The sequence below is a fragment of the Lepisma saccharinum genome, chromosome 12, assembly GCF_977018435.1.
Source record: "Lepisma saccharinum chromosome 12, izLepSacc3.1, whole genome shotgun sequence".
NCBI lineage: Eukaryota > Metazoa > Arthropoda > Insecta > Zygentoma > Lepismatidae > Lepisma > Lepisma saccharinum.
Genome location: NC_139240.1, coordinates 9,403,817 through 9,547,995, shown reverse-complemented (window position 1 = coordinate 9,547,995; position 144,179 = coordinate 9,403,817).

The following is a 144,179-nucleotide window of genomic DNA, read 5'->3' as shown; positions in this document are numbered from 1 at the left end:
TGTTTTAGAATGGGCGGGGCCTAATTTTGTGAGGAGCGTTTTGATTGGTTGTTGGGTAGGAGGAAAAGTATTCGGGTTTCTCCCGTTTTGCCGGCGTCTGAAAACAGATGGCGTTGGATGATTCTGAAATTCTGGGAATTGGGGATGGGGGGAAGGAGGAAAAGTATCGACGATTATCCGGTGACGGTTGGTTTTCTCGGAATTTCCGGCGTCTGAAAACAGATGGCGTTGATGAGGCTTTTAAGGCGTGCGGTGAAGGTTAAGTGTCTGTTCTTGGAAAATGTGGTTTCTTGAGTGTTGGTTCGAGGAAATGTTGTGAGAATTAATGGATGTGGTTTGTGTAATGGGTCGGGAATGGTAATTGCTTTTGCAGTTTTGAGTCAAGTGTTTTAAGGTCTGTTTTTCAAGGAATTTTGTCGGGAGATTATTTCAGGGTCTGGTGAATGTTCGAGCAGATGACGTTAAAGTGTTGAGTGTTCGAGTGCTAGGAATTGTGTGGGATGAGAGTAGGGTTTCGGGGAATGAGTAATGTTTGATGTCTGGTGTTAATTGGTTTGGTGTTGCGAGAAAGATTATCGTTAAGTGGTTCCAGGAATTGGTGAGCGATATGTGTGTGGATGGTTGAGAGTGATATGCATGGACCGGATGAATGATGTGCGGAATGTTTGAATGTTGTGCTGGAAGGAGGATTCTCTGCAAAGCATGTGGGATAGCACGTGATGGAGAAAGAGCATAAGGAGAAAAAAGCGCCGGAGAAGACGGATGTAGATAAATTTTACAGAGTAAAAAAAGTACGATTCTCGGAAGAGTTGAGTGTGTACAGTGTACCAGGACAGTAAGAAGATAGGAGAGGTACGTGGGCGTTGGATGCTCTGCGCGAGAGATTACGTATCGAATATGACTGTTGGTCGTCGGGAGGAAGGTATATAAAATGGAACAAACCAGATATGCATCATAAGAGGTACAACAGTCCGCCGGATAACTGTCCACAGCTCAGCCAGCACAATCGCCTGTCAGGTTGCAGATACTATAGTGAGAAAAGTGATCAGTTTCAACGGATCAATCCTACCTGGTATATATATATATATATAGTGGGTTATCTCGAGGTGAGTAGAAGTGTAAAATGGGTATAAGGGGCGGGATATTGCAATTTGTCGGCAGTGTGATGGGGATGAAACCTGCTGCTCCAGATTTGTTGCCAGCGACGACGACATCACGAAGTAGTCGTCTACTGCCGTCTCCTCCACGGACACCACGGTCGTCGGTACAGCCTGAAATGTTTAAGGATGACAGCCCGTACGTGAGCGTTCCTAAGTATTTTACGGAACAGCAATTTCGTAGATCGTGGGAAGCAAAGAATGCTGCACAACACAAATATGAGAAGTTGAGACGCTGTGGAAAGAAAAGTAGTGGTGGTAGGGGTGAAACGTTGAAGAAAAGAAAACATGATGCTGATAAAAATATGCAGTATAATCCTTTGTACGGTTACATAGAGCGTTCTCCGAGGAAGGCAATGTGTTTTGCATACCCTGTAACAGTCTCTGATTCGAAAAGACTGCAAGGTGTTAAATCGAAAATATTTGAGAGTAATAGTCCCAAAGTGTTGGTTTTTGATAGTCCGGTAAGGTACAGGGAATCTCTTTTAATAACATTTTACAATAGAGATCTAGTGAATGAGAATTTTATGGAACTTGAAAGTAATGGTTTTCCGATCAGCATGCAGTACATCAAGAGTCGTAGAACAGGATTATGTGAGACACATTACCTTTTCGAGAGAGCACCTGTATACGGTCATTTGCCGTACCATGTGTGGACCAATCGTGTAGCCGGTGAGATAGCATCTCACGGATATAATGCAGGACCTTTTACTGTAGTATCGGGAATTTCCTCAAAAGATTGCATCTGTATGGAGACAGAATCGGAACTAAATTCGGAACATGTAGATATATCTGATCTGCATGTTCCTCCACGTTGTCTGGTTACAAAATATATTATGATGACGGATGAGAGTTTAAAGTGTGGGCGTACCGCTGTCGAATTGACACGGTACGAAAATTTGGAACATTTACTGAATGAGGAGATTCCCCTGCTGTACCGAGTGGGGTGTCACAAAAAATACATGATAGTGGATTATAGTGATGTTGCAACTCTGATGCAGATATTTAGAAAACAATATCGGGAGTCTATATTATCACTGGGTGAAATATTTCAGTGGTTTAACAGTAGTGTACCCCTACAGGAGTCGGTAAGCGATACATTAGGAGTAAAAGGTACTGCATTAGATTTAGAAGAGTTAGCCGACTATTGTTACAACCCGTTACGGCGTAACGATCTAAGATCAAAATATGCTTTTATTTCCAGTGTCCATAAAGTTGAAGAGCAGTTTTCGAGAGGTACAGGCCCACATCGTGAGTTCCCCGAAATAATAGAGGAGACTGATACGTCGGAAGCAGAAAACGATACAGCTTGAAAGGTGAGAAAATAAAAATCATTACCTGTGGCAGTAGAGGTTTATTTTTGAGTTGTACAGCCTATGGTGGGGGGGTTGGCTGTTCGCGGTCCTCTGGTGGAGGTAATGGAGGCGTACGATAACCATCCTCCTCCTCCTCCCGCTGCACCAAATCAATGAGGGGTGGATCTTCCTCCTCTTCCGGAGCAGGAGAAGGAGGACGAACATAGCCTCTGAGGACCGCAGGAGGTATCAGTTGAAGCAGGTTGTCGGCCCTACGAGCATTGCGTCGACCCATTCTGAAAAACAATATATAATAATTAAAAAATATATTCGGTTCCATGTAGATATTGGCTATAAAAGAAAAAGTGGTATGTGACATATATAATCGGAAAATGGTGAACATGCATGTGAAACCATGCCGCAGCTGAGGACATTTTGAAACGTGAGGTCTGGGAGAAACAGGACCGTGACTGACGGTCTTTTATTTCAATTTTGTTCAAAAACGTTTTAAACTTGTTTAAAACATTTTAAACTTTTTCGATTTTTTCGATTGTAATTTTTCGATTTTATATTTTCGATTTTATTTTTCAGATTTAAATTTCCGTCTGTCCATAATTGAGCTACAAGGATAGTCGATAGGTTGTCGGACCATGTCAAAATATACAATGTTATAAGAAATAAATTAAAATAATTACCTTTGACGATAATAACGGAAAGTGTCGGCCATTCTTTCCCGATTGAGTCGACGCCGAAGTGCGGTTACGGCCAACGTCTGCTCGTATACCCGTTGGATGTCAGCCTGCTCCTCCAGGCACCTCCAAACATCCCTGGTGAGCTCTGCGAAGTGCTCTTGTTCTTCTATTCCTATTTGATATTGATCAAAAGCATTCCGCAGAGCCTCCCCCTGCTGCATGTTACGTTCCTGAAAATATGTGTGAATTAATATATAACAGTGATTACAGTTTGTGTAAATATATATATATATATATATATATATATATATATATATATATATATATTGATTGATTAGTTGTTTGAAGTCCACTTTATGCACAGTAAGGCTAATTGGGACTGGACCTACAGTTTAAAGTGGGATCCGAACCACTTGTGCCTCCACCGGGTATCGAACCCGGGACCCCTTGATTACAAGGCGACGACGCTACCACTGCGCCATCGGGGAGGCCGAAATATATATATATAACTAATATATTTTCTGTCTATTTCAGATGACTACACTTCCGCTAGGGTTCAGTCTGTTGTATGGAGACGTAAAAGAGGAGACGGGGACTACAACAGAAGAGAGAAGAAATTTGTGGAGCAAAGTTCACGCACGGCAAATAGAAAAGCATGTAGGCAGCTACGTCAATTTCTGCGAAGAAAACGGTTTGGCCGAAGATTTATTGCGCCGACTAGAATAAACGTGTAAAGATTTTGAAGTGAAGGTGGACACATTGGTGAAAATATTCAGCTTCATTATTGAAAAAAAAAGAAACGCGGCAGTGTTTGGTGATTTTGTAGAAAACATACAGAGAGCCCAATATGTACCCTCGCATTTATCGTTAAGAATATGTTTCGAGTTAATGGAACTATTTAAAAGTGTAAGGAATGAAAGAGCAGAAAATAAGAAAACAGGGGGAACGGGGAAAGAGCTAGAGGAACGGATGGTGGAGATGTTAAAAAAGAGAAAACTGAACGAATAAACATTACTAATCTTACTAATAGACTAACACGTTTCGTTCAGTTGTGGGATAATTAAACAATCTATCTGATTTTAAATTTATGCACAGAACCATAGGTTTCCATCGGGAATCGAACCCGAGATTGTACATATAACGTCTACATTGAGAGGTGTTGCATTTAATGGGTATAATGAAATATGTATAATAGTTTTTTGTAATAAAAATATATGGTGTATACAGAAAATATCTTATTTTTAATATGAATATGAAATAGGTACTTACCAAATTTCCATCAGCCATCGCACGTTCTTGACCCAACACGAAGTAACAGAATGAGTGGAGGAAAATCTGTTTCAGAAGATCTGCAGACTTCCTTACATGCTTAAGTCATTAGGAAGCGTGTTACGCAGAAATCTGTAGAAGAGATTAAACTGCGGTGACTGGAGTTCTTTATTACATCATGACAGATTTACAAGGAGGAAATTGCGGGACTGAGGCCTGCAGTTCTGAGATGAGTTTCACAGTAGTTCCTTGTTGCATCCGGTTGACTCTGATAACGTTATGTACATAGTACTTCCTTGTTTCATCCAGACAGATAATAAAAGTATGGAGATATAATTGCAAAACCAACTTCCTTGTTGAGTCCTCACAGAACGTCTGAGAAAGAGAATCGTGAAATAGATGATGTTGAAAATGTAGCATTATTGTAATTGTGTTTGTTTCTTAAATAAACAGAATCAGAGTCGACCTACACATATGGAAAATTCGTTTTTACAAGGTTTGAGTGGACTCGTTGCAAAATACAAAATTAAAGCAATCAGTTTGTTTTTTGTTTTTAGAACACACAGGGGGGGTCGAACCCCTTGAAAATGCAAAGTTATTTCTATTATTTCTTCCCGGGGCCAAACCGAGTCGGAATCGCCCTTTGAAAATGCACAGATATGGCAAATCAATTTTATGTTAAATCACACGGGGCCGGACAATAGGGTCCCCCATGTTGACGGCAATGTAGGGTTTCTGTATTTCAGATCGTAGACCCCTTCCATATACTTTTGACATCCAGATTCCAAATCTACAATTGCCTTCACTCTAGTCCAGTTAGGGGCCTGCTGAACGGCCCTTCGAAATTTTCCGGACATGTTTGTCGAATTTGAGTTTTTCAATTTACCTACAACAGATAGGTGCCAGTAAACATCGCCGACGGTTACTACGTAATATTATACAATTAATTGTCATCTCAGCTCGTCATGACAATGGGGGCCGCCATCTTGGCCGCCATCTTGGTTTTTGTTATTTTGACCGTAGACCTCCGTCCATATACTCTATTTAAAGGTGTTGACTTACAGATTCCGAATCTACAATTGCTATCACTCTAGTCCAATTAGGGACGGCTGGACGACCCTTCGAAACTTTCCGGACATGTTTTTCGAGTTTTGCAATTTACCTACAACAGATAGGTGCCAGTAAACATCGCCGACGGTTACTACGTAATATTATACAATTAATTGTCATCTCAGCTCGTCATGACAATGGGGGCCGCCATCTTGGTTTTTGTTATTTTGACCGTAGACCTCCGTCCATATACTCTATTTAAAGGTGTTGACTTACAGATTCCGAATCTACAATTGCTATCACTCTAGTCCAATTAGGGACGGCTGGACGACCCTTCGAAACTTTCCGGACATGTTTTTCGAGTTTTGCAATTTACCTACAACAGATAGGTGCCAGTAAACATCGCCGACGGTTACTACGTAATATTATACAATTAATTGTCATCTCAGCTCGTCATGACAATGGGGGCCGCCATCTTGGTTTTTGTTATTTTGACCGTAGACCTCCGTCCATATACTCTATTTAAAGGTGTTGACTTACAGATTCCGAATCTACAATTGCTATCACTCTAGTCCAATTAGGGACGGCTGAACGACCCTTCGAAACTTTCCGGACATGTTTTTCGAGTTTTTCAATTTACCTACAACAGATAGGTGCCAGTAAACATCACCGACGGTTACTACGTAATATTATACAATTAATTGTCATCTCAGCTCGTCATGACAATGGGGCCGCCATCTTGGGTTTTGTTATTTTGACCGTAGACCTCCGACCATATACTCTATTTAAAGGTGTTGACTTACAGATTCCGAATCTACAATTGCCTTCACTCTAATCCAATTAGGCTCGGTTCGAAAAGAGTGTTAAGTAGTTCCGAGAATTTTAGATGGTTTCATACCAGTCAGGAAAACATCTGGTGAGGACAGTTAGCTATTTCCGAGAATTTTACAAGGGTTTGATATCAGCAAGGAAAACATCTGGTGAAGACAGTTAGCTTTTTCCGAGAATTTTACATGAGCATTCATATCAGCCAGAAAAGGCGAAGACGGTTACCAGAGGACTGTTACAGATTTCCGGAGAGTTTACAGATCAGACAGCAGAACCGTTAGGAACGGAAATGACTGCTTTGGTATGCTTGCGTATATAAAGTACGGTGTTCTCTCCACATGACAGTCTTCGTGACACAGACATCGTACGATCATGGACGTACAGTTATCCGCTGACGATCTGTTATTGCTATATCGTGATGGTTATTACACAACACCTAGACAGTTACGGGAAGTGTTGGTGCAAATTGCGCAAAAAATCATAGCAGGAGAAAGAATCTCCTTGATCGAAGAGTATGACCGGTTACTACGAACAGTGACGACATCCGTACCCGATCTTTATGGAGAAGGATGGACAGGTATTTCCGAAGAATCACCAGGTCCTTCATCAACACCCGATCCTGTATCCCGAGCTACCGAGGAGAAGCAGACAACCGCATTTGACCCTGTTACATCACCAAGACCTTCAAGGAACGTCGCACTTGGATCAGGCTTGGAACCTGTGCCAGGACCGTCATGGAGACCGGATCCCTTGCCCCCAGCAGAACTGTCATCCCAGAGTGTTTCTGTAGCAGATAGCAGAGGTAAGAAAAGAAAACGTGCTTCAGTGTTTCGTGAACAGATAGGTAATATAATATTACACAACATTCAAGAACGTGAATATCCTAAATTCCGTTCCAAAGGACGACGTGTGGAATTCAGTTTCTCACACCCTCCAGAAAATGTCGATCCTCACACATGGATCCGCGAAGGTGTCGAAAATCTTCTCACCTACGTTAAAAAAAACACCAAGGATGAGGACAAGATAGGTTTAACTCTGTCTAACATATCTGACCCCGCCGTGAAAGATATTTATGTCGGGTGGCACAGATGTGACCAGTTACACAGTGATATGGTGTGGAATATCATGTATAAAATAGTGCAGAGTGCGAAAACATTCACTGCTACAGATCGCTTAATTTTGCGCGCCGACCATGTTGACATACCTGTCGGAGGTGGCGGAGGTAAAAAAACATATTGTTTACCTAATTACATGCTAAGCACGCAAAAAAGAAGTGTCGTCGGTGTGCCGAATAGAAAGAAACCGCTCTGTTTAGCTGAAGCTTTGATCATAGGAAAATCTCATGCTGATAATGATCCGTCCTATTCACAGTATCGAAAAAATAGAAATCTTCTGAAACCTGTTTTCGAACTTATGCGCAAAGCAGATGTAGATCTCACAGACAATGCGTGTGCAGGAAGTGGAATTCCTGAACTGAGAAAATTTCATTAAGTTCTCCCTGAATATAAAATTATTGTATACAACAATCTTCGTGATGTTAAAGATGTTTTGTTTGAAGGACAGGTTGAAAATGCTTCCAGATTTATATACCTTCTTTATGATAACCTCAGACAGCATTATGATGTGATAGTGAACCGTGTTGGAGCATTTGCTGCAAAACAAGAATGTCGCGGGTGTAACGAACTCATATTTCATAAACCGCATAATCATCTGTGTAAACAATTGTGTTCTATGTGTCGTTCAACTCCACCGTGTGTGCCTGAACAGGGTGTTCGCAGAATATGTCAGACATGTCACAGAATTTTCAAAAATGAAAACTGCTTCACGAATCACGTTTCTACACCATTCCGAAACGGTACAGTCTGTAGTGAAATCCAACAGTGTCCCAGATGTTTCAGAATTATTCTAACAAGCAATACATATGAAAAAGTGCATAAATGTAATATGAAGTACTGTACTGTATGTAACTGCGTGAAACCTATAAATCATTTCTGTCACATGGCTGTACCGAAAAGTAAAGTGAATTCGAAATTTCTATATATATTCTACGATTTTGAATGTTATACAGACATTCCTTACTCAGAAAGAAAAACGTTTCTTCATGTTCCGAATCTTATTGTAGTACAGACAGCCTGTCACTCGTGTTACAAGAAGGAGGATTTAACAGTTCCCTGTTCTGTTTGTGGAACCAGAGAGTTTATATTCTGGGATGATCCAGTAGACACATTTCTGTCCTATCTCGAATTGCAGCACAAGTTTTCCAACATAACCATCTGTGCACACAATGCACGAGGCTACGATTGCACATTTCTGCTACGGAGAATGTTGGAAAGAGAAATGAAACCTCGTGTGATCTTAGACGGTACCAAAATCATCAGTATGTCATACCAAAATCTTCATTTTGTGGACAGTCTCAACTACGTTCAGACAAATCTTGCTGGATTTTCCAAACTTTTCGGTTTGCCTGTTCAGAAAGGATATTATCCGCATCTGTGGAACACCTACAAGAACAGAAATTACATAGGACCGATGCCTCCTCCTTCTGCATACGGCTATGAATATATGAAAACAGTCGAAGATCAGCACCGTTTTATGTCTTGGTATGACATTGAATGCAGCAAAAATGTACCTTTCAACAACAAAAACCAACTTCTTCAATACTGCATCAAGGATGTTACCCTGTTGAGACAAGGATGTTTGAAGCTGAGACAGAATTTCCTAGACATATGCAAGATCGACATTTTCAAGGATTGTCTCACAATAGCATCTGCCTGTTCACTAATTTACAGGCAGAAATTTATGCCGGCTAACACTATAGCAATAATACCTAAAGGAGGTTACCATCATGCAGATCAGATGTCCAAGTTCGCATTGAAATGGTTAACCTACGTGGAAGAACAAAATGATGTAATACTTCTTCACGGTGGACGTACTCGTGAAAAATATGTCATAGGAGGGCGTTACAGAGTGGACGGTTATCACGAGGAAACGCAGACGGTGTACGAGGCGCTGGGCTGCTACTGGCATGGTTGTCAACGCTGCATATCAATTAACAGGGATATGTATCCGAAAGGTGACGAAGAAGATGAAACCGATCAGGATAGTAACAGTGATAAACATAGTGACTTGTTGAACACTGCAGCCTTCAGATACGAGACAACGTGTCGTAAACTTGCGGCTCTACGTTCTGAAGGATACCATGTTGTTACAATGTGGGAATGCGATTTCAAAAAAATATTGCAAGCAGATCCTGAACTTTATAGACATCTATCGACACATCCTATCGTTTGCTGCATTCCTTTAAATCCACGAGACGCCTTATATGGAGGAAGAGTTCAAACAGTCAGGACGTATTACAAAATCAAGGAAAATGAAAAATTACAGTACTATGATTTTACAAGTTTGTACCCTTATGTGAACAAATACTGTGCCTATCCTGTCGGACATCCTGCCATATTTCTAGGAACTTCTATTCCTTCGGTAAATGAGGTTTTGAACATGGAGGGGCTCATAAAATGTACTGTTCTGCCACCAAAAGCCCTTTTACATCCTGTTCTACCTACAAAAATGCATGGAAAACTGATGTTTGTCTTGTGTAACGAATGTGCTATCAGATTAAAATGTGAAGGTACATGCAGCCATTCCGATGAACAACGCGCACTTTCGGGGACTTGGGTCATCGCCGAGGTGCGTAAAGCTTACAGTTTAGGCTACAGAGTACTGTCAGTGTCGGAAGTGTGGAAGTATGAAACATCGATGTACGACCCTGTCACAAAAACCGGAGGACTTTTTGCTGGTTATGTCAACACCTTCTTGAAAATAAAACAGGAAGCGAGCGGCTGGCCTTCATGGTGTCAGAACGACGAGGATAAGAAGAAGTACATACAGAAATATTTCGATAAGGAGGGTATTCTATTGGAAGAAAACAGTATCGAAGTCAATCCTGGTAAACGTACTCTGGCTAAACTTTGCCTTAATTCTTTATGGGGCAAGTTCTGTCAACGGGACAACCTTTCCCAGACGATCATCATCAAGGAATCGAAAGATTTTCTCGATAAAATGACTGATCCAAATATAATGATGGGAGGAGTCGTATTCATCAATCAGGACACCGTTTTAGTGAACTGGAAATATGTTGAAGAGGCTGTCAGTCTGAATAGGAAAGTAAATGTTCCTATCGGAGCCTTCACAACATGCCATGCTCGTCTGAAACTGTACGAACTTCTCGAAAAATTGGGTGACAGGATATGTTATTGTGATACAGATTCTGTAATTTACGTAGATAGTCCTGAAATGGAATATCATCCCCAGACAGGTGACGCACTAGGAGAACTCACGGATGAATTGGCAGATTTCGGACCCGGTGCAGTTTGTGAACAGTTTGTTTCAACGGGACCGAAAAGTTACAGCTTGAAAATAACAAAACCGTTCTCCGAACCGCAGTATATCTGTAAAGTGAAAGGAATCACATTGAATACCTCCACATCGGAATTGGTCAATTTTGATACCATGTGCGACATGATAAACAGTGAGCAACCTGAAGTTATGGTCGAAAATATTTTCAGGATCAGAAGAACAAAACAGTTCCAAGTAATCAGTACATATGAAAAAAAGCTGTTTCAGCCGGTACTGTTGAAACGACGTTTCGACGATGAACATTTATCGTATCCCTTCGGATACTGTGCTGACTAAAATATGTCTGTAGCGGTCCATAGTTTGAACCCTTCTTCGGACAGTCAGTGTATAAAATGTGTTTACAATGTGCCAGATCTTCATTTTTCTTCAAATCTCCAGTATAAAACATGTTTCCTAAACTTTCCCATCCTTTCACCATGATGGTCTGCGGAGCATCAGGAAGTGGAAAAACTACTTTTGTGACAAATATGGTCGACTCCATCGTTCATCTTGTCGAAGGACCCGTCAAGAAAATCGTATGGTGTTACGATCAGGAAAACAGTATTCCGCAAAATCTTGGAGATGTGCAATATCATAAAGGGATCGTCGATTGGCAGTCGTGGAACGGAAAAACCCCTACTCTCATAATCCTGGATGATCTTATGATGGTTGCTCAAGGAGAAAAGTCGCCGACCTTTTCACAAAAGGCAATCATCACAAAAACATTTCGGTGGTGTTCATAACACAGAATCTTTTTCATCAAGGGAAAAATTGCAGAGACATTTCGCTGAACGTGAAGCATTTCGTTATTTTTAAAAATCCTCGAGATATGAACCAATTCACTGTGTTTGCACGACAACTTCATCCTCACCGCATGAAGGAACTCGAAAAAGTATATATAGATGCTACCGCTCAACCTTTCAGTTATTTGTATATTGATCTTTCACAGTCAACACCGGATCTTTTACGTTATCAGACAGACATTTTTAACCAGAATTACTCAACTGCATATCTTCCTCAGGAATGTTTAAAACATCGAGATGAGGAGAACGAGGAAGACACGTACCAAATCACGTTCTAACAGGAATAGACATTCGTCTTCTTTCAAGAAACATTCACCTTTCTTGCACGTGTTGAAAAATTCGCCGACCAAAATCCGTAAATCATTATTGAAAAGTGCTCCGAAAAAGACAATTCGTTTCATCAGCGAATGCTGCCTGAACGTTTTAAAAGGAAACGTGAAAATTAAACCGTCCACAAAACGTCGTCTGACACCTTACAAGTCGGTCTTACGCAATCTCGTGAAACCGAAAGTGAACATCGAAAAACGAAGAAAACTACTTGTGCAAAAAGGTGGATTTCTACCCTTACTTCTAGGTTCTTTGTTATCGGGTCTTCTCGGTACTCTCATTCCTCATTGAGAAATGACATCTTCCTACAAAAAGATGATCGTCCTTTCACCGGAACAGCTAGCACGTATTCGTGGGTCCGACTCGTCTGTAACTCAGAAATTATCCGTTCTGGATAAAAAAATGAATGATATTCTGAAAATGAAAAATATATCAGACGATCAGAAATGGCGTCTTTACAGAAAGGAACTGGACGAGTATTTATGGCTGAGTCGAAAATCCAAAGAACCATTACAAATTCCTATTGTTCAAGATAACGACGGTTCTTCTACTATTTCGCCAGGATCAACGTATTTTCCTCCGAACCTAGCAGAGACGTTACCCCGTAATACACGTCATCAGTTACAAAATATCATCGACGAGTGCCAATCTACGGCTCAACATTTGATAGACGAACGTCAGGAAAAAACACTTCCTGATCCGAAGACGTTGAACTTCTCAGCGTCGTCAACGGAAAGCCCTGGACCGTCTCATCGACAGAAACAGAAAAAGAAGAAGAAAGCGGCTGTCCGTGTTTCCAGAAAAACTACACCGTTTCTGAGAACACCTGACGCATACAAGCTGGTTCCTCTGAGAAAAAGCCGTAGACAGAGAGATCAGTCATGGGAGTCCCTAAGTTAAAACACGATAAAATCCTCACCAAAATATATTACGATCCTCGACACCGTGCTTCATTCTCATCTGTAGATCGTTTATGGAACGCGGTGCGGGATAAAAATATATCCCGCAATACGGTGAAAAAATGGTTGATGCACCAGGAAACGTACACACTCCACAAACATGCAAGGAAAAGGTTCCCCCGAAATCATTACAATGTGTGGAACATAGACATGCTTTGGGAAGCCGATCTCAACGACATGACATCGATACAAAAACATAACGATGGATACAGATATCTTCTGACAGTGATCGATGTATTCTCAAAATATGCCTTTGCATTACCACTAAGAAATAAAACAAGCAATTTGGTAACCGAAGCTTTCAAAAATATTTTCGGACAAAGCAGACGAAAACCTGTCACACTACAGACCGACCAAGGAACGGAGTTCACAAATTCTACATTGCAGAAGTTTTTAAAAAATGAAAATGTAAATTTTTCGATCGCTTCAAATTATCCTGTGAAAGCAAGTGTAGTGGAACGTTTCAACAGAACATTGAAAGAACGAATGTGGAAATATTTCACATCGAAACAAACAAGACGTTACGTAGACATTTTACCGCAACTTCTCGAAGGTTACAATACAACTATCCACAGTTCCATAGGAATGGCACCTCGAGATGTGAACGAGTCTAACGTTTACATAGTGTGGAAACGTCTCAACAAACCTGACAAACATATTTCACAACCGTCTTCAGATCTGAATGTTGGTGATTTCGTACGAATCTCTGTCGTCAAAGGACATTTTGAGAAAGGATACGATCAATCGTGGTCACGAGAACTTTTCAAAATCCACTCCCTTGTTCAGCGATCACCTGTACCTGTATACATATTAGACGATTTAAACGAAGAACCTGTAAAAGGCACATTTTACAAACATGAACTGCAAAAAGTTTATTCGGATCCTGACGAAGAGTATAAAATTGATAAGATTTTGAACAGCCGGGGAAAAGGTAAAAATTTGGAATACCTGGGTCGCTGGCTCGGATATCCACCTAGTTTCGATTTGTGGATCAAGGCATCTTCCGTAAAACAGTTATCAGAAAAATAATTTCCAAAACATATTTATATCAAAATATATCGTCACCACGATCCATTGAATTCTTTGTGTTCGGCGAGAATGGACGATAATTTCTATGTTTACCTTCCGTCATCTGCATCGGAGAAATATTTTCCGAACAACACGCTGACCCATTTCAACGTAAAACTTGCAAAACGGATCGATCTGTCTCCAGAATTGTGGGAAGTCGGATTAGCAGAACTGCATTATTCAACTCTATACGACAATGTTTTGGAAACAGATTACGGAACGGTGACCTTTCCTGTTCGGACGTATGCAAATGCTGAGGACCTGATCTCTACCATCGAAGAATCCCTCCCCAACGACCTGGAAATAAGGAGAAACGTTCTTAAGCAATTCTGGCATTCTCTGTTGGAAGCGCAATGGGACGCGTCGGGATCTTCTGTTTCTACGGATAATACACTCTATATTAACAAGCAGCCATTTTATTTTCCTGCAGCAACATATACAATAGAGGAGTTCATTCAGTTCCTGAAAACAAACCCTGCTAACGCCGTTGTTCCTACTCATCTCAGATTTTTCTTTAAAGAGGCTGTGAACAAACATCTGTCCGTGATAGGGGTTCCCGATCCTGAATCGGAAGGTGTTCCAACAAATGCTGTTACACCCATAGACGAAACTGATGACTACGCTAAATTTCGATATGACGTATTGAAATCTATTTATTCTACGCACGCAGTGTCCAATAACGTCGTGGATAAAAACCCTTACATATTCATTTATTCCGATCTCGTGAAACAGCAATTGGTCGGAGGAGAAATGCTACGTCTTTTACGTCTTGCCCGAAAACAGTATTCGGAAACAGAATCATCTTGCACAGTACCCGTAGCCCATCATACATTTAATCCGATTCATTACGTTTCTCTGGATAAAGGTTCTTTCGAAACAATAGAAATTGCGATGTATGATAGACAAGGATATTTCCTGCCTTTGAGAAACGGCTCCGTACCTACAATAGCTGTTTTACATTTTCGTAGGAAAGCAAAGTCCTTTTAAAAAACAGTAAGGAATCATTTTGCTCAGTCTATGTCGAAAAGCTGATGAATCACCATGAATTCGCAGACCGAATATTACAGTAATCAGATCCGTGGGGGAATTGGACCCATCTATCGTTCAACTAGAATTCAAAAAGGGAGAGGATTGGGGTCTCTCTTTGCAGGACTCTTTAGAATGGTGAAACCTCTACTCTGGAGTGGTGCAAAAGCGATCGGAAAAGAAGCTTTGAAAACAGGCGCTAACATTATCACCGACATTGCAACAAGTCAGCAAACTCCGAGAACTATCGTTCGTCAACGTGTACGTGAAGCGGGTCAAAATCTTCAGAGTAAAGCACAACGCAAAATCGACTCTCTGGTAGGTTCCGGTATAAGAACAAAACCTGCAACAAAAATTGCTCAGTCGATGTTAAAACGTTCAGCCACCCGTATTAGAACATCTACGATCCGTAAAAAAAGCGCATCCAAAAAGCGGAGAAAAACATCCACAAAATCTAGGACGACACGCAAAAGGAAAATTAAACAGAAGGCGGCAGGAAAAGATATTTTTGGATAATAATGGAGAATAACACTTGCATGATCTCGCAGTTCGATCCTTTCAGTAAAAAACCTATTCAGCAAAATGTCGAAAAAACTTACACGGTCGCCTACAAGCCTATCGCTTCCATCGATAATCAGAACATACTTCAGTTTGCCGTTCCGCCGGCAGGAACAGATTTTCTAGATCTTTCATCTGCCTATCTTCGTCTGCTAACGCAGATGGTCAATCAAGATGGGTCTCCCATGAGTGCTTCCGAACCTTCCAACGCCCTCACAAAAAACTGCGGGGTCGTAAATTATCCTCTCCATTCACTTTTTTCACAAGTTACAGTGGCTCTCAATGGTATCGCTGTAACAGTTGCCGATAACAATTACGCATATAAATCAATCTTCGAAGCAGAAATCAATTACGGCAGCGATGCTGCGAACACGCATCTCACAAATGCCTTGTGGTACTTGGACACACCTGGACATCAACATGAAATCACCGCCGACAACAAAGGTTTTACCGCCAGAAAAGACTTTTTCCAGCACGTTCCGACAACCGGAAATCCTACGGAAGTGTCTGCCGTAGTCGAACTTATGGGAAAACTGCACATAGATTTTTTCCACCAGCCTAAATACCTGGTCAACGGCGTTGAAGTACGTATCGATCTAGCCAGGTCACGTGATGCTTTTTACATCTGGGGAGATCAGACTTCACCAACCACCAGAATAAAAATTTTAAAGGCTGTTCTCGAAATAAATCACATCATTCCTACTCCTACCACCAGTTTGGCCATAGACAGAGCACTCTCTTACGCTCCAGCCCATTATCCGTTCACCAGAAGCGTCATCAAAGCTTATTCTTACGTTGCCGGAACGCAGCAGATTTCGATCGATAATGCTTTTCAAGGTGCTTTTCCGAATGTTGTACTTTTTGCTATGGTATCCACCGCCAGCTTTCTCGGAGACACTAAGAAAAATCCGTTCGACTTTAGAAGTTTCAATCTATCTTCTTTCCATCTTGTGAAAAATGGAGAACTCGTACCTTACGAACCCTTGCGGGTCACCACAGGAGGGAACGGCGGATTGATAACACGTGCCTATCAAACTCTATTTTCCGGTACAGGCATTCACCACGCCAATTACGGACACCAGATCACAAGGAAAATGTTCGAGAACGGATCCTTTTTCCTGATTTTCGACATAACGCCAGACTCTTCAGGAAACGACACGCACACCAGTCTCCAGGAACAAGGTATCATCGGAGCCGAGATGCAATTTTCTCCCCAGCTGTCGGAAAATATAACATGCCTTCTGTATGCTGAATTCGAATGTGCAGTAGATATAACAAAAGACAGAAGTGTTATCCTCCATCAGTGAGACCGACTTGTCTATAAATATGTGTGCTCGTGTTTCTGGCTCACAGTGTTATCGAGACAGTTCTGATGTAGACATTATACTACCCGTGATGGAAAAACCTACCAAAGTGATAACCCGTACTATTAAGCATAGTAGTGTTTCTTCGAAAGTGACAACTTCAAAACCTGTGAACATACGATCGTTTCCCGAACTACTTGACAGCAGCCCTGGGAGCATAGAAATGACCAAAGACAGGAATATTATTATAAACATATGAAAACATATGTAACGTGAGATGGGAAAACTCATCTAACTGATAACCTGTGATGATATTTATAATAGTGATTCTTTGGAAGTACTGTCTGCCAAACCTGTTGACACGCAACCGTCCCCCCAAATATTAGAAGAATATCATCTTGAGAATATAGAGCTAACAGAACGCTGTACTCTCATTTTCAGTTTTCGAAAACATAGGCAGCATGAACACGTCGCAGATCAGGGAGATTCTATCTCGAAACTGTTCCACCAAGAACATTTTCTACGGTGTTTACTCGAGAGATCTTTTACCTCGGACGTTTCCTACCCCTGCCTTGATAATCGCAAACACCGACACTTCCAACTTCCAGGGTACACACTGGGTGGCCTTCTATTTTGGCAAAAACAATATGGCTGAATATTTCGATTCATACGGATTTCATCCATTCTATCCAGAATACGTAACTTTCCTGAACCGTCATTCCTCGGTCTGGACTTACAACAACATTCCCTTACAGGGGGTGTTGGCCACGACGTGCGGACATTACTGTTGCGTGTATGCTTATTACAAAGCACGCCATGTTACGACCAAGGATTTCATTCAAGCATTTCCGCCCGGTGTCAGTAAAGATGGATATATCCTACACCGTTTTCGTCAGATCTTAAAATGTCTACCCCATTGCAAGTGCCCGAGAGGGGATCAATCGTGTTGCTCTATCCACGCGATCCGGTGTCGTGTTATGCAAAAAGCTATATAAATGTGTGCTGCTGCATCTTTCTCTCAGTGCCGTCGAGACAGCTCCAGTGAAAACATCATGGAGGCTGGTAGGGATTCGACAATGGAAAAACACGACAAACTAGTGAAACGCATGACCCGTCAGGATGATGCTTCCAAACGTAAAACTCGCAAACGTGTGCAACCCCTCAAAATCGAAACTGTCCCTATCAAGAACGAACCGATGGACGAGGGAATAGATGTGACTACAGACTGTGATTTCATAAAACGGCGTAGGGAGATCGGCTTTTCTCCAGATACAATCGAATGTCCTGGACTACACAACGTAGAGGCATGTTTAGATCTCTATCTTGCTAACACATATTTTCTGAACAAGGAAAAAAAACAAGTTTGTAGCAATAGGATTCGAAAAGCGATCCCCTTTCAATTTGGTGTGGGAGTTTTCGCAACAGGGGAGATCACCCGTACGCATCGATTCTAAGCAGATTAGAGAACTGTGGGCTTTGAAATCTGACTTACTGAATTACGTCGAAACAGGTCGTCGATTCAATTACTTGGTTACGGGAAATATCACCGTCAGTGGTGTAAATTTTTTCGGGAAACGTTGTATCTCGATGTATCAGCATCATTCATCCGATGCTTTTATTTTCACAGCCTCTGAACTACACTTATTTTTGTGTAACCTTTTTTGGCCTCTGCAGAAATTAAAGAACGAACGTTATCATAAATTGCAACCCGAAATGGAGGCTTTTGTATATTGTATAAAGAACAATATGGTTTCAGAAAAAAAAGAAGTGCCCAATTTAGTGAACTATTTTTATATTCTTTGGTACAACGAACTGATGATTGAAATATATCTTGAGAACAATCATGGACAGACATTGACATTGTAAATAAGTTCTGTTACTTTCATGTATCTGATGTTGTAAATGAACCATTGTTCTTTCTGTGTATTGTTATTTATGTATTGTAATATAACCCTTCAGGTATTGTAAACCTTTCATATTCAATTGTAAATACAACATTTGTGTTATTCTATGTATTGTAAACCTATATCCATATTATCGATTGTAAATAAAACATTTGTATATTTTTAAAAACTCTTTTATTTCTTGTACTTATTACAATAGAAACTGTACATCTTCCAGACATTTTCAACTGCACAGGTTTTTTTTACATTTTTACATTTGCTATGTTCTTTGCATCTTCCTGAAGTGTTTTTCACACTATTCAATTTTGGACATTCAAGTTCTTCGATGTTACGTACGGATATTTTACCCATACCTTTTTCTCCAAGTAATTTTTCAAACCATTTCACTTTCTCCGTACCTTTGACGTACACTATTTGATTCACAAGCACAACGTATAACAAATCTCCTAATTTCTCATACGGTAGCCATCCATCTCCCCAGTTGAGGCCGTGTTTGTTGGTACGGAGCCAGTAATTCACTCGGCGATACTTTTCACTCAAAAAGCGTAAACCATATGGAGATTTCACTAAACAGTCAAATGCATTGTCAAAAGGAAATTTTAAAATTCCGACTTCTTTCCACACAAATTCTCCTCCTGCTCCTCGAAGACCTTGAACGTCCAAAAGGGGTGTAAGGGGTGAACTTCCACGTAGTACACCCAAATGTCAACCTCACTTCCACGTTAGTGCACCCTGGACTGAGGACTAACGAGGCTCTGGCGACTGGCCCCATGGCCAGTATAATTTTGTTTGTGATGTACTTTGTTTTGTCCTTATTTGTGCTGAGTGCCCGTTTACAGCCTCAGCTTTTAACAGAAGTCAGAACATTTTAAGATTTTTAATTATGCAACGTTAGAGTTGTTTTTTGTAATGATAAGGGGCTGGTCCCCGTATTATGTGACGGGAGCAAAATAGCCTCAGTGCTGACGCTCCCACAATTTTAAAATCAAATTCAAAAAATTCAAAAAATTGAACGTCCAAAAAACAGACATCCATTTTGGGTATCAGGTGAAAACTGTCAACGTATCTTCAATGCTACCCCGGCATACGGCGCACTTGTCCAATTGGGAAGCACAGGATCCGCAGGAGAAAAAATGTCGACACGGGAGAATTACAACACTGCTAGGATTCTGAAAACATATTTTGCACACAGAATCCACACTAGGTTTAACGGACGTTTTCTCAGGAGTCTCTATACTGTCGCAATACTTGCAGCTCTTGGAGTTACGATGTAACGCCGCAACACTCTGTATAAAAGGACACTGGGGTACCAACATGTAATGTCCTAGAATCGGGCAATCTTTGGATGTCCAATCGCAAAGTCCGTACGAACAATGAAAACATAATACTCTGTCGCTAAAGCCTGAATAGTAAAATCCTGCAGTCACTAATTCTTCCGGAGTCTGACGTAATCCTATAGGCCACTTTCTGTATGTTCTGTATCTCGAATTCACTGATACGTAATTGATAACATACGGCTCGGCGTGAGTCCAGCAGACGTGGTGAGTAAACACTCTCATACGTCATAAAAGGTAAAGTAATCGGATACTGTAGGTGACGGCGTCCCAGGTATCGGCGATAAAGGAACAACCTGAAGATCGTCGGGGAACAGACGTCTGCGGACGCCGAAACCTTCTGCAGGAACCACAGGGAAACAGGGATGTCCTTCTAATTTACGTAACAAAGGACGATCACAGCCAGAACACCACAAGGAATTTCTGTCTGCCAGCAATGAAAGCCACTCTTTCACTCTCTGCTTCAAAGCTTTACCGATCTTGTCCTCTTCCTTCCTGCGACGTAGTTCGCACATACACCCGTGACCTGGAAATCCTGTTCTCTCGTCCGCTCTTCTTTTCCTCTCTTCTATCTCCTTCAACGTCTCACAGTGATGATGGACTCCTTTTCCTAATCCGTTGAACAGGTAACATCCACACCAGGGAGATTCAGGTATCGCTACATACATAAACGGGAAATAACTCAGCACCCGATGCAGGGACGTAGGATCGTTGTCCAGGTCGCCGCAAGATCGAACAAGTTCCCAGAACTCCTCGTAGCTAACCTCGTAGAAATTCACACCATTATCAGACAGTCTTGTACCGCACACATCCATCCTCACATGATACTATTATCCTGTATCCCTTCTATTTATACCTTCTTTTTTCTACGTCACAATTTCCGTTAAACATACTTCAAACAGTCACCCTGGAAGGTTAAACCTAAAACATGCTAGGACATGTTTTTTCAGACCACACCCAATTCCAGGAATTTCAAACTCATCAACGGTCACCCGAGAAAAACACCACCTTCCCCGGAATGACTCATCGACGCCATCTCTCTTCAAACAACAAAAACACGTACCCAATTTCCAAGAATTTCAGAATCATCAACGCCATCTGTCTTCAGACAACAAAAACATGTACCAAAATTCTCAGAATTTCAGGAATGCAAAAGCAATTACCATTCCAAGCCCATTACCCAAACCACATCCATTAATTCTCACAAACTTTCCTCGAAACAACACTCAACATACCCCATTTTCCAAGAAAAGACACTTAACATTCACCGCACCACTTAAAAGCCTCATCAACGCCATCTGTTTTCAGACACCGGAAATTCCGAGAATCTCCCCAACCCAAATTCCCAGAATTTCAGAATCATCAACGCCTTCTGTTTTCAGGCGCCGGCAAAACGGGAAAAACCCGAATACTTTTCCTCCAACAACCAATCAAAACGCTCCTCGCAAAATTAAACCCCGCCCATTTTATGACGTCATCGCGAACAACAATAACCCTTGCTTGCCCACACAACTACATCATCAATTGATCTTTGATCGATCTTTTTCAATCAATTGATTTATCGGACTCAACGCGGTACCATAACTACTGAGGGTCATGACATTCCCAAGCTAGTCTTATTGATGTGACATTCTTAACAAGTCAAGGTCATATCTACACACACGCACACACACTCGGGGAATGTTTGGAATGCAAGACTATTGATTTTGAGTAAAAACAACTAGGTTACATGAGAATTCTTGCCAACATTTCTGTTAGTATTCAATTTGGTTAAAGTTACTGGTTAAGGAAAAGTTTTTTTTTTAAATTAGAAAAAGAAACACTACGAAAACCTGTGACCTTACTTAGATTCATTTCATTCTTAACAGGTCAATGCCTCAATATTCACACGCTCCCGTAAGTACGTCAATCATTACTCAATGATTTTATATATCGATTAGCTGAAGGTATATGACAGAGCGCTCTCGAGTTCACGTAGCTAATTGCTAGGGCCCAAAATATTACTAGAATATCTTAAACTTGTATATTTATTGTACCGCCATGATGTTACTGATTAGTTACAAGCACAAACAATATCATAACACTGGAGGATATGAGAATATGCAAGTACGGTATCTTCGGCAGATATAAATGGACCGAATGTATACTGGGGTGCTTAAATCTGAAATCAAGTTCTTTGGTGAAGTTTCTTCTCCTTGATATCTCTACACTAGCTTCCAGTGTTCTCTCTATCCTGTTTTTCTACTCTTCAAGTAACAACCACGAAGCAAAGAACTATCTTTCTCAATACTGAAACTTAGGAAAAACTTCTGAGGTAGTGTCGAATGGTATGATTCAGCGGTGTTTATTATGCTCAAAGAAAGGAAATAAAGGAAACAAAATATATGTACTGTACAAAAGTAAATGTAATATGTCATCTGAAAGAAAAAACCACAAATTTCCCTTGGTTTAAAATTCAATAATTTTTATAAGCAAAAATAGCACATTTTTTAAATAGAATAATATACAAAATACTAATCATGTTAAACCGTAAATAGTGTCATTTTCATTAAACTGTAAATAAATATGGCAGCTGATATTTGGCTAACTATCATTAAGCACAATAAAATTCGGCTACAGAGACTTTTTATTTTAAGTTAAAATTATAAAGTACATCCAGAATTTATTATTTTCACTGTAAGAAAAGTTGTAGTTTCATTAGCACACTCAACAAACATTTTCATATTAGGTTCATTATGTTCAGTTCCAGAAACAGAGAAATGCATATTTCAATGTAATTTGTTATTTGCTTTAATCAAACTGTTCAAATATTTTACAGAGCCGTTTATCAGATATATAATTTTAAAATTGTGGGAGTGGCAGCACTTAGGCTATTTTACTCCCGTCACATTATACGGGGGCCAGCCCCTTATCATTACAAAGAACAACTCTAACGTTGCATAATTAAAAATATTAAAATATTCTGACTTCTGTTAAAAGCTGAGGCTGTAAACGGGCACTCAGCACACATAAGGACAACAGGACGATACAAACAAAATTATACTGGCCATGGGGCCAGTCGCCAGAGCCTTGTTAGTCTTCAGTCCAGGGTGTACTAACGTGGAAATGAGGTTGACATTTGGGTGTACTACGTGGAAGGTCACCCCTTACACCCCCGTTTATCAGAAAAAGCCTTCCTATATAAGAAATATGTTTATGTGTATGATGCCAAAAAAGATCGATTTAAATAAAAAATATCAAAAATTATAACTAAAAATCATTATTTTTTTATCCACCCAGCTGTTAAGAGGGGCGGAGGAGGAGATAAGTAAGTATTTGTCTTTTCTTCTTTTGAATACATAAATGCCAAAGGAAGATATGTTGTAATATGTGAAAATTCAAAGGTAAAGCATCGATTTGTATAATTATAAATATAACTGCAGCTACAACCAGCCATTCTAAGTAATCAAATAAATTTCCTCGAAGAATCTGACTGTACTTGAGGGACCCAAATTTGTTTCTTGCGGACGCGTACTTTACGATTTTGTTACACCACTGCGTCAAATATGTAACATTACAAGAACATGAAGACATAACAACAAAATGAGATTCACAATTATTATTGTCATCTATGTCCTAAAATTCAAAGTTAACTCGTTAAATTAATGTGCAACAAAGTCAAAATTGATAATTTAAAGAAGACAAATTAGCTGTATCAATTGATTACACCAAAGATTTCATACTTATGGGGCAAATGACTATCGTTTTAAGATTTGTTGATGTCGAAACCGATTGTGTCGAAGAGCTTCTAGGTAGATACTTTGGCCCCTAGACAGGATTGTGGTTTAGCGCACCCACTTCCCCCCGCTCTATAAAGCACCGACAATTTGTGTGCATCCTTTTGATATTTTCTTCTTAAGCCATGGTCTGTGACATTACACTTAAAGAACCGATGAGGCAGTCTTGCATTCTAATCTCGCCCAGGGCCTCGCGATATGTTGCTACGCCACTGTAATATAACTAAGATTTTGTAACTTCTCAAATTAGTTTCATTTTTTTGTCAAATCGACTACCAGATATTTTCCTAATTTTTTGAAGGTCTTGAAATAGGTTTGTGTGTCTTCTTCATTTTATGTCACTTTTCTGGTCTTGAAATCGTAAAACTTCCCTCGGTTTCATTTTTACGTCGTTTGTTTGTTGAAATGTGTAAATAGCATTGCCTGTTATTTGCACCCGCATGAAGATAACTAACTAACTAACTCTCTAGTCTTCTTAAACCCGAAGGTTCATGGCTGCAGCAGGACTTCCATCTGTCCCTATCTTGAGCAAGATCTATATACACTTTTCCATCCCTAGCGATTTCCTTTAGGTCTATCTCAACGTTGTCCCTCCATCTTCGCCTTGGTCTTCCTGCCCACCTAAGTCTTCTTGATTTAATCATTCTAATAATATCTGGACACGAATACAAATTATGTACTTCTAAATTATGTAACCTTCTCCACTCACCTGTCTCCTCATCCCTTTTAGGTTCAAATATTTTCCTAAGGATCTTATTTTCAAATACTCTCAATTTATGTTCCTCTTTCAATGTAAGGGACCAAGTTTCACACCCATATAATAATACAGGCAAAATTACTGTTTTGTATATTTTAACTTTGTTTCTTAGATATTAAACAAGAAGACAAAAGTTTATGAAGAGAGAAGTAACATGCATTTCCTGAATTAAGCCTACTTTTTATTTCCTCTTTAATATAATTTTCACATGTTAATATTACTCCTAAGTATATGAATTTGGGAACTGGTTCAAACGAGTTGTTGTCAATAATTAGATTTTGATTATTACCTAACACTTGGTTTCGGCCTGTAAGCATATATTTAGTTTTCTCTTTGTTAACTTCCAAACCTATCTCTTTAGCAGTTTTGAAAAATATTTTAACATTATTCTTAATTGTATTTATATGATCCCCTAATAAGTCTACATCATCTGCACATGCTAACAACTGTGTCATACCATTTAATTTTAGTCCTTCGTTAGTTTCTTTTACCTTCCTAACAGCATATTCTAAGGCAAAATTAAAGAGCAATGGAGATAATGCATCTCCTTGTTTTAACCCATCATGAATTGTAAATTTGTCAGACACATTAATACCCACACGAATTTTACTTTCTGTTTCACTGGTGCATACTTTTATCATACTAACAAGCTTCTTAGGTATTCCAAACTCTACTAATATATTATATAATTTGTCTCTTTTGATCGAATCATATGCTTTTTTGAAATCAATGAATAGCTGATGAACGTTTTGATTATATTCCCACTTTTTTTTCAAGTGTCTGTCTGATGTGAAAAATTTGATCTGTTACGTTTAAATCCACATTGATAATTCCCTATAATGTCATTAGCATATGGGGTTAATCTTGTTAAAATAATGTTAGATAATATTTTATATGTTGTTGAGAGTAGAGAAATTCCACGGTAATTATTGCAGTTCATTTTATCATGTTTTTTAAAGACAGGAACAATTATGGATTTTTTCCACTGTTGAGGGATCCCGGTAATCCGAATGGGGGACTATTTTACCTTTGGAATATTTTACCTTGGGAACATCCATGGCCTCATGTTGCCGTTTCTTGACATGTCTTTTTACAGTGCAGAGTTGCCAGCTCTACGCCTAACCCCCAATATGAATGGAGGACCGCGTGAAGATAGAATCTAACAATTACATTTTGCATCATATTACTATCAATGCGGTCTGTAGAACTAGATAACTAACAACAACATGAGCGAATGACGATTTGTTGAAAGAGATGACATAATGCAAAAACCTTTTAATGCAAATTCTGATTTCACATTCCATTTTTTGGACCATCGTGCCTTAGTGTTGAGGGGTGATATCTTGAGCAACTTATTCGGATATTGAATTGGCAAAATTACACAAGAATGAAAATCTGTTTAATTGATTGATTCATTTATTTGGTCACTTTATGCACAATAAGGCTAATCGGAACTGGACCTACAATTTAAAGTGGGATCCGAACCACCATGTACCTCCACAGGATAACACCCGGATCCCCTTGATTACAAGGCGACGACACTACCACTGCGCCATAGGAAGCACCACCAAAAAATGTTTATTGTAGAACAACCACCAGTCACACAAAGTTCCAAAATATTTGCCAAACTTGTTTCGTACTCCTTTACAGGTGTCAGCAGTGGCAGGGATTAGGTGCGTGGCCGAGAGGTGGCAGATACCCCTCTTTTTGGCACCTTGGCACCACGTTAACCTTATGTACCGAGGGAAATTAAACTGTCCTTGCCCCCCTCCCTAGTTTTGCACCTTGGAACCCTAGTTTGGAACCCAATCGCCGCCACTAGGTGTGAGTGATACAAATGTTTTCTACCAAGGAATAAATGTGTGCAATTTCAAATGGATAAAACTGATGAACAATTTAAGTGCTCCTAGACCAGTTTAGAATCTAAAAGTTGTGAACGGTGACTGCGTGACTCATGTATCTGGAGGCTGTGCAAAACTGGATTGAGCGTTCGCTGAAGATAAGCGAGCTTGGGCTTGCAAGGCCTTCCAGTTCCCCGTGGGCTTTCGATGCTTGACGGGTCAAAACTCAGGTCTACAGTTTTACTCGCCCGCTCGCCAGCCAGGCGGGCATAGTAAGCGAATTTGCCCGATATGCTGCTCTCTGGTCACAGCCAGGGAGGACATATATTTAGACAGCCCCCCCACCTTCTCCGATTTGCACCAAAATGGTGCCAAACGTTAGTGCATCGTTTGTGCAGGAATGTGCACGCAAAAATTTCGTTTGTGCACAAGGGGAAATCCGAGATATTAACACCTTAACTTTTGGGGTCAGCCCCCCCCACCTTCTCAGATTTTCACTAAAATGGTGCCAAACGTTAGTGCATCGTTTGTGCACGAATGTGCACGCAAAAATTTCGTTTGTGCACAAGGGGAAATCCGAGATATTAACACCTTAACTTTTGGGGTCAGCCTCCCACCTTCTCCGATTTTCACCAAAATGGTGCTAAAAGTTAGTGCATCGTTTGTGACTTTGCGTACATCTATTCTATCTCATGTGTGCGATATGCAATACATGTGCAATGGGATTCATATGTATTACCGTGAAAATTGTCCATCACCATTTTGGTGCAATTTATTCGAGGCAATAAGAGTTTCAAGAAGTTTAAAAAAAAGTCCAAACAAACTGTTGACAACTTCTGCACGAGCACACACAATAATTCATTTGCTTAAAATCACATAAGATATAAGAAAAATTAATGAAGATGGTTATGGACAATTTGCACGGTTATATTCTTGGTACACTGTACCACGATATATTTTCTCTTACGCCGGGCCTAGTGTTGGAGTGGTTAGAACATGGATAGACTACAGGGGTCTACGGTTCGAATCCTGGCTTGGGCATGGGCTTTTGGGAGTGTCCATTTATCAGTTTCATCATATCATCACTCATCCCCTTCTATTAGCCGAAAGTGTCTTAAGAGAGAAGTAAAATACACTAAATCATTTTTCCTTTACGGAAAAAATATGAAAAATCGATTTCAATAATGACGTCTATCCATGTGTACACCTACATATCCATACTTCCAGCAAGTAATACATTTTCCTGCTTGATTGAACCTGTACTCATATCAGTTAGCATGCTAGATCGCTCTAGATGAAACTCATAATCCTAGAATTCTTCTACTTGTTTAGTAGCATAAATATTGCATCTACTCACAGGTATATGCGTATGCTGTTATTAAAAAAATATATCAAATCTAGTGTGATATATTGACATTACTTAGTTTGCAAACTGCAAGTATAATATGAAAGAATTTTATAATGATGATGACTGGAAGAATGATATGAAAGATTTCTTAATGAGATACACTAACAAAAAACGAGAAATTCACTGCATCAATGTAATAAATTTTATTCGTCTTTAACAACAATAATAAATGTTCAATTAACTTAAAATTGTAATATTGAATTGTGTTTTATACATAATATGTGCCTATGTTTCAATTAGCACATTTTCCTCAACTACTTGATTCATATTTTTATATACCAGATTTAATTTGTAAATACAATACACTTATAATTTACATTAAAACTTTTTATTGATTACTATTTCTGAAGAATTTAATTCAAAATAAAAAAAAATTATATGCATCAAGAAAATGAAAATATGCAAGTTTCTATCCTTGTTTCTCTATCTTCAGATTATATGCTATAAACAAGAACTTGGCAATTCACAGCTGTTGATCTCTTGAAGTAAGTCTTCTCCTGGCGTAATCATCATATAACTAAATAGCTATTCTAGGGAGAGAATTCAGTATGATCCATAGTGACCAACACATTGATAATTATTCTGAGTAGTAGTATGACTTTCTATACATATACTTGGCTTACACACACACACACACACACACACACACACACACACACATATATATATATATATATATATATATATATATATATATATATATATATATATCTTTGTATCAACTCGCAGGTAGGAGCCCTTGCTGTTCTTCAAAATAATATTAAATCTAGTGTGTTACATGGACTGACTCGAAGAATTATATGAACGAATTTTATAATGAGATACACTAACAATAAACGAGAAATTCACTACACAAATATAATAATTTTTTACTCGATTTAAGCACAAATAATAAATGTTCAATTAACTTAAATTGTAATACTAAAATGTGTTACATACATATTTGCATATACAGTACGTCCAATTCCTTGCGAGGCCGAGAGATCGGGAGAAGTCTGGCGGGCAGTGCTAGCGGAGATGCCGACATTTTCGACCAGTAACGTTCCGCTTATTTTTATGGACATATCTTTAGCATGCAGATAGTTATGGCACTAATCTGCGTTATAAGAGTTGTTCAAAGTGATGCCCACCTACATTCACACATTCCTGGCATCGTTTGATGAAAATTTTGATTCACACGCAAATGTTCAGGCCTTATATTGTATTTTACTTCGTCGATATTATGAGGGTTATTAGGGTATTTACGTTACAAAGCAAGCACTGAATTGTTGGGTTTAAATATGACATCAAATGGACTTGAAGGGACGAAACGGAAAGCTTTGGACATGCCACGCAAATCACTGTCCGAGAAATTGTTCTATCTTCTCCAGAACATATTTTTGGGCAAAACGAGCGTTCTACTATCGATTGGTGGTCACGTAGTAGCTTTTCCAGCATATCGTAACGCAACTCCCATGCTGCGTTTGGGATCGAACCAAGAACCTCTAGATTTAATTGGGTGATGTAGCTATTCCTCATTCATCTCTTAGATGGTTATCACTCGCTTGGCCTGAATGTGATAAATGCAAGAGGTTACCTTTTAAAGGAATGGCGATAGAAATTAGCTTAGATTAAATATGGGTTTTATACTCTCCATGACTGAACCGATATGGATTGGTTAAGAAAAGGATATTACTTGCCTTACAAATATATGAAGATTGTTCCTACACTTGTCCTCTCAACTATCACTTGTCTGACCTCCCTGTCAGACATCGAATCTATCACACACCATCGTCCAATAATCGTTCTCCACTTTGCTCCCCTCTCACAATCCGCAGACCTTACTCTCTCTCCTATTCTCGCCAACTGATCACACCTCCTGACAATTCCAACCCTCATGCCACATACGCCTTCCAAGTCAATCACCCGACCTTTGCCTGGTTACTTATTCAGCATTCCTTTCTCTGATACCTGCTATGCTAAGACTTTATACTTCTTGCCCAATACCTTGGGTACGATACGCTCCTCTACCCCCTAAAGAAAATCTCTTGATTTTCACTTAAAGATGAAAGATTTAAAGTTGTATTCCATATCGATCCTTTCTATGGAGAGATTTTTTTAATTATAAAATATAGTCCCAAAATTATTGGATTAACATACCATAACCAAAAATATGTAATTTGATTAATATAGTTCTTTAAAAAGAAAAAAGGAATGGAGAAAAATAACCAATAAACAAAACTTGTCAGCGTATGAAAGGTAAACACTGACATGTGAGTTTGTTATGCTAACTCGTCAATCTGCTCGTGCGCGTATTCATTGAGAGTCTTACGCTCCACACCTAAGTTCCAATACTACATGATGACGTAACGAAGGCCGTGCATAAGCATGCAACACTCTGACACCACGTAAGAAAATTATAAAAGCATTGTTCCACAAGAATGGATCTTGTCACAATTGATGTCTCAATGAGACACTAGCGAAGTAGTATGTAACTGATCCTGTAAACACTGACACTGTACAACACTATTAAATATTTTGAAGTTAATATTTACAAAATCAGCAACGTTTGTGATACTCATCCGAGTTACACTTGCACACATATGTCATATTATCGATGTAAATTTCACCGTCTCTTACTTTAGTGTATCATGTAATTATCGCTGTTGTTTTTATTTATAATATATGTCAAGTATCACAGTAAATATTTACTTAGAAAACTTGAAGTTAATCAAAATATATACACTGTATCAGTAACTGTCCTTGAGTAATAATATATGTACATGAATTTATGTATTTGAGTATAAGAATATAATAGTGTTCGATAGATAAAATCACAGCACTAACATATGTCCATAAAATAATCCTTGAGTTATCCTGATTGTCACAAAGAGTTCAAGTAAAATACCATAATTTTACTCGTGTTAACATCACTGCGTATAGCAATGAAGTTTCTTCTTGAACCAAACCACGTATATATGTATATAGTAGTTCCTTGAGGCCGTGAAAAATGTTTTTCACTTTGATGCATTAACTTTGTAGCTACAAATATTGTCATTGATGAAAAACGTACAGTAGAGAACTGCATATCGTCGAATTGTGAATGTGAGGTATTTAGTTGTATGTAAATATTCCTTCAAATCGATGTATGTATTATCAGTGTTGAATATCAGGTCTCACTACTACTTGACTTCAGTAGGAATTAATTAGAATAGAATGAAGAAGATCCGTGTTAAACGAATTGGTGCTTATCAACTGATTTCGCTGAACTGCGTAATTAAAATTGATGAAAGGTCTAATTGTAATTCATGTTTCCACGTGTCGAAAAATTAAAAGAAAAATCTCAGGAATAAAAATCTTGAGAAATTCTCAAAAAAAAAAAAATCGTAGGACAAATAATTCCTCTGCGTTCTTCAGGTGTAATTCGTGTTGATTTCTTATTTCTCCAAGGTTTTAGCTGGTGACCATCTCTAGATGTTGACATTTTGTGAAAAAGTTGAACTGAGGACTGTTAACATGGTTTCATAATATTGTTAAAATGTTCATTTCACCGTTAAAATTTGAATTATTTGTGAGGCAATTCAGGTAGGTTTTGGAAAGGAAATTTGCTTCATATACTGAACAGGCATTTCCTCCTGATCGTTGGTGTAATGTTGTGTGTGTGAGAGAACTTAATATGTCGGTATGTGTAGAGGTTTTGTTGAGACAAGGGCGCCTCTAAGTCACCCTTATTTTAAGAAAGTAGTACTTGTAATTATTACAAGTATGAAAAATCTTGTAGTTGAGGGTTGTTATATTTGAGGAAATGGAATTTGAAAAGGAGTACCGATTCGGTCATAACATTTACTCTTACTATAAATTACCCAAATTCTAATTAATGCCATCCTTTACACACCAAATATAATTAGAATCTTGAAAAGGGGAAAAAAATATAACTACTAATAATTACTGAAAACAAATTGAACTTTACATATGAATGGAATGTAATATTGTAAATACTCTTGAAGATTTTATGAGTGTATACTGTATACTACTGCAAAATTTAAATTATAATTGGTTTCTGAATATATATGAACGCTTAAATTGACTGAAATCAATATAAATAACAATTGAATGAAATGAAATACTTTAAATATTACCTAAAAAATAATGTGTTGATCAATCGTCCTTCTGTTTGTATAATATTAATAAAATATCGTCATTAATAAAGATTAATTGTAAAATATCCTGTGCACTTGCTAATATTGTCCACATAAATTGAAATACGTAAAATAATATTCTAAGAATTCGAAATCTCGTTGTCCATTATTGACTCTTTCCCCACTAATGATATTGTTATCAGTCTAAGAATATTAAATATATATATACAATTGTGTATACAAAAAAATATGGAGACAAAAAAAAATGAAAGTTGACAATTGGTAGTGTTTAACTATATATAAAATCACCTAACATTAAATGACATAAAAATGAAAACTTAATTGCAATTTATATTCCAAATGTTGCCAGATGAAGAAATATCGTTCTGAACGGACATAAGGTTGTATGTTCTTTTGTATCCTTGAAGTCGATAGCCTGAGTTGAAAGAATGCTCTATCGGCAGTTTATTCAGTTCCCCGGCTAATGTGGAATGTGAGATATCTGCTGTTTAATTTGCAACGTGTTGGTTACTTCATGTCAAGAGAGAATTTTGCTCCTACCGATGTAGGTAGATATCGTTGCCGCAAGAAACGAATAGAATGCCTAACTTGCATATTTCTTCAGTTGTTCCGTCTTTCTGAATGTAACTCAAGTTGCCCCATTGCTTAAAGAGGAAGGATTTCCGTCGCATCCGAGTTGAACTTTATCCTTTTGCTGACGAAAGACATTTTACCATGAAGGCATTTGAAGTTGACTTTGGATATCGCTTCGAGAAGTGTGAAATACATGTAAGGGAAATTTTAAGTGGGAATTTTACAAGATGGGAAATTTCTACCATGCGGAAAAAAAATTTAGGAAGTACTCTAAGTAACTTGATTATAACATTCAATAAACTGAGTCGTATTTGGAATGAAGTATCCCAAATTAGATGGATCAAAGTAATGTACATGTTTAATGAAAGATATTTTACTTCTTCAAGACTGTCGTAATTCATCTCATGACTGTGTCGTTAAATTGTTAATAAAATCTGACAAGTGGCTGCTGATAACTCACGATCGTAGCTGTAACTTCTCCTATGCTCTTAATTGACTGATTAATCCTTAATTGACTGATTAATCTTCGTATTAGATTTCAAATCTAGCTTTTATGTAAAGTTATATAAGATAGGTATACAAAATAATTAAATCTCAATGTAAAATGCGTATAATTATAAAAGTAATCTTAATATTTATATTATTTCCATGTGATACATTTTATTTGAGCTTTATAATTATCCAAGAACCAAAATATTTACTATTCTCTTCGTATTATTATTATCTATATTATAATTATTATTATCGCAATACTTATTTAGTTATTATTGATCTGTAGCTCGTTTAATTGAATAATTTACTGGCTGTATGCCTAGTCAGCTCTTATTATAACTGTTCTCTTTATTTAACGTTATTTAAATCTTATAAAACTGATAATCTCATATTTCTGTCATTTATTTAATTATTAAAATTGTAAATGTAATTAACTTAAATTTAAGAATTGAAATATTAAAATGTGCAATTGTTTAAACCCTATTTTGACTAACCACGCTAAATCCTAGAGAATTTTAATTCTCATTTTCCTTTCCGAATGTGTTTAACACATTTTATTCATAAAAAATACTAAAGTCTATTATTGACTTACACTATTTATCTTTTGTATTTCACAAAAGATTATTTCCATTAGTTCTCTGCAGGCCTACAGAAATCTGAGGAAAATTCCTTGCGCGCAATTTATATTCATCACCATTCCCTTTGTTCACTATCCGTGAATACAATAATATTAATTTTTTTTTTGCGAGTTACTGTACTTGTTGTTCATTATTATGAAACCTCGATGACTACGATTTATAACTAATGATTTTAGTGTGGTAATAACTAGTTTTACACTGCCGTGCAATTATTAAGGGCTAAACAATAATATTTCACATAATTTTAGTGTTCGTTTAAAAAAATATTTGCAAGATGTAAAATTTATTTAGTGCATCAGAGTACTGAAAAGTAAGTTACGTACAGGGTAAAAGGTATGTTCTCACTCATTCACTCCTGACTGTTCCTGTTCTTCAGTCTCATCATCACCATTTACATTCTCATCGCCGCTACCGTGTTCCGAAGCGTAGTATTTCTTCAATCTCTGGACCGAAATTGAGTCCACGACTGTCTGTCCCCGTTTTGTCTTATATTCCACTTTGTAAACATTGGGATTTTCCTTTGCTATAATTTTACAAGGTCCTTTAAATACTCCCGAGAAGCATTTAGCGGTGTGTACACGATGACTGCCGGGGTGTAAGGGGTGGCCTTCTTCTAAGGCACCCAAAAGTCAACCTCACTTCCACGTAGTGCACCCTGGACTAAAGACTAACGAGGCTCTGGCGACTGGCATTATGACCAGTATAATTTTGTGTGTGTTGTCCTGTTTTTTGTCCTTGTGTGTGCTGAGTGCCCGTTTACAGCCTCAGCTTTTAACAAGTCAGAACATTTTAAGGTTTTAAAGTTTTTAGTTATGCAACGTTTGAGTTGTAATTTGTAATGGTAAGGGGCTGGACCCCGTATAATGTGACGGGAGCAAATTAGCCTAAGTGCTGACGCTCCCAAAATTTTAAAATCAAATTCAAATTCAAACTCGTGACACAAAGGTATTTAAGGCGTCGATTGGTGGCAAAGTCGACGCTAGATCGACTTCAAGGTCCACTGCACGCTCGAAGGCACCCCAGTCGACCCGACTGAGATGCCAGTGAGGGTGTTGTTAAAGTGATGGCTGAAAATGTTCAAGAGTAAGAAAGAGTGGAAAGTGATATCTCCCACAGAGATCAGGGTGAACGCTCCAAGATGTTGTAGGAGCAAGGCTGGGACTGCAGAAGGACAAGTCCAACGCAGAGTGTGTGCCTGAGGAAGGACTGAAATATGTGGGAGTCCCATCATTCAGCAACGTTAAAGCTGATACCTCACGGAATTGATCTACAATTTGACCCCGGGGCTCTGTACGAACGGAGCCCCACAAACGATGGTAGGAATTAAAATCGCCCAAAAGAACTAGAGGAGACAGAAGTTGTTCGAATATACAAAGGAGGTCCTCAAGAGAGAATCGCTCCTCTCTTGTGATGTAGACACAGCACACAGATATTGGCTGTGGTAAATGGACCCGCACGGCGAGAGCTTGGAGGGGGGTGGTGCGAAAGATTGGTGTAGAGTGGATGGTATCTCTAACAGCGATTGCAACACCACCGTGTGCACGACGACCCTCGGGAAGCTTGTCGTTGCGGTAAAGCGTATATCCGTTTAGAATCATCGATTCATTTGAGTAGTGCAATTAAGCCGGTACCGCGCCCGAAAATGAGGCTCGGTGAGGCTTGCCTTAATGGATTTGTCTCGTAAGGCATGAGCCTCATTTTTTCGCAGTGTTGCCAGCTGCTTACTCGAAAAAATCACCAAGGTTTTTTTTGGGTCTAACGTAGCCTCAAGCAAGGAGCTGTCAATCTTGCTTGAGGCTCGCCTTAATGGTTTGCTCTCGTAAGGCATAAGCTCTATTTTCTGGCAGTGTTGCCAATATTTTACTCGAAAAAATCACCAAGGTTTTTTTTGGGTCTAACCTAGCCTAAAGCAAGAAGCTGGCAATTTTGCTTGAGGCTTGGCTTACAGTGCATAAAGCAAGAAGCTGGCAATCTTGCTTGAGGCTTGGCTTACAGTGCATAAAGCAATTTGCCAACCTACTGGTATTTTTGCCATAATTTTTTACAAAAAAAAAGGAGAGAGAGAGAGAGGGAAGAGTTAAACAACCGACAAGTACCAACACCCATCTACAGCTTGTTTTGGTCTAACCTAACCTAAAGCAAGGAACTGGCAATTTTACTTAAGACTTGGTTTACAGTGCATAAAGCACTGGTATTTTTGCCATGGTTTTTTACAAAAAAAAGAGAGGAGAGAGAGAGAAGAGTTAAATAACCGACAGCTGCCAACAACCACCCTAACCTACTCTAACCTAACCTAACCTAACCTACTCTAAACTAACCTAACCTAACCTAACCTAACCTACTCTAACCTAACCTACTCTAACCTAACCTAACCTAACCTAACCTAACCTACTCTAACCTAACCTACTCTAACCTAACCTAACCTAACCCAACCTAACCTAACCTAACCTAACCTAGCCTAAAGCAAGGAGCTGGCAACTTGCTTGAGGGTTGGTTTACAGTGCATAAAGCAATTTTTGCCAACCTACATATACTAAACAAGAAGAGTTGGTACTGCCGTAAAAGAGAGAGGTGGGTGGGTGGATGGCAACACAAGCGCGCGCGCGCGCGTGCGTGTGTGCGTGTGCGTGTATAATATGTAGCATTATTAACTAGAGTGTGTTGGCAATTTACTTCCAACTAAAAAAATAGAGATGCCAACGTTGCTGTAAGATGAAGAGAAAGAGAGAGAGATTTACGGCCGGCAACAGTAATGAGCGAATGCGCCATATCGTAATTTTCCAACTCCGGTATATCGTGATTTTTGTAAATCTCTCTCGGGGGAACGATGTGCCACACGCACACACGCACGCGCGCGCGCACACACACACTTATATTATAACACAAACAAACAAACAAAATAATAATAATTGTTGTTTTTTAGGATTCCTGGCCCCCATAACCCCGCCAGGAGTGCGTGGTGCCCAACACCAAGAAAGTTCTATATAATGGTCGTGGGGCTATCAAAGCCGCCAACAATGCCTCTGTAGAGAGTTTCGTGAATTATTATTTTTTTTTATTTGCGCACCGAACTAACTTACATTGTATTTTATATAATTTTGTTGATTTTTTTAGTATGTGGCAATTATTTTACGAATTATTTTTTAAAACTGCTCTGTGACCCTCTCGTTCTTCACGTCGTGGACGAAGGACTTCTCTGCGACCAGGATGACGCTGCATAGAGTATTGGCGGGCAGCGCGCCGTGGAACTCGCAGACGACCTTGATGTTGGTGCGATCGTTGACCACCACCTGCTTTCTCTTAGATGTGTTGATGACGAACATCGACCTGTGGGTTTTGAATTCGCTGGGCGTGTAGTACATGTCCACGTTTCCCTCGGTCACGCGTTTGTAAAAGGTGTAAGCTTCGTAAAGTTTGAGGTAATCGTTTTTGGTCATGTCGAGGTTGTAATTTTCGCGCGGGAAGACTTCGTTCCTACCGTTCTTCAGATAAACGTTCTTGATCTTGCAGTCGTCGAATCCGCAAACAGATTTTTTCTAAGTCTTGCTGTTTCAAAGATAACCCCACTTCCGGTCGCCATTTTGGATTTCCGAGCATAGGTTCTATTCATATTTTACTTACATATAGGCGTACATGACGAATCCGCAAACAGATTTTTTCTAAGTCTTGCTGTTTCAAAGATAACCCCACTTCCGGTCGCCATTTTGGATTTCCGAGCATAGGTTCTATTCATATTTTACTTACATATAGGCGTACATGACGAATCCGCAAACAGATTTTTCCTAAGTCTTACCGTTTCCAAGATAACCCCACTTCCGGTCGCCATTTTGGATTTCCGAACATAGGTTCTATTCATACTTTTTCTCACGTATAGATGTACCTAATGAATCCGCAAACAGATTTTTCCTAAGTCTTACCGTTTCCAAGATAACCCCACTTCCGGTCGCCATTTTGGATTTCCGAACATAGGTTCTATTCATACTTTTTCTTACGTATAGGTGTACCTAATGAATCCGCAAACAGATTTTTCCTAAGTCTTACCGTTTCCAAGATAACCCCACTTCCGGTCGCCATTTTGGATTTCCGAACATAGGTTCTATTCATATTTTTTCTCACGTATAGGTGTACATGATGAATCACCAAACAGATTTTTCCTAAGTCATGAATTGGAGGGTTCAATGACAACCTATATTAATTCTCGTAAAAAGAACAGAAAACACACACACAAAAAAAAACAATACTGTGGTCACTACAACAAAGTCTTCTTCAACCCCAATCCAACAACCCAAAAATCATCCTAACTAGAACCATGTAACTATCTGCCATCTGTTAGAGGTTTTGTGAACTATGTGGTGTTTTGTTTGTGTGTAAAAAAAAAATGCAATGCTTTTTGCACTTGGTTATCATCACCTAACATGTTATTAATTGTTTTTAAAAACTAATTACAACTGAAAACTAATAATTAATATTATCTAAAGTTACTAATTAATATTATACAAGTAATTGATATATTTTTTTTGTTCTTGTTGCTAGTGTTGGGTAATTATAGTTGTTGCAAAATATTAGCTCTCGCGTATGACAGTTTTTGAGTTTTGTTGGGTATATATAGACGAATCGAAATTTTATTTGTTATGTTAAATTGTATGTTAGGGTACATGGTAGGAGAAATCATTGCATATTAGAGCGCTCTTTTAATGATTTGCCTATAACTGCATACAGGCAGCCGTAAATTTAGCATAAAATATCCTGATCCTGTTTCTTCTAGCATGTGCGACGTTTGTTGTGGTGGGATCATTGGGGGAAATGTGATTCTCCCAGTATGTCATCTGACTTACTAGCATATGCGATACGAAGAACAGGTGTGTATGTGGCTTACTAGGATTAGGCTCATGGTAATGAGGTCCTAGTAGCTGAATCGTTGTCGGGGTATTTTGCAAAAAATTTTCTTAAACAGTTAACAAATATAATATATTTTTTTAAATTCAGACATTAGATGGATTTTACAAATATATTTAAAAAAATAGGTTAGGTAATTGCGGCTTCTACAGCTCGTCGCCAAGCAGGGTGCTCTTACATAAGCTCTTATCAGTCTGTAAGTCAGCAACAAGCAACCTGCGCTAGAGGTAGATGCTCTTGACATTATGAAAAATAAAAGCTTAAGTAAATTTAGCTAGTTTTCGAGTATTTTTTTTTGTGTGTGTTTATTTTTTTGAATGTGTTGATACTCTGAGTTGGATTTGTTTTTTTTAAGTCTATTTTATGCACAGTAAGCTTAATCGAAACTGGACCTACAGTGGGATTCGAATTATACATGTACACAGGAGGAAATTTTATTTTTTTGTCTGTGAAGGTTCTAAGGTTTTGTGAATATATTGGAAAAGCACTAGTATATACATAGAGCAAAGTTACAAGGTTTTACGTCCCATAGGAGTCCTATTGGAAACATAATGATTAGTGCTTAAACAAGAATATTTTCATAGTTTCGTACTTCTACTAGATTGGTAGAAAAATATACTAATGGGCAATAAAATCTGAAGAAGATTCGTGTCTAGCAAAAAATAAACTAAATAGAATTACACATGCATACAATATTTATTGTGCTTTTTTCTATCTACAATCATATTTTTCTTATATATTTTTTTAAATTTTTTTACAGGGTTTATTAAAGCGCATATTTGAGGAAAACAAAATTTTTCTCGTAAGGCATTTTGTAAACACTCTACCACCAACAGATCACATATAAATAAACATACCCCCAAAAAAATGCGCTCCATGAAAAATTGCCCTGTGTGCAAAATAAGCATATCAAGCAGAAATTTTGCAAGACATTGTCGTACCTGCGTGCCAGGCAAGCATTTGGCTGCCACCGAACTGTGTTCCGGATGCAATAAACGCTTCACAATTGCATATGCCAAGAAGCATAAGCTTACTTGTCCAAGCAAAAATACATCTGGGGCCCAGCCTTCGACCTCCACCAAGAGGAAGGCAGAAGCAGCCTCCATCAATGCACCATCCGCCAAACGTGTCAAGCCTGTGGCGAAAGCTAACCAGTCTGCTTTCCAGCATTTGTTAGAAGATTTTGTCATCACTTCGGAGGGCTTATGCGACGTTCGTAGCTTTTTAGAGGAGAAGCGAGCAGAGATAATTTCCATCCTCGGTGATGCGCTTGGAACGCACTCCACCAAATTCTACGCATCGCTACGTTGCCAGTACAAGAAGCCGTCCGATGAAATTTACAGCTTCTGCCACAACACCAAGGCGAAGACGCTGCATCTGGCGGATGTCGACAACCTCGAGGTCATCTACAACCAGTTTGCCGAGGTGCTGGTGGTTAAACAAGAAGAACATGAAGCTGAGGGCTCGGGGGGTTCGCTGTGTGGCGGGCCTCACGAACTGCGCGTCAAACTTTGCAAGTTTACGCCTCTCTCCGCCTCCAGCTACGTCCCCTTACCATCTTCCATCGCGGCAAAGACGGCCGTCCTGAACATTCAGAACGGTGACGCCAAGTGCTTCGTATGGTCGGTGCTTGCAGCTTTGCACCCTGTCAGCAGGAAAAACCATCCACATCGAGTTAACCACTACCTACCCTACGAGTCGGAACTGGAAGATGCTATGGCTGGGATCGACTACCCGGTGGCGCTTTCGGACATTCGCAAGTTCGAGGCCCGTACACACAACCCTCGGTTGGCCATCAACGTTTACGGCCTCACCGACAAAAATGTGGTGTACCCTATCCGGGTGAGCGATGTAGACGACGATGGTGCGCAGGAAATTCACCTTCTGCTCATCAAGGACGAGACCCATCACCACTACACCCTTATCCGTTCCCTCTCCCGGTTGGTGTCGAGCCAAACAAGCAAACACGAACACCACATAGAAGTTTGTCGCAGGTGCTTGTCAACTTTTGACAATCAAAAACAGCAGGATTACCAGCACATCAAAGGTTCCAACATCGCTGCAGAGAAGCTCGCTCGCCACAAATTTTATTGCAATGCCAACGAGCCGGGTGTGGCAGTCTTGCCCAAACCTGGCACCGTGGAGCGTTTCCACATGCATGGTGCCATGGTGGAGCACCCCGCTATCATCATCGCGGATTTCGAGGCCTTCCTCAAACCCCTGTCCACTTGCGATCCCGATCCCGAAGTTTCCTCCACCACCCCTTACCAACTCCACGAGGCATCCAGCTTCGCATACGTTGTGGTGCGACGTGACCAGCACATCGCCCCCGAGCCCTACGTGTATCGCGGTCCCGACGCAGTTAAACACTTCCTCGAGAGGATGGTTGTGGAAGCCAGCGAGATAGGGAAGGTACTGTTGACCCGCAAGCCTATGCTCCCACTGTCCCCCGACGATCAACGTAGACACGACGAGACCATCGCTTGCCCTGTCTGCGTCGAGGAGTACACTGCCAACAACCGTAAAGTCCAACACCACGATCACTTTACCGGTAGGTATGTTGGTCCTTGGTGCAACGGATGCAACCTAATGGCTCGGGACCCGCGCTTCATCCCTGTGTTTTTTCACAATGGCTCGGGATACGACTTCCACCATCTGGTGCTTCACTTGGGGTACGACGACATGCGAATCAACGTCCTGGCGCAGAACGAGGAGCGTTACATTAGCTTGAGCAAGTGGGTTCGAATCCCGGAATCACGCTCTACCGTCGAGCTTCGCTTCCTCGACTCCCTGAGGTTCCTCCCGGCCAGCCTCGATGCTCTCGCGGGGAAGCTCAGCGACGAGCAAACACTCATCACCTCTGCGAATTTTCCGAACTTGGACGCCGGTCTCTTCAGGCGTAAGGGGGTCTACCCCTACGAATACGTCACGGACCCTACCAAGTTCGCGGAGACGACGCTACCTCCTCGAGCAAACTTCTATAGCAAGCTGCGAGGCTCGGACATATCTGAGGACGACTATAACCATGCTCAGTCCATGTGGCGCGAGCTGGATTGCCAAAATCTCGGGGACTACCACGATGCGTACCTCAAACTTGATGTGACGCTCCTCGCCGACGTGTTCCAGGCGTTTCGTGCAACTGCGAAGACCATCTACAAGCTGGACCCTGCATACTTCTACAGTCTTCCCGGACTGGCTTGGTCGGCCATGCTTCTTCTTACGAAAATCAGGCTTGAGCTTCTTTCGGACGTGGACATGATGCTGTTCGTGGAACGTGCCGTGCGGGGTGGAATGGTCCAGGTGCCGCTGCGATACGCACGCGCCAACAATCACCACATGGCCACCGGTTACGACCCTTCGCAACCGTCCAGCTACATCAAGCACACGGACGTCAACAACCTCTACGGATACTGCATGATGAAGCCACTCCCCTTTGGAGGCTTCGAGTGGGCCGATCCCTCCATCTTCGACGTTGAAGGTTTCCACGATTCGGAACGCGGACTTTTGCCGAGGTGGACATCGAGTTCTCCGAGAAGGTGCAGGATTTGTTCTGTGATCTTCCACCAGTCCCGGAATTCAAATGCCCACCCGGCTCGAACCAAGCAAAGCTCATCATGGACTTTGTGCCCAAAGAGCGTTATGTCCTGCACTACCAAAACCTCCGGTGGTTGATGAAGCGAGGGGTTACCGTCCGCACGGTACATCGAGTTTTGATGTTCGAGCATTCTCCATGGATGAAGCCATACATCGAGCTCAACACCAAACATCGCACAGTCGCCACTTCTGATTTCGATCGCGATTTCTTCAAGTTAATGAACAATGCGGTGTTCGGGAAAACTATGGAGAATGTGCGAAATCGTGTAGATGTGAGGTTAATATCAAACAAAGCACAATGTTGCAGGCTCGCAGCAAACCCGTTATTCAAATCAAGCACCATTTACAATGAGCAGCTGGCTCTGATTCACATGAATCGAGGTGAGGTGAGGCTCACCAAGCCCATCTACGTTGGAGTCGCGGTTCTGGATCTGAGCAAGCTACACATGTTCGAGACGTACTACGACATATTACGTGCACACTACGGCCACAACATCTCGCTTCTCTACATAGACACGGACAGTTTAATATATCAGGTTCACACAGCCGACGCGTACAAGGATATGGCCACGGTTCCATCTTTGGTTGACCTCTTCGACAACTGCCTGGCGCCTGGCAAACTCAAAGACGAGAAGAAAGGTGATCTGGTGCTCGAGGATGCTGGTCTTCGCTCCAAAACCTATGCTATTCGGGCAGAAGGATCCATCACGAAAAAGGCTAAGGGTGTGGACAGGCGGGTCGTCCGAGAGTTACTCGAGATAAAGCATTACCGCGAAGCCCTTATAAATTGGACGTCAATTGCAGGAGTGGAGCAGCGCATCCAGAGCGTCGACCATGTGTTGACAACCAACCAGGTGAGAAAGGTTGCCCTGGACGCACGCGACGAAAAGATTTGCGTTCTGAAATGTGGGATTCACACGCTCCCATGGGGGCACTATCATCTAGAAATTAGCTTAGAATGTGGTAAATGGCATGTATGTATATATGTATGAAAACACAATTTATGTAACAGAAGTTCTAATTTAAAATATAAACAATATTTTGTTTATCTTCAAATGCTAAAAAAAAAACACGTGGAGGTTTGGAATTTTTAGCGGGACTAACTCCCTGCCGCGCCCTACGGGGTGAATATGGGGCACACGCAGGGCCAAAGGGGAAGTTCCTTTGTGCGTTCAAGTGTGATTTATTATAAATGCATTAAAATTAATTTGTTTTTTTTTATTATTTTTTTATTCCAGATTATTCTCACAAATGTAAGAAGGTGTTCCTCGCAGTACATCCTAAACATTGCGTTGCAGGTTAATCTAATATTTGAACCTGCGGTCAGTATAATTTTTTGAGAATTATGTGTTTTTTTTTACTTAAAACTGTTCGGTCACTCTTTCATTTTTGACATCATACACAAAAGACTTCTCTGCAATCAGGATGACGCTGCACAGAGTATCGGCAGGCAGCGCGTCGTGGAACTCGCAGACGACCTTGATGTTGGTTCGATCGTTGACCACAACCTTCTTTCTCTTAGATGTGTTGATGACGGTCATGGGTCTCCGTGCTTTGAACTCGCTGGGCGTGTAGTACATGTCCACGCTTCCCTCGGTCACGCGTTTGTAAGCCGAGAACGCTTCGTAAAGTTTGAGGTAATCGTTTTTGGTCACGTCGAGGTTGTAATTCTCGCGCGGGAACACTTCGTTGCGTCCATTTTTGAGATAAACGTTCTTGATCTTGCAGTCGTCGAACTTGCTGGAATCTTTTTCCTGATTCTTGTCCCTCCCGGTCTGAAAAAGCACTACGACGAAATCTGGCATGTCGAACTGTATGTTGTTGAACTGCGTCGTCACGTCGAATTCCATGTGACTTCCCGACGCCATCTTCTGTACGCACTGGTAACCGTGAAAGTGAATCGGCACCTGCGGACTTTTCAAGATCTCCGCTTTGTACTTGAGGGCGTAGTTTGTTTCGTATTCCACCACCGGCATTCTCAATTCCATGCTCCGGATGACGCATTTCGCTGCTTCGGGTAAAGTATTGGGCAGCGGCGTGGTGCCGTCCGGACCCAAAGTAGCGTATCGCATCAGTGCGTCGTTGTCGTTGGCCGCTCTTCGAAACGTAATCCTCAGTCCTCCCTTCCACATGATCTCCTTGTAGTCCGAGAAGAAACCAGGCAGCAGACGCATGGGAAAAAGCACCGTGTGACTTCTCGTCGATATTTTGGCCCCGGCTTCGAATCCCCCGGCCTGGTAGTACGCTGCGTCCGTTTTGGATAATTTCAACGTTCCCACTGCCGTCGACGTGATGCCTGGATAATCTATTCTGTCGATGACGGTGTTGTGTTTCCTCACCTCCACCTGCGAGAACAGGTGAGGCACGAAGTTGTCCACGAGTATCAAGTTTGCTGCTGCAGGAAACGCGTCTCAGCTTTCTTTCTTCACCACGTCGAATTGAAGGTAGAGGTCCGCTCTGTGAGGATGAACGAACCCGTCGCCTACGTCCACGTCGTATTCGATCTCTCTGTTCGCCTCGTTCAGATTGGCGAACGTGCGACGGTTGGGAGGGAAAGATTGCAATTCGTAACTTTCGATTTGCTCCATTTTACATGTATGGTTATTTATTATATGTTGATCTCCACGATGGCCGTCGTAGTGGCACCTGCGAAATCCACCACGTCTCCTTTCTCGTTCGTCACCACCAACTCTATGTCGTCTATGCGGTTGCGACATACTGGAAAATAGATCGGCGAAGAGGGCGTGTAGATGATCGGTTCCATGAACTCGGAACTTGGTTTGAAAGTGGCTATGATTCCCGTCTGCTTGTGACTTCCCAGCAATCCGTCCGAAGATTTCGTGATCATACCTTCGGCCACGTTACAGTGTACGTTCAGAGTCTCTATGGCCAAAAATTTAGGAATGTTGGTTGCTACGTGCTTGATGCCAGCTTCGAGTTTGGTGTCGTTCTCGAAACCTAAAAGTTCTCCCATGGTGCCCAGGTCCACGGTCTCCGTAGCGGATAGGATTTCCACTCTGTGCGTGACCGAATTTTGAGAAAGGTATGTGCCTTTGGGTAACTGAGCTTGCAAAGTGGAAAGATTGTATTGTCCTGGCGTGACGACGATGTGTTCGCTTCCGACGCTAATTTTGTTGTTGTGCTGCGTAACATTAGGTATGAGGTACATGCTGTAGAATGCACGCAGAGCCACGGATTTAGGATAGACGATGTCGTCGTGCAGCGTGAGTTTCAAGATTGAAGATTCGCTCGTGAGATGGAACACGCCCATCCTAGTGATGCTGTTTGAGGTTCCACAATGCTTTCTGGAAATCTTCGACCGTAGGGTTATTTATTTTAGAGAGAAACGCGAGCACGGAGAGGCAGAGATGACCGCAGTTCACGTCTCCGAAATCTTGAATGCGTTCGTCGTTGTAGTATATGGAGGTTTTGTTCGTTTTCAGATAATAAACTAAATTTGTAGGTGGAACACCTCCGAAAGAATCGAAAACGAATGCTTTATCATTGTCGTTTTTGTGGTAACATATCCAATGCGTGCCTGGATTTTCTTGACCGTCCAAATTGACTTCTCCGCATTCTCTTCTTTTGACGGTTGAAGGTAACGAGTCGGACATGAAAACTCCTCTGAAGTGTTTGATTTGTAACGGTTCGATCAGAGATTCAATATCTCGGTTGGTGAGTGCTTCTGTTTCTTTTTTTTAAACTTTCTCATCACGCCCTTCCCCTTTTTCTTCTCCATGGCCAGGTTGTGACGTTTCTGTTCTTCCAACTCGGCCTTGTTCTTCTTCGAGTCGATGACGGTTTTCGCGATGGCGGCACTTCCGCCGGCCAAACTTCCAACGGCCCCCAATGCTGCCAGGATGGCCGGGATGCTGAATATGAAACCTCCGATTTTTTGCTGTTTCCGCGAACGCTGCAAGCGTCTCAATTGAGGTGTGCTGAGAAGTAATTTCATTCCGTGTCCTTTCGACAAGCAAGAACGTTTCTTCTCGCGTTGTTTCTTGGTGAGTAACCCATCGAGAGCACCTAGATTTTTAAGATTGGAGTATGGTATCTGGTACACGACACCCTTGGGCTTCATGTTGATGCTCTATGTGTTATTTTCACGGTATGTTATTTATATATATATTCTGAGATTTTTTCTTGTGTAGTTTTTTTACGGTATGTTATTTATATATAAATATTCCGAGATATTTTTTTTTACGGCCTCGCAGTCGTTACACAAATTCTATTACGTGCTTCGTTTTCTTGCCAAGAAGTTCCTTTGTCTCCTTGTACACGATTCGAGTTTTGTTCTCGATTAAAATAGATAGCTTCTCGTCGGATAACATGTTAGCGTATCGATCTGGTAAAAATAGACTGTATTGTGCGTTGAGCAACAGGCGTACCTTGGGACCATACTGGGTAGAAACGATTGAACCGGAAGTTATCGTGTAAGGTTTGTCGACTTCCAATTCCTGAATTTTTACATACTCGACTGACAAATTTAGCATTTGTTTTAATGCTTGGAGATCGCTCATTTTTTCAGTCGTCATATCAAAAAATTTCAGAGTGTTAGAGAGAAATTTAATTGTTTTTCACTATGTGTGTTATTTATATATACCAAAAATTATTTTTTTATGATGTGTGTTATTTATATATCAAGTTTTTTTTTTACTGGATGTTATTTATATACCCCACCCCAATTTTTGTTTCGTGTTCATGGCGATGGTGGTACCCAGTGCGGCGACCCGTTCACCCAACGATGCGTCTCTGCTCACGAACCTTTCGAAAGCTGCATGCTCCAATTTTCTGTCTGCTTCGTGACGTGCGTCCAGATCCGTCTGCGTGGTGTTGTAAGCGATGTCGTGATCTTTGCATGCGGCGTCCAACGGATTCACACCCTTGTCTCCTCTCTCCAATCTTTTCTCGAGTTTGGTACCCGGTCCGCAGTACTGGTAGCCAGGTAGATGCATCTCGAAAGGTAACTTGTTGATGATGTCGTTCACGAGCCCCTTTCCTTCGGCCACGTTCCAAAATTTCGGAGGCAGCGTGTTGATGATTTTGATGAGGTAACCTATGCCCTTGTCGTCGTTCACGATGAAGTTGGAAAGTTTCGTGCTGATCATGTCCACGATGCCAACCTTCTCGTTGTAGAAATTACGGTTGCCTGCATTCTCTTCGCCGGCTATCACCAACAATCGGTCCACGAGTTTCCTAACATCATCCACCCAAACGAATTCTTTGGGTAGCGTGTTGTAGCGTTTGACGCCGCTGCCTGTTTTGACCTGGTTCCAAATCGGTTTGATGAGATTCCTGTACTTCTCGCCGCTGCTCGATTTCACCCTATTCTGCGAGGCGTCGTTGTTCTGGTACAAGGCATCCGTCATAATCAGAATTTCCTTGTAACTTTGGTAATCTTCGTCGGTGTAATCTTTCGGCTGCTTTTTGGCAACGAGTTCCCACAGTCCCACCGTACCCGGATACCTGGTCCAACTATCCTTGTCGCCTAAATTGACTTTAATGTCGTTGCCTTCGAAGGTCACCTTCGATTTCCCAATCTTCCACACCACACCGCCGCCTTCGCTGGTTTCCATGCTGGGATACAATCCGAACACTTCATCCTTGTCGAACTTCCCCGTGCTCAGGTAGTCTCGTGCCAAAGGCCCCAACTCGATTTTATCCGAAGACGACGACGTGCTACCTATGGCTCGACGTCGTGCCGGTGCATCCTTCAGTTCGAACGGTGTCGAAGGAATGCTCGAAATGGGCGTGGGTACGGCGTAACTTTTAGTTGCGAGCGGTACGAGTTCGTTGATCAAATTTTTATTTTGTTCCGTGACACTTTTAATTTCTTTACCTAGACCGCTGATGGCATCGATCACAGGTTGATCCTGACGTTTCTTCTCTTCGTAGAATCCGCGATTCTCGGATTTCCAACCTTTGAAGCGTTTCGCGAGGTATTTTCGCAACTTGAGATTTTCGTCCTCGATTTTTCGTTTCGTCATGACGTTATTTATACACGTCGTTTCTCACAACGTTGCAACGTTTAGAAAGTCGTTGATTTTGTTTCTGTATTTTCCATCGTTGGGTTTCCTCGTCATGTCGATCGTCGCGAATCCGAAATCGTCACCGTTCCAGCAAGTAGAGCAGCAGCGTTCCGAAAATTGATTGTAGTTCATGTCTCCGCCTACGTAGTCATCGTACGCGTGCTTGAGGTTGGTGTGATCTTGACGAAACAAACATATGAAATTAGCGTTGTCGCGCACTAACTGTTTTGGAATTTTGGAAAACGTTTGAGCTAGGTAGAAGCAATCCATTCCTTTGTGACGACCTTGCGTGAAAAAGTTGCGAATTTCATTTTGATTTTCCAGGATGGCGTCGTCGAACACAACAACTGAATTTTCACGACAATCGTCGAGTGGTTTTATTTCCGAGGCGAACGTTGCAATGTCCAGACCATCGTACAGTTTCATCAGTTGCTGGTATTTGGATTGCTCCAAACTTTTCGAGAACACGTACAGGTGCCTGTTCTTCCAATCTAACCAATTCGGTGCGAGGAGAAAATTGTCCACGAGCAGTGTCGTTTTCCCACACCCCGAAGGACCTACGATCAGACAGCGGATGCTGTCGGGAAGCAACTCGCCGTTCTTTTTCTTCGTTTGATTTTCCGGATCCGGTAGACGCTTCACCACGTTCCACGTACTCACAAGATCACTTCGTTCGCGTCGATCCAACTCTTTTCCGGAAGTCCCAGCCATTTGACAAAGTTTGTCACCTTTCCTACGCAATACTTTCTCGATGAGGTACGTGTCGGGGTGTTTCGTTTTAGAGAGTTCCTCTTCGTAAAATCTTCCTTTCAAAATCTCGCCGCTACTATCTTTTATTATATACGTGTGTCGGTTTCCGGGTAGAACTCGAACCACCGTAAAGAGTTCCGTGCTCCAATTTTTTGTGAATCCCTTCTCGAAGGTGCGTTTGAATTTGCTAATCCTCACCTGGTCTCCAATTTTGTATTTAGCTTTTTTTGTCGTGGGTGTGTATTTTGGACAGTAAACAGTAGAAATTAAACGCTGCTCGTCAGATTTCGTCACGTCAGCTGGCTTCATGCCTATCGTTCTGTGTACCGTGTGATTATAGGTGTCGACGAGTTCCGGTAGGATGTCGACCCATTTGTAATTTCCCCGAAGCGTGAATCGTTTCCACATGTGTGTTTTCAAGGTTCGATTGAATCTTTCCACGATGCTGGCTTTGATGTGACTGAAGGTCGAATAATGTCGAATCTTGTGTTTTTGAATAAACTTTTGGAATACAGCGTTGTAAAATTCCATCCCCTTGTCTGTTTGCAGAAACCGTGGTCGTCTGCCGCCGCTTTCGCGAAAAATTAATTTGAAAGCTTCCGTGACGCATGTTCCCGTTTTGGCTTTCAAAGGTAGAGCCCATGCGAATTTCGAAAACGTGTCTATGACGGTGAGGAGGTACTTGTTACCCTTGTTCAATTTATGTACGTTTTTCAAATTGCCGCTACTCATCTCCACGAGGTCGCTTTGCCAGAGGTCGTCGATGCCCTTGGTTACCACAGCCAAACGTTCGTAGTTACGGCGTGCAGGTTTATGCAATTCTTCGACGATGGCTTGCCTAGACATTTTTTTGTTTAGAGATTACGTTTCAAGAGAAGCACAAGCGTGATGGGATTCAAAGAGGGTGGCACTTCGCTCGTGTTTTGAATGATCAGCTTATCGCCGGCACTCACGTCGAAAACGGTGAGATCTTCGTCTTCGTGTATTTCATATATGTTGCGCGTTTCGTTCCAACGTGCCAGAGGAATGTTTCCCGCTTTCTGGACACCACGATTCGATATCAAGGTCATGGTGGGAACGCTAGCTTTTCTACCGTGAGACCAGTACGAAAATTCGTTTATCTGAATTGTTCCATCGAGGAGAAACTTGTAGTACGGATGATAAGGATGTAACATGTACAGTTTGTTACCTTCGACGAACGTGGAGATTCTCTGTTGATTGGGTACGCTGTTGATTTCGATGGCTTGCAGAGAATGCAGTTTAGCGAATTTAGTGTCGAAGGTGACGAGATTACTGTGAACTTGTCCGAGTTTATTTTCGATGGGCAGCAAATGCTCGATTATGGTATCCGTTACGGTAGAAAACGACGGTTTGATTTTCACTTCCACGTTCAACTGCTTGTAGTTTTCGTTGAGTTCTTGCAACTTGGCACCGAAAGAGGCCAGCGTCGATTCCTGCGTGGATTCCAGCACTCCAACTTGATCTCTGACGTTGACGACAATGTTCTGAAGGTTCTCGACTTGATTCAATTTCGAGCTCTTCTCGGTAAGATCGTTCACGATGCTTCGCATCTCGGTAAACTGCGCGTGAAGGTCGGCGACGCTCTGCGAAGTGGGCAGCGTCGACACCAGCGAACTAATTTCGTCTCGAATCTGTTCCACGTTCGCCGTTTCCGTTTCCAATCGTTTCAGCATTCGAGATATGTTCCTTTTCAAAGCGTGTAATTCTTTGGAGGTGGGGAGATTGGCCACCCTACTCTCGAGTTCGCTCAACGAACTTTTGACGTCGCTCGAATCGGATAGTGCCGTCACCGCCGTTTTCAATTTTTCCAAATCTTCGCTCGAAGGCACGCTCGTCCGTAACGATTCCAAGTCACCCTGTATGTTGTCGAGTACGTGATGAAAATGAGCGAGATTCGTTTCGACGTTCAAATTTTCTAAATATTCGATCTTCTGCTGAACCGTGCTCAACGTGTCTTGAATGCTCGTCAACGCTCTCGCTTCAGCGTGAATATTTTTAATTTCTTCGTTGATCAATTCCAGAGACGCCTGAAGCGTAGCGATGGTAGTTTGAATATGTTCGAAATCACGATACGCCTCCAATTGAATTTTTATGTTCGCGACGCTTTTACCGATGACCTGCAGTTCGTCTGACGATGGTAGGTTCGTCATGGTATCTTCCAAAGTCTGCAACTTGGATTTAATTTCTTCCAACGTGCTGGTGAATTCTTCTTGTAATTTGGAAACGACGACATGCAAGCGTTCTGCGTCTATATCGTTCACGACGGTTTGAAGTTCAGAGAAATTCTTTTCTATTGCGGAAGTTCGTTCTTCGATTTCGAGTTTCAATTTTTCCAAATCTTCATTTTTCGATTGAAATTGCTGTAATTTGGCCAAATCATTTTGAAGCGAATCCACGCTCAATTGTATATTTTGAACGCTGTCGTAAGAAGGTACGTCGACATAATTTTTTATCAGCGTCTTCAGTTCGGAATCGATTTTCAGAATAGGGTCGAGACATTGCGTTTGGAGCGTAGCGATTTCCGACTCTAAACTTTTGTTTAAGGTCTCCTGCAAAGCGATCAAATCGGTCCTCAACTTCTTAACTCGAATATCCAACATGAGAATCTCTTCTGCATGGTCTACACGCTTGGTGTTACCGAAAATGTCGTTAGGCATTTTTGGTTAACGGTTATTTATAATAGGATAAACAATTCGTAATTCTACGAAGAGAGGAATAAGTTTGTCGTAATCTCCGAGGAGTTCCACGTACAGGTAATCTCCTGCGGAAACATCGTACGTAATGTTAGAAAGCATCTTGTCGTGCTTGATTCGAAAAATATTCTTGCCGGTAGAAATTTTGATTTCGCCTGCGTTTTCCGGATTCACGGTGATTTGAAGTTTCCCGTCGATCGGAATTTCGTAGAAATGTAAATTGTTATTAAAAACATAAAACATCTTGCCCACATCGTCATCCAATTTCGTCCAAATACTGTTGAGATGAACAATCAGTAAACCATTGAGTTTAGATAACACGGAAGGTAAGAGGTTATTGAAATTTGGCGGTGCAGTCTCCATGTTGATCTGTTTGCGGAAGCCAAAAAGATTCATTGTTCTTGTTAGTTATTTAAGAATACGGTCAAAGTTTTTCTTTTTAATAATAAGAGGCAAAGTTTTTTTTTCCACATGTATGTAATGCATCACAATACAAGCGCGCGCGCGTGCGTGTGTGCGTGTGGCACATCGTTCCCCCGAGAGAGATTTACAAAAATCACGATATACCGGAGTTGGAAAATTACGATATGGCGCATTCGCTCATTACTGTTGCCGGCCGTAAATCTCTCTCTCTTTCTCTTCATCTTACAGCAACGTTGGCATCTCTATTTTTTTAGTTGGAAGTAAATTGCCAACACACTCTAGTTAATAATGCTACATATTATACACGCACACGCACACACGCACGCGCGCGCGCGCGCTTGTGTTGCCATCCACCCACCCACCTCTCTCTTTTACGGCAGTACCAACTCTTCTTGTTTAGTATATGTAGGTTGGCAAAAATTGCTTTATGCACTGTAAACCAACCCTCAAGCAAGTTGCCAGCTCCTTGCTTTAGGCTAGGTTAGGTTAGGTTAGGTTAGGTTGGGTTAGGTTAGGTTAGGTTAGAGTAGGTTAGGTTAGAGTAGGTTAGGTTAGAGTAGGTTAGGTTAGGTTAGGTTAGAGTAGGTTAGGTTAGGTTAGGTTAGGTTAGAGTAGGTTAGGTTAGGTTAGGTTAGGTTAGGGTGGGTGTTGGCAGCTGTCGGTTATTTAACTCTTCTCTCTCTCTCTCCTCTCTTTTTTTTGTAAAAAACCATGGCAAAAATACCAGTGCTTTATGCACTGTAAACCAAGTCTTAAGTAAAATTGCCAGTTCCTTGCTTTAGGTTAGGTTAGACCAAAAAAAGCTGTAGATGGATGTTGGTACTTGTCGGTTGTTTAACTCTTCCCTCTCTCTCTCTCTCCTTTTTTTTTGTAAAAAATTATGGCAAAAATACCAGTAGGTTGGCAACCTTGCTTTATGCACTGTAAACCAAGCCTCAAGCAAGATTGCCAGCTTCTTGCTTTATGCACTGTAACGCAAGTCTCAAGCAAAATTGCCAGCTTCTTGCTTTAGGCTTGGTTAGACCCAAAAAAACCTTGGTGATTTTTTCGAGTAAAATATTGGCAACACTGCCAGAAAATAGAGCTTATGCCTTACGAGAGCAAACCATTAAGGCGAGCCTCAAGCAAGATTGACAGCTCCTTGCTTGAGGCTACGTTAGACCCAAAAAAAACCTTGGTGATTTTTTCGAGTAAGCAGCTGGCAACACTGCGAAAAAATGAGGCTCATGCCTTACGAGACAAATCCATTAAGGCGAGCCTCACCGAGCCTCATTTTCGGGCGCGGTACCGGCTTAATTGCACTACTCATTTGGACGAAAATGTGTCTCTTGGAGACATATGATGGCAGGGTCAAATTCAGATATTAAGATTTGCAGTTCCTCGAGATGTGTACGGAAAGCGTTAAGGTTCCATTGGAGACAATAAGCCATAGCTGGAGGTATTATAGTTACCTTTTAAAGCGTACTCTGTTTCTAGGCCCTGTCACCTTGATAAATTCTTCATCCGCGGCTTCGTCCTGTATCATGTCCTCGGGTAAGGACACAGAGGGCGAAGGAGATGAAGAAGGGGCAGTGGGGACGGGTGCTTTGAGCGCCCGCCGGGCAGCTTTCAGCTGCGCTTTAAGTTTCAGGGTGGTCGATGCCGCCCTGACTGGAGAGCTACTGGATTTCAGAAAGTATTCTTTTCTGTAGACCTGCTTCGTCTTCTTCTCTGTGGAGCGAGGCGTGGTTGCTGGTTTCCTCGAAGCAGGGCGAGCCTCTACGGGAAGCGTTGTAGTTTGAGTGGACACGTCGCTGGTTTGTACACCCACACTGCGGCGGGTAAGAGCAGCTGCAGCAACTGTAGCGAATGGCACAGGTAAAGTGGTGCGTATAGTTTCGCGGAGACGTTGTTTGGCTTCACCAGCGGAGATTTTCTCTATAACGACCAACTCTCTGATTTTCTTCTCTTGTTGGAAAGAGGGACAGTCACGATGCCAGACTGGGTGCTCGCCTTGGCAATTAATGCATTTTGGACCAGAGGAACAAGGTTCGGTCCCATGATCGGGCAGACTACACTTACCACAAAGGGCGGTAGTGGCCTTGCAGGAAGGCTGAGTGTGCCCAAAGTGCTGGCATTTGAAACATCGCATCGGGTTAGTAATGTATGGTCGGACTTTGAGTCTCAAATATCCAGCCCGTACAATATCTGGGAGAGTGGTCGTTTGGAATGTTAGTATAATCGAAGCAGTTGGCACAAGTTCTCCGGATTTTCGCGTCTTGATTCGCTGCACTGCGGTGACATGTTGGTCTGAGAGTGCTTCAAGGTTCTCTTCCTCCTCAGCATTTAGCAGATCCCAGTGGCGAATCACACCTTTACTACTGTTAAGTTGACGATGGGGTTCAACATTAACAGTGAAGTGGCCCAAAGATCTTAACTTTAAAAGGTTGTTGGTCTGGCGATCTGTGCTGGTCTGGATAAGTAGACTCCCGTTTCTCAGCTTCTTTATTTCTGGAACATCGGAACCAGCGGCGTAGTCTAGCTGTTTCTTGATAAGGAATGGTGACAAGTCCTTCAATGTAGCAGCTCCGTGTTTCTTTGTTGTTGCAGAAACATCGTTACTATCGGTCTTCTCAACAATACTGATAACAAGGTAACGTGGCACGTTACTTGTTTTTTCCACTAATTGGAGCGGGCTCGAAGGCTCGCTCGTTTTGGGGGTTTCCCCCCGTTTGAGTTGTTTTTTGTACCCATATACAAAAGAATTTTATATAGGATGGTCCATAAATTGTCGCCTCGACATGCCCTCTATGCCGAGGAAGCCCTACCCCCCAAAATGGAGGCTACTCGAGGACCAAACCGAAATCCCCGAGGCCACGTTCGCGACTGCACCTACCCCTGCAGCCAACACTGTCCCATCGGCACGTGCAACTCACTCCTTGGGATAGGGTTTTTTTTATCGAGGTTGTCTCCTCTAGCAGGACCCTTAGTTATAGGGAGGTCAAAGATATGGAGATGAATGACGTGTTGGAATGGTGAAAACGTGAGATATGAATGTGAAGAATGAGTGAAATGATGAGATGGAAATGACCTCCCTACCTTAGTTTCTTAGAGGGAGGTCAAAGATATGGAGATGAATGACCTGATGGAATGGTGAAAACGTGAGTGATGGATGTGAAGAATGTGTGAAACGATGGGATGAAAATGACCTCCCTACTAAGCCCCCTCGCCCCGTCAAGGCAGTCCTACATGGAGGGGGTTGCAATATTCTTGATAAACTGATATTTGTTCCGGTAAGTAGTAATGAATAAAGAACCTATCCATTCCTATGTCCCTGACTGCATTTCCATATGTTCCAGAATGCTTCATTATGCATAAAGCTATAACAGGATCGTCGTGAAGTCTTGATTTTCTCCTCCATCCCCACTTTTCGATTCTTAATGCATTTGCTGTCGGAAGATGACTTAGCTCGCTATCACCAAATTGCATGTATTTTCCAGCTTCCAATCGCCTATACATATTTGCAGAAATATTTTGCTTTCACAACTTTTCTTGAACTTCATTTCTCAGTGGTTGAGCAAGGCGACGCTTTTTCTGCACTTCGTGTGGTTTTCTGAAGCTTCCTCTGAGAGTGCAGTTGACAATTGCACGACAACCTTCTTTGGGCTCTTCTCGTATTGTGGCGTGGAAGACCGATAGGCACTCATTGCACTTACCGTCAATGGTTACATATTTTAACCCTGAAGGGTTAACTTTTCCACTTTTGAAACTAAGACAACAAGGAAGACGTGTAACTTCCCAAATGTGTTCATTAATTATTTGAGTCCAAACTCCTGGACGAAGAATGTCGTATTCCCTACAACTTCTGAGATAATTATCTTTATCTGAGCACTTGTACTGTTTGGTCTCCGGACGAATTTTCTGCCATTCTTCTGGTGACAATGTGAGAACAAAGTGTCGAGAGTCGGAATTAGCATCGCATTCACTGTCACTGTTATCGTTGTTGATGTCTTCACTGTCACTGTTATTTTCTTCGGCTTCTTTATCAGCTGAGACAGTATTGTCATTCAGTGGATTCAAGCCAAGAATATCCCAAGTTCCATACCGATTACATTTTACAATTGTGTATAAAGATTTATAAGACACTTTATATTCTAATGCTTTGGAGATGTTTTCCCAGATTTCAGAGGTAGGTCCAGCTATCTGTCCATCACTAGATGAAATTTGGTTCTTAGCTGCAAGAAGTTCGTTGATGAGTTTCTCTCGATCCACTTTTAACTGGCGCGGCATCGTTGTCTAGAAAAATTGAAACTCCATGCACATGTATACGTATTTATGTTATGTAAAAATAATATTTTGTTTAAAAGTATAATATAATTTTATTTATATGAGGCATGCACCAAATCGTGAAACAGTGAAAGAAAATATGATCAATATCGTCTGGCTCAAAAGTAGAGGAAATACAGGGTGCCCGAACTGAAATAAGTTCTTAAAAACTTAGAAATTGAGAAATAATTCACAATATCGTATCAATCCTTACAGAGAATGAAACGATATTAAGATAATGAAAATTTCCATTACGATGTGAAGTATGTTTTAAATTCATTTCATTGTATTTTTAGTGATACAGAAATAAGATGTAAAGAAATATCTTGGCGATATTGGTTCTGTCTTTTAGAAATACGCTCTCAAACATTAACGAAATTCAAGTCCAACGTCACTGCCGAGAAACGTTTCTGATTGGCTTCACGTCCAGAACTTTCTGTTCGATCATAAATTTTAACTTGGTCGAGAAAGCGTCAGCAAAATGTCGTTATTTCCATGTATGACAAAAGTATTTTGTAAGAAATATATTATCCTGCCTTTCTTGTAGATAAATTACGTTAGCCATAATATTTATTTTCATTTAGTGGTCTCAGGCTCAGACGCTCGAACGGTCCGTAAAGAACTTAATATTAATAAATTTCTTACGAATAATAAAGTGGTGTATTTTTATTTTGTGATCATTTAGCAGACCGAAAACAGTTGACACTGTATCGCATGTGCCCTGCAGGTTGTTAGTTTCAGACTACTGCTGTACTTCAACCCCACAGAGTTATACAGTTGCAGTGCCAAGGGCTGTACAGAATTGTCAGCATGTAAATTCTGAGCAGCAACAAAGTCCCCTTGAAAGAATGGCAGTTAGAACTGCACTACTTATTTCTATCAAAGTGTTTTATTCTGTAGTTTTAAAATTATCGTATCCTACTATATGCTTCGAATTACACACATCTCTTCAATATGGAGAAATAACTTAGCTAAGAAGTGCGTAAGAGATTTTTGAGCGCTATTTAATCTCCCTCAGGAAATTTGTTCATTTTCCTCGTTTACGTTATTTTTCTGTCACTTTGGCTAATCGTGTCGACGAATATGAACTTCCTATGGTTCTTATTCTGTCGATTTTCTGCCATGATCAGAATGAATGATGCTAAAATTGAATAGATGAAGGTGAAAGAAGCGTCCACGCCCAAGCCAGGATTCGACCTCAAAGAAATGGTTACTTGGTGTGGTAAAGGCGGCTGGAGAAAGGTTTGCTACTTGACGCATCAACGAGATTATCTAAGGATGTGGTTATTTATTGTACAGCCGACCGCGGAATAAAGAGTATGAAAATGTTTTGCCCGAAGGAAAAAAAAAGTTGCCAATTCTGCGTAAGACGCTTGAGGAGCCTCGAGCATACTTTTCTAAAACGCACAATTTCAGTATCGAAGGTCATGCTACACGTGGATTGGCAACTTTCGGGAGCATCCTGTCTGTGTACACAGTGTGATTGATTGATTGATTGAATTGAAATTTCTGGGTGCGTCGGCACGTACGGCCATTTCGCACCCTTCTATGTATACGGGGAAATGTCCCCTTATCTAAAATTCTGACTTAAAATTTAAAAAAGGGGTGTAGATTGCCCCTTAAGAAAAACTAAAAATGCAAGGTTGTAAAGAGACCTGCACGAGACAAACACGACACATTAAAAAGTCAGAAGAAACAAACTAAAAACCTCCTTACAGACGGTGGAAGAGTCCAGCTCTTCGCAAAAAACTAAAAACGTTTGTTAAAATACTACTGTCATCACCCAAGAGCGATGACAAACAGCCAGAAAGGTTAAAAGACTGCCGGAGGTAAGCAAGATCGACACATTCAACGAGAATGTGTCGAATGCTTAATAAAACATTGCAAACACGACACAACGGAGGGTCCAGCCCTTGGAGCAAGTGACCATGCGTAAGACGGCTGTGTCCTAGACGGATTCGGGTAAGAATAAGTTCTTTTCGCCGAGAGGGACGGGACGAGGAACGCCAAGCACCTATGGTGGGCTTAACAGCGTGAAGCTTGTTCCCCGTTTCCGCATCCCACTCGGCCTGCCAAGTGTCAAGAAGGCAACAACGAAACACATTCCGCAGGTCGCTAGCTGGCAATAGGTGGACGAGAACGTCGCCATCTGCATCAGCAGACTTGGCGGCAGCATCTGCTGCTTCGTTCCCCAGGATGCCAACGTGGCTAGGGACCCAACAGAAGTGTACATCCGCGCTGGCAGATAAGGACACAAGCCGTCTAAATATGCGTTGCACTACCGGATGCCGGGAATACGGCGAATCCAGAGACTGCAACACGCTGGTCGAATCGCAACACACAAGGACCTTCTTCAGCCCATTCACGTCTGCAAAGTCCAGTGCCTTTAGAATGGCGTACAACTCTGCCGTATAGATGGAACAGGCAGGATGTAGCGAGTAACTGGAACTTTGAGAGTCTAGGACGAAGGCGCAACCAACAGATTGCACTGTCTTGGACCCATCCGTGTAAAACACATTAAAATTGGGGTGCTTCGCACGAAGTTCTAAAAACCGTTGCTGGTATACAACCATTGGTGTTTCTGACTTTGGAAGGGCAGTCAGAGCGAAATCGATTGAGGGTGCAGGAAATTCCCAGGTCGGGAGAGGCGGAATGAGTGGAGAGACGCCAGGAAGATCACTGTCAACACCAAGTGCTGACAGGATCTCGTCTGCACGAACACCAAATGGTCTAGTGAGACTAGGGTGGAGCCGGTACCTTGCCAGCCTACTCTCGTGGGAGATGGTGTCAAATGAAGGATGTGAAGGCATCGAGCGAAGATGGAGGAAGTAGTTCACTAAAAGCCGCTGTCTTCGCGGAGACAGCGACGGCTCAGATGTCTCTACGTACAAACTGGCGACTGGACTGGTCCGAAAGGCACCAGAGCACACACGTATACCAGCATTGTGGACGGTGTCTAGGATGCGAAGTCTAGATGGGCGGGCAGAAGAATACACAACACATCCATAATCAAGCTTCGACCTGATAAGTGCACGGTACAGGCGAAGCAGTACCGTCCTATCAGCACCCCAGGAAGTGTGAGATAAAACACGTAAAAGGTTCAGAACTCGAAGACAAGATAACTTTAACTGGCGAAGGTGAGGTAGCCATGTTCTTTTCCCAATTCCATAGAATACTTTACAATGTTCAAAAATAAAAAGTTAACATAAATACCCTTTCTTGATGATTCTCGTACGAAAAATGTATTTATAATTCAGCTTGCTTAAACTATTTCCATTATACATAACAAATTAATTACAATTTACAAGTTACTTAGTGGCCGCGGTGGCTCAGTCGGTAACGCGTATGACTACCATTCTCAAGGCCCTGGGTTCGATCCCCGGGAACTTTTCTAACGGTTGGAAGCGTCCCCAGCGCCCACCCAGCGTCGAATAACATGGGTACCTGGGGAAAACCCTGGGGGGCTTGTCTGTGCGTGTAGACGCTCCCCTCAGTCTTTTGTCCCCCTGTTGCGCAATTCCCTTTTACTCTAGTGCTGAAACACTATTAATGGAAATCGAACATTTTGCTCTCTTTTTTTTCTTGATAAATTCGTTTTTGTACAACGATGAAAAGAACTTCCTCAGTGCTCACGGTAGTTTTTAGCGGAGTTCGTTGAACCCTACAAGAAATTTCCGTGTTTGTAGCTAGTAACATCAAAGAACTAAATGACCAGGACAAGAAGAACGAGGCCTATGAAATATTATTACAAAAATACAAAGAGCTTGACGCTTTAGCGAAAAGTACAGTAGTAAGGAAAATCAATTCCATGAGGACTGTTTGTGAACAAACAAATCATTTCGTTCTGGTGCTGGGGATGATGATGTTTACAAGTCAATGTTAAGGTAATTTCATTTATTTGGATTTTTGACTGATCAAGAAACTACGAGAGTACGAATTATTTACTGCCTTTCCAGGCTAATGGCAACTATAAGATTGAATGTTGATTTTATTGAACCGTTGACACCATGGTAACTCTGTCGCCATGTAATCAAGGGACCCCGAGTTCAATTATAGATCAAGCCTGGATTAGCCTATATTAGTGTCTATGGCGGAGTGATGATCACATCTCGCTCTGCCGCCAGAGGTCCCAGGTTTGAATCCCGACCTGGGCATGGCTGTTTGTGTGCCCATCATACATTACCCATCCCCATCTTCGTAATTAGCCAAAAATAGCGGGAAAGCGAAATTAAATCAGCCAAACCACAAATGGTAACAACGCGGTACTTTTTTTCAACCCCGCAGGAAGTGTGTTTTGAAATCTTATCTTACTTATCTCCATGGCAATACTGTCAGAGTAATGCTCTAGAAAGCCAGATGTCACAAGTTCGACCCACAGTCATGTGCGTGTATATCACTGTGTTCGCACCATCGCCATTTAATCACTTCGTCATCCATTATCATCGTCGCGATTAATCCACGAGGTAAAAGAGCGACATGAAGTAATGAAGATATAAATAACTTGTATGTATAATGGAAATATTTTAAGCAAGCTGAATTATAAATAAATTTTTCATAAGAGAATCATCAAGAAAGGGTATTTATGTTAACTTTTTATTTTTGAACATTTTAAAGTATCCTATGGAATTAGGAAAACTAATCTTAGTGAATTATTGGAATAGTCTTTTAGGTAGCGCTAATATAATATATACGTTTACAATGGAGGTTTATTTATTCACATATTTATAAGAGGCCTTGGTGATAAGTAAATAAGCACAATGAACTTAAGTCGTGATGCGTTGGCGATTATTTGGTAGCTCTAACAGGATTTGTAAAGATGGAGAGTGAATAGCTGTTTTCTAGGGAGGCGGCAAACACAATAAGATATTTTGTATATTTAGAAGTTTACACTTTAGAAAATGGAAATAGGGTGATTTTAAGGTGGGGTCATTTTATTTGAAAATATTGGTTTTCTCAAATTTCGAAGGGAGCCCTATCAACCCCACACCCACATGCGTACGCCAGACGACTATGACGCCCTACATGGATACTTTATCAACTTTTTTTGATCAGTAAAATAAAGGTAGAAAATACTTTATACGTTTATTTTAAAGCATTACGATGTAGGAAGTCCCGCGTTCGATACACGGAAGAGGAACATAGTGGTTCGGATCACACTTTAAACTGTAGGTCAAATCCCGATTAGACTCTCTGTGTATAAAGTGGACTTAAAGCAGAAAATCAAACTCAAAGAGTTATTTTAAATTAATGTAATTACATATTTTAGCATTTAGATTTGAGTGGGATTCTCATATACTTTATATTAAAATAAATATAAGTAAAAAGCAAAATTATGAAAATATATGCTCAACACTTACCTATTTATCTTCCCTTTCCAGCATTTGTTATCCACTTCTCAACTGCATCTTGTACAGAAAATTCAAAAGAACAAAAGTAAGACTTCTTGCTGCAAGGTCTGGATAACACATACTGAACTCATGAAACAAAACTCCTATGAAACCTAAATCCGGATGTGTAAGTCACATAATACACCGAAAAGAAAATTGATGTGATTATTTTCACACTTCAAAGTTTTGCCGACACAAACATGTCGGTCCAAATTCAAAGGTGCGGTGAATTCTCGGCGTATGGGCGATCACAGGAGTAGTGCCTGGTTAACCAACCACTTCCAAACATGATATTGTTTACTCTTTAGCAAACAATGCTAGCCCCATTCAAAAAGCTGTACATATCAGTTACGACGGCGAGACCAAAGACGGAGACGGGAGTACGCAAAACCTCTCAAATGTTCGAAGTTAAAACAGTTTATTGTATGTGGTAATATTCAAGACATTACGCATATTAATCTTGGAAATAGCCTTTTTTGAAAACTTGCTGTTTACGTAGAGGACTGCCGCTTTTATAGAGCCGCAACTAACCCTTGCATTAATTTAGCTTCGCAACCGATCTTTTAAGTGATTAAAACGGTCCTTTAGGCCAACTCTGTTATTAGTACAGTGAAAAATTGAAAGGGTAAATTTGTTGAAAATATGCGGGATTAAATATGAAGTGCTTGAATTTAAACATTTCACAATTGAGCTGTACAATGCTATGAGTCTCAATGGTAGTCCAAAATACAATTTTGCCACGTGCTTTATTTTCACCACTGTAGCTCAGGTGTTATGGCATCTAACTACCATGCGATAGTCGTGTGTTCGATCCCGACGGGGAGAGGCAGGATTATTTTCCACCTGTTCAAGGGGCTCCGGTGCCCACCCAGCGTCGTGTAAAGTGGAGGGAACTCTGTAGGGTAAAGGCAGCTAGGGGCGTGGTGCTAATGACATCACCCCTACGTTCGACCGTGATCCACACCCCCTATACGTCTTCACGGCGTCGTGAAAAACACAGGAGGGGGCACTTTACTTTTATTTCACTTTTTTGCCACGTGCTTTGTCCAGAATATCATATTTATTGCAATATACTGTACTGGCTAAATTAATAATTATTGACAATAAGCACAGGCACTGTAAAAAGTGAGAAATAAACATGTGACACGTGCATCCCCCTCCACTTCCCTCGTACACTAGAAAAGACTAAACACGCACAAGTGATAATATGGGTACACCCGTGATAAATGGCTGACTCCATAAGTGTCTGCTTAATCGCAGAGAAAGACAGACGACGTCATGCAAAACTAAAAGTTGACGCCACAGGCATTCGTAAAATTACAACATGAAACACACTCCACCTTTTCTAATAGCGGTGGTGCAGGGAGGAGGGGTGGAGGATCTGCGCGTGTAACAGTTCAAGTAATCACAGTGTTTAATTTTTAACTTTGCCCATAATAATCGTCACCAATTCTTAATTTATCCAGTACGCTACTGCGACGATGCACGGTATTTCGAACGAAGCATGTGGCAACATGGCATTTTCTGCTTCCATTAAAACTCGTACAAATATACAACCTCCTCGGTGAACCAAAGTTGAAAATTCAATCACTTTAGACGAGTGGTGGAGACTGGTTTCCAATACCGGGGTACAAGATGACAAAACTGGGGGGCAAAGACATTATATTTCCCTTTTTAGATAAGGTTTAACATAGTGCGGGGGCAAAGGTGGCAAAATGTGGCGGAAGTCAATTGCACCCCTCAACCCCCTAATCGCCGCCACTGCTTTAGACTGAAAACAATATATTTCCGAACGACACGTTTTCCGTCCTTACATTTTTCGCTTTCTGCACCGGACTTTTGAATCACCGTGTGTATGAAGAACTGATACCGTGGTGTGGAGTTATTAGGCATACAGGTGTCTTACGAAACAGCTGCTTCAGGAGCAAAAGGAACAAGATTTTTCCTTTCATCTACTTTGCAAATTATTAAAATAATGCGCAAAAGAAAATCAAGTGGCTCTAAGACAAAGTGATCGACACTATCTGATATAAATTATTTTTTTACTCGGTCTGAGCTCACCTTACATCGAAAACCGTTCCATTCGTCCCCTGTAGCTGCAAAACAGGTCGCATAGAACAAATAAACAATATAGGTTAACTTACAAATCACAGTTATAAAGAATATTAAAAAGAAGAAAAAAAGGTAAAGTGCCGCCTTGTGCTTAGCACCACGCCATGAAGGCGTAGCTATAGGGGGTGTGGGGGTAACACCTCACTTTCTTGACCGGTCGTGACTAAGGATGATGTGATCAGCATCACGCCCCTGACCGCTATACCCCCAGGGTTTCCCCCGGGTACCTAAGTCATTCGATGCTGGGTGGTCGCCGGGGCCGCTTCCAACGTTAGAACCGTTTCGAGATTTGAACCGACGGGGGATCGAACTCGGGACCTTTAGCTTGGTAGAATAAAGAATATTAACCAGGAGGAATTCAAATAAGTCATTCATCCCTCGCCCACAAACACAAAGGTGAAGGGGCTGACCCCAAAAGTTAAGGTGTTAATATCTCGGATTTCCCGTTGTGCACAAACGAAATTTTTGCGTGCACATTCCTGCACAAACGATGCACTAACGTTTGGCACCATTTTGGTGCAAATCGGAGAAGGTGGGGGGGGGGGGGGGGCTGTCTAAATATATGTCCAGGGAGGCACATGAAAGGAGGTCCCCCTGCACACACACATACACATCAGTCATCCAGGCTATTAACAATAAGTCAATGGTTTTCCTCTCATTTAACTTTAACAGTAATTTGAATATTTTTAAAAAAATAATAATTATCTGTCTTTCCTTTTTTACACGTGCACGTTTGTTTCGTAATTGAGCACAAAAATAAAATGGTCACTCTCGTAAAGTCCGTACCGGCTGAATGAATGTTTCCGTAGATTCCAGAATAATGACTCTCCTTTTTTAAATAAATAGTTTAAAAATAATATAATGTATGTGCCGTTGGTTAATAAGATTCGTCGTCACATAGCAGAATCTGCTATGTTGACGGAAGGTAGATCAAAATTATCATCTACGGTTCTTCATAATCTACATTCCTTTCTTTAACTTTGAAACCTCTTCCTAGTTTTAAAACTACTAGAGATTTCAAGCGCTTTTTACAAGCTGACAAACACGCATTCCATCCCCTGAAAACAGAGGGGAAGGCATATTTTGATGTGATAACTTCCGTACAAAAATAAAAGTGATATTGAAGCAAACGTTCTCCTAGATACTCACTTGTGTCTACATATATACATACATACATTGTGTGTGTCTGGGGGTTTGATTTTGATTTTGAATTTAAAATTTTGGGAGCGTCAGCACTGAGGCTATTTTGCTCCCGTCACATTATACGGGGGCCAGCCCCTTATCATTACAAATAACAACTCTAGCGTTGCATAACTAAAAATGTTAAAATGTTCTGACTTCTGTTAAAAGCTGAGGCCGGAAACGGGCACTCAGCACACACAAGGACAACAAACAGGACAACACACACAAAATTATACTGGCCATAGTGCCAGTCGCCAGAGCCTCGTTAGTCTTTAGTCCAGGGTGCACTAGGTGGAAGTGAGGTTGACTTTTGGGCGCCTACGTGGAAGGTCACCCCTTACACGCCTGTGTCTGGGGGTTCGACGTGCTGACCCAACGTCACCCCATTACCAGTTGAAGAATTCCACGCCTTTAGGAAAGATTGTAGGAGGGAGAGTGGCAGTCGGGAGATAGGCCAAGGCATTTACAAAGCTGTCGCGCCAAGGATTATTATTATTATTATTATTATTATTATTATTGTGTGTACGTTTACAAGAGGAGAAGGGAACATAGATAATGTCCCGGGTTGCATTGTTGGTAGAGGAAAATGTGGTTCGGATCCCATTTTAAACTGTATGTCCAGTTCCGATTAGCTTGCTGTGCATAAAGGGGACTTCAACGCCAAACTCAAACAAGCAAACATATGTATGACGAAACAATACTTTTATATAACTCACAATTTTTGCAGTTAATTTCAGTGACTCTTCTTCCAAAGAATATTGCATGTTTCATCTTCAGTTGTATTTCACAACGCGGTTTTAGTATTAATCATTGTAAGCAGCGAGTTTTAGCTGCAACACGATGAAGAAAATAAAACACGCCTTACACTCAAAACCATCTCGACTGTCAGAAGATCTGCGGTTGTCATATTTTTATTTTCATCTTGTCACAAGAACAATAACAAAATATAACGCTTTAATCGGTATCACGACTTGTTATCAGGAGATTCCGTATTCGATACTCGATCAAGGCACAAAGTGGTTCGCATCACATTTTAAAACACTGAAATACAAAGACAATGAAATAATTAATGTGTTACAAGTTGGTAAAGAGAATCGACCACGAGGGGAATCATACCTAGGATTTCAGCTTACAAAGCTGACCTTTAACCGACATGGCCACAAACCACGGAAAGGAAATCAAGCTATTCAGTTAAGTTCTCCGTAAGATTGCATCTTATCCTGTCCAGCTCGAAACTTTTGATGTCGCTTTTCGATAATTACATTTATTTGAAAGCATTACGCTTCATTAGATAGTATTTGTATGCTGTTCACATTCCTGACAGAATACAAGTCAAGCTTGTGCATGAAAATTAATGAAGACGTTGGGAAGTCGTGCTTTTGTGGAAGGTTAGTGTTTCCAACCCTAAATGATAACATAGCGGATTCTGCTATTTGACGACGAATCTTATTAACAACCCATACAAAAATTTTTATTTTCCTAAACAGTATACAAGATATGGTTACATAGAAAGATCATTATTTTTATGTATACGGATGGATAAAAAAAAGTAGTTAAACTCCTTTTGGAGATATGCGCTTATGCCCTGGTAAGAGTGTCAGTTCGGCGAATTTTTTACGGATTCTCCCGCTTTTCTTTGATTCATCCTTTATTTTCCATTTTTTATTACAATAGTTCTGTGACATTGGCATGAATGCCCCAGTGTGAAGAACCAAATTTGTTCGGTTTTCCTGATCAAAGTTGGTTTTACATCGTTCTACAAGGTAAGAAGATTAAGGTTAGTAATAGTAGGAAGTAAATATGTGTTAGTGTTTAACATTAATATTATTTATGAACACAGATACGAAATTACATAAGTGTGTAATTGGGTGGGTAATGTTTTGTTAGGATAAGTTTTATTGTGTGTCGTGTGCATTAGTGTTGATGAATGAGATGAGGGATAGACATTAACACGATTCTATTAATGTTAAGCAGGGTCTATGTTCTAGTATGTTATGTTTGAGATAGTGAGAGTATTATTGGCTTTGAGATGGAAGTATTAATACTAGGAAGGGATATGATAGATCGAGTGGTGATTGATGCAAGGAGACTTGCAGGAGACCGGTGAACTACTTCCTACTCCTTCGCTCGATGGCCTCACATCCTTCATATCACACCGTCTCAGACGAGAGTAGACTGGCACGGTATCGGCTCCATCCTAGTGTCACTAAACCACTTGGTCTTGACAGTGAACTTCCTGGCGTCTGTTCATTCATTCCATCACTCACGACCTGGGAGTTTCCTGCAGCTTCTATCGATTTTTCTCTCTGACAGCCCTTCCGATGGCAGAAACACCTTTGGTCGTTTACCAGCAGCGGTTTTTCGATCTTTGTGCCAATCACACCAATTTCAATGTATTTTATACGAATGGGTCCAACACAAGTGAATCAGTCGGTTGCGTCTTCGTCCTAGACTCTTGAAGTTCCAGTCACTCGCTACATCCTGCTTGTTCCATATATACGCCAGAGTTGTACACCATTCTAAAGGCACTGGACTTTGCAGACGTCATTGGTCTGAAGAGTCCTTGTGTGCAGTGATTCGACCACCGTATTGCATACTCTGGATTTGCCGAATTCTCGGCATCCAGTACTGCAACGCATCTTCAGACGGCTCGTGTTTTTATCTTCTGAATTTGATTTTAAAATTTTGGGTGCGTCAGAACTTAGGCTATTTTGCACCCGTCACATTATACGGGGGCCAGCCCCTTATCAGTACAAATAACAATTCTAATGTTGCATAACTAAAATCTTAAAATATTCTGACGTCTGTTAAAAGCTGAGGCTGTAAACAGGCACTCAGCACACACAAGGACAATAAACAGGACAACACACAAAATTATACTGGCCATAGTGCCGGTCGCCAGAACCTCGTTCGTCTGCAAAATGCAGTCCAGGGTGTACTGCGTGGAAGTAAGGTTGACTTTTGGGAGCCTACGTGGAAGGTACCCCCATACACCCCTCGTGTCTTTATATGCCAGTGATATGTCTGCTTCTCTTTGGTCGCTAGCCACGTGGACATACAGGGGAACGAAGCAGCTGATGCTGATGCAGACGGCGACGTTCTCGTCCACCTTCTGCCAACTAGGGACCTGCAGAATGTGTTTCGTGGTTGCCTTCTTGACACTTGGCAGGAAGAGTGGGATACGGAAACGGGGAACAAGCTTCACGCTATGAAGCCCACCATAGGTGCCTGGCATTCCTCGTCCCGTCCCTCTCGTCGGGAAGAGGTTGTTCTTACCCGCATGCATATAGAACACAGCCGTCTAACATGGTCACTTGCTACAAGGCCAGAACCTTCCGTTGTGTCGTGTGTGTAATGAGGTTTTAAGTATTCGGCATATTCTTGTAGAATGTGCCAATCTTGCTTACCTCCATCAGACTTTTAACCTTTCCGGCTGTTTGTCAATCCTGTTGGGTGATAGCAAAAGTATTTTATCAAATGTTCTTCTTCTTCTATCCTCACACAAACTTTTAATCTTCATAGCTGTATTGTCATCCGTGTTGGGTGATGACAACACTGTTTTATGCAATATTTTTAGATTTTTGCGAAGAGGTTCCACCATCTGTGAGGAGACGTTTAATACCTTGTGACTTGTTAATGTGTTGTGGTTGTCTTATGCAGATCTTTTTACAACCTTGTACTTTTAATTTTTCCGAAGGGGCTTTTTGCATGCCTTGTTTTAATGTCTTTAAGTGAGAATTTTAGGTATAGGAATATTTCCCCGTATATATTTAAGGATGCAGAATGGCTTTAAATGCCGACGCATCCAAAAATTTAATTAATTCATTTTGTTGATAATTCTGGTGTTTCTTGGGAGTATATTTTGGAATTGTGTTTGGGGGGATTCAAGGATTGAGGGGGTAATGCTGGGCTGTCTATCGGTGGAGATGGAGTTAATTCAGTGTTCGTTTCGTGATCTGGCTCAGTACTGATACTGGTATCAGTCTCATTGACAGTTACGTCGGTGCCTAGTCTTCTTTGTGGAACTCCTGTTCGATCGATATATGTATCTGGGATATTTGGCTTTACTGTTTGTACCCACTGGTTCCCAGCTGACACTGGCTCCTGCGGCAGGAATGGATTGACATAGTTCCACGGTTTGTAAGGAGTGGAAGGGGTTTTCCCAAACACTGGGGGTCAGGTTGGGAAAGTCTCGTTTAATATATGCTGGATTAAGTATGTATTCCCGTGAGGGAGGAAACATGTACGTTACCAACGTTTTTTTGCTTGGCTTCATGCTATGAAGTATTCTCAATAACATCTTGGTTTGTATTTGAAATTCCTGCCTCCAAATATCACAGTTACAGTCAAGAGTCCCGTGCGATTTCTTGCAATTTATGCAATGTGGAGGCTTGTTACAGGTGATACCGTAACGTTCTGACCCATAGTTGCTACAAATGGGTTTTGATCTGCATTATACATAACTGTACGTATAACGTAGACAAAGTTTACATTGCAACAAAGCTCGTACACGTGGTTTTACTACCATTATTTCGCTGTTGATAATGGCTTTTTCAGGGAGGAATTTGCCATGAAAATTTAAATAGACCCCCTTTCCTTGTAGGACTGTCTTGGTATGGCGAGGGAGCTTAGGAAAGAGGTTTTTAATCTGTTCAAATTGTAATTTCATGCATCACCATCTCCATTGACCTCCCTGTAACCTAGGGTCCTACTAGAGGAGACAACCTCGATAAGAAAAGCCCTATCCCAAAGTGTTAGTTGCACGTGCCGATGGGACAGGAGTAGTTGAAGTCGCGAACGTGGCCGTGGAGATTTCGGTTTGGTCCTCGATTTGCCTATATTTTGGGGTGTAGGTATTCTACCACAACGCTAGTTCAGACGTACTAGAACATTTTACTGCCATAATGGGTTTCATACTAGAATAGTTTTCTGTAATTGACAAGCATGGATGCCTGAACCTTAAGGTATACCTGCTGCTGCCAAACGGGCGCTGAAACCACCAATACCCCATCCCCTTCGCCCTCCGTATCCCTGCCCGAGTACATGATAGAGGTCGACGTTGCGGATGAGGAATTTATAAAGGTGACAGCGATATCAAATATAGTATACGTTAGCGTGTTTACATAATATAATCCTTACATCATGGCCACGTGCCACAGAATATCAAGCTACGAGTAATGGTTTCCGCACCCACATTGAAGAGCTACGAGTAAGTAGTGCGGTGGGGTGTAAGGGGTACCTTCCACGTAGGCGCCCAAAAGTCAACCTCACTTCCACGTATTACACCCTGGACTGAAGACTAACGAGGCTCTGGCGACTGGCACTCTGGCCAGTATAATTTTGTGTGTGTTGTCCTGTTTCTTGTCCTTGTGTGTGCTCAGTGCCCGTTTACAGCCTCAGCTTTTAACAGAAGTCAGAAGATTTTAACATTTTTAGTTATGCAACGTTAGAGTTGTTATTTGTAATGATAAGGGGCTGGCCCCCGTATAATGTGACGGGTGCAAAATAGCCTTAAGTGCTGACGCACCCAAAATTTTAAATTCAAATTCAAGTAGCGCGGTGTAAGATGCTGTGCTTTGTTACTGTGTGTGTATTGCTGGTTCGTTATACCCAGTCTCCCTTCCACACTCCTACCTAGAGGTGGAATTCTAATTTTTCCTTGTCATCAAAAAAACTTCTGGTACATGTGAGAGTAATGGCCAACTTTTTCAATGACGACCAATATCATTTGCAACTGAACGAAAAATTTCAAGTGTGGATCGAATATCAATTTGACTTTTAAAATGTTGAGTGCTACAACACTTAGGCTATTGTGCACCCGTCACTTTATACGGGGTCCAGCCCCTTACCAGAACTAAAATAACATTACTGTAATGTCGTGTCGTAACTAAAGTATTAAAATATTGTGACCGTTAAAAGCCGAGGCTGCAAAGAAGCACTCAGCACAAATAAGGACAAAACACACGACAACACACACACAGTCGTAAGAAGATTATACTGGCCGCAGGTCCAGACGTCAGATCCTCGTTCGTCTGCAAAACGCAGTCCAGAATGTACTATGTAGAAGGCCACTCTTTACACCCCAAGGCTGGATCAAATTCTTACTCAAGATACCCTGAATAACAGTTTCTTGAAGTCCTGACTTTAACTTACAAGACTTTAAGCATGAGGACAGCACCTCCCCAACATGCAACACCGGAAATCTTCAGTGTGAAATAATTGTGGCCATATTTCAGTTTCTGACTCTTATTCAGAGCAGCTAAGGTATGGTTAAAAATTTTTGTTGCCTTACAAATATTCCCCCTCCATGTAGGATTGCCTTGACGGGGCGAGGGGACTTAGTAGGAAGGCCATTATCATCTGATCATTTCATTCATCCTCCATGCCCATCTCTCACATTTTCACCATTCCATCACGTCATTCATCTCCATTCCATTGATCTCCCTATAACTAAGGGTCCTGCTAGAGGAGACAACCTCGATAAAAAAAACCTATCCCAAGGTGGTAGTTGCATGTGCCGATGGGACAGTGTTGGATGCAGGGGTAGGTGCAGCCGCAAACGTGGCCTCGGGGATTTTAGTTTGGTCTTCGAGTAGCCTTCAGTTTTGGGGGTAGGCCTTTCTCGGCATAGAGGGCATGTCGAGGCGACAATTTATGGACCCTCCTTAGACACATAATTTTGTATATGGGTACAAAAAATATTTCAAACGGGCGCGGCCTTCGAGCCCGCTTAATATATTGGAAAACAAGTGACGTCACGACAGTGTCACATTATCTTGTGATACGTATAATAGAATCGACAGAGGCAGGAAATTCATGGTTAAAACGTATGAAAGAAATGCATATCAGGTTTACTGCCATGAGCATAATAGGTGATATTCACACAAGTATTACTTTATATTTGTGTGGCACGTTGGTGGTTCTCATTTTCGAGGTTTCTTGCTTCTTAACGTATTGGAAATCGAATGATCTTTCTAACGGTAGTGTCAGCACTTAAATGTCACGAAAATGAAGGAAATTATGCGTAGTTGAAATTTGGCTGGATTGGTCTTTTTTATCTTAGTTGTTTCCCGTTTAAAACGCTTCTATGACGTTTAGAATTTATTTCTAATTTTCTTGAATATATATTTTTTTCATGTTCCTGAAGAAACCATTTGCATAGATGAATCCATGGTACCATTCTTAGGTCACTTAAGTTTCAGACAGTACATAAAAAACAAAAGGCATAGGTATGGAGTGAAAATATTCCAAATTTTGTTTGTAATAAAGATTGTTATACAGTGTCCTACAAGATATAGGTAGGTAAAGAAGCTGCGCCAGGAGTGTCTATCTGCTAAGATAGTTCTGAAGTTGTGAGCCATATCTAAATTTTGGTAGAACACTCTATGCAGATAATTGGTATACAAGTGTTCCACTGGCTCACAAGTTGTTAGAAAAAAAAACCACATTTAGTTGGTACTCTACGGGCAAACAGGAAAATGCTTCCGAAACTGGTAACAACTTCGAAACTTGCGAAAGGTGAAGTTACTGCTCTCAGAAGCTCAACAAGAGTGACAGTGTTGAAGTGGAGAGGCAAGAGGGATGTACTCATGATTACTACTAAACACAGTATCGAAATGCAGGAAGTGCAGCAGAGAAGAGGTAGTGTTATGAAGGCAGCTGTGGTTGTAAAATATAACAAAGGGAAGGCACTAATTGATCTTGCAGATGAAAGACTTCATTTTCAGGTGCACTGCGGCGCAGCATCAAGTGGTACAAAAAAGTTGCTTTTGATCTGTTAATGGGTACATGTGTGATTAACGCTCTTTCACTGTACAAAACAATAAAAGGTAGCATCACGAAAATAAGAAACTTCAAAATGTGTATTGTCACGGAACTAATAAGAAAAGACAGCTTGTCCTGTACTGTGTCAGTGCATGAAAATAATCAAAATAAACCCTTCTTCCAAAGCTCCAAAGAGAAACAGGTTCTCATTGCTACAAAAAGTTTGTAGCGTCCTCAGGAACACAAATTGCGCCAAAGAAGCGTAAAAAGGTATTTTCAAAGTGCGTGGACTGTAATGTACAGGTTGTTCATAAATTATCTTTACAACTTTAGACTTGAATAACTTGAAAACTATACTAGACAATGACAAACTGTTTTCAACATGTGACAAGAACACAGCGTTTTTTTTCCGGGTGACGCAGATTTAACGAAAAATGTGGACGCCACAGGAAAAAGCTCAGTGTGTAGCCTGGTTTGTAGAGACGAAGTCCGATACCCAAGTGCAACGAAACTTTCGGACACTGTATGGAAGGGAACCACCGTCCCGACCCACCATTCGGGTTTGGCATACGTCATTCATGGAAACGGGTAGTGTTCTCCATAAACAGGGGGCGGGTCGGCCATCTGTGTCAGACGCCAACGTGGACAGGCGTTTGCAAGGAGTCCGACAAGATCAGAGATCGGCGGCCAGAGATTTGGCAATGCCACGAGCAACAGTGCACCAAGTCTTGCATAAGAGATTACGTTTGTATGCCTACAAGGTGCAGCTGCTTGAGGCACTAAAGCCTACGGACAAACCTCAGAGCGAAATGTTTGCAGTGGATATGCTCGCCAAGATTGACGCAAACAATGACGTTTTGGAAACCATTTGTTTCTCCGATGAGGTAACTTTTCATGTATCAGGCATATTGAATCGTCATAACGTTCGTATATGGGGATCAGAGCATCCTCATGTTACACGTGAAATAGAAAGGGAAAGTCCCAAGGTCAATATGTGGTGCAGGCTTATGCACAATTGCATCATTGTTCCATTCTTTTTCAGCGAGTCGACCGTCACCGGTGATGTTTACCTGGACATGTTACATGAGTTTGCTGTAACACAATTGGAACACCTGCAACGTGACGTCATATTCCAGCAGGATGGGGCACCACCTCACTGGTCACTAAATGTCCGGCACTTTCTGGATGAAAAGTTTTCGGATAGGTGGATTGAACGAGATGGTCCGATTCGGTGGCCGCCACGGTAACCTGACCTCACACTTCTTCTTGTCGGGTTTTGTAAAGGAACAGGTGTACCGAACCAAGATTACAGACCTACAGAACTTGAAGACACGCATTCGCAATACATTTGAACATGTCACTGTGGAGATGCTGGTGCGTACATGGAGAGAAATTAACTACAGACTGGACGTAATCCTTGCCATTAGGGGTGCAGTTATACAATTATACAGTTACTTGATACATAGAGACCATGAAGAAGGCACAGAACCCAATTGTAATTCTGTAAAATAAGTATTGTAAAAACAGTTAGTAATTTCAAATTCAAGTCACGTAAGCGAGAAATAATGTTATTGCGACTACTCCCAGGCATGTGTTGGCATCCCTCTTCATTCAAGTAGTGTTGCAACCACGTTCCATTTGAGACAAGCCTGGAGCAAGTCACATATTTATGTGTTGTAACAGTTCAATAATCTGTATAAATAAGTATTGTAAAACCTTTTGAAATCTCAAATGCAAGTAATGTATGAGAAAAATAATATGTTATTGATTTATGTGTTGAAACAATTCAATAAGAATCGTAGATTGCTGAGAACCAAATATGATGCTCATCCTGAGAAATTATTGTCAGTTGCCGTGACCATCACATACGAGGGTCACTATTTATATTTTGAGCCTTGGCAACACTGATTGAAGTTAGGCGCGATTTGACGTTTGCAAGGAATTGTCTGGCATTATTGACCATAACGTACTTCAAATGTTTTGTCAATAGCTTCATTTGTGTTGTTTATGTTGCCTTGGAGATTGCGCGACAACAATAAAATGGAATTAATTCGTGAACATTTTCGTGCGTTGATTTTTTTTACGATTTTCGACGTGGATTATCAAGAACACCCCAAAACATCGATCCCCCCTCCATGTAGGACTGCCTTGACGGGGCGAGGGGGCTTAGTAGGGAGGTATATTTCATCTCATCATTTCACCCATTCTTCATATCCATATCTCACGTTTTTCACCATTCCATCACGTCATTAATCTCCATATCTTTGACCTCCCTATTAAGTAAGGTAGGGAGGTCATTTTCATCTCATCATTTCACTCATTCTTCACATCCATATCTCACGCTTTCACCATTCCATCACGTCATTCATCTCCATATCTTTGACCTCCCTATAACTAAGGGTCCTGCTAGAGGAGACAACCTCGATAAAAAACCCTATCCCAAGGTGTTGGCTGCAGGGGTAGGTGCAGTCGCGAACGTGGCCTCGGGGATTTCGGTTTGGTCCTCGAGTAGCCTCCATTTTTGGGGGTAGGCCTTCCTCGGCATAGAGGGCATGTCGAGGCGACAATTTATGGACCCTCCACAATAAAACAATTTTGTATATGGGTACAAAAAACAACTCAAACGGGGGGAAACCCCCAAAACGAGCGCGGCCTTCGAGCCCGCTTCAATTAGTGGAAAAGACAAGTAACGTGCCACGTTATCTTGTGATTAGTATAGTGCAGAAGACCGATAGTAACGATGAATCTGGAACAACCAAGAAACATACAGCTGCTACATTAAAGGACTTGTCACCATTCCTGATCAAGAAGCAGCTAGACTACGCCGCTGGTTCAGATGTACCAGAAATAAAGAAGCTGAGAAACGGGAGTCTACTGATCCAGACCAGCACAGATCGCCAGACCAACAACCTTTTAAAGCTAAGATCTTTGGGCGACTTCCCTGTTAATGTTGAACCTCACCGTCAACTTAACAGTAGTAGAGGTGTGATTCGCCACTGGGATCTGCTAAATGCTGAGGAGGAAGAGATTCTTGAAGCACTCTCAGACCAACATGTGACCGCAGTGCAGCGAATAAAGACTCGTAAGTCCGGAGAACTAGTACCAACTGCTTCACTCATAGTGACGTTTCAAACGACCACTCTCCCAGACAGGGTACGGGCCGGATATTTGAGACTCAAAGTCCGTCCGTACATTCCTAACCCGATGCGGTGTTTCAAATGCCAGCACTTTGGGCACACTCAGCCTTCCTGCAAGGCCACTACCGCCCTTTGTGGTAAGTGTAGTCTGCCTGATCATGGGACCGAACCTTGTTCTTCAGGTCCCAAATGCATTAACTGCCAAGGCGAGCACCCAGTCTGGCATCGTGACTGCCCCTCTTTCCAGCAAGAGAAGAAAATCCGAGAGTTGGTCGTCACAGAGAAAATCTCTGCGGGTGAAGCCAAACAACGTCTCCGCGAAAGTATACGCACCACTTTACCTGTGCCATTCGCTACAGTTGCTGCAGCTGCTCTTAGCCGTCGCAGTGTAGGTGTACAAACCAGCGACGTGTCAACCCAAACGACAACGCTTCCCGTAGTAGCTCGCCCTGCTTCGAGGAAACCAGCAACCACTCCTCGCTCCACAGAGAAGAAGTTCAAGCAGGTGCACACAAAATAATATTTTCTGAAGTCCAGTAGCTCTCCAGTCAGGGCGGCATCGACCACCCTGAGACTTAAAGCGCAGCTGAAAGCTGCCAGGCGGGCGCTAAAAGCACCCGCCCCCACTCCCCCTTCTTCATCCCCTTCGCCCTCTGTGTACTTACCCGAGGACATGATACAGGACGAAGCCGCGGATGAAGAATTTATCAAGGTGACAGGGCCTAGAAACAAAGTACGCCTCAAAAGGTAACTATAATACCTCCAGCTATGGCTTATTGTCTCCAATGGAACCTTAACGGTTTCCGTACTCATCTCGAGGAACTGCAAATCTTAATATCTGAATTTGACCCTGCACATTTTCGTCCAAATGAATCAGTGATTCTAAACGGATACACGCTTTACCGCACCGACAAGCTTCCTGAGGGTCGTCGTGCACACGGTGGTGTTGCAATCGGTGTTCGAGATAACATCCACTCAACACCAATCTTTCTCACCACCCCCTCCAAGCTGTCGCCGTGCGGGTCCATCTACCACAGCCAATATCTGTGTGCTGTGTCTACATCACAAGGGAGGAGCGATTCTCTCTTGAGGACCTCCATTGTATATTCGAACAACTTCCGTCTCCTGTAGTTCTTTTGGGCGATTTTAATTCCTACCATCGTTTGTGGGGCTCCGTTCGTACAGAGCCCCGGGGTCAATTTATAGATCAATTCCGTGAGGCGTCAGGTTTAACGTTGCTGAATGATGGGACTCCCACATATTTCAGTCCTTCCTCAGGCACACACTCTGCGTTGGACTTGTCCTTCTGCAGTCCCAGCCTTGCTCCTACCACATCTTGGAGCGTTCACCCTGATCTCTGTGGGAGTGATCACTTCCCACTCTTTCTTACTCTGGAACATCTTCAGCACTCACGTGAACAACACCCTCACTGGCATCTCAGTCGGGCCGACTGGGGTGCCTTCGAGCATGCAGTGGACATTGAAGTCGATCTAGCGTCGACTTTGCCAGCCATCGACGCCTTAGATATATTTGTGTCAAGAGTGCATGATGCTGCACGCACCTCCATTCCACATCCCAGTGGACCTGCGAGGCGACGCCCAGTCCCCTGGTGGACTGCGGAGATCAGTGCAGCCATCAAGGACCGCAATCATGCCCTAGATCGATTCAATAGGAACCACACTGCCGCAAACCTCGAGCACTTCCGCATTAAGCGTGCCCGTGCCCGTCGGCTTATTCGAGCCAGTAAGAAGGCGTGCTGGGTCCAATACGTGTCTTCTCTGACGAAGCAGGCTTCGTCGAAAGCCGTTTGGACCAAAGTACGTCGCATCCAGGGGGGTGCATCTACTCCTCTGAGCGCTCTGGAGCACGATGGGACGTTGTACACTGATTCCGGAGACATAGCTAATATCTTGGCCACGCAGTTTTCTGATGCGTCTAGCTCTGAAAATTATGAACCACGTTTCCGCCGTGAGAAGGACCGTCAGGAACGACGCCCTCTAATTTTCCGAATTCATAACATCGAGCCATACAACTCTCCATTCACTGAACGGGAGTTCGATCAGGCGCTTCGAGATTCTAAGAATACAGCTCCTGGAGTGGACAAGATCCACTATGAGATGCTTCGTCATCTGCCCATTGGAGCCAAACATTTCCTTTTGGCGGTATTCAACAGGCTTTGGTTGGAGGACTCTTTCCCCACTTCCTGGAAAGAAGCTATTATCGTTCCCATCCCGAAACCAGGTAAACAACGCACCGCAGCCTCGAGTTATAGGCCTATTGCCTTAACTAGCTGTGTGTGCAAGTTGATGGAACGCATGATCAACAAGCGTCTCACCTGGTTTGTGGAGGAAAACTCATTGATAAGTAATTTTCAATGTGGTTTTCGCTCCAACCGTTCCACACTGGACCATCTGGTTCAGCTGGAAACACATATTCAGGATGCATTCCTCAACAAGGAACATTTAGTTGCAGTTTTCTTTGACCTCCAAAAGGCATATGACACAACGTGGCGCTTTGGCATCCTAAAGCAGCTCCATTCTTGGGGCGTACGTGGCCATATGGCGTATTTTATTGAAATTTTTTTATCAGATCGCTTTTTCCGCGTACGTGTTGGGAACTCCTTTTCGGATCTTCACGAACAAGAAAACGGTGTCCCGCAGGGCAGCGTACTTAGTGTGACTCTGTTTGCCATAGCAGTAAACAGTGTTATGGCAAACATTCTTTCCCCTGTACATGGCCTCCTCTATGTCGACGACCTCACGATCTTTTGTCGCTCACGGAATCTCGCGTCAGCTTCTCGTCAACTCCAACTGACGATAAACCGTTTGGTTGAGTGGTCCTCCCAAACAGGTTTCACCTTCTCATCCGAGAAATCCGTGTGTGTTCACTTTTGTCGTCAGCGTACATGTCATTTAGATCCTGACCTGTACATGGGGAAGTCTCCCCTGTGCTTCGTGAATGAGGTCCGCTTCCTGGGCCTCATTTTCGATAAGAAATTAACATGGCTACCTCACCTTCGCCAGTTAAAGTTCTCTTGTCTTCGAGTTCTCAACCTTTTACGCGTTTTATCTCATACTTCTTGGGGTGCTGATAGGACGGTATTGCTTTGTCTATACCGTGCACTGATCAGGTCGAAGCTAGATTATGGATGTGTTGTGTATTCTTCTGCTCGCCCATCTAGACTTCGCATCCTAGACACTGTCCACCATGCTGGTATACGTGTGTGCACTGGTGCCTTTCGGACCAGTCCAGTCGTAAGTTTGTACGTAGAGGCATCTGAGCCGTCGCTGTCTCTGCGAAGACAGCAGCTGGTAGTTAACTACTTCCTCCATCTTCGCTCGATGCCTTGACATCCTTCATTCCACACCATCTCAGACGAGGGTAGGCTGGCAAGGTATCGGTTCCACCCTAGTGTCACTAGACCATTTGGTGTTCGTGCAGACGAGATCCTGTCAGCACTTGGTATGGACAGTGATCTTCCTGGCGTCTCTCCACTCATTCCGCCTCTCTCTACCTGGGAGTTTCCTGCACCTTCTATCGATTTTTCTCTGACTGCTCTTCCAAATTCAGAGACAACCAATGGTTGTATACCAGCAACGGTTTTTAGAACTTCGTGCGAAGCACCACAATTTTAATGTGTTTTACACGGATGGGTCCAAGAAATTCGAATCAGTTGGTTGCGCCTTCGTCCTAGACTCTCAAAGTTCCAGTTACTTGCTACATCCTGCCTGTTCCATCTATACGGCAGAGTTGTACGCCATTCTAAAGGCACTGGACTTTGCAGACGTCAATGGTCTGAAGAAAGTCCTTGTGTGCTGTGATTCGACCAGCGTGTTGCAGTCTCTGGATTCGCCGTATTCCCGACATCCAGTAGCGCAACGCATATTCAGACGGCTTGTGTCCTTATCTGCCAGCACAGATGTACACTTCTGTTGGGTCCCTAGCCACGTGGGCATCCAGGGGAACGAAGCAGCTGATGCTGCCGCCAAGTCTGCTGATGCAGATGGCGACGTTCTCGTCCACCTTTTGCCAGCTAGCGACCTGCAGAATGTGTTCCGTTCTCGCCTTCTTGACACTTGGCAGACCGAGTGGGATGTGGAAACGGGGAACAAGCTTCACGCTGTTAAGCCCACCATAGGTGTTTGGCGTTCCTCGTCTCGTCCCTCTCGGCGAGAAGACGTTATTCTTACCCGCCTGCGTATAGGACACAGCCGTCTCACGCATGGTCACCTACTGCAAGGGCTGGACCCTCCGTTGTGTCGTACTTGTAATGTTATTTTAAGCATCCGACACATTCTCGTTGAATGTGTCGATCTTGCTTACCTCCGGCAGACTTTTAACCTTTCCGGCTGTTTGTCATCCCTCTTGGGTCATGACAGCAGTATTTTATCACATGTTTTTAGGTTTTTGCGAAGAGCTGGACTCTTCCACCGTCTGTAAGGAGGTTTCTAGTTTATTCTGACTTTTTAATGTGTTTTGTTTGTCTCGTGCAGGTCTTTTTACAACCTTGCACTTTTAGTTTTTCCCAAGGGGCTTTCTACACCCCTTTTTTAAAATTAAGTCAGAATTTTAGATAAGGGGACATTTCCCCGTATACATAGAAGGGTGCGAAATGGCCTTAAGTGCCGACGCACCCAGAAATTTTAACTCAATTCAATTCAATTCCAAAACATCGATCAACTTACTTCCACATTTGGCGATGAAGCCCCATCCTTTGCCACTGTGAAACGCTGGTATAACGAATTTAATCGTGGCCGCCATTCGCTCACCGAAGAGATTCGCGAAGGTCGTCCAAAATCAGTTGTTCAAGAAAACATTGATGCTGTGCAAAACCTAATACTGCAAGATCGTCATGTGACATACTGTGAGATTGAGGCAACCATAGGCATTAGTTCCACCAGCATATATAAAATATTACATGATCATTTAGCTGTGAGAAAGGTATGTTCTCGTTGGATCCCACACAATTTGACAAAAACTCAAAAAGACGCTCGCGTCAATTGGTGCAAACAAATGCTCAATAAATACAATCGTGGTGCTTCAAAAGACGTATATAAGATTGTAACAGGTGACGAATCATGGATATATGCATATGAACCGGAACGTAAACAGCAATCGACTGTATGGGTGTTTCAAGATGAACCCAATCCAACAAAAGTTGTTCGCGCTCGAAGCACATCGAATCAAATGGTCGCCTGTTTTTTCGGGAGAACTGGTCATGTGGCAACTGTGCCTTTAGAGGAACGTAGAACGGTCAACTCTGAATGGTACACAACAATTTGTTTGCCACAGGTCTTCGGTCAAATACGGAAAACAAACAAACGCCGTCGGATCATTCTTCATCAAGACAATGCCAGCTGTCACACATCTCGTCTGACAACCGACTTTATGAACAGTCAAAAAATCGAATTGATGGTTCATCCGCCGTACAGTCCTGATTTGGCACCCAATGACTTCTTCTTGTTCCCGAATGTCAAGAATAAATTGCGTGGACAGTAGGGGTAAAAAGACAGTTCTGCAACCGAAAATGGGGCTCGGTGGGGCTCGCCTTAATGGATTTCTCTTGTAAGGCATGAGCCCCATTTTCTGGCAGTGTTGCCAGCTGCTTACTCGAAAAAATCACCAAGGTTTTTTTTTGGGTCTAACCTAGCCTCAAGCAAGATTGCCAGCTCCTTGCTTGAGGCTCACCTTAATGGTTTGCTCTTGTAAGGCATGAGCCTTATTTTCTGGCAGTGTTGCCAATATTTTACTCGAAAAAATCACTAAGGTTTTTTTTTTTGGGTCTAACCTAGCCTAAAACAAGGAGCTGGCAACCTTGCTTGAGGCTTGCGTTACAGTGCATAAAGCAAGAAGCTGGCAACCTTGCTTGAGGCTTGCTTTACAGTGCATAAAGCAAAGTTGCCAACCTACTGGTACTTTTGCCATAGCCTTTTACAAAAAAAGAGAGAGGAGAGAGAGAGAGAGGAGAGAGAGAGAGAGAGGAGAGAGAGAGAGGGAAGAGTTAAACAACCGACAGCTGCCAACACCCACCCTAACCTAACCTAACCTAACCTAACCAGGTCTAACCTAGCCTAAAGCAAGGAGCTGGCAACCTTACTTAAGACTTGCCTTACAGTGCATAAAGCAAGGTTGCCAACCTACTGGTATTTTTGCCATAACCTTTTACAAAAAAGAGAGAGGAGAGAGAGAGAGAGGGAAGAGTTAAACAACCGACAGCTGCCAACACCCACCCTAACCTAACCTAACCTAACCTAACCTAACCAGATCTAACCTAACCTAAAGCAAGGAGCTGGCAACCTTACTTAAGACTTGCCTTACAGTGCATAAAGCGGGGTGTAAGGGGTACCTTCCACGTAGGCGCCCAAACGTCAACCTCACTTCCACGTAGTGCACCCTGGACAAGAGACTAACGAGGCTCTGGCGACTGGCACTATGGCCAGTATAATTTTGTGTGTGTTGTCCTGTTTTGTGTGCTGAGTGCGCGTTTCCAGCCTCAGCTTTTAACAGAAGTCAGAACATTTTAAGGTTTTAAAATTTTTAGTTATGCAACGTTAGAGTTGTTATTTGTAATGGTAAGGGGCTGGACCCCGTATAATCGGACGGGAGCAAAATAGCCTAAGTGCTGACGCTCCCAAAATTTTAAATTCAAATTCAAATTCAAACAGTGCATAAAGCAAGGTTGCCAACCTACTGGTATTTTTGCCATAACCTTTTACAAAAAAGAGAGAGAAGAGAGAGAGGGAAGAGTTAAACAACCGACAGCCTACCTACAGCTTTTTTTCCCCTTGGTCTAACCTAGCCTAAAGCAAGGAGCTGGCAACTTTGCTTGAGGCTTGCCTTACAGTGCATAAAGCAATTTTTGTCAACCTACATATACTAAACAAGGAGAGCCGGCAACAAATATGTACTGCCGTAAAAGAGAGAGAGATGGTTGGATGGTAATATAGTATGTGCGTGCGTGTGTGCGTATAATATGTAGCATTATTAACTAGAGTGTGTTGGCAATTTACTTACAACTAAAAAAAAATAGAGATGCCAACTTTGCTGTAAGATGAAAAGAGAGAGAGATTTATGGCTGGCAACAGTAATGAGCGAATGCGTCATATCGCAATTTTCCAACTCCGACAATGTTTATATATCGTGACCTTTGTAAACTTTTCTCGGGGGGAACGATGTGCCACACACGCGCGCGCGCGCGTATGTATTGTGACGCAAACAAACAAACAAAATAATAATTGTTGTTTTTTAGGATACCTGGCCCCTATAACCTCGCCAGGGTGCGTGGTGCCCAGCCAAAAAAGTTCTATATAATGGTCGTGGGGCTATCAAAGCCGCCAACAATGCCTCTGTAGAGAGTTTCGTGAATTATTATTTTTTTTTTATTTGCGCACCGAACTAACTTACATTGTATTTTATATAATTTTGTTGATTTTTTTAGTATGTGGCAATTATTTTACGAATTATTTTTTAAAACTGCTCTGTGACCCTCTCGTTCTTCACGTCGTGGACGAAGGACTTCTCTGCGACCAGGATGACGCTGCATAGAGTATCGGCGGGCAGCGCGCCGTGGAACTCGCAGACGACCTTGATGTTGGTGCAATCGTTGACCACGACCTGCTTTCTCTTAGATGTGTTGATGACGAACATCGGCCTGTGGGTTTTGAATTCGCTGGGCGTGTAGTACATGTCCACGTTTCCCTCGGTCACGCGTTTGTAAGAGGTGTAAGCTTCGTAAAGTTTGAGGTAATCGTCTTTGGTCATGTCGAGTTTGTAATTTTCGCGCGGGAAGACTTCGTTCCTACCGTTCTTCAGATAAACGTTCTTGATCTTGCAGTCGTCGAATCCGCAAACAGATTTTTTCTAAGTCTTGCCGTTTCAAAGATAACCCCACTTCCGGTCGCCATTTTGGATTTCCGAGCATAGGTTCTATTCATATTTTACTTACATATAGGCGTACATGACGAATCCGCAAACAGATTTTTTCTAAGTCTTGCTGTTTCAAAGATAACCCCACTTCCGGTCGCCATTTTGGATTTCCGAACATAGGTTCTATTCATACTTTTTCTCACGTATAGATGTACCTAATGAATCCGCAAACAGATTTTTCCTAAGTCTTACCGTTTCCAAGATAACCCCACTTCCGGTCGCCATTTTGGATTTCCGAACATAGGTTCTATTCATACTTTTTCTCACGTATAGGTGTACCTAATGAATCCGCAAACAGATTTTTCGTAAGTCATGAATTGGAGGGTTCTATGACAACCTATATTAATTCTCGTAAAAGAACAGAAAACACACACACAAAAAAAACAAAACAATACTGTGGTCACTACAACAAATAGTCTTCTTCAACCCCAATCCAACAACCCAAAAATCATCCTAACTAGAACCATGTAACTATCTGCCATCTGTTAGAGGTTTTGTGAACTATGTGGTGTTTTGTTTGTGTGTAAAAAAAAAATGCAATGCTTTTTGCACTTGGTTATCATCACCTAACATGTAATTAATTGTTTTTTAAAATTAATTACAACTGAAAACTAATAATTAATATTATCTAAAGTTACTAATTAATATTATACAAGTAATTGATATATTTTTTTTGTTCTTGTTGGTAGTGTTGGGTAATTATAGTTGTTGCAAAATATTAGCTCTCGCGTATGACAGTTTTTGAGTTTTGTTGGGTATATATAGACGAATCGAAATTTTATTTGTTATGTTAAATTGTATGTTAGGGTACATGGTAGGAGAAATCATTGTATATTAGAGCGCTCTTTTAATGATTTGCCTATAACTGCATACAGGCAGCCGTAAATTTAGCATAAAATATCCTGATCCTGTTTCTTCTAGCATGTGCGACGTTTGTTGTGGTGGGATCATTGGGGGAAATGTGATTCTCCCAGTATGTCATCTGACTTACTAGCATATGCGATACGAAGAACAGGTGTGTATGTGGCTTACTAGGATTAGGCTCATGGTAATGAGGTCCTAGTAGCTGAAACGTTGTCGGGGTATTTTGCAAAAAATTTTCTTAAACAGTTAACAAATATAATATATTTTTTTTAATTCAGACATTAGATGGATTTTACAAATATATTTAAAAAATAGGTTAGGTAATTGTGGCTTCTACAGCTCGTCGCCAAGCAGGGTGCTCTTACATAAGCTCTTATCAGTCTGTAAGTCAGCAACAAGCAACCTGCGCTAGAGGTAGATGCTCTTGACATTATTAAAAATAAAAGCTTGAGTAAATTTAGCTAGTTTTCGAGTATTTTCTTTTGTGTGTGTTTATCTTTTTGAATGTGTTGATACTCTGAGTTGGATTTGTTTTTTTTTTTAAGTCTACTTTATGCACAGTAAGGTTAATCGAAACTGGACCTACAGTGGGATTCGAATTATACATGTACACAGGAGGAAACTTAATCTTTTTGTCTGTGAAGGTTCTAAGGTTTTGTGAATATATTGGAAAAGCACTAGTATATACATAGAGCAAAGTTACAAGGTTTTACGTCCCATAGGAGTCCTATTGGAAACATAATGATTAGTGCTTAAACAAGAACATTTTCATAGTTTCATACCTCTACTAGATTGGTAGAAAAATATACTAATGGGCAATAAAATCTGAAGAAGATTCGTGTCTAGCAAAAATAAGCTAAATAGAATTACACATGCATACAATATTTATTGTGCGTTTTTCTATCTACAATCATATTTTTCTTATATATTTTTTTAAATTTTTTTACAGGGTTGATTAAAACACATATTTGAGGAAAACAACGCCACCCATATATAAATAAACCCCTCAAACTAACACTAATTAGAATTAGCCTACAAAATTTTTCTCGTAAGGCATTTTTTTTTTGTAAACACTCTACCACCAACAGATCACATATAAATAAACATACCCCCCAAAAAAATGCGCTCCATGAAAAGTTGTCCTGTGTGCAAGAGAACCAAATCAAGCAAACATTTTGCAAGACATTGTCGTACCTGCGTGCCAGGCAAGCATTTGGCTGCCACTGAACTATGTTCCGGATGCAATATACAGATCACAATTGCGTATGCCAAAAACCATAAGCTTAATTGTCTAAGCAAAAATACATCTGGGGCCCAGCCTTCGACCTCCACCAAGAGGAAGGCAGAAGCAGCCTCCATCAATGCACCACCCACGAAACGCGTCAAGCCTGTGGCGAAAGCGAACCAGGCTGCTTTCGAGCGGTTGTTAGAGGACTTTGTCATCACTTCGGAGGGCTCATGCGACGTGCGTAGTTTTTTGGAGAACGTGCAAGCCAAAATTATTTCCATCCTCGGTGATGCGCTTGCAACGCACTCCACCAAATTCTACGCATCGCTACGTTGCCAGTACAAGAAGCCGTCTGATGAAATTTACAGCTTCTGCCACAACACCAAGGCGAAGACGCTGCATCTGGTGGATGTCGACAACCTCGAGGTCATCTACAACCAGTTTGCAGAGGAGCTGGTGGCAAAACAAGAAGAACATCAAGCTAAAGGCTCGGGGGGTTCGCTGTGTGGCGAGCCTCACGAACTGTGCGTCAAACTTTGTAAGTTTGTGCCTCTCTCCGCCTCCAGCTACGTCCCCTTACCACCTACTATTGCGGCAAAGAAGGCCGTCCTGAACATTCAGAACAGTGACGCCAAGTGCTTTCTCTGGTCGGTGCTTGCAGCGTTGCACCCTGTCGACCGGAAAAACCAACCACACCGAGTTAACCACTACCTACCCTACGAGTCAGAGCTGGAAGATGCGATGGTTGGGATCGACTACCCGGTGGCGCTTTCGGACATTCGAAAGTTTGAGGTTCGTGCGCGGTTGGCTATCAACGTTTACGGTCTCACTGACAAAAATGCGGTGTACCCTATTTGCGTGAGCGAAGTAGACAACAATGATGCTCGAGAAATCCATCTCCTACTTATCAAGAACGAGACCCATCACCACTACACCCTCATTCGCTCGCTCTCCCGGTTGGTGTCGAGCCAAAAAAGCAAGCATGATGGTAGCATAGAAGTTTGTCGAAGGTGTCTGTTCACTTTTGACAATCAAAAACAGCAGGATTATCAGCACATCAGAGGTCCCAACATCGCTGCAGAGAAGCTCGCTCGCCACAAGTTCTACTGTAGTAACAACGAGCCGGGTGTGGCAGTCTTGCCCAAACCTGGCACCGTGGAGCGTTTCCACATGCACGGTGCTATGGTGGAGCATCCCGCTATCATCATCGCAGATTTCGAGGCCTTCCTCAAACCCCTGTCCACTTGCGATCCCGATCCCGAAGTTTCCTCTACCACCCCTTACCAACTCCACGAGGCATCCAGTTTCGCATACGTTGTGGTGCGACGTGACCAGCACATCGCCCCCGAGCCCTACGTGTACCGTGGCCCCGACGCAGCCAAACACTTCCTCGAGAGGATGGTTGTCGAGGCCAACGAGATAGGGAAGGTACTGTTGGCCCCCAAGTCTATGCTCCCACTGTCCCCCGACGATCAACGTAGACACGACGAGGCTATCGCTTGCCCTGTCTGCGTCAAGAAGTACACCGCCAACAACCGTAAAGTCCAACACCATGATCACTTTAACGGTAGGTATGTTGGTCCATGGTGCAACGGATGCAACCTCATGGCCCGGGACCCGCGCTTCATCCCTGTGTTTTTTCATAATGGCTCGGGATACGACTTCCACCACCTCGTCAAGCATCTTGGGTACGACAACATGCGAATCAACGTCCTGGCGCAGAACGAGGAGCGTTACATCAGTGTGAGCAAACGAGTGTCGATCCCAGAATTATGCTCTACCGTCGAGCTTCGTTTCCTCGACTCCCTGAGGTTCCTCCCAGCAAGCCTCGATGCTCTCGCAGGGAAGCTTAGCGACGAGCAAATGCTCATCACCTCCGGAAACTTTCCGAACTTGGACGCCGGCCTCTTCAAGCGTAAGGGGGTCTATCCCTACGAATACATCACAGACCCTTCCAAGTTCGCAGAGACGTCGCTACCCCCCCAGGCGAAGTTCTATAGCAAGCTGCGAGGCTCGGGCATCTCTGAGGATGACTATAACCATGCTCAGTCCATGTGGCGCGAGCTGGGCTGTCGAACTCTCGGGGACTACCACGACGCCTACCTCAGACTTGATGTGACGCTCCTCGCCGACGTGTTCCAGACGTTCCGTGCGACCGCAATGAAGATCTACCAGCTGGACCCTGCCTACTTCTACAGTCTCCCCGGACTGGCGTGGTCAGCCATGTTTCTGGTGACGAAGATCGAGCTGGAGCTTCTTTCGGACGTGAACATGGTGCTGTTTGTGGAACGTGCCGTGCGGGGTGGAATGGTCCAGGTGTCGCAGCGACACTCGCGCGCCAACAATCACCACATGGCCACCGGCTACGACCCCTCACAACCGTCCAGCTACATCATGTACACGGACGTCAATAACCTCTACGGACACTCCATGATGCAGCCACTCCCCTTTAGAGGCTTCGAGTGGGCTGACCCCTCCAACTTCGACATCGAAAGCTTCGACGATTCAGAACATGGGTTCTTCGCCGAGGTTGATCTGCAATTCTCCGAGAAGCTGCAGGATTTGTTCTGCGATCTTCCCCCTGCACCCGAGTTCAAGTGTCCACCCGATTCCAACCAGAAGAAGCTCGTCATGGATTTCGAAAACAAGAAGAATTACGTCCTACACTACCAGAATCTCCGGTGGTTGATGCAGCGAGGGGTCGCGGTCCACGCAGTTCACCGCATCCTCAAGTTCGAGCATTCTCCGTGGTTGCGTCCATATATTGAAGTCAACACCAAACACCGCACCGCAGCCACGTCCGAGCTTGATAAGGATTTCTTCAAGCTTATGAACAATGCGGTGTTCGGGAAAACCATGGAGAATGTACGGAATCGTGTAGATGTGAGGCTAATATCAAACAAAGCACAATGTCGCAGGCTCGTAGCAAACCCGTTATTCAAATCGAGGACCATTTATAACGAACAGCTTGCTCTGGTGCATATGAGGAAGAGCGAGGTGAAGCTCAACAAGCCAATTTATGTTGGCGCCTCAGTATTAGACCTGAGCAAGCTGCACATGTTTCAAATATATTATGGGAAACTACGCCAGCACTATAACGACAATATTAGCCTACTCTACACGGACACGGACAGCTTGGTGTACCACGTTCGCACGGACGACGCGTACGGGGATATAGCCACAGTTCCATCTTTGGTTAACCTCTTCGACACCTCGGGCTATGCCCAGCAAAACAAGTATGGTATCCTGGCCCGCAACAAGAAGGTGCCTGGCAAACTCAAAGACGAGAAGGACGGTGATGTAATTCTCGAGTTTGCAGGTCCTCGCGCCAAGGCCTATGCTATCAAAGCCGAGGGCAGCGTTACCAAGAAGGCCAAGGGTGTCGGCAGACAGGTGGTTCGGGGGCATCTCACATTCGAGGACTTCGTCGATTGCCTCAAGACCAGGTCGTCGGTTCTAAGAGCAGAACAGCGCATCCAGAGCGTCGACCATGTGTTGACCACAAACAAAGTTAGAAAAATTGCGCTGGATCCTGATGACGATAAGAGGTGCGTCCTCGAGCGTGGTATTCACACATTGCCGTGGGGGCACTATCGCTTAGCAGAAAGCAAAACCTGCAACATATGTCCATCTTCAACAGAAGATTCATAAAAACAAAACAAAACAAAAAAAAACCACTTTGACTGTCATTACAAAAAAAACTTTGACCGTATTCTTAAATAACCAGCATGCCTATGAACTTGTTCGGTTTCAAAAAACAGATCATTATGGAAACCATACCAGATCATGAAGTCTTACCTTCCGTGTTACATAAACTCAACGGTCTGTTGATCATTCACCTCAACAGCATTTGGACGAAACTGAATGACGATGTGGGCAAGATGTTTTATGTTTTTAATAACAATTTACATTTCTACGAAATTCCGATCGACGGGAAACTTCAAATCACCGTGAATCCGGAAAACGCAGGCGAAATCAAAATTTCTACCGGCAAGAACATTTTTCGAATTAAGCACGACAAGATGCTTTCTAACATTACGTACGATGTGTCTGCAGGAGATTATCTTTACATGGAACTTCTCGGAGATTACGACAAACTTATTCCTCTCTTCGTAGAATTACGAATCGTCTATCCTATTATAAATAACCGTTAACCAAAAATGCCTAACGACATTTTCGGCAACACCAAGCGTGTAGACCACGCAGAAGAGATTCTCATGTTGGACATTCGAGTTAAGAAGTTGAGGACCGATTTGATCGCTTTGCAGGAAACCTTAAACAAAAGTTTAGAGTCGGAAATCGCTACGCTCCAAACGCAATGTCTCGACCCCATTCTGAAAATCGATTCCGAACTGAAGACGCTGATAAAAAATTATGTCGACGTACCTTCTTACGACAGCGTTCAAAATATACAGTTGAGCGTGGATTCGCTTCAAAATGATTTGGCCAAATTACAGCAATTTCAATCGAAAAATGAAGATTTGGAAAAATTGAAACTCGAAATCGAAGAACGAACTTCCGCAATAGAAAAGAATTTCTCTGAACTTCAAACCGTCGTGAACGATATAGATGCAGAACGCTTGCACGTCGTTGTTTCCAAATTACAAGAAGAATTCACCGGCACGTTGGAAGAAATTAAATCCAAGTTGCAGACTTTGGAAGATACCATGACGAACCTACCATCGTCGGACGAACTGCAGGTCATCGGTAAAAGCGTCGCGAACATAAAAATTCAATTGGAGGCCTATCAAGATTTCGAACACATTCAAACCACCATCGCTACGCTTCAGGCGTCCTTGGAATTGATCAACGAAGAAATTAAAAATATTCACGCTGAAGCGAGAGCGTTGACGAGCATTCAAGACACGTTGGGCACGGTTCAGCAGAAGATCGAATATTTAGAAAATTTGAACGTCGAAACGAATCTCGCTCATTTTCATCACGTACTGGACAACATACAGGGTGACTTGGAATCGTTACGGACGAGCGTGCCTTCGAGCGAAGATTTGGAAAAATTGAAAACAGCGGTGACGGCACTATCCGAATCGAGCGACATCAAAAGTTCTTTGAGCGATCTCGAGAGTAGGGTGGCCAATCTCCCCACCTCCAAAGAATTGCACGCTTTGAAAAGGAACATATCTCGAATGCTGAAACGACTAGAAACGGAAACGGCGAACGTGGAACAGATTCGAGACGAAATTAGTTCGCTGGTGTCGACGCTGCCCACTTCGCAGAGCGTCGCCGACCTTCACACGCAGTTTACAGAGATGCGAAGCATCGTGAACGATCTTACCGAGAAGAGCTCGAAATTGAATCAAGTCGAGAACCTTCAGAACATCGTCGTCAACATCAGAGATCAAGTTGGAGTGCTGGAATCCACGCAGGAATCGACGCTGGCCTCTTTCGGTGCCAAGTTGCAAGAACTCAACGAAAACTACAAGCAGTTGAACGTGGAAGTGAAAATCAAACCGTCGTTTTCTGCCGTAACGGATACCATAGTCGAGCATTTGCTGCCCATCGAAAATAAACTCGGACAAGTTCACAGTAATCTGCTCGGCGTCGACACTAAATTCGCTAAACTGCATTCTCTGCAAGCCATCGAAATCAACAGCGTTCCCAATCAACAGAGAATCTCCACGTTCGTCGAAGGTAACAAACTGTACATGTTGCATCCTTATCATCCGTACTACAAGTTTCTCCTCGATGGCACGATTCAGATAAACGAATTTTCGTACTGGTCTCACGGTAGAAAAGCTAGCGTTCCCACCATGACTTTGATATCGAATCGTGGTGTCCAGAAAGCGGGAAACATTCCTCTGGCACGTTGGAACGAAACGCGCAACATATATGAAATACACGAAGACGAAGATCTTACCGTTTTCGACGTGAGTGCCGGCGATAAGCTGATCATTCAAAACACGAGCGAGGTGCCACCCTCTTTGAATCCCATCACGCTTGTGCTTCTCTTGAAACGTAATCTCTAAAAAAATGTCTAGGCAAGCCATCGTCGAAGAATTGCATAAACCTGCACGCCGTAACTACGAACGTTTGGCTGTGGTAACCAAGGGCATCGACGACCTCTGGCAAAGTGACCTCGTGGAGATGAGTAGCGGCAATTTGAAAAACGTACATAAATTGAACAAGGGCAACAAGTACCTTCTCACCGTCATAGACACGTTTTCGAAATTCGCATGGGCTCTACCTTTGAAAGCCAAAACGGGGACATGCGTCACGGAAGCATTCAAGACAATTTTTCGCGAAAGCGGTGGCAGACGACCACGGTTTCTGCAAACGGACAACGGTAAAGAATTTTATAACGCTGTATTCCAAAAGTTTATTCAAAAACATGACGTTCGACATTATTCGACCTTCAGTCACATCAAAGCCAGCATCGTGGAAAGATTCAATCGAACCTTGAAAACACACATGTGGAAACGATTCACGCTTCGGGGAAATTACAAATGGGTCGACAGTAGATAAAAATTGTGACTCCCACGACAACTTTGATTTCTTGACCAAACGACTACAAAAAGTTGAAAAACTCACTTTCTCTTCCTGTTCCACGCCTCATTTAGTGCGCTGACGATGTTTCACGGGGGCAAAAAGGCAGTGATGAGTGAAAGATGAGCTCTCATCCTCTCATCCTTCTCATCCCTCTCATTCTCCTCTCATCCTCCTCTTATTCTCTAATTCTTTTCTCATCCTCTCATCCTCCTCTCATCCTCTTATTCTCTCATTCTCTCATTCTCTCATCTTTTGAAAGATGAGTGCATCTTATCGTAATTTTCTAAGTCTGGGACCAAATGTTTATATATCGTGACCCCTCTCTTCTCATCCTCTCATCTTCTCATCCTCTCATCCTCTTATTTTTGAAGAATGAGTGCACCTTATCGTAATTTTCCAAGTTTGGGACCAAATGTTTATATATCGTAACCTTCGTAAACCTCTCCTCTTATCTTCTCAACCTCTTATTTTCTCATTCTCTCATTCTCTTATCCTCTTATTCTCTCATCCTCTCATCCTCTCTATTTTTAGAATATTGTCGTCAACATTAGAGATGAAGTTGGAGTGCTGGAATCAACGGGCCAAATGTTTATATATCGTGATCTTCGTAAACCTCTCTCTTGGGGGGACGATGTGGCATATACACACGCGCGCGCTCTCAGCTTAATTAATCTGCATGCATGCTTAATGTTTGATTTTTTTGTTTCTAGTTCGACATGAGATACACACAATTTTATTTTTTGAAGTACAGTTAATATTACCTAGGTTAATCTGTGACATACAACTAGCGATCGACACGACCACCTGACACACAGACACAGAGAGAGTGAACAAATTTAAAATGTGATCTATCGTGAATTAAACTAAGCTCCCTCACCCACCCACATATAGCCTTACAGGTGACTCAAAAGCAGAAATTGGTCATAGCGTGACAGGTCGATCTATCGTGAACTAAACTAACCTCCCCCACTCATACATACACACTATGTCTTACAATAAGTAAGGCTGCTATATCACATGTAAGGGCTGACGGTTGCCAACACACACAAGATCTATTGCAAATTTTATTAACCTACGACATAAGCCATGGACACACACACACCAAGCCTTCCAGATAGGCTATAAGCAACTCACCTCTTGCAATTGTATATCGGGGAAAATTAACCTACACCTAGCAACACTGTTTGAGCTGCTTTCGATGAGTAGTGTTACCAAACTTACTTTTTTGCAAATAGGCTCTACAGCTAGAGGCTTGAAACATATACCCTACCAGAGTATGCCAACTTACCTCATGTAAAAATATTACCTAGTACGGGTTAAGCTGTGACATACAACTAGCGAACGACACGACCACCTGACACACAGACAGAGAGAGTGTGATACAGCTTATACGCAGTTTTTCCTACACACGTACTGGGTTTAAAAGATAACTTGCAACAACCATTTCACTCACCTCCTATCATATAATAAAATTACCACAGGTTTTTGATACTTGCTGCCAGAACATGGTGGTTTTAGACTGGAAATTCAGCCCGATTATTCTATTTGTGCAAGAGAAAAATGATGATGCCTGCATTTGGAATATATAATTCTTCTTACGGTATTTTGCGTGCCCCCAGTAACCTTGCTTTCGATTCACGGAAGCTATGACGTGTATTTCCTGTTTCGCGAACATACGAGAACCTTTCACAATGTCGCATCAGATAATATATTGCAAGAGCGAGTTGGTTGTGTATATAAATCTAGTCTTGGGGAATGGACATGAATATAATGTCAAAATTATTGCATAACTTAAAAATAATATTTATTGCACTGTGCTTTCTAGCAAAGGTAAATGTGGAATGCCCCGGCCCCTCAGAGATTCGAATACTGTTAGTTAAACAGCAAGCATTGTCATATGGACTGACGATTATTATTTTTTAAAAAAAACAGACCTCGTAGTAAGTTATAACCTGAGCTGTCTTGCAAGTCTCTCGAGTTTGATATCTGGTGAAGGAATATGATGCCACTATAAACTGTACACAAGATATACCTAGTCCCTGGCATGAGATGGACGAGGACCTATACAGTTGTATAATGGTTGTTTTTTTTATTAAAGCATAGCGCTTATTTACATGTCAGCGCAACATGCATGCAAAAAAGGGGGGGAGACCATAACGGATAATTGTTATTTCGATTTCAATATTTTTGCTAGTCACGCTATCTAGACGAACACTGGAAGATGGGCAAAAGCGAGGGAAAGAGAGAAATGTTACCTTTTGCCCCTCTGCCTGTGTGTGATATACTAGTTTTACATGCATACGGCTGTATCGTGAAGCGAGGCCGAAAATAATTTTTGAAAGCAGTCTCGAGCATCTTCGCGTTCAGCCAACAAGAGAAATAAAACATTACACATGGGTGTGGGGCGCAACAGCCACAGTACGGTAATGTGCATGGATGTTAAAACTTTTGGGTTTTTCTGAATAGACATACATATCAGTTTTGCAGTCTCCAGATGGGACCGGAGCTTATTTTTTATTTGGACAAGGGGGTTCAGATCAACTATAATTTTTGTTCACATCAAAATGAAACAAAGAATTTTACTCCACTGCTTACTTATTCAATATTTTTATTATTGTAAAGAATGAGGTGCTGCGTCTTATTGTATATAGTCTTCCAACAACCACCTCGGGGGGCGTAAATTTATGTTTCTGCATGTATGCAAAATATAGTTAACTTCAGTTGTGAAGTTTGTTTTGCTGTTGTGATTAAATACTAAACCAAAATCTCACTACATAATTTTGAATTATATTTGTTAAAATCGATCTATATTATATCATCGCTATAGGTGGTCCATGTTATGCGCAGGAGAATTTTTAAAAAATGTCTTGTTTCTCGAACCTGTGGCCTGTAGATTTGCTTTGTTGGCAAACAGAAACAGAAAAATGGCACTATGTTATTCTATACTGATATACTGATAGTCAACAACTATGTCGAAAAGCAATAATGGGGGGGGGGACTTGTCTGTGTTGGGTCTTATTAACAACTTCACAGCTGTACCTGCACAACTCATCGACAACAAATCAACAATGTTAGGAAATGTGTGCATGGCCCCGAGAATACAATTTAAAATCACTGATGTGATATGAACCCCCTTCACTTGTGTGTATTTGAATATGCGAACATGAGGTATTTTGAATAATCGAGGCGGACAATCACAAAAACAGCTTGCAACAGTATGGAGAGTTCAAACTTCAGACGATTTTTGTTAATCTACGAAAAGCCAAGGGGGGCGAACGGAGATCACTACGAAAATTGTAACGCGAGGCTATTTTGGCTAATGGCAACGATGAGGATGAATAATGGTTGTTTTGATGAAATTGAAAAAGTGGGGTACGTCTGCTTCGAAGTGCATTACACCAACAACTACAATTGTCCCTCTTCCCCACACGAGGCGATTAACAGAGGTGTATTTTTGCCGGTCTACGACTCTGAGGGCTCAAGTTACAATGTTTACCTATAGCTGTACATATTTAAAAATGACCTGAGCAATTAAATGTTACAATACCGATCCTGATTTTTGTCGGATGACGTAGGTTGCAATCCCACCCCCGATGGCGTATAGACTTAAATGTTTCCATAACATGAAATACTGTTAATGGAAATCTGTTGTTTCTAATGTAAAAATCATATAACAAGAAAAAGAAGAAAATAAATGTTGCGAGCAAATACGGAGCCTCAACCCAAACACATAAATAATCAGACAAGATGTCAACGGTGCGTTCATAACTAACAAGTGATTATTCAAAAATTGAAATGGTGCAGGGGGGAAACAACCAACTAACTAACTAGGCTTCTTAAACCCGAGGACAGCAAATACAAGCCTATCCTGATCTGAGAAAAATCTCTATCCATTTTTTTTCCATCCCAACCGATTTTTTTAGGTCCATTCAACCCCTCATGGTACACGAGCTCCCACTGCCCTGATGGTGGAGGAAGCGAATCTATTTGGACATGAAAGAGCATTATGTGTGGGAGACTATAATTTATACATGTGGTTGCTTGGATGCTTACAGAGGATGCCATAGCTCGTGCGATTGAGGCATTTTATTAAGCACATATTTTGATGAGTGTAAAGAATTAAATAAGTCACAAGGGGCTGAGGCATGGTTCGAATTTCTCGATCTAGGTATGGATGCAGACAGACACGAAGTTTTGTGTGTGGACACAAATGATAATGGAAAAATGCCGTTCACCCCGATAGCATAGTGGTAATGTTGTTCTTGCCTCGTTTCCATTGACAACATAGTGGTTACACTGTCCAATATTAAGAAGTTCTCAAAATTATTCAATCACTCTCTCTCTTCTTCTTCTATCATCTCGGTAACCAAAAAAAGGTTTTCTCAAATGTTTAGACGACTACGAAAACGTTGAAATGTAAAATATTGTTGCATTGTAATAAAAAAAAAATTGTTGAATATGCCTAACCTAAAATAAAATTCAAGAATTAATAGAGTTAAACATTTGCCACTCTGAAATGGCGACGGCTATCATAATATTATTTTCAGCAGGATAATAATGACAATATTATATATATTAAGGATTAGGCCCGAGGGATTCTTATTCACTACACTTGTTTCTAACCTGTCCACACTGGAAACCGAAAACACAAGTACGAGACACTAACTTGGGAGAGGACATGCAAAAAACTCTGCGGGGGCTCATCTTAAAAACTTCAGTAGATGTTTGTCATGGAACTCCCTCCTTAAATTCGATTCGAAAGGCACAAATATTCCGGTTCTTGAATAAGAAGCGCGTATGCCTTCGGAAAGAGAGAAGAAGAAATAAATAAATCAACTCATGCATATTCTTCATGTACGTACGCTTGGTGACAAGAAACAGTATTTTTTTTTCTCTTCAAGAAATTGTTTTCAATTTTTTGCTAGGTGACCCAACAGGAGTGGACGAAATAGCTTATTTATTCAAACTGGAAGCTTGCTTTTTTTTCAACAATAGAAAACACATTATTTCCAGTGAAATATCGACTCAACTACCTAGAATGGCTACCACGGGCTTGGTGACTGAATACTAAAAAACTATCGAGCGACTTACTTCACAGCAGTGTCACTTAGTTTCAACAAGAACGGTTCAAGGCTTCCCGGGTGTCCTGCAAGGTTCGGCATTTATTTTTTTTAATAGCAAGCAGATGAACTGGCCTTACAATATGAAGATCCCTCTCACTGTGTCGGTTGCAGTTATTTTCTGGTAATTATGTCTTGCCGATGGCGTTGTCGCTTTGTAATCATACTTGGGAGTTATTTTTTTTATTTTGCTTTTCGCGACATGTTCGACTAATCGTGACAATACGTTTCAACTTTTCTGCATAAATGTTGATCATCGTTTATCTTGTCCGCATCGATTAATTTTCTTATGTTTTTTTTTTGTTTTTTCGTCGCGTCCATCTCTTCTGTTATCACAATCGAGACTTCTAGATTATTATTTTTTCTCCCTGCAATTTTAGAAATGTAATTTTTCATGATCATCCAGCGAACGCCTGAGACATTTCAGCAAAATGTCGATTATTCAATGGATGTTGTAAGGTTCCATGTTTTTTTTTTCACTATCTCTTGTTTGGTCGATTTTGAATTTGGGAGTTATTTTTTTTATTTTGCTTTTCGCGACATGTTCGACTAATCGTGACAATACGTTTCAACCTTTCTGCATAAACGTTGAAACGTTTCTTGAAGAGAAAAAAAAATACTGTTTCTTGTCACCAAGCGTACGTACATGAAGAATATGCATGAGTTGATTTATTTATTTCTTCTTCTCTCTTTCCGAAGGCATACGCGCTTCTTATTCAAGAACCGGAATATTTGTGCCTTTCGAATCGAATTTAAGGAGGGAGTTCCATGACAAACATCTACTGAAGTTTTTAAGATGAGCCCCCGCAGAGTTTTTTGCATGTCCTCTCCCAAGTTAGTGTCTCGTACTTGTGTTTTCGGTTTCCAGTGTGGACAGGTTAGAAACAAGTGTAGTGAATAAGAATCCCTCGGGCCTAATCCTTAATATATATAATATTGTCATTATTATCCTGCTGAAAATAATATTATGATAGCCGTCGCCATTTCAGAGTGGCAAATGTTTAACTCTATTAATTCTTGAATTTTATTTTAGGTTAGGCATATTCAACAATTTTTTTTTGATTACAATGCAACAATATTTTACATTTCAACGTTTTCGTAGTCGTCTAAACATTTGAGAAAACCTTTTTTTGGTTACCGAGATGATAGAAGAAGAAGAGAGAGAGTGATTGAATAATTTTGAGAACTTCTTAATATTGGACAGTGTAACCACTATGTTGTCAATGGAAACGAGGCAAGAACAACATTACCACTATGCTATCGGGGTGAACGGCATTTTTCCATTATCATTTGTGTCCACACACAAAACTTCGTGTCTGTCTGCATCCATACCTAGATCGAGAAATTCGAACCATGCCTCAGCCCCTTGTGACTTATTTAATTCTTTACACTCATCAAAATATGTGCTTAATAAAATGCCTCAATCGCACGAGCTATGGCATCCTCTGTAAGCATCCAAGCAACCACATGTATAAATTATAGTCTCCCACACATAATGCTCTTTCATGTCCAAATAGATTCGCTTCCTCCACCATCAGGGCAGTGGGAGCTCGTGTACCATGAGGGGTTGAATGGACCTAAAAAAATCGGTTGGGATGGAAAAAAAATGGATAGAGATTTTTCTCAGATCAGGATAGGCTTGTATTTGCTGTCCTCGGGTTTAAGAAGCCTAGTTAGTTAGTTGGTTGTTTCCCCCCTGCACCATTTCAATTTTTGAATAATCACTTGTTAGTTATGAACGCACCGTTGACATCTTGTCTGATTATTTATGTGTTTGGGTTGAGGCTCCGTATTTGCTCGCAACATTTATTTTCTTCTTTTTCTTGTTATATGATTTTTACATTAGAAACAACAGATTTCCATTAACAGTATTTCATGTTATGGAAACATTTAAGTCTATACGCCATCGGGGGTGGGATTGCAACCTACGTCATCCGACAAAAATCAGGATCGGTATTGTAACATTTAATTGCTCAGGTCATTTTTAAATATGTACAGCTATAGTTAAACATTGTAACTTGAGCCCTCAGAGTCGTAGACCGGCAAAAATACACCTCTGTTAATCGCCTCGTGTGGGGAAGAGGGACAATTGTAGTTGTTGGTGTAATGCACTTCGAAGCAGACGTACCCCACTTTTTCAATTTCATCAAAACAACCATTATTCATCCTCATCGTTGCCATTAGCCAAAATAGCCTCGCGTTACAATTTTCGTAGTGATCTCCGTTCGCCCCCCTTGGCTTTTCGTAGATTAACAAAAATCGTCTGAAGTTTGAACTCTCCATACTGTTGCAAGCTGTTTTTGTGATTGTCCGCCTCGATTATTCAAAATACCTCATGTTCGCATATTCAAATACACACAAGTGAAGGGGGTTCATATCACATCAGTGATTTTAAATTGTATTCTCGGGGCCATGCACACATTTCCTAACATTGTTGATTTGTTGTCGATGAGTTGTGCAGGTACAGCTGTGAAGTTGTTAATAAGACCCAACACAGACAAGTCCCCCCCCCCATTATTGCTTTTCGACATAGTTGTTGACTATCAGTATATCAGTATAGAATAACATAGTGCCATTTTTCTGTTTCTGTTTGCCAACAAAGCAAATCTACAGGCCACAGGTTCGAGAAACAAGACATTTTTTAAAAATTCTCCTGCGCATAACATGGACCACCTATAGCGATGATATAATATAGATCGATTTTAACAAATATAATTCAAAATTATGTAGTGAGATTTTGGTTTAGTATTTAATCACAACAGCAAAACAAACTTCACAACTGAAGTTAACTATATTTTGCATACATGCAGAAACATAAATTTACGCCCCCCGAGGTGGTTGTTGGAAGACTATATACAATAAGACGCAGCACCTCATTCTTTACAATAATAAAAATATTGAATAAGTAAGCAGTGGAGTAAAATTCTTTGTTTCATTTTGATGTGAACAAAAATTATAGTTGATCTGAACCCCCTTGTCCAAATAAAAAATAAGCTCCGGTCCCATCTGGAGACTGCAAAACTGATATGTATGTCTATTCAGAAAAACCCAAAAGTTTTAACATCCATGCACATTACCGTACTGTGGCTGTTGCGCCCCACACCCATGTGTAATGTTTTATTTCTCTTGTTGGCTGAACGCGAAGATGCTCGAGACTGCTTTCAAAAATTATTTTCGGCCTCGCTTCACGATACAGCCGTATGCATGTAAAACTAGTATATCACACACAGGCAGAGGGGCAAAAGGTAACATTTCTCTCTTTCCCTCGCTTTTGCCCATCTTCCAGTGTTCGTCTAGATAGCGTGACTAGCAAAAATATTGAAATCGAAATAACAATTATCCGTTATGGTCTCCCCCCCTTTTTTGCATGCATGTTGCGCTGACATGTAAATAAGCGCTATGCTTTAATAAAAAAAACAACCATTATACAACTGTATAGGTCCTCGTCCATCTCATGCCAGGGACTAGGTATATCTTGTGTACAGTTTATAGTGGCATCATATTCCTTCACCAGATATCAAACTCGAGAGACTTGCAAGACAGCTCAGGTTATAACTTACTACGAGGTCTGTTTTTTTTAAAAAATAATAATCGTCAGTCCATATGACAATGCTTGCTGTTTAACTAACAGTATTCGAATCTCTGAGGGGCCGGGGCATTCCACATTTACCTTTGCTAGAAAGCACAGTGCAATAAATATTATTTTTAAGTTATGCAATAATTTTGACATTATATTCATGTCCATTCCCCAAGACTAGATTTATATACACAACCAACTCGCTCTTGCAATATATTATCTGATGCGACATTGTGAAAGGTTCTCGTATGTTCGCGAAACAGGAAATACACGTCATAGCTTCCGTGAATCGAAAGCAAGGTTACTGGGGGCACGCAAAATACCGTAAGAAGAATTATATATTCCAAATGCAGGCATCATCATTTTTCTCTTGCACAAATAGAATAATCGGGCTGAATTTCCAGTCTAAAACCACCATGTTCTGGCAGCAAGTATCAAAAACCTGTGGTAATTTTATTATATGATAGGAGGTGAGTGAAATGGTTGTTGCAAGTTATCTTTTAAACCCAGTACGTGTGTAGGAAAAACTGCGTATAAGCTGTATCACACTCTCTCTGTCTGTGTGTCAGGTGGTCGTGTCGTTCGCTAGTTGTATGTCACAGCTTAACCCGTACTAGGTAATATTTTTACATGAGGTAAGTTGGCATACTCTGGTAGGGTATATGTTTCAAGCCTCTAGCTGTAGAGCCTATTTGCAAAAAAGTAAGTTTGGTAACACTACTCGTCGAAAGCAGCTCAAACAGTGTTGCTAGGTGTAGGTTAATTTTCCCCGATATACAATTGCAAGAGGTGAGTTGCTTATAGCCTATCTGGAAGGCTTGGTGTGTGTGTGTCCATGGCTTATGTCGTAGGTTAATAAAATTTGCAATAGATCTTGTGTGTGTTGGCAACCGTCAGCCCTTACATGTGATATAGCAGCCTTACTTATTGTAAGACATAGTGTGTATGTATGAGTGGGGGAGGTTAGTTTAGTTCACGATAGATCGACCTGTCACGCTATGACCAATTTCTGCTTTTGAGTCACCTGTAAGGCTATATGTGGGTGGGTGAGGGAGCTTAGTTTAATTCACGATAGATCACATTTTAAATTTGTTCACTCTCTCTGTGTCTGTGTGTCAGGTGGTCGTGTCGATCGCTAGTTGTATGTCACAGATTAACCTAGGTAATATTAACTGTACTTCAAAAAATAAAATTGTGTGTATCTCATGTCGAACTAGAAACAAAAAAATCAAACATTAAGCATGCATGCAGATTAATTAAGCTGAGAGCGCGCGTGTGTGTATATGCCACATCGTCCCCCCAAGAGAGAGGTTTACGAAGATCACGATATATAAACATTTGGCCCGTTGATTCCAGCACTCCAACTTCATCTCTAATGTTGACGACAATATTCTAAAAATAGAGAGGATGAGAGAATAAGAGGATAAGAGAATGAGAGAATGAGAAAATAAGAGGATGAGAAGATAAGAGGAGAGGTTTACGAAGGTTTCGATATATAAACATTTGGTCCCAAACTTGGAAAATTACGATAAGGTGCACTCATTCTTCAAAAATAAGAGGATGAGAGGATGAGAAGATGAGAGGATGAGAAGAGAGGGGTCACGATATATAAACATTTGGTCCCAGACTTAGAAAATTACGATAAGATGCACTCATCTTTCAAAAGATGAGAGAATGAGAGAATAAGAGGATGAGAGGAGGATGAGAGGATGAGAAAATAATTAGAGAATAAGAGGAGGATGAGAGGAGAATGAGAAGGATGAGAGGATGAGAGCTCATCTTTCACTCATCACTGCCTTTTTGCCCCCGTGAAACATCGTCAGCGCACTAAATGAGGCGTGGAACAGGAAGAGAAAGTGAGTTTTTCAACTTTTTGTAGTCGTTTGGTCAAGAAATCAAAGTTGTCGTGGGAGTCACAATTTTTATCTACTGTCGACATCCTGCCGGAACTCGTCGACACCTATAATGAAACGGTACACAGAACGATAGGCATGAAGCCAGTTGACGTTACCAAGTCCGACGAGCAGCGTTTAATTTCTACCGTTTACTGCCCAAAGTACACACCCACGACAAAAAAAGCTAAATACAAAATTGGAGACCAGGTGAGGATCAGCAAATTCAAACGCACCTTCGAGAAGGGATTCACAAAAAATTGGAGCACGGAACTCTTTACGGTGGTTCGAGTTCTACCCGGAAACCGACACACGTATATAATAAAAGATAGTAGCGGCGAGATTTTGAAAGGAAGATTTTACGAAGAGGAACTCTCTAAAACGAAACACCCCGACACGTACCTCATCGAGAAAGTATTGCGTAGGAAAGGTGACAAACTGTTTGTCAAATGGCTGGGACTTCCGGAAAAGAGTTGGATCGACGCGGACGAAGTGATCTTGTGAGTACGTGGAACGTGGTGAAGCGTCTACCGGATCCGGAAAGTCAAACGAAGAAAAAGAACGGCGAGTTGCTTCCCGACAGCATCCGCTGTCTGATCGTAGGTCCTTCGGGGTGTGGGAAAACGACACTGCTCGTGGACAATTTTCTCCTTGCACCGAATTGGTTAAATTGGAAGAACAGGCACCTGTACGTGTTCTCGAAAAGTTTGGAGCAATCCAAATACCAGCAACTGATGAAAGTGTACGATGGTCTGGACATTGCAACGTTCGCTTCGGAAATAAAACCACTCGACGATTGTCGTGAAAATTCAGTCGTCGTGTTCGACGACGCCATCCTGGAAAATCAAAATGAAATTCGCAACTTTTTCACGCAAGGTCGTCACAAAGAAATGGATTGCTTTTACCTAGCTCAAACGTTTTCCAAAATTCCAAAACAGTTACTACGCGACAACGCTAATTTCATATGTTTGTTTCGTCAAGATCACACCAACCTCAAGCATGCGTACGATGACTACGTAGGCGGAGACATGAACTACAATCAATTTTCGGAAGGCTGCTCTTCTTGCTGGAACAGTGACGATTTCGGATTCGCGACGATCGACATGACGAGAAAACCCAACGACGGAAAATACAGAAACAAAATCAACGACTTTCTAAACGTTGCAACGTTGTGAGAAACGACGTGTATAAATAACGTCATGACGAAACGAAAAATCGAAGACGAAAATCTCAAGCTTCGCGATTACCTCGCGAAACGCTTCAAAGGTTGGAAATCCGAGAATCGCGGATTCTACGAAGAGAAGAAACGTCAGGATCAACCTGTGATCGATGCCATCAGCGGTCTAGGTAAAGAAATTAAAAGTGTCACGGAACAAAATAAAAATTTGATCAACGAACTCGTACCGCTCGCAGCTAAAAGTTACGCCGTACCCACGCCCATTTCGAGCATTCCTTCGACGCCGTTCGAACTGAAGGATGCACCGGCACGACGTCGAGCCATAGGCAGCACGTCTTCGGATAAAATCGAGTTGGGACCTTTGGCACGAGACTACCTGAGCACGGGGAAATTCGACAAGGATGAAGTGTTCGGATTGTATCCTAGCATGGAAACCAGCGAAGGCGGCGGTGTGGTGTGGAAGATTGGGAAATCGAAGGTGACCTTCGAAGGCAATGACATTAAAGTCAATTTAGGCGAGAAGGATAGTTGGACCAGGTATCCGGGTACGGTGGGACTGTGGGAACTCGTCGCCAAAAAGCAGCCGAAAGATTACACCGACGAAGATTACCAAAGTTACAAGGAAATTCTGATCATGACGGATGCCTTGTACCAGAACAACGACGCCTCGCAGAATAGGGTGAAATCGAGCAGCGGCGAGAAGTACAGGAATCTCATCAAACCGATTTGGAACCAGGTCAAAACAGGCAGCGGCGTCAAACGCTACAACACGTTACCCAAAGAATTCGTTTGGGTGGACGACGTTAGGAAACTCGTGGACCGATTGTTGGTGATAGCCGGCGAAGAGAATGCAGGCAATCGTAATTTCTACAACGAGAAGGTTGGCATCGTGGACATGATCAGCACGAAACTTTCCAACTTCATCGTGAACGACGACAAGGGCATAGGTTACCTCATCAAAATCATCAACACGCTGCCTCCGAAATTTTGGAACGTGGCCGAAGGAAAGGGGCTCGTGAACGACATCATCAACAAGTTACCTTTCGAGATGCATCTACCTGGCTACCAGTACTGCGGACCGGGTACCAAACTCGAGAAAAGATTGGAGAGAGGAGACAAGGGTGTGAATCCGTTGGACGCAGCATGCAAAGATCACGACATCGCCTACAACACCACGCAGACGGATCTGGACGCACGTCACGAAGCAGACAAAAAATTGGAACATGCAGCTTTCGAAAGGTTTGTGAGCAGAGACGCATCGCTGGGTGAACGGGTCGCCGCACTGGGTACCACCATCGCAATGAACACGAAACAAAAATTGGGGTGGGGTATATAAATAACATACCGTAAAAAAACTACACAAGAAAAAATCTCAGAATATATATATAAATAACATACCGTGAAAATAACACATAGAGCATCAACATGAAGCCCAAGGGTGTCGTGTACCAGATACCATACTCCAATCTTAAAAATCTAGGTGCCCTCGATGGGTTACTCACCAAGAAACAACGCGAGAAGAAACGTTCTTGCTTGTCGAAAGGACATGGAATGAAATTGCTGCTCAGCACACCTCAATTGAAAAGATTGCAGCGTTCGCGGAAACAGCAAAAGATCGGAGGTTTCATATTCAGCATCCCGGCCATCCTGGCAGCATTGGGGGCCGTTGGAAGTTTGGCCGGCGGAAGTGCCGCCATCGCGAAAACCGTCATCGACTCGAAGAAGAACAAAGCGGAATTGGAAGAACAGAAACGTCACAACCTGGCCATGGAGAAGAAAGGAGGAAAGGGCGTGATGAAGAAGTTTAAAAAAAAGAAACAGAAGCACTCACCAACCGAGACATTGAATCTCTGATCGGACCGTTACAAATCAAACACTTCAGAGGAGTTTTCATGTCCGACTCGTTACCTTCAAGCGTTAAAAGAAGAGAATGCGGAGTAGTCAACTTGGACGGTCAAGAAAATCCAGGCACGCATTGGATATGTTACCACAAAAACGACAATGATAAAGCATTCGTTTTCGATTCTTTCGGAGGTGTTCCACCTACAAATTTAATTCATTATCTGAAAACGAACAAAACCTCTATATACTACAACGACGAACGCATTCAAAATTTCGGAGACGTGAACTGCGGTCATCTCTGCCTCTCCGTGCTCGCGTTTCTCTCTAAAATAAATAACCCTACGATCGAAGATTTCCAGAAAGCATTGTGGAACCTCAAACAGCATCACTAGGATGGGCGTGTTCCATCTCACGACGAATCATCGATCTTAAAACTCACGCTGCACGACGACATCGTCTATCCTAAATCCGTGGCTCTGCGTGCATTCTACAGCATGTACCTCATACCTAACGTCACGCAGCACAACAACAAAATTAGCGTCGGAAGCGAACACATCGTCGTCACGCCAGGACAATACAATCTTTCCACTTTGCAAGCTCAATTACCCAAAGGCACATACCTTTCTCAAAATTCGGTCACGCACAGAGTGGAAATCCTATCCGCGACGGAGACCGTGGACCTGGGCACCATGGGAGAACTTTTAGGTTTCCAGAACGACACCAAACTCGAAGCTGGCATCAAGCACGTAGCAACCAACATTCCTAAATTCTTGGCCATAGAGACTCTGAACGTACACTGTAACGTGGCCGAAGGTATGATCACGAAATCTTCGGACGGATTGTTAGGAAGTCACAAGCAGACGGGAATCATAGCCACTTTCAAACCAAGTTCCGAGTTCATGGAACCGATCATCTACACGCCCTCTTCGCCGATCTATTTTCCAGTATGTCGCAACCGCATAGACGACATAGAGTTGGTGGTGACGAACGAGAAAGGAGACGTGGTGGATTTCGCAGGTGCCACTACGACGGCCATCGTGGAGATCAACATATAATAAATAACCATACATGTAAAATGGAGCAAATCGAAAGTTACGAATTGCAATCTTTCCCTCCCAACCGTCGCACGTTCGCCAATCTGAACGAAGCGAACAGGGAGATCGAATACGACGTGGACGTAGGCGATGGGTTCGTTCATCCTCACAGAGCGGACCTCTACCTTCAATTCGACGTGGTGAAGAAAGAAAGCGGAGACGCGTTTCCCGCAGCAGCAAACTTGATACTCGTGGACAACTTCGTGCCTCACCTGTTCTCGCAGGTGGAGGTGAGGAAACACAACACCGTCATCGACAGAATAGATTATCCAGGCATCACGTCGACGGCAGTGGGAACGTTGAAATTATCCAAAACGGACGCAGCGTACTACCAGGCCGGGGGATTCGAAGCCGGGACCAAAATATCGACGAGAAGTCACACGGTGCTCTTTCCCATGCGTCTGCTGCCGGGTTTCTTCTCGGACTACAAGGAGATCATGTGAAAGGGAGGACTGAGGATCACATTTCGAAGAGCGGCCAACGACAACGACGCACTAATGCGATACGCTACTTTGGGTCCGGACGGCACCACGCCGATAGCCAACACTTTACCCGAAGCAGCGAAATGCGTCATCCGAAGCATGGAATTGAGAATGCCGGTGGTGGAATACGAAACGAACTACGCCCTCAAGTACAAAGCGGAGATCTTGAAAAGTCCGCAGGTGCCGATTCACTTTCACGGTTACCAGTGCGTGCAGAAGATGGCGTCGGGAAGTCACATGGAATTCGACGTGACGACGCAGTTCAACAACATACAGTTCGACATGCCAGATTTCGTCGTAGTGCTTTTTCAGACCGGGAGGGACAAGAATCAGGAAAAAGATTCCAGCAAGTTCGACGACTGCAAGATCAAGAACGTTTATCTGAAGAACGGTAGGAACGAAGTGTTCCCGCGCGAGAATTACAACCTCGACGTGACCAAAAACGATTACCTCAAACTTTACGAAGCGTTCTCGGCTTACAAACGCGTGACCGAGGGAAGCGTGGACATGTACTACACGCCCAGCGAGTTCAAAGCACGGAGACCCATGACCGTCATCAACACATCTAAGAGAAAGAAGGTTGTGGTCAACGATCGAACCAACATCAAGGTCGTCTGCGAGTTCCACGATGCCTTGCCCGAGGATACCCTATGCAGTGTCATCCTGATTGCAGAGAAGTCCTTCGCCTACGACGTGAAGAACGAGAGGGTCACAGAGCAGTTTTAACAAGTTTTTTAACATCTTTTCTTGCACAAATAAGAAATTTTTTGCACTAGCACAATCAGTTACAATAGCACAATACGAATTTCACTAGTTCAGATCAGTTACAAATGTCAATTTCATTAGTTATCAGTTACAATATCTTTTTTGCACTATAGCACGAGACAATCAGAAAATTTGCACAAAAAAAATTGTTGTTGTTTTTTACACGTGAAAATTAACAATAAAATTTCTTTTTTTATCGTTTCAGATGCTGTCGAAACATCAAAAACACATACACACACACTAGAAAAAAGCATGCAACTTTATTTGTAACACACACATATTCTCCATCTTCATCAAGAAAATATTATAATAAACATAATTATTTTTATCTATATCTCACAATAAAACTCTATATCCAAAAATATCACAACATCAAATAACACTAGAGTCGTTAGTACACGTTGCATGCATTACGGAGGTCCTCTGTAGAGTTTCATGGAAGTTTAATAAAAAAAAAAAAACACGTGAAACTCTACAGAGGTGCGGTTGTAGATAACCGCAGCCATTAGAAAACTTTTACTTTTTTGGCTGGGCACCACGCACCCTGGGGAGGTTATAGGGGCCAGGTATCCTAAAAAACAACAATTATTATTTTGTTTGTTTGTTTGCGTCACAATACATATGCGCGCGCGCGCGTGTGTGGCACATCGTTCCCCCCGAGAGAGGTTTACAAAGGTCACGATATATAAACATTGTCGGAGTTGGAAAATTGCGATATGACGCATTCGCTCATTACTGTTGCCAGCCATAAATCTCTCTCTCTTTTCATCTTACAGCAAAGTTGGCATCTCTATTTTTTTTTAGTTGTAAGTAAATTGCCAACACACTCTAGTTAATAATGCTACATATTATACGCACACACGCACACACATACTGTGTTGCCATCCAACCATCTCTCTCTCTTTTACGGCAGTACATATTTGTTGCCGGCTCTCCTTGTTTAGTATATGTAGGTTGGCAAAAATTGCTTTATGCACTGTAAGGCAAGCCTCAAGCAAAGTTGCCAGCTCCTTGCTTTAGGCTAGGTTAGACCAAGGGAAAAAAAAGCTGTAGGTAGGCTGTCGGTTGTTTAACTCTTCCCTCTCTCTCTTCTCTCTCTTTTTTGTAAAAGGTTATGGCAAAAATACCAGTAGGTTGGCAACCTTGCTTTATGCACTGTAAGGCAAGTCTTAAGTAAGGTTGCCAGCTCCTTGCTTTAGGTTAGGTTAGATCTGGTTAGGTTAGGTTAGGTTAGGTTAGGTTAGGTTAGGGTGGGTGTTGGCAGCTGTCGGTTGTTTAACTCTTCCCTCTCTCTCTCTCCTCTCTCTTTTTTGTAAAAGGTTATGGCAAAAATACCAGTAGGTTGGCAACCTTGCTTTATGCACTGTAAGGCAAGTCTTAAGTAAGGTTGCCAGCTCCTTGCTTTAGGCTAGGTTAGACCTGGTTAGGTTAGGTTAGGTTAGGTTAGGGTGGGTTAGGTTAGGTTAGGTTAGGGTGGGTGTTGGCAGCTGTCGGTTGTTTAACTCTTCCCTCTCTCTCTCCTCTCTCTCTCTCCTCTCTCTCTCTCTCCTCTCTCTCTCTCCTCTCTCTTTTTTTGTAAAAGGCTATGGCAAAAGTACCAGTAGGTTGGCAACTTTGCTTTATGCACTGTAAAGCAAGCCTCAAGCAAGGTTGCCAGCTTCTTGCTTTATGCACTGTAACGCAAGCCTCAAGCAAGGTTGCCAGCTCCTTGTTTTAGGCTAGGTTAGACCCAAAAAAAAACCTTAGTGATTTTTTCGAGTAAAATATTGGCAACACTGCCAGAAAATAAGGCTCATGCCTTACAAGAGCAAACCATTAAGGTGAGCCTCAAGCAAGGAGCTGGCAATCTTGCTTGAGGCTAGGTTAGACCCAAAAAAAAACCTTGGTGATTTTTTCGAGTAAGCAGCTGGCAACACTGCCAGAAAATGGGGCTCATGCCTTACAAGAGAAATCCATTAAGGCGAGCCCCACCGAGCCCCATTTTCGGTTGCAGAACTGTCTTTTTACCCCTACTGTGGACAACGATTTTCGTCGGCGGAAGACGCCGTTGATGCGTTCAAAAACCATATTATGGAGGTGTGCATTTTTGGGAAAGGCGGCCTATCAGAGCAATAGGATGGTACAACAAGCAACTCTTGACTTATATATGAGAAAAAATGCGTTGGTCCAGCTAATACCGTACCTCGATTTTCCCTTGGTAGTCGACCTGATATAGAACACTAACAATACACTCATATTTTCGTCTTCGGCGACGCTCACATTATGACCGCTTGCACATGAGGGATTTCAATTCACGTTCAGTTTCTATAAAATGTTTCTCTTCCGGTGTAACTACCACAATATTTCCATCGATCGTGTAGCACTTGTTGTTGCCGAACGTTGTCTTGGAGAAGCCTTTGCCTCTTTGGCGTTAGCGACTCCGTCAGTAGGTATTGACTCTCCTTGAAGCTCTTCGCTCGCCACACAGCATCGCGTTGTTTATAAGAGATGAATTTTATGATCAAATGTCGATGACCTTGTCTGACGACGTCGGCCGCCGACCTTCTCTTCCTCGGTGCTCCCACGCGATGGCATCTGCTCACAAAGTCAGAAGAAATTTCAACGCCAAGTTTCGTGCAGAATATATGTAGAGCAACTTCCGTAGGGATCTCCTCCGGCATTTCCGGTACTCCATGCTGCAGCAAGCACTCCCTACGGCTGTATTGTTGCAGTTTATCCAATTCCTCTCCCTGGAAAATGAAATGGGATTGGATAGTTTCCATGTCTTCTCGGAAGACGACCAGCTCGCCTCTGATGTCTTGCAATTCCCTCCGTAACTCCGCCAGACCAGAGGGGCATCGCCCACCTTTGCCCCGGAATCCACTTGTGCCCCGCCGCAAAGAGCAGTTTCCACCTTGTCCTCCATGGTCTTGAGATTTTCACCTCCAACGTGCTTCATCGTTGGCTGAGGTGCTTGTTCGTCGTGGCTCTTGTGGTAGCACTGCCTCTGCGTCGCTATTCACTCACGAGTACGAGAATTGAGAACTAAGAAGTGGAATTTTAATACGTTGTGAGATATCGAGAGGAATCTGAAGTACTTCAAGCCACAAGTTGACTAATTAAACGTGCCGAAGAACCTTTGCTGGTGTGATAATGCTCTATGTTAATAAAAAGTGGACGTTATTCACGGAGCCGACTTTACACGCCTCTAGTACTATCCGCCATACTTAACCAGTAAGCATTCTGTGCTGCAATTTGTTTACAGTCATCTGGTAGAATGAGTTGTCTTGAGTCTCACACCACTGCACCTTCGTCTGTCTGGAAGTAACGTCCTCGAAGTGAATTTTTCATAGTAGGGAAGAGATGAAAATCTAACTAGGTCAGGTCAGAGGAATAAAGTGGATGGGTAAGTGCGGTGAAGCCACACTTCACCAGAGCAGCCTGTGCAGTGAGGCCTTGTCCACAGAGGTACCGAAACACGGCCCTGTCAGCCACTCTCTTCTCTGACACTTCATTCATTTTCAACCTGACAAAAAGTAGAAGAAAACATGTGAATTTCATAAAAGTTCGCACAGAGTGTACTAAAACTCAAGATTACGTGCACATCAGCACGCGTTCACACCCGCACAATATTTTTATCTTGCAGTGTTATCGTGCTCATCCGCGATTCATGCAAAATTCACAGATTGCAATGGAGTTCACAACAACTGCTATGGGTAAAGAACTGTTGCTGCATGAAGGATTTCAGTATCATTGAGAAAGGAAGAATCGGAATTCTACTACATGGTTTGGTGTTTTAAGTCCAGTTTATGCACAGTAAGACTAATCGGGACTGGACCTATAGTTTAAACTGGGATCCAAACAACTATACGACTCCACCGGGTATCGAACCCGCGACCCTTTGATTACAAGGGGAAAAACAGTACCACTGCGCCATCGGGGAGGCCCTTCTACTACATGGTTAAGTAAAAATTGCTTAAGTGCTTGTAATTATATTCTATGTTGATTTTGATCTTCGTTGTAATTATCATCTTTCTTCCAGTTGTGTGTGCACAGAAGGAAGTCGAAGTGTCCTGGCAAAGTAAAGACGATGGACGAAACTGTAGCTTTGGGGAGAAATCTCACATGCATGCCAGACGTCGCTGCTTGCGAGATACGAAAACGACTCGCAAATTGCAAGAGAAGAGCAGAGGATATGCAAGATTTTTAAAGACGAAATGACATTACCTCTAAACCAAGGTTTAGATTTGGTGACAACGATTCCGCTGTACAGCGATAAGAAAGATTTTATTTTATTTTGATTTTAAAATTTTGGGTGTGTCAGCACTAAGGCTATTTTGCACCCGTCACACTATACGGGGTCCAGCCCCTTACCATTTCACATAACAACTCTAACGTTGCTTAATTAAAATAATAAAATATTAAAATGTTCTGACTTTCGTTAAAAGCCGAGGCTGCAAAGAACACTCAGCAAAAATAAGGACAAAACACAGGACAACACAAACAAAATTATACTGACCATGGGGCCAGTCGGCAGAGCCTCGTTAGTCTTCAGTCCAGGGTGCACTAACGTGGAAGTGAGGTTGACATTTGGGTGTACTACGTGGAAGGTCACCCCTTACACCCCGATAAGAAAGAATATTTGAACAAAGCAAGAAGGAAAGCTCTCGGCCTTATAGAAGGACACACCAACGCCTAGCAACATCTCTTTCCCTGACGACATTCTCCGATTTGAAGATGGATCCTCATTCTTGCAATACGACAGATTGGAAGAAGAGAAACGAAATTGTATTTCGGTTACGAGGGTTTGAGGCAAGCACTGACAAACAGCGAAGATTGGTTCATGGATGGAACATTCAAGAGCTGTTCCAGTAGTAACACACCGCCGTATACCAGGTTTTGTGCCCTGAGGGCATATTTAAATGTTCGTGTTTTAAGGTGATTTTAATGAGTTGAAATTCCTGGAATTATGGGTGTGGTTTTGGGTATCTGGGAGAAATATGCGTGTTTCCGGTGATGTTAATGAGATGAAATTCCAGGAATTGTGGGTGTGGTTTTGTCTTTGATGTCGGAGACTGGAATAGGGGAGGGTGTGAGAAAAGAATGGTCGGTAATAGAATTGCTTTAAGGGATAACAGATGGGCATCTGATTGAATGTGTTGACCTTGAGTGGATAAAAGGGGATGAATTCCGGGAAAGGGTGTGAGTGAATTGATGATTGATTTAAAAATTGTTTGGGTGCGTCGCCACTAAAGGCCATTTTGCACCCTTCTATGTATACGGGGAAATAACCCCTTATCTAAAATTCTGACTTAAATCTTAAAAAGGGGTGTAAATAGCCCCTTGGGAAAAAATTAAAAGTGCAAGGTTGTAAAAAGACCTGCACGAGACAAACACAACACATTAAAAAGTCAGATGGAACAAACTAAAAACCTCCTTACAGACGGTGGAAGAGTCCAGCTCTTCGTAAAAAACTAAAAACATTTGATAAAATGCTGCTGTCATGACCCAAGAGGGATGACAAACAGCCAGAAAGGTTAAAAGTCTGCCGGAGGTAAGCAAGATCGACACATTCAACGAGAATGTGCCGAATGCTTAAAACGACATTACAAGCACAACACAACGGAGGGTCCAGCCCTTGCAGCAAGTGACCATGCGTTAGACGGCTGTGTCCTAGACGCATGCGGGTAAGAATGACTTCTTCTCGCCAAGAGGGACGGGACGAGGAATGCCAAGCACATGTGGTGGGCTTAATAGCATGAAGCTTGTTCCCCGTTTCCGTATCCCACTCGGCCTGCCAAGTGTCAAGAAGGCGACAACGGAACACGTTCTGCAGCCAAAAGGTGGACGAGAACGTTGCCATCAGCATCAGCAGACTTGGCGGCAGCATCAGCTGCTTCGTTCCCCTGAATGCCCACGTGGCTATGGACCCAACATAAGTGTACATCGGCACTGGCAGATAAGGACACAAGCCGTGTGAATATGCTTTGCGTTACCGGATGCAGGAAATATGGCGAATCCAGAGTCTGCAACACGCTGGTCGAATCACTGCACACAAGGACTTTCATCAGACCTTTGACGTCTGCAAAGTCCAGTGCCTTTAGAATGGCGTACAACTCTGCCGTATAGATGGAACAGGCAGGATGTATCAAGTAACTGGAACTTTGAGAGTCTAGGACGAAGGTGCAACCAACTGATTCGACTGTCTTGGACCCATCCGTGTAAAACACATTAAAATTGGGGTGCTTCGCACGAAGTTCTAAGAACCGTTGCTGGTATACAACCATTGGTGTTTCTGACTTTGGAAGGGCACTCAGAGAAAAATCGATAGAAGGTGCAGGAAACTCCCAGGTAGGGAGAGGCGGAATGAGTGGATAGACGCCAGGAAGATCACTGTCAACACCAAGTGCTGACAGGATCTCGTCTGCACGAACACCAAATGGTCTAGTGACACTAGGGTGGAGCCGATACTTTGCCAGCCTCCCCTCGTCTGAGATGGTGTCAAATAAAGGATGTTAAGGCATCGAGCGAAGATGGAGGAACCCCCTCCATGTAGGACTGCCTTGACGAGGCGAGGGGGCTTAGTAGGGAGGTCAATTTCATCTAATCATTTCACCCATTCTTCACATCCATATCTCACGTTTTCACCATCTCATCACGTCATTCATCTCCATATCTTTGACCTCCCTCTAAGAAACTAAGATAGGGAGGTCATTTTCATCTCATCATTTCACTCATTCTTCACATCCATATCTCACGTTTTCACCATTTCATCACGTCATTCATCTCCATACCTTTGACCTCCCTATAACTGAGGGTCCTGCTAGAGGAGACAACCTCGATAAAAAACCCCTATCCCAAGGTGTGAGTTGCACGTGCCGATGGGACAGTGTTGGCTGCAGGGGTAGGTGCAGTCGCGAACGTGGCCTCGGGGATTTCGGTTTGGTCCTCGAGTAGCCTCCATTTTTGGGGGTAGGCCTTCCTCGGCATAGAGGGCATGTCGAGGCGACATTTTATGGACCCTCCACTTAAAATATTCTTTGTATATGGGTACAAAAAACAACTCAAACGGGGGGAAACCCCCAAAACGAGCGCGGCCTTCGAGCCCGCTTCAGGTAATGGAAAAGACAAGTAACGTGCCACGTTTCTTGTAATTAGTATAGTGCAGAAGACCGATAGTAACGATGAATCTGCAAGAACCAAGAAACATCCAGCAGCTACATTAAAGGACTTGTCACCATTTCTGATCAAGAAGCAGCTAGACTACGCCGCTGGTTCAGATGTACCAGAAATAAAAAAGCTGCGAAACGGGAGTCTACTGATCCAGACCAGCACAGATCGCCAGACAAACAACCTTTTAAAGCTAAGATCTTTGGGCGACTTCCCTGTTAATGTTGAACCTCACCGTCAACTTAACAGTAGTAGAGGTGTGATTCGCCACTGGGATCTGCTAAATGCTGAGGAGGAAGAGATTCTTGAAGCACTCTCAGACCAACATGTCACCGCAGTGCAGCGAATAAAGACGCGTAAGTCCGGAGAACTAGTACCAACTGCTTCACTCATAGTGACGTTTCAAACGACCACTCTCCCAGATATTGTACGGACAGGATATTTGAGACTCAAAGTCCGTCCGTACATCCCTAACCCGATGCGGTGTTTCAAATGCCAGCACTTTGGACACACTCAGCCTTCCTGCAAGGCCACTACCGCCCTTTGTGGTAAGTGTAGTAAGCCTGATCATGGGACCGAACCTTGTTCTTCAGGTCCCAAATGCATTAACTGCCAAGGCGAGCACCCAGTCTGGCATCGTGACTGCCCCTCTTTCCAACAAGAGAAGAAAATCAGAGAGTTGGTCGTCACAGAGAAAATCTCTGCTGGTGAAGCAAAACAACGTCTCCGTGACAGCATACGCGCTAGTTTACCTGTGCCATTCGCTACAGTTGCTGCAGCTGCTCTTAGCCGTCGCAGTGTAGGTGTACAAACCAGCGACGTGTCCACTCAAACAACAACGCTTCCTGTAGTAGCTCGTCCTGCTTCGAGGAAATCAGCAACCACTCCTCGCTCCACGGAGAAAAAGTTCAAGCAGGTACATAGTAAAGAATACTTCCTCAAGACCAGTAGCTCTCCAGTCAGGGTGGCAGCCACCACCCTGAAACTTAAGGCGCAGCTCAAAGCTGCCCGGCGGGCGCTCAAAGCACCCGCCCCCACTCCCCCTTCTTCATCCCCTTCGCCCTCTGTGTCCTTACCCGAGGACATGATACAAGACGAAGCCGCGGATGAAGAATTTATCAAGGTGACAGGGCCTAGAAACAGAGTACGCCTCAAAAGGTAACTATAATACCTCCCGCTATGGCTTATTGTCTCCAATGGAACCTTAACGGTTTCCGTATGCATCTCGAGGAACTGCAAATCTTAATATCTGAATTTGACCCTGCCATCATATGTCTCCAAGAGACACATTTTCGTCCAAATGAATCAGTGATTCTCAACGGATACACACTTTACCGCACCGACAAGCTTCCTGAGGGTCGTCGTGCACACGGTGGTGTTGCAATCGGTGTTCGAGATAACATCCACTCAACGCCAATCTTTCTCATCACCCCCCTCCAAGCGGTCGCTGTGCGGGTCCATCTACCACAGCCAATATCTGTGTGCTGTGTCTACATCACAAGGGAGGAGCGATTCTCTCTTGACGACCTCCTTTCTATTTTCGACCAACTTCCGTCTCCTGTAGTTCTTTTGGGCGATTTTAATTCCTACAATCGTTTGTGGGGCTCCGTTCGTACAGAGCCCCGGGGTCAAATTGTAGATCAATTCCGTGAGGCATCAGCTTTAACGTTGCTGAATGATGGGACTCCCACATATTTCAGTCCTTCCTCAGGCACACACTCTGCGTTGGACTTGTCCTTCTGCAGTCCCAGCCTTGCTCCTACCACATCTTGGAGCGTTCACCCTGATCTCTGTGGGAGTGATCACTTCCCTCTCATTCTTACCTTCGAACATCTTCAGCACTCACGTGAACAACACCCTCACTGGCATCTCAGTCGGGCCGACTGGGATGCCTTCGAGCGTGCAGTGGACCTTGAAATCGATCTTGCGTCGACTCTACCACCAATCGACGCCTTAGATGTCTGTGTCACGAGTGCATGATGCTGCACGCGCCTCCATTCCACATCCCAGTGGACCTGCGAGGCGACGACCAGTCCCATGGTGGACTGCGGAGATCAGTGCAGCCATCAAGGACCGCAATCATGCTCTCGATCGATTTAATAGAAACCACACTGCCGCAAACCTAGAGCAGTTCCGCATTAAGCGTGCCCGTGCCCGTCGGCTCATTCGAGCCATTAAGAAGGCGTGCTGGGTCCAATACGTGTCTTCCCTGACGAAGCAGGCTTTGTCGAAAGCCGTTTGGACCAAAGTACGTCGCATCCAGGGGGGTGCATCTACTCCTCTGAGCGCTCTGGAGCACGACGGGACGTTGCACACCGATTGTGGAGACATAGCTAATATCTTGGCCACGCAGTTTTCTGATGCGTCTAGGGGGTGTAAGGGGTGATTTTCCACGTAGTACACCCAACTGTCAACCTCACTTCCACGTTAGTACACCCTGGACTGCGTTTTGCAGACGAACGAGGCTCTGGCGACTGGCACTCTTGCCAGTATAATTTTGTGTGTGTTGTCCTGTTTTTTTTTTTTGTCCTTGTGTGTGCTGAGTGCCCTTTACAGCCTCAGCTTTTAACGGAAGTCAGAACATTTTAAGTTTTTAAGATTTTATTTATGCAACGTTCGAGTTGTTCTTTGTAAAGATAAGGGGCTGGACCCTGTATAATGTGACGGGTGCAAAATAGCCTAAGTGCTGACGCACCCAAAATTTTAACATCAAATCAAATCAAATCTGATGCGTCTAGCTCTGAAAATTATGAACCACGTTTCCGCCGTGAGAAGGACCGTCAAGAACGACGCCCTCTAGTTTTTCGAAGTCATAACAACGACCCATACAACTCTCGATTCACTGAACGGGAGTTCGATCAGGCGCTTCGAGATTCAAAGAATGCAGCTCCTGGAGTGGACAAGATCCACTTTGAGATGCTTCGTCATGTGCCCATTGGAGCAAGAAATTTCCTTCTGGCGGTATTCAACAGGCTTTGGTTGGAGGACTCTTTCCCCACTTCCTGGAAAGAAGCTATTATTGTTCCCATCCTGAAACCAGGTAAACAACGCACCGCAGCCTCGAGTTACAGGCCTATTGCCTTAACCAGCTGAGTGTGCAAGTTGATGGAACGCATGATCAACAAGCGTCTCACCTGGTTTTTGGAGGAAAACTGCTTGATAAGTAATTTTCAATGTGGTTTTCGCTCCAACCGTTCCACACTGGACCATCTGGTTCAGCTGGAAACACACATTCAGGATGCATTTCTCAACAAGAAACATTTAGTTGCAGTTTTCTTTGACCTCCAAAAAGCATATGACACAACGTGGCGCTTTGGCATCATAAAACAGCTTTATTCTTGGGGCGTGCGTGGCCATATGGCGTACTTTATTAAAAACTTTTTATCCGATCGTTTTTTCCGCGTACGTGTTGGGAACTCCTTTTCGGATCTTCACGAACAAGAGAACGGTGTTCCGCAGGGAAGCGTATTAAGTGTGACCCTGTTTGCCATAGCAGTGAACAGCGTTATGGCAAGCATTGTTGCCCCTGTACATGGTCTACTGTATGTAGACGACCTCACGATCTTTTGTCGCTCACGGAATCTCGCGTCAGCTTCTCGTCAAGTCCAACTGACGATAAACCGTTTGGTTGAGTGGTCCTCCCAAACAGGTTTCACCTTCTCATCCGAGAAATCCGTGTGTGTTCACTTTTGTCGTCAGTGTACATGTCATTTCGATCCTGACCTGTACATGGGGAAATCTCCCCTGTGCTTCGTGAATGAGGTCCGCTTCCTGGGCCTCATTTTCGATAAGAAATTAACATGGCTCCCTCACCTTCGCCAGTTAAAATTCTCTTGTCTTCGAGTTCTCAACCTTCTACGCGTTTTATCTCATACTTCTTGGGGTGCTGATAGGACGGTATTGCTTCGCCTATACCGTGCACTCATCAGGTCGAAGCTAGATTATGGATGTGTTGTGTATTCTTCTGCCCGCCCATCTAGACTTCGCATCCTAGACACCGTCCACCATGCTGGTATACGTGTGTGCACTGGTGCCTTTCGGACCAGTCCAGTCGCCAGTTTGTATGTAGAGGCATCTGAGCCGTCGCTGTCTCTGCGAAGACAGCGGCTGGTAGTTAACTACTTCCTCCATCTTCGCTCGATGCCTTCACATCCTTCATTCCACACCATCTCAGACGAGGGTAGGCTGGCAAGGTATCGGCTCCACCCTAGTGTCACTAGACCATTTGGTGTTCGCGCAGACGAGATCCTGTCAGCACTTGGTGTTGACAGTGATCTTCCTGGCGTCTCTCCACTCATTCCGCCTCTTCCTACCTGGGAGTGTCCTGCACCTTCTATCGATTTTTCCCTGACTGCCCTTCCAAAGGCAGAAACACCAATGGTTGTATACCAGCAACGGTTATTAGAGCTTCGTGCGAAGCACCCCAATTTTAATGTGTTTTACACGGATGGGTCCAAGACAGTCGAATCAGTTGGTTGCGCTTTCGTCCTAGACTCTCAAAGTTCCAGTTTCTCGCTACATCCTGCCTGTTCCATCTTTACGGCAGGGTTGTACGCCATTCTAAAGGCACTGGACTTTGCAGACGTCAATGGGCTGAAGAAAGTCCTTGTGTGCTGCGATTCGACCAGCGTGTTGCAGTCTCTGGATTCGCCGTATTCCCGGCATCCGGTAGCGCAACGCATATTCAGACGGCTTGTGTCCTTATCTGCCAGTGCGGATGTACACTTCTGTTGGGTCCCTAGCCACGTGGGCATCCAGGGGAACGAAGCAGCTGATGCTGCCGCCAAGTCTGCTGATGCAGATGGCGACGTTCTCGTCCACCTTTTGCCAGCTAGCGACCTGCAGAACGTGTTCCGTTGTCGCCTTCTTGACACTTGGCAGGCCGAGTGGGATACGGAAACGGGGAACAAGCTTCACGCTGTTTGGCCCACCATAGGTGCTTGGCGTTCCTCGTCTCGTCCCTCTCGGCGAGAAGAAGTTATTCTTACCCGCATGCGTATAGGACACAGCCGTCTCACGCATGGTCACCTACTTCAAGGGCTGGACTCTCCGTTGTGTCGTACTTGTAATGTTTTATTAAGCATTCGACACATTCTCGTTGAATGTGTCGATCTTGCTTACCTCCGGCAGACTTTTAACCTTTCCGGCTGTTTGTCATCCCTCTTGGGTGATGACAGCAGTATTTTATCACGTGTTTTTAGTTTTTTGCGAAGAGCTGGACTCTTCCACCGTCTGTAAGGAGGTTTTTAGTTTGTTCTGACTTTTTAATGTGTCGTGTTTGTCTCGTGCAGGTCTCTTTACAACCTTGCACTTTTAGTTCTTTCCCAAGGGGCTATCTACACCCCCTTTTTTAAATCTCAGTCTGAATTTTAGATAAGGGGACATTTCCCCATATATACAGAAGGGTGCGAAATGGCCGTAAGTGCCGACGCACCCATAAATTTTAACTCAATCAATCAATCAATCAATCACGAAGATGGAGGAAGTAGTTAACTACCAGCTGCTGTCTTCGCAGAGACAGCGACGGCTCAGATGCCTCTACATACAAACTGGCGACTGGACTGGTACGAAAGGCACCAGTGCACACACGTATACCAGCATGGTGGTCAGTGTCTAGGATGCGAAGTCAAGATGGGCGGGCAGAAGAATACACAACGCATCCATAATCTAGCTTCGACCTGATGAGTGCACGGTATAGGCGAAGCAATACCGTCCTATCAGCACCCCCAAGAAGTATGAGATAAAACACGTAAAATGTTGAGAACTCGAAGACAAGAAAACTTTAACTGGCGAAGGTGAGGTAGCCATGTTAATTTCTTATCGAAAATGAGGCCCAGGAAGCGGACCTCATTCACGAAGCACAGGGGAGATTTCCCCATGTACAGGTCAGGATCGAGATGACATGTACGCTGACCACAAAAGTGAACACACACTAATTTCTCGGATGAGAAGGTGAAACCTGTTTTGGAGTACCATTCAACCAATCGGTTTATCGTCAGTTGGAGTTGACGAGAAGATGACGCGAGATTCCGTGAGCGACAAAAGATCGTGAGGTCGTCTACATACAGAAGACCATGTACAGGGGCAACAATGCTTGCCATAACACTGTTCACTGCTATGGCAAACAAAGGCACACTAAGTTCGCTGCCCTGCGGGATACCGTTCTCTTGTTCGTGAAGATCCGATTTGATTTGATTTGAATTTAAAATTTTGGGAGCGTCAGCACTTAGGATATTTTGCTCCCGTCACATTATACGGGGGCCAGCCCCTTACCATTACAAATAACAACTCTAACGTTGCATAAATAAAATATTAAAATGTTCTAACTTTTGTTAAAAGCTGAGGCTTCAAAGAGGCACTCAGCACACATAAGGACAAAACAAACAAAATTATACTGGCCATGGATCCAGTCGCCAGAGCCTCGTTAGTCTTCAGTCCAGGGTGCACTAACGTGGAAGTGAGGTTGACAATTGGGTGTACTACGTGGAAGGTCACCCCTTACACCCCTCGCGATGATCCGAAAAGGAGTTCCCAACACGTAAGCGTAAAAAACGATCTGATAAAAAGTTTTGAATAAAGTACGCCATATGGCCACGGACGCCCCAAGAATAAAGCTGCTTTATGATGCCAAAGCGCCACGTTGTGTCATATGCTTTTTGGAGGTCAAAGAAAACTGCAACTAAATGTTCCTTGTTGAGGAATGCGTCCTGAATATGTGTTTCCAGCTGAACCAGATGGTCCAGTGTGGAACGGTTGGAGCGAAAACCACATTGAAAATTACTTATCAAGCAGTTTTCCTCCAAAAACCAGGTGAGACGCTTGGTGATCATGCGCTCCATCAACTTGCGCACACAGCTAGTAAAGGCAATAGGCCTATAACTCGAGGCTGCGGTGCGTTGTTTACCTGGTTTCAGGATGGGAACAATAATAACTTCTTTCCAGGAAGTGGGGAAAGAGTCCTCCAACCAAAGCCTGCTGAATACCGCCAAAGGGAAATTTCTTGCTCCAATGGGCAGATGACGAAGCATCTCATAGTGGATCTTGTCCACTCCAGGAGCTGTATTCTTAGAATCTCGAAGCGCCTGATCGAACTCCGTATCGGTGAATGGAGAGTTGTATGGCTCGGTGTTATGACTTCGAAAAACTAGAGGGCGTTGTTCCTGACGGTCCTTCTCACGGCGGAAACTTGGTTCATAATTTTCCGAGCTAGACGCATCAGAAAACTGCGTGGCCAAGATATTAGCTATGTCTCCGGAATCTGTGTACAACGACCCATCGTGCTCCAGAGCGCTCAGAGGAGTAGATGCACCCTCCTGGATGCGACGTACTTTGGTCCAAACGGCTTTCGACGAAGCCTGCTTCGTCAGAGAAGACACGTATTTGACCCAGCACGCCTTCTTACTGGCTGGAATGAGCCGACGGGCACGGGCACACTTACTGCGGAACTGCTCGAGGTTTGCGGCAGTGTGGTTCGTATTGAATCGATCTAGGGCATGATTGCGGTCCTTGATGGCTGCACTGATCTCCGCAGTCCACCAGGGGACTGGGCCTCGCCTCGCAGGTCCACTGGGATGTGGAATGGAGGTGCGTGCAGCATCATGCACTCGTGACACAAATATATCTAAGGCGTCGATGGCTGGCAAAGTCGACGCTAGATCGACTTCAAGGTCCACTGCACGCTCGAAGGCACCCCAGTCGGCCCGACTGAGATGCCAGTGAGGGTGTTGTTCACGTGAGTGCTGAAGATGTTCGAAAGTTAGAAGGAGTGGGAAGTGATCACTCCCACAGAGATCAGGGTGAAGGCTCCAAGATGTGGTAGGAGCAAGGCTGGGACTGTAGAAGGACAAGTCCAACGCAGAGTGTGTGCCTCCGAAAGGCAGAAACACCAATGGTCGACTACAAACTGAGGTTTTTTAGAGCTTCGAACTCAGCACCCCAATTTTATTGTGTTTTACATGGATGGGTCAAAATCTTTCGGCGACTAGTGTCCTTGCGTGCAAGAGATGAAGTTCATTTCTGTTGGATACCTTGTCATGTGGGCATCAAGGGGAACGGAGCAGCTGATACTTCCGCAAAGTCTGTTGCTGCAGACGGCGACGTTCTCATCCTTCAATTCTTAACACGTGGCAGGCAGAGTGGGGAGAGACAAAAAGGAACAAGCTTCGAGCTATCAACCCCATCACTGTTGCTTGGCGTTCCTCGTCTCTTGCCTCCCGTCGAGAAGAAGTAATTTTAATGCGGCTCCGAATAGGACACAGTCCTCCCACACATTGTCATTTGCTGCAAGGACTAGGCCCTCCGTTGTGCCGTACTTGCAACGTAGTTTAAAGTGTCCGACACATTCTTCTTGAATATGCCGATTTTACTTCCTTCAGACAGTATTTTAGCATTCCCAGCGATTCGTCTTCTATGTTGGGAGACAATGTCAGTGTTGAAACCAATGCTTTTAGGGTTTTGAGAAGATCAGGTCTGTTCCACTAGTAGTGGGGTTTGTGGTATTATAAACCCGAGAAAGTATGAGCCCCCCTCAGGCAGATTTGGCTACACTTAACACTAGCTCAAGATGTGTATATGAGCTTATTGCTCAAATGTGGTACTCTGTCTAACCCAAGATTTTTGTAAAAATGCCCTCGGGAATTTCCTGTGAAAGTATGACTCCCCTCAGATTGATTTGCCGACACTTACAAAAGCTACATCTGCCAGATTGTTGTCCATAAGCTTGTTAAAAATATGCCCTTCTTGATATTGTTATGGCTACACTTAAAACTAAGCCATTGTATCATGTTGTACAACAAATTATTACCCAATATTATGCAACAAATTATGATGCAAGAGCTTTTGCATTATGTTGTGCAACAAATTATGATGCAAGAGCTTTTGCATCACATATCAGTTAGTATTGTGAGAGTGGCTGAGGAGTACAGATGTGTTGTTGCAGTGCTCCTCTTATTTTTTTTTAAAAAAACACAAAAATATAACAGATTTGTATAAATTGAATTATAGGTTTGTTTGATTTAATATACAGAATTTTCTAATATATTGAACAAAGGGTTTATATCTGCCCTAGTTTGTTATACAAGATTAATACATGACACATGGTATTAGGTTATTGCCTTTCTAGGACTTGCCTGTGTAGATATGTATTTGTGGTGGCTTAGTGCTTCTGTACTTATTCTACCTTGGTGCATGTAGGCTATCAGCTTTATACATCCTGTCATAGTTTTATTAAGTATAGAGTTTTGATTTGAACCCCACTAAATTTTATATAATAATCCAACAACAAAAATACCAAAGCCAAAAATATTAAGACACATACACACACACACACACACACACTAAGTATACAAAGCACACTGCTGAACCCAACCGATATTTTGTATTAAGCATAGAATTTTGATTTGAACCCCAAGAAATTTTATATAATAAACCAACAACAAAAATGCCAAATCAAAAATATTCTAATCAATGCAATAAGAATATATCCAGCCCCAATTGGGCTAAGCACCAAAAGAATTGTAATCCAGACAAATGCAGAACTCTCACAAAAATATGCCCAGCACAGTCATCAACATTGCCAAACAAAATTGATTGGAAATATTGGTGTGATTGCTCTGTATAACTTAGATTGCAAGGCTAAGTTTTGCAATTTTCTAGACCAGGAGCTAGATATTGCACACCAGAAACAAGCCATAAAATGCCTCTCCACAAATTATGTGAGCATCATGGAGCACACAATACACTTTACAATTTTAATCACAGAGGATGATGAAAAATATAGTGTTGTTCCCTTGTTGCCCAAGCTGTGCTGCAAGTGCAACAACAAAATTAAATCATGTCTATTACCCAGACATGACAAACCATGAGAAATATGGGCACCCTATAGATCCCAAAGATGAGTGGGTCATCACAGACAAGCTGGATGGATCTCATATATCCCTTGTGTATGAAGAAGGCTCACCCACTGTGTTATGCAGCAGGAACACATACAATATTCAAGGGAGTTTCTGTGACCTGGAAGGGTATGCACAGAGCATGCACCCTGCAATGCAAAGACTGTTCAAACTTATCGATGCAGAGGTGGATGATACAATTGTTGTACATGGGGAAGTGGTAGGTCCCAAAATCCAGAATAACATCTTACATATCTTATGGGTCACGGGTCTATGTATATGATGTTTACAATGTAGCAACAGGAATGTTTTTAAGACCATATATGAGAACCCTTGATGTATTAAGAGAGGCCGGTTTCGAGAACACAGTTAAAGGTAGAATAGTGCATTTAACTGATGATTTCTGGGCAAACATAGAATCTGAGAAATCAATACTGTTCCCACACCTAAATGATATAGAGGGATTTGTGTTCTATCACAACACCGCTTCTCCTGTTTTTCAAACTGCAAATTTCAGGAGAACATATTCAAGTACAAAACCCAGTGGTACAAGAACAGGACACTCTCCGGAACACCTGCAAAAATAACCAAGGAACATTGCAGCAGGTTTTTGGGAAAATATGACATCGTACAGCACCTAAAGGATGCAGATGAGGTTGTTAAAAATAAGTTTGTGGAAGATCTGCTGTTAAAATCCCTAAAAGATTATATGGATGAGTGCAAAATAGATACAAGCCAGGTTGCAGCTTTGAACAGTTACATGAATACATTCTTCAAACTAAATGTCAACCTCACTTCCACGTTAGTACACCCTGGACTGAAGACTAACGAGGCTCTGGCGACTGGCCCTATGGCCAGTATAATTTTGTTTGTATTGTCCTGTTCTTTTGTTCATATGTGTGCTGAGTGTTCTTTGCAGCCTCAGCTTTTAACGAAAGTCAGAACATTTTAATATTTTTATGATTTTAATTAAGCAACGTTAGAGTTGTTATGTGTAAAGATAAGGGGCTGGACCCCGTATAGTGTGACGGGTGCGAAATAGCCTTAGTGCTGACGCACCCAAAATTTTAAAATCAAATCAAATCAAATCAAACATTCTTCAAACTGCTTGCTGACAACAAGTGTCCTGTCAAGAATCAGGAAAAGAAAATTCTAAAGCAATGGACAATTGCTCAGATACAGAATCCATATGTAGAGATTTAGAAATATATATACATAAATTTGAATATCATGTAGCTGTTGCCTAGCACTGTTCACACTATACAAATGTTTTTTGACAGGAGAAATCTGTCAAAATACATAAAATCAGAGTCACTATTGAGGGATTTCAGGCTTGTGTTCTCTGACTTGTCGGAATATGATCTGTTTGCTGTGAGAAATGAAACTGAGTTCAGGTGGATGCTTGACAGTGAGCATGAGTTTAGATACCTGAACCTGGGGTGCCTTGGCGATCGTGAAAAAATTGTGTATCTTGTGCACAGGAGAATTGTTGTATTGTTTGCCAGTTTCTATAATTCATCCAGTGACAATTTCTGGTTCACAAACAAAAATTTCACAGCACTGTACAATTTATGGATTCCCTTTGACATAACTGAAAACTGGAGACATTTCTATAATTATGTTGTTTTAAAATATTTTAAGACCTTTGAATTTATAACTACAAATACAGGTATGGTGTATTCTGGTATGGATTTTAAGTATTGCAAAAGTTTCTACAACGATGGAATTATTGATATGAGTGAGGTTTTGTTGCACTTGTTGGATCAGAAAATTAAAAATTTTAATCCTGCTGCAAGATCTGTTATATGTAATTTTCTAGACATGAGCAATATTCACATATCCATAGGGCATACTGTGTAGTATTAATTCTGTGATACAGCTATGCGGTATAAAGCATTGTACATATTTCTAAGTTGTTTTGTGTCCAAGCATTACCTGAGTAATCAATACACAAGCATTAACCTAAAAGCCTTATAATTAATTACACTAAAAGCATTGCATGCTTTATAGAATCAATTTATTGATTTATGTTCTAAGCAGTTTCCATGGATTGAATGTATTCTCTGAGCTTTATACTTTATCGTGTTGTCTGTTATTCAAAATGTACAGTTGTAAGCAATCATATGTCTGTACAGTTGTAAGCATGTATAATATCCAGGAGAGTTCAAATCTCAAACCCCGTGCTTGTAACATGAATCATTTTTCAGTTATTCAAGCATATGGATAGAATTATAAGTTTTTTTGAAAAAATTATAGACACTAAACATTGAAAATTGTACATGCATGACATCTGAAAAGATTCCAAGTCTCTGTTACTTATAGTTTCTGAGATAATCAAATTTTAAAAAATATCGATTTTTTCAAAAACATGAATAACATCCAGGAGAGTTCAAATCTCAAACCCCCGTGCTTGTTACATGCATCATTTTTGAGTTATTCAAGTATAGGTATAATTACAAGTTTTTTGAAAAAAATATAGAGACACAAAATGTAGAGAATTGTACATGCATGACATCTGAAAAGATTCCAGGTGACCAGCATTCATAGTTCCAGAGATAATCAGAAAACAAAATATTATTCAAAATTTAAGTATGTTGTTCAGTGGGGCACCACAAGTTCATATTTCCCTGTTGGAGTGCTTCAGCATTCATAGTTTTCAAAATATTAACAACTTTGTTAATATTGCACTTTTCCTAAAATTCTATTTGTAGAACAGACACAAATTAGGCATTTGCAGCTTAAATATTGCTTCTATCAAAAAAATTATAGAGACCTAAAATATAGAGAATCATGAATAGAACATACACAGAACAATTCTAGTCATGCACCTGTTCCTATCCAGATTTGTTGCCAGTTAATTGTACATACAGCATGCATACAGATTTCTTCTTTCAAAAAACATTATTATTGTGTAACCTGCTGCAGTGTCAGAGCTGTATGTACAATTAACTGGCAACAAATCTGGATAGGAACAGGTGCATGACTAGAATTGTTCTGTGTTTCAGGCATATATACTAACCCTCTAACACAACAACACACTCAAAAATACAATTTTGCAATTTCCTAAGAGCATGTTGGGTATTCAGCTTGAGTACATCAGCCCTGGGATGATGATGCTCTTCACTGCCTACTGCTGCCAAACCTTTGTGCCTGAAATACATGATGTTGTTTGGCTTTCAAAAATTTAATTATTCTACTCTATGTATGTATTACCGGCAGGTGGGATAATTGTTTCCCACAGTTGCATACATCATTCCAATTGTTCTCCTCCAGTGACAGGGAGAGAGACTCATGGTCAACGTTCCTAAATTTTTGCCTCAGGAAATACATAACAAGCTCATTCAGGTATGTGTGCTTTGAATACTCAACCCTGTCAGGATCAAAATCCACCCCACTGTACAAATTTCCCTCATCTGTGGTGACAAATTCACTGTGCTCCAAGTTCATGTTAATCATCTTATTTAAAAATTTGTAATGCATCCAATTTGAACTCTGACATGCAATCATGTGCATTCTATACTCAAAACGCAACTCATAGCAATTGTTGAACCAGTAATTGTCATACAATTTCAACATGTAATAATATCTATACTTGTCTGTGTAAAAATTTACAAAGAATCCAACAATCCTCCTACAGCAATTGTATACAAACCTCTCATACCGGCTGAGAAGCTTCAGGCACAGGAATTGAAATGGCCTGTCACTTACAAGCACCCTCTGGATCTCAGTTTCATTCTGCACGGCAAACAGGTCATACTCGGTCAGCCCAGAGAACTTAGTTGTACTTGAATATGTTCTCCTGAAATTTGCAGTTTGAAAAAACAGGAGAAGCGGTGTTGTGATAGAACACAAATCCCTCTATATCATTTAGGTGTGGGAACAGTATTGATTTCTCAGATTCTATGTTTGCCCAGAAGTCATCAGTTAAATGCACTATTCTACCTTTAACTGTGTTCTCGAAACCGGCCTCTCTTAATACATCAAGGGTTCTCATATATGGTCTTAAAAACATTCCTGTTGCTACATTGTAAACATCATATACATAGACCCGTGACCCATAAGATATGTAAGATATGTTATTCTGGATTTTGGGACCTACCACTTCCCCATGTACAACAATTGTATCATCCACCTCTGCATCGATAAGTTTGAACAGTCTTTGCATTGCAGGGTGCATGCTCTGTGCATACCCTTCCAGGTCACAGAAACTCCCTTGAATATTGTATGTGTTCCTGCTGCATAACACAGTGGGTGAGCCTTCTTCATACACAAGGGATATATGAGATCCATCCAGCTTGTCTGTGATGACCCACTCATCTTTGGGATCTATAGGGTGCCCATATTTCTCATGGTTTGTCATGTCTGGCCCCCCTCCATGTAGGACTGCCTTGACGGGGCGAGGGGGCTTAGTAGGGAGGTCAATTTCATCTCATCATTTCACCCATTCTTCATATCCATATCTCACGTTTTTCACCATTCCATCACGTCATTCATCTCCATATCTTTGACCTCCCTCTAAGAAACTACGGTAGGGAGGTCATTTTCATCTCATCATTTCACTCATTCTTCACATCCATATCTCACGTTTTCACCATTCCATCACGTCATTCATCTCCATATCTTTGACCTCCCTATAACTAAGGGTCCTGCTAGAGGAGACAACCTCGATAAAAAACCCCTATCCCAAGGTGTGAGTTGCACGTGCCGATGGGACAGTGTTGGCTGCAGGGGTAGGTGCAGTCGCGAACGTGGCCTCGGGGATTTCGGTTTGGTCCTCGAGTAGCCTCCATTTTTGGGGGTAGGCCTTCCTCGGCATAGAGGGCATGTCGAGGCGACAATTTATGGACCCTCCACTTAAAATCATTTTTGTATATGGGTACAAAAAACAACTCAAACGGGGGGAAACCCCCAAAACGAGCGCGGCCTTCGAGCCCGCTTCTATTATCGGAAAAGACAAGTAACGTGCCACGTTATCTTGTGATTAGTATTGTGCAGAAGACCGACAGTACCGATGAATCTGCAACAACAAAGAAACATGGAGCTGCTACATTAAAGGACTTGTCACCGTTCCTGATCAAGAAACAGCTAGACTACGCCGCTGGTTCAGACGTACCAGAAATAAAAAAGCTAAGAAACGGGAGTCTACTTATCCAGACCAGCACAGATCGCCAGACCAACAACCTGTTAAAGTTAAGATCTTTGGGCAACTTCCCTGTTAATGTTGAACCACATCGTCAACTTAACAGTAGTAAAGGTGTGATTCGCCACTGGGATCTGCTAAACGCTGAGGAGGAAGAGATCCTTGAAGCACTCTCAGACCAACATGTGACCGCACTGCAGCGAATAAAGACTCGAAAATCCGGAGAACTTCTACCAACTGCTTCAATTATACTGACCTTTGGAACGACCACTCTCCCAGATAGGGTACGGGCTGGATATTTGAGACTCAAAGTCCGGCCGTACATCCCTAACCCGATGCGATGTTTCAAATGCCAGCACTTTGGGCACACTCAACCTTCCTGCAAGGCCACTACCGCCCTTTGTGGTAAGTGTAGTCTGCCTGATCATGGGACCGAACCTTGTTCTTCTGGTCCCAAATGCATTAATTGCAAAGGCGAGCACCCAGTCTGGCATCGTGACTGCCCCTCTTTCCAACAAGAGAAGAAAATCAGAGAGTTGGTCGTTATAGAGAAAATCTCTGCTGGAGAAGCCAAACAACGTCTCCGGGAAAGTATACGCACCACTTTACCTGTGCCATTCGCTGCAGTTGCTGCAGCTGCTCTTACCCGCCGCAGTGTGGGTGTACAAACCAACGACGTGTCCACTCAAACTACAACGCTTCCCGTAGAGGCTCGCCCTGCTTCGAGGAAACCAGCAACCACGCCTCGCTCCACAGAAAAGAAGATCAAGCAGGTACACAGAAAATAATACTTTCTCAAATCCAGTAGCTCTCCAGTCAGGGCGGCATCGACCACCCTGAAACTTAAAGCGCAGCTGAAAGCTGCCCGACGGGCGCTGAAGGCACCCGCCCCCACTCCCCCTTCATCCCCTTCGCCCTCTGTGTCCTTACCCGAGGACATGATACAGGACGAAGCCGCGGATGAAGAATTTATCAAGGTGACAGGGCCTAGAAATAAAGTACGCCTTAAGAGGTAACAACCATACCTCCAGCTATGGCTTATTGTCTCCAATGGAACCTTAACGGTTTCCGTACACATCTCGAGGAACTGCAAATTTTAATATCTGAATTTGACCCTGCCATCATATGTCTCCAAGAGACACATTTTCGTCCAAATGAATCAGTGATTCTAAACGGATACATGCTTTACCGCACCGACAAGCTTCCTGAGGGTCGTCGTGCACACGGTGGTGTTGCAATAGGTGTTCGAGATAACATCCACTCAACACCAATCTTTCTCACCACCCCCCTCCAAGCTGTCGCCGTGCGAGTACATCTACCACAGCCAATATCCGTTTGCAGTGTCTACATCACAATGGAGGAGCGATTCTCTCTTGAGGACCTGCTTTCTATATTCGAGCAACTTCCGTCTCCTGTAGTTCTTTTGGGCGATTTTAATTCCTACCATCGTTTGTGGGGCTCCGTTCGTACAGAGCCCCGGGGTCAAATTGTAGATCAATTCCGTGAGGCATCAGGTTTAACGTTGCTGAATGATGGGACTCCCACATATTTCAGTCCTTCCTCAGGCACATACTCTGCGTTGGACTTGTCCTTCTGCAGTCCCAGCCTTGCTCCTACCACATCTTGGAGCGTTCACCCTGATCTCTGTGGGAGTGACCACTTCCCACTGCTTCTAACTTTCGAACATCTTCAGCAACCACGTGAACAACACCCTCACTGGCATCTCAGTCGGGCCGACTGGGGTGCCTTCGAGCGTGCAGTGGACCTTGAACTCGATCTAGCGTCGACTTTACCAGCCATCGACGCCTTAGATATATTTGTGTGAAGAGTGCATGATGCTGCACGCACCTCCATTCCACATCCCAGTTGACCTGCGAGGCGACGCCCAGTCCCCTGGTGGACTGCGGAGATCAGTGCAGCCATCAAGGACCGCAATCATGCCCTTGATCGATTCAATAGGAACCACACTGCCGCAAACCTCGAGCACTTCCGCATTAAGCGTGCCCGTCGGATTATTCGAGCCAGTAAGAAGGCGTGCTGGGTCCAATACGTGTCTTCTCTGACGAAGCAGGCTTCGTCGAAAGCCGTTTGGACCAAAGTACGTCGCATCCAGGGGGGTGCATCTACTCCTCTGAGCGCTCTGGAGCACGATGGGACGTTGTACACTGATTCCGGAGACATAGCTAATATCTTGGCCACGCAGTTTTCTGATGCGTCTAGCTCTGAAAATTATGAACCACGTTTCTGCCGTGAGAAGGACCGTCAGGAACGACGCCCTCTCGTTTTTCGAAGTCATAACACCGAGCCATACAACTCTCCATTCACTGAACGGGAGTTCGATCAGGCGCTTCGAGATTCTAAGAATACAGCTCCTGGAGTGGACAAGATCCACTATGAGATGCTTCGTCATCTGCCCATTGGAGCCAAATATTTCCTTTTGGCGGTATTCAAGAGGCTTTGGTTGGAGGACTCTTTCCCCACTTCCTGGAAAGAAGCTATTATTGTTCCCATGCTGAAACCAGGTAAACAACGCACCGCAGCCTCGAGTTACAGGCCTATTGCCTTAACTAGCTGTGTGTGCAAGTTGATGGAACGCATGATCAACAAGCGTCTCACCTGGTTTTTGGAGGAAAACTGCTTGATAAGTAATTTTCAATGTGGTTTTCGCTCCAACCGTTCCACACTGGACCATCTGGTTCAGCTGGAAACACATATTCAGGATGCATTCTTCAACAAGGAACATTTAGTTGCAGTTTTCTTTGACCTCCAAAAGGCATATGACACAACGTGGCGCTTTGGCATCATAAAGCAGCTCCATTCTTAAGGCGTGCGTGGCCAGCGGCTGGTAGTTCACTACTTCCTCCATCTTCGCTCGATGCCTTCACATCCTTCATTCCACACCATCTCAGACGAGGGTAGGCTGGCAAGGTATCGGCTCCACCCTAGTGTCACTAGACCATTTGGTGTTCGTGCAGACGAGATCCTGTCAGCACTTGGTGTTGACAGTGATCTTCCTGGCGTCTCTCCACTTATTTCGCCTCTCCCTACCTGGGAGTTTCCTGCACCTTCTATCGATTTCTCTCTGACTGCCCTTCCAAAGTCAAGAGACACCAATGGTTGTATACCAGCAACGGTTTTTAGAACTTCGTGCGAAGCACCCCAATTTTAACGTGTTTTATACGGATGGGTCCAAGACATTCGAATCAGTTGGTTGCGCCTTCGTCCTAGACTCTCAAAGTTCCAGTTACTTTCTACTCCCTGCCTGTTCCATCTATACGGCAGAGTTGTACGCCATTCTAAAGGCACTGGACTTTGCAGACGTCAATGGTCTGAAGAAAGTCCTTGTGTGCAGTGATTCGACCAGCGTGTTGCAGACCCTGAATTCGCCGTATTCCCGGCATCCGGTAGCGCAACGCATATTCAGACGGCTTGTGTCCCTATCTGCCCGTGCCGATGTACACTTCTGTTGGGTCCCTAGCCACGTAGGCATTCAGGGGAACGAAGCAGCTGATGCTGCCGCCAAGTCTGCCGATGCGGACGGCGATGTTCTCGTCCACCTTTTGCCAGCTAGCGACCTGCAGAACATGTTCCGCTGTCGCCTTCTTGAAACTTGGCAGGCCGAGTGGGATACGGAAACGGGGAACAAGCTTCACGCTATTAAGCCCACCATAGGTGCTTGGCGTTCCTCGTCCCGTCCCTCTCGGCGAGAAGAAGTCACTCTAACTCGCATGCGTCTAGGACACAGCCGTCTTACGCATAGTCACTTGCTGCAAGGGCTGGACCCTCCGTTATGTCGTGTTTGTAATGTTTTATTAAGCATTCGACACATTCTCGTTGAATGTGTCGATCTTGCTTACCTCCGGCAGACTTTTAACATTTCCGGCTGTTTGTCATCCCTCTTGGGTGATGACAGCAGCATTTTATCAAATGTTTTTAGTTTTTTACGAAGAGCTGGACTCTTCCACCGTCTGTAAGGAGGTTTTTAGTTTGTTTGTTCTGACTTTTTAATGTGTTTTGTTTGTCTCGTGCAGGTCTTTTTACAACCTTGCACTTTTAATGTTTTCCCAAGGGGCTATTTACACCCCTTTTTATGATTTTAGTGAGAATTTTAGATATGGGGCTACTTCCCCGTATACATTGAAGGGTGCAAAATGGCCTTTAGTGCCGACGCACCCAAAAAAGTTTTAAATCAATCAATCAATCAATCAAGTCATGTCTGGGTAATAGACATGATTTAATTTTGTTGTTGCACTTGCAGCACAGCTTGGGCAACAAGGGAACAACACTATATTTTTCATCATCCTCTGTGATTAAAATTGTAAAGTGTATTGTGTGCTCCATGATGCTCACATAATTTGTGGAGAGGCATTTTATGGCTTGTTTCTGGTGTGCAATATCTAGCTCCTGGTCTAGAAAATTGCAAAACTTAGCCTTGCAATCTAAGTTATACAGAGCAATCACACCAATATTTCCAATCAACTTTGTTTGGCAATGTTGATGACTGTGCTGGGCATATTTTTGTGAGAGTTCTGCATTTGTCTGGATTACAATTCTTTTGGTGCTTAGCCCAATTGGGGCTGGATATATTCTTATTGCATTGATTAGAATATTTTTGATTTGGCATTTTTGTTGTTGGTTTATTATATAAAATTTCTTGGGGTTCAAATCAAAATTCTATGCTTAATACAAAATATCGGTTGGGTTCAGCAGTGTGCTTTGTATACTTAGTGTGTGTGTGTGTGTGTGTGTGTGTCTTAATATTTTTGGCATTGGTATTTTTGTTGTTGGTTTATTATATAAAATTTCTTGGGGTTCAAATCAAAACTCTATACTTAATAAAACTATGACAGGCTGTATAAAGCTGATAGCCTACATGCACAAAGGTAGAATAAGTACAGAAGCACTAAGCCACCACAAATACATATCTACACAGGCAAGCCCTAGAAAGGCAATAACCTAATACCATGTGTCATGTATTGATCTTCTATAACAAACCCCCCCTCCATGTAGGACTGCCTTGACGGGGCGAGGGGGCTTAGTAGGGAGGTCAATTTCATCTCATCATTTCACCCATTCTTCATATCCATATCTCACGTTTTTCACCATTCCATCACGTCATTCATCTCCATATCTTTGACCTCCCTCTAAGAAACTTATGTAGGGAGGTCATTTTCATCTCATCATTTCACTCATTCTTCACATCCATATCTCACGTTTTCACCATTCCATCACGTCATTCATCTCCATATCTTTGACCTCCCTATAACTGAGGGTCCTGCTAGAGGAGACAACCTCGATAAAAAAAACCTATCCCAAGGTGTGAGTTGCACGTGCCGATGGGACAGTGTTGGCTGCAGGGGTAGGTGCAGTCGCGAACGTGGCCTTGGGGATTTCGGTTTGGTCCTCGAGTAGCCTCCATTTTTGGCATAGAGGGCGTGTCGAGGCGACAATTTATGGTCCCTCCACTTAAAAATCTTAGTTTATGGGAACTAAATCACCTTTTAACGGGGGGAAACCCTCAAAGCGTCGGAGGCCTTTGAGCCCGACGAGTTTATTGGAAAAGACAGGGAACGTCACGTCAGTGCCGCGTTACCTTGTAATAAGCAAAGCATTGTGGAAAAGAAAGACACGAACGATGAATGTACAAGCACGAAGAGAAATGGAGCAAAAACATTAAAGGACCTGTCACCATTCCTTATAAAGAAGCAAGTGGACTATGCCGCTGGAAGTGATGTCCCTGACATCAAAAAACTGCGCAACGGAAGCCTTCTCATCCAGACCAGTACAGATCGCCAGACTAACCTCCTCCTTAAGCTTACGACCTTGGGCGACATTCCTGTTCAGGTAGAACCTCACCGTCAACTGAACAGTTGTAAACGTGTTATACGTCACTGGGATCTTTTGAATTGCACAGAAGAAGAAATCCTTCAAGAGCTCTCCGATCAACATGTAACAGCAGTGCAGCGAATCAAGACCAAAAAATCCGGAGAACTTTTACCGACAGCTTCGCTCATTCTCACCTTTAAAACAACCACTCTCCCGGATGAGGTACGGGCTGGTTATTACAACCTCCATGTCCGGCCGTACATCCCGAACCCGATGCGATGTTTCAAATGCCAGCACTTCGGGCACACTCACCCTTCTTGCAAGGCCACCACTGCTATTTGTGGCAAATGTAGCGAGCCTGACCATGGGACCGAGCCTTGCTCATCTGGTCCCTCATGCGTCAATTGCAAAGGCAAGCACCCAGTCTGGCATCGCGACTGCCCCTTTTTCCAAGAGGAAAAGAAGATCCGAGAGTTGGTTGTGACAGAGAAAATCTCTGCCGGCGAAGCAAAAAGACGTCTCCGTGAAAGTGTACGCACTCCTCTACCTGTGCCATTCGCTACAGCTGCTTCAAATGCTCTTGCCCGTCGCAGTATTGGCGTCCAAACCAGCCACTCAGACAACAAGTATTCCCGGAGCAGCTCACCCCGCTCCGAAGAAACCAGCAACCACTAATCGCTCCACAGAGAAGAAATTCAAGCAAGTGTATAATAAAGAACATTTTCTGAAGTCTACTAGCTCTCCAGTCAGGGTGACAGCCACCACCCTGAAACTTAAGGCGCAGCTGAAAGCTGCCCGGCGGGCACTAAAAGCACCCGCCCCCACTCCCCCTTCATCCCCTTCGCCCTCTGTGTCCTTACCCGAGGACATGATACAGGACGAAGCCGCGGATGAAGAATTTATCAAGGTGACAGGGCCTAGAAATAGAGTACGCCTTAAAAGGTAACAATCTTACCTACAGATATGGCTTATTGTCTCCAATGGAACCTTAACGGTTTCCGAACGCATCTCGAGGAACTGCAAATTCTTATATCTGAATTTGACCCTGCCATCATTTGTCTCCAAGAGACACATTTTCGTCCAAATGAATCAGCGATTTTGAACGGATACACGCTTTACCGCACCGACAAGCTTCCTGAGGGTCGTCGTGCACACTGTGGTGTTGCAATCGGTGTTCGAGATAACATCCACTCAACGCCAATCTTTCTCACCACCCCCCTCCAAACTGTCGCCGTGCGAGTACATCTACCACAGCCAATATCCGTTTGCAGTGTCTACATCACAAGGGAGGAGCGATTCTCTCTTGAGGACCTCCTGTCTATATTCGAGCAACTTCCGTCTCCTGTAGTTCTTTTGGGCGATTTTAATTCCTACCATCGTTTGTGGGGCTCCGTTCGTACAGAGCCCCGGGGTCAAATTGTAGATCAATTCCGTGAGGCATCAGGTTTAACGTTGCTGAATGATGGGACTCCCACATATTTCAGTCCTTCCTCAGGCACACACTCTGCGTTGGACTTGTCCTTCTGCAGTCGCAGCCTTGCTCCTACCACATCTTGGAGCGTTCACCCTGATCTCTGTGGGAGTGATCACTTCCCACTCTTTCTTACTCTGGAACATCTTCAGCATTCTCGTGAACAACACCCTCACTGGCATCTCAGTCGGGCAGACTGGGGTGCCTTCGAGCGTTCAGTGGACCTTGAAGTCGATCTTGCGTCGACTCTACCACCAATCGACGCCTTAGATATATTTGTATCACGAGTGCATGATGCTGCACGCATCTCCATTCCACATCCCAGTGGACCTGCGAGGCGACGCCCAGTCCCCTGGTGGACTGCGGAGATCAGTGCAGCCATCAAGGACCGCAATCATGCCCTAGATCGATTTAATAGGAACCACACTGCCGCCAACCTCGAGCAGTTCCGCATTAAGCGTGCCCGTGCCCGTCGGCTTATTCGAGCCAGTAAGAAGGCGTGCTGGGTCCAATACGTGTCTTCTCTGACGAAGCAGGCTTCGTCGAAAGCCGTTTGGACCAAAGTACGTCGCATCCAGGGGGGTGCATCTACTCCCTTGAGCGCTCTGGAGTACGATGGGATGTTGTACACAGTTTCCGGAGACATAGCTAATATCCTGGCCACGCAATTTTCTGATACGTCTAGCTCTGAAAATTATGAACCACGTTTCCGCCGTGAGATGGACAGTCAAGAACGACGCCCTCTAGTTTTTCGAAGTCATAACAACGAGCCATACAACTCTCGATTCACTGAACGGGAGTTCGATCAGGCGCTTCGAGATTCAAAGAATACAGCTCCTGGAGTGGACAAGATCCACTATGAGATGCTTCGTCATCTGCCCATTGGAGCCAAAAATTTCCTTTTGGCGGTGTTCAACAGGCTTTGGTTGGAGGACTCTTTCCCTTCGTCCAGGAAAGAAGCAATTATCGTTCCCATCCTGAAACCAGGTAAACAACGCACCGCAGCCTCGAGTTATAGGCCTATTGCCTTAACTAGCTGTGTGTGCAAGTTGATGGAACGCATGATCAACAAGCGTCTCACCTGGTTTTTGGAGGAAAACTGCTTGATAAGTAATTTTCAATGTGGTTTTCGCTCCAACCGTTCCACACTGGACCATCTGGTTCAGCTGGAAACACATATTCAGGATGCATTCTTCAACAAGGAACATTTAGTTGCAGTTTTCTTTGACCTCCAAAAGGCATATGACACAACGTGGCGCTTTGGCATCATAAAGCAACTCCATTCTTAAGGCGTGCGTGGCCATATGGCGTACTTTATTAAAAATTTTTATCCGATCGTTTTTTCCGCGTACGTGTTGGGAACTCCTTTTCAGATCTTCACGAACAAGAGAACGGTGTCCCGCAGGGCAGCGTTTTAAGTGTGACTCTGTTTGCCATAGCAGTGAACAGCGTTATGGCAAGCATTGTTGCCCCTGACAATGGTCTACTGTATGTAGACGACCTCACGATCTTTTGTCGTTCACGGAATCTCGCGTCAGCTTCTCGTCAAGTCCAACTGACGATAAACCGTTTGGTTGAGTGGTCCTCCCAAACAGGTTTCACCTTCTCATCCGAGAAATCCGTTTGTGTTCACTTTTGTCGTCAGCGTACATGTCATTTCGATCCTGACCTGTACATGGGGAAATCTCCCCTGTGCTTCGTGAATGAGGTCCGCTTCCTGGGCCTCATTTTCGATAAGAAATTAACATGGCTACCTCACCTTCGCCAGTTAAAGTTCTCTTGTCTTCGAGTTCTCAACCTTTTACGCGTTTTATCTCATACTTCTTGGGGTGCTGATAGGACGGTACTGCTTCGCTTCTATCGTGCACTCATCAGGTCAAAGCTTGATTATGGATGTGTTGTGTATTCTTCTGCCCGCCCATCTAGACTGCGCATCCTAGACGCCGTCCACAATGCTGGTATACGTGTGTGCTCTGGTGCTTTTCGGACCAGTCCAGTCGCCAGTTTGTACGTAGAGGCATCTGAGCCGTCGCTGTCTCTGCGAAGACAGCGGCTGGTAGTGAACTACTTCCTCCATCTTCGCTCGATGCCTTCACATCCCTCATTTCACACCATCTCAGACGAGGATAGGCTGGAAAGTTATCGGCTCCGCCCTAGTGCCACTAGACCATTTGGTGTTCGTGCAGACGAGATCCTGTCAGCACTTTGTGTTGAAAGTGATCTTCCTGGCGTCTCTCCACTCCTTCCGCCTCTCCCCACCTGGGAGTTTCCTGCACCTTCTATCGATTTTTCTCTGACTGCCCTTCCAAAGTCAGAGACACCAATGGTTGTATACCAGCAAAGGTTTTTAGAACTTCGTGCGAAGCACCCCAATTTTAATGTGTTTTACACGGATGGGTCCAAGACAGTCGAATCAGTTGGTTGCGCCTTCGTCCTAGACTCTCAAAGTTTCAGTTACTCGCTACATCCTGCCTGTTCCATCTATACGGCAGAGTTGTACGCCATCCTAAAAGCACTGGACTTTGCAGACGTCAATGGTCTGAAGAAGGTCCTGGTGTGCTGTGATTCGACCAGCGTGTTGCAGTCTCTGGATTCGCCGTATTCCCGGCATCCGGTAGCGCAACGCATATTAAGACGGCTTGTGTCCTTATCAGCCAGTGCGGATGTACACTTCTGTTGGGTCCCTAGCCACGTGGGCATCCAGGGGAACGAAGCAGCTGATGCTGCCCCCAAGTCTGCTGATGCAGACGGCGATGTTCTCGTCCACCTTTTGCCTGCTAGCGACCTGCAGAACGTGTTCCGTTGTCGCCTTCTTGACACTTGGCAGGCCGAGTGGGATACGGAAACGGGGAACAAGCTTCACGCTGTTAAGCCCACCATAGGTGCTTGGCGTTCTTCATCCCGTCCCTCTCGGCGAGAAGAAGTTATTCTTACCCGCATGCGTATAGGACACAGCCGTCTAACGCATGGTCACCTGCTCCAAGGGCTGGACCCTCCGTTGTGTCGTGTTTGTAATGTTATTTTAAGCGTTCGACACATTCTCGTTGAATGTGTCGATCTTGCTTACCTCCGGCAGACTTTTAACCTTTCCGGCTGTCTGTCATCCCTCTTGGGTGATGACAGCAGTATTTTATCCCATGTTTTTAGTTTTTTGCGAAGAGCTGGACTTTTCCACCGTCTGTAAGGAGGTTTTTAGTTTGTCAGTTCTGACTTTTTAATGTGTCGTGTTTGTCTCATGCAGGTCTCTTTACAAGCTTGCACTTTTAGTTTTTCCCAAGGGGCTATCTACACCCCTTTTTTAAAATTAAGTCAGAATTTTAGATAAGGGGACTTTTCCCCGTATACATAGAAGGTGCAGAAGGACAAGTCCAACGCAGAGTGTGTGCCCCCCTCCATGTAGGACTGCCTTGACGGGGCGAGGGGCCTTAGTAGGGAGGTCAATTTCATCTCATCATTTCACCCATTCTTCATATCCATATCTCACGTTTTTCACCATTCCATCACGTCATTCATCTCCATATCTTTGACCTCCCTCTAAGAAACTAAGGTAGGGAGGTCATTTTCATCTCATCATTTCACTCATTCTTCACATCCATATCTCACGTTTTCACCATTTCATCACGTCATTCATCTCCATATCTTTGACCTCCCTATAACTAAGGGTCCTGCTAGAGGAGACAACCTCGATAAAAAACCCCTATCCCAAGGTGTGAGTTGCACGTGCCGATGGGACAGTGTTGGCTGCAGGGGTAGGTGCAGTCGCGAACGTGGCCTCGGGGATTTCGGTTTGGTCCTCGAGTAGCCTCCATTTTTGGGGGTAGGCCTTCCTCGGCATAGAGGGCATGTCGAGGCGACAATTTATGGACCCTCCACCATAAAATAATTTTGTATATGGGTACAAAAAACAACTCAAACGGGGGGAAACCCCCAAAAAGAGCGCGGCCTTCGAGCCCGCTCCAATTTGTGGAAAAGACAAGTAACGTGCCACGTTACCTTGTTATCAGTATTGTTGAGAAGACCGATAGTAACGATGTTTCTACAACACCAAAGAAACACGGAGCTGCTACATTGAAGGACTTGTCACCATTCCTTATCAAGAAACAGCTAGACTACGCCGCTGGTTCCGATGTTCCAGAAATAAAAAAGCTGAGAAACGGGAGTCTACTGATCCAGACCAGCACAGATCGCCAGACCAACAACCTTTTAAAGTTACGATCTTTGGGCCATTTCACTGTTAATGTTGAACCCCATCGTCAACTTAACAGTAGTAAAGGTGTAATTCGCCACTGGGATCTGCTAAATGCTGAGGAGGAAGAGATTCTTGAAGCACTCTCAGACCAACATGTCACCGCAGTGCAGCGAATCAAGACGCGAAAATCCGGAGAACTTGTGCCAACTGCTTCTATTATATTAACGTTCCAAACGACCACTCTCCCAGATATTGTACGGGCTGGATATTTGAGACTAAAAGTCCGACCTTACATCCCTAACCCGATGCGATGTTTCAAATGCCAGCACTTTGGGCACACTCAGCCTTCCTGCAAGGCCACTACCGCCCTTTGTGGTAAGTGTAGTCTGCCTGATCATGGGACCGAACCTTGTTCTTCTGGTCCCAAATGCATTAATTGCCAAGGCGAGCACCCAGTCTGGCATCGTGACTGCCCCTCCTTCCAACAAGAGAAGAAAATCAGAGAGTTGGTCGTCACAGAGAAAATCTCTGCTGGCGAAGCAAAACAACGTCTCCGGGAAAGTATACGCACCACTTTACCTGTGCCATTCGCTACAGTTGCTGCAGCTGCTCTTACCCGCCGCAGTGTGGGTGTACAAACCAGCGACGTGTCAACTCAAACACCAACGATTCCCGTAGTAGCCCGCCCTGCTTCGAGGAAACCAGCAACCACTCCTCGCTCCACAGAGAGGAAGTTCAAGCAGGTGCATACAAGGGAATATTTTCTGAAGTCTACTAGCTCTCCAGTCAGGGTGGCAGCCACCACCCTGAAACTTAAGGCGCAGCTGAAGGCTGCCCGGCGGGCGCTCAAAGCACCCGCCCCCACTCCCCCTTCTTCATCCCCTTCGCCCTCTGTGTCCTTACCCGAGGACATGATACAGGACGAAGCCGCGGATGAAGAATTTATCAAGGTGACAGGGCCTAGAAATAAAGTACGCCTTAAAAGGTAACACCCATACCTCCAGCTATGGCTTATTGTCTCCAATGGAACCTTAACGGTTTCCGTACACATCTCGAGGAACTGCAAATTCTAATATCTGAATTTGACCCTGCCATCATATGTCTCCAAGAGACACATTTTCGTCCAAACGAATCAGTGATTCTAAACGGATACACGCTTTACCGCACTGACAAGCTTCCTGAGGGTCGTCGTGCACACGGTGGTGTTGCAATCGGTGTTCGAGATACCATCCACTCAACACCAATCTTTCTCACCACCCCCCTCCAAGCTGTCGCCGTGCGGGTCCAGCTACCACAGCCAATATCTGTGTGCTGTATCTACATCACAAGGGAGGAGCGATTCTCTCTTGAGGACCTCCTTTCTATATTCGAGCAACTTCCGTCTCCTGTAGTTCTTTTGGGCGATTTTAATTCCTACCATAGTTTGTGGGGCTCCGTTCGTACAGAGCCCCGGGGTCAAATTATAGATCAATTCCGTGAGGCATCAGGTTTAACGTTGCTGAATGATGGGACTCCCACATATTTCAGTCCTTCCTCAGGCACACACTCTGCGTTGGACTTGTCCTTCTGCAGTCCCAGCCTTGCTCCTACCACATCTTGGAGCGTTCACCCTGATCTCTGTGGGAGTGATCACTTCCCACTGCTTCTAACTTTCGAACATCTTCAGCACTCACGTGAACAACACCCTCACTGGCATCTCAGTCGGGCCGACTGGGGTGCCTTCGAGCGTGCAGTGGACATTGAAGTCGATCTAGCGTCGACTTTGCCAGCCATCGACGCCTTAGATATATTTGTGTCAAGAGTGCATGATGCTGCACGCACCTCCATTCCACATCCCAGTGGACCTGCGAGGCGACGCCCAGTCCCCTGGTGGACTGCGGAGATCAGTGCAGCCATCAAGGACCGCAATCATGCCCTAGATCGATTCAATAGGAACCACACTGCCGAAAACCTCGAGCAGTTCCGCATTAAGCGTGCCCGTGCCCGTCGGCTTATTCGAGCCAGTAAGAAGGCGTGCTGGGTCCAATACGTGTCTTCTCTGACGAAGCAGGCTTCGTCGAAAGCCGTTTGGACCAAAGTACGTCGCATCCAGGGGGGTGCATCTACTCCTCTGAGCGCTCTGGAGCACGATGGGACGTTGTACACTGATTCCGGAGA